Below are 144,179 nucleotides of genomic sequence, written 5' to 3' on the forward strand. Positions count from 1 at the left end.
AATGGTTGAAATCGGATGATCACCAAACCATCTTCTCATATATTGGTTATATTGAAAACTGTTAAAAATGCATACAATTTTACAGCTAAAATGGCAGTGAAGAGTTTCAAGAGAAACAATTTAAAATTTGGACAATGCGCGTGCCACCCCCCAACTTCAGAGGAAGTCCCAATTCTTAACCAATTTCAATAAAATTTGGTGCATAACATTATATGTGTATCGTTATGTCAGAGTGTGAAATGGACGAAAACGAACAGGAACCACTCTCCGTTCTTATTGGATATTGAGGCATAGGCAATGCTAAACATATTTTCGGACGCAAGTTTTATGGAGGAAAGCGAGGTGGAAACATTCAGGCATTTTCTCCTCCAGGGTCCAGCATTAGCAAGACTTCGGCGAAGCAGAAGACATAAACGAAACTGACGTAATAGACAAATATATGTATGTATGTCGTATGTCGTTGAATATGTTATGTCCCACTAAACACAAAACGACGACAGTCGACAAACGACAAACGAGAGTACGAAAGTGAAATGAAAACAAAACAACACAGCTGTCCATTTTGCGTGTACACAACGTTGTGGCCATACTAATACCTTGCACTTCAATGAAATTTTAATATTTTGTTCAAAGTTAAATTTTTTATGCAAAAAATAAGTAAATAGGTATAGTATATTTTTGTTTTAAATTATCAATTGTTATTACAAATGATATAATAGAGCTATTTTATGCTTTTATTTGTAAAATAACGTCAAGTTTGTAAGAGCTGTGAATAATTTTACATTTTACATATTAGTGGCATCACCACTCTTCCTCACCTCTCTTCTTCATTCTACTGTCGTTAGCAAATAGGAATTAGCGAGAATGACAACTGTCGGCCTACAGTCGTGTTTTCGTGTCGTTGTCAAAATAAGTGTCCATAAGAACGTGTGTAATATTTGACAGATGTCGTTTGTCGACCTGTCGTCGTTTTGTGTTTACAGCTTGTATAGTATGTCGTTGAATATGTTAGATATCTTACAGTAGGGGGATTCTCTTGCTCTTGCAAGATTGCAGATAGCACAAATCCTATACCGAAATATACAAGGGCACGAGAGCACCCATTGCAGAATCAAGTGATATATGAACTGCTGATTCGGTCAATTTATTGTAAATGACTATTGTGCATGGCTATTGCGAATTGGCGCATCTTCTGCATTCATTCTCAACAAAAAGCTTTAACAAATCTTTATAATTTAAAAAGAAAATATAAAATCTATTTAAAATTTACCTTCCTCAACAATTTAACGTCAAAATATGTCTTTATGTAAAATGACAGCTAAAACAGGCTTGCAATTATATTTTTGCGTGTCATTTCACGAAAATAAACATAGGTTTTGGTCTGACATATTTTACAGCCCTTGCAAATATTTTTCTGCGTGTGTTTGTTGTTGTGCCGTTGCATTAGGTGGAAAAATCTGTAATTCGTGCACCGTGCAAAAGTTTTGCAAGAGCAAGAGGATACCCCTAGTGTATTCTGGTGACTTAAATTAATACATTTTTTTATCATACATATCTCATTAAGTTAATTAAAGTTATTTAAAAAAATATATTTTGGACACGAAGAAAAATTAAACTTACATAGTGAGTCTACGATTTATAATGTAAGATAATAGTATACCAAATTTGATTGCAATTCAATCAAGGTTTCGGCTAATAACGAATGTTGACTTCTTATGCAAAGTTTCTTTATGGTCAGCTGAGATCACTGGATCGAAATAGTTGATTTTTCGGCACATAGATTTAAATAAAATGACTTAAAAATAGTAAAGAGGTTGCAGTATAGGCGCGTTACCAATATATTTTGGGTGTTAGATTATTTTCACATATATAATATGTACAATACTAAACAAAACTATTTGTAATAATTTAAACAAAAATAGACATATTCTTCAAATATTTTTAATAAAATAGGAAAGATTTACCAATATTTTGATCCAATAAATACAATTTTAATCAAAACTAGGTAAATTTAATCTTTATGAATTTTAATAATCGAAATATATTTGAAAATTTAACAAAAACGTACTTAAAGTAATAAATGGGATAGCGTAACACGGCAACACACTCTTGCCTTTTCTAAGGCATTTGGCCGTTTTAGTATATAGTAGAATATTTAGGAAACCCTAATGAAGTGCCTGGACTTTTGCCCTGAGTCTCACTCATTCTATGGCATTCTGAATGTAATTTCTGTCATTCTATAAGCTTTCGTCTGTGAATGAATGGATGAAAATTATAGGATTTGTTATTTGTAGGTTTATACAATGGTATGAAATGTTCCGAGTGCAACCGAACAGTGCCGGCCCGTCCATACAGGCAAATTAGGTAATTGTCTGCGGCGCAAGAACTGTAGGCCGGCATTTTGGTAAATTTTCTTTACTCATTTTATTTATTTAACTAAAATATAAAACAATTTACGTAATTAATCCATTTATTTTTATATAATATCATATATGAAAGTCACAGTTTGATATTTAAATTATAAACAACAACGAGAGTATTATTAATTTTTTTTGTATAATAATTTTGTTGCTTGGCGTACATTGCTAAACGTTAATTATGAGTATCTCGTTGATTAGCACAAAAAATATCAAATATTTTTTTGAATGTACATTTATATTTATGAATTAGGGCGGTCCTGAATATAGAAAAAAATTTACTTACTTGTTAATTATAATTTTGGGATTAAAAATTAAATTTTCAGTTTTCCAATTCTAATTTTGAAATTAAATTTTTATGTAAGGAAAAAATTCGAACCTCGTAGTAGTATAGTATTATATTATATCGACCTGTATGCATAAGTGAACACGCATATATTATATTATTGAGTCTTGTGAAATGTTGAATTCTCATAAAATTTGCTGTTGTGTCGTTCTCTTGACATAAATATTATATTAAAGGGTGCTTTTTAGACAAAGGATTTTCAAAAAGAAATAAAACGCATAGAATTTGAAGTTACGCCCAACAATTTAGCTTTATTAAAAAAATAAACGTTTGCCATTATATTTTTTAAATGAGTTTAGGTAAATGATGGTCGCGGTTGGCTCGAATAAATTACAGACGAGAGCCTAATTTTCGAAAACTTTTCTCAGCAATTGGGGCTGTATGTCACTAATAACGTGCTGAATATTCTCATCCAAGGGGTCAAACTTCTGGAATTTACCTATGTTGACTTCACATAATTCCACAAAAATTAGACTAACGGTATTAATTCATTGGCTGTAGGGCCGTTTTGTTGGATGCAAAGTTTGTCCACACCAACATCCTCCTATTCCGGCACCAAAGTCATTAATCATGGCTCTATGACACTTCTCACTGACCTAACTGTCCGGTTTTATTTTTTTTAAGAAATATGAATCAATGATTCATTCTACTCTAAGAGCACACCAAACAGTGACAGGATGTAACGATGTCTCAATAACTTTCCTTTGCCAATTCGATCAAAAGTGATATTCATCGCTGAACAAAATTTTCTTGTGAAAATCGGGATCGATGGCCAAATTTTTCCATAAAATGGATGGGAATAGTCTCTGAGGATACGTATGTATTCTTCATTAGAATAATCGTGTTGCGAAACCATCCATGGTTATTTCTGGTCGATTATATCAACCGAATATTGAGCGTAGCGCATGAAGTGTCGCGCAACCCAAAGCATTATTTTGGTAACAAACGATGCACGTTTTGCAAATGTTGTTAGTAAGTCAGTTCATTATAAATTGAAAACCAAGCTGATAATAGCTATCAAAAAGACCAACTCCGAAGAAAGTATTGACTCATTTAAAACTAAACGTTCAAAATAACACCCTATATATATAACTACTTAAAAACACATATTTTCACAGCGATAAAGCGTTAATCATTGAATGACGAATTACATTATGGTCAAAGTGAATTGTCAATTCAACCGCCTGAAAAGAAGAATTTTTGCTTTGCCACTTTGTCATATTAGCCCAACGGAATCTTTTTGCCCCTTACTTAACTGAATTTAATTATTATTTAACATTTACAGTGGATGACGTGATTTGCATACCTGAAACGTATGAAATTGTTAGTTGCTTGAGATACTCGCACACAAACGTATGTACACAAATGAATTATATGTTTACAAATATACACTGTTGCTTGGTTATACGCACATGCATGCATACATACATATGTATTTGCGCATGTTTGTTTGGTAAAGATTGCGAATGTTTAAACAAATACATTCGCTAAATCAGAATTAAATTTGTATGTATGTATATGAAGAATACATATGCACATACGGATACATACTACAAGGTCTGTCGCAAAAGAAACAGAACTTTTTAACTATAACTGTTTCTGGTGGCGCCACCTATTGGTGGGTATATGAAATAAAAAGTTTGATCTCTTGTTGACATTTCGTAATAATTTTAAAACAATTGATAACTACAATCGATGTTATCGATCAAAAAGTGACAGCAGCTTTTGGTCATCGGTCGTAAAATGCATTTTGAACAAAGAGCAAATATTAAATTTTGTTTTAAACTTGGGAAAACGTTTACTGAAATATTTCAAATGATGAAAAAAGTTTATGGTGATCAGTGCCTATCCTGTAGTAATGTGCACGAGTGGTTTAAGCGATTCCAAGAAGGTCGTGAGAACCTCTGTGAAGATCAGAAGTCGGGCCGGCCAAAATCACTGATTACCCACTGAAGGAATTTATTAAGAATGAGCCGAAATCTTCTTTGCGTTACATGGAAATGGAGTTAAATATCACCAAAGACTCCATTCATCGCATTTTGATAGATAAATTGGGTCTACGGAAGGTGTGCTCCAAGTTTGTTCCGCACAAATTAACTGAAGAGCAAAAATTGCTACAAATCCAACATTGTAAGGAGTCGAGAAAGGACATAAACTACAAATATTCGATTTTGACTGGTGATGAAACGTGGTGCTTTCAATATGATCCCGAAACCAAACCACAAAGTGCCGATTGGAAGCATCCAGACGAGCCATCACCGAAAAAAAGTCGTCTTCAGAAGTCAAAAATAAAGACAATGCTGATTTGTTTTTACGATTCCGAGGGTATTGTACACCGAGAGTTCGTCCCACCTGACCAAACGATTACTGCTGTGTTTTACCTTGGTGTTAACCTTAAACACTCATTTGAAATGCTAATTGACCGGGCTAAACCTTGTATCGAAGCACAAGGAAACTACTTTGAATAAAAAAATATATCTTTTCAAAAATATTAATTTTTTGTTGTTTTTTTTTAAAGTCCTGTTTCTTTTGGGACAGACCTTGTATATTACTTCAGTAGACATTGACATCAAAATAAAACAGAACATATATTCTCCCTGATCAGCTGAAATTATCTTCAAATATTTGAAAATCGGTCTACATCTTTTTTAGATTTCATAAACTTATATTCTTCAATATCGGTTAATATGAGAGATATCTTGGACATTCAAGCGCATCATGTATACTTGTACATATGATTAATTATTATACACATTACTGCTCGACTTTTAGTATACATATACTTATCTGAAAAAATAAATAATATATCAGATTTTCAAAATTTCGAAACAAATCGAAATATTTCATAGGAGTGAATGAATGTCTTAGAAATTTTTAGGCTGTCAAATTTTTGGCTATGCCAGAAAGTGGTTCTTCCCTACAATTTACCTTTAAATTTAAATATTTGTTTTGTAAGTATGTATCCATATGGTGTTGCTGCATTCCATTTTATCACTCAGATATTAGTATGTCCGTGAATGATTATACCTTATGACATTACTTGACTAACTTACCATACTAATGTCAATCCATTAACCCTTAGTTCAACACTAAGGCAGCTATCTCACTGGCCTCGGCGGAGATACGGAGATACGGCCACTTAAACTATGGTAGCGAGATGAAATTATAATTGAAAACTACCGCTATATCTAAGAGAGACACTCGTCGACTTCATATATTCAACCTGTTTTCGTTAACTGTAAAATTTTGCATGCTTCTTCAGAATAATAAAAAATTTGCACTTGCTCATATTTTAGAAATGATTAAATAAAAGTAAAGATTTGTAGACATGCATTTTCTGCGTTTGTCAAAAGTTTTAGATTCGTTTTGAAAACATCGGAGTTCTAAAAAGTAATTTAATGACAAATGTACAAAGAGATGTGTTATACTCGTAATCTGTCTTTCTAATGGAATTAGGCGACGTTATGGATCGATAAAGGGAAAAATTTAATCCTCATTTGATCGTTATATCGGAGTAAAAGTTATGCTCGCTATATGGGAACTCAGGTATGGACCGTTTTCATAAATTATTGATGATGTTAAGATTAGTATTTTCACAAATTTACTTGCAAAATATTTCTGACATTTACATTCTAATTCTCCAGAAAATTTAACGTTCAATTTGAAAGAGATAACAGTGCTGTGGATAATATTTGTATACTAATGTATTTTGTAATAAAAATGTTGCAGCACAAATAAAATAACAAATTATCGAACTTCCAATTTTAATTAGCATTTATTTGGCGCATTCAATACATTTATAACCGTGCCAAGTATTTATGTATGTATACTATGAATGTATGTAAAAAGGTCCGACAGAATTCAGTCGAAAGTCAAAGTCAAAACCAACTGTCTAACCTAGTTTTCGTGCAAGTCAAGCCGTAGTATGGCGATCATTTCAAGCGTTTCATTAAGCGCCTGTGGTAAATAGAAAAATAGGCTACTAAAAACGTATCGAGTGCTTTTAACGGGTTTTAAACTTCAATTCATTATGCAAATTGTTAGTGCGAATGTCATCGCAGGCACGCAATATTTTGGTATAAGTATATACAAGTATGTATTGTTTGCACTTATTTTTATATAGGATTGGGCCACTGTTAGAACAGGTGATAGCTGCGTTATATCAGATTCGATTTTTCTTCTTGTAGTCACATCTTTTTTTGTTAAATTGTTGTACTTGATAATAATCAGTATTGTTCTTATAACGTAGAAATCAAGTTGTCATTTGCATTATATTTTCTTCGTGAAAACATACACATATACATCTCTTATAAACCAGTTAGAAAATATATAACATAAAAACTAATATTTTTTATTTTATTTTTTGTATTATATTACGTTTAGCGTGTTCAAAATTGATCGACTATGCTTTACTATTTACATAAGAAGAATTAATTATTATTGTATTGCTTGGGGGGGTATTTGAATATTTCTATAGTATTAGAACGTCCAGCGGTCGTGTGAAATTTACATTTTCATCAAAATGCGTTGCTCGTGATGTACCGTTGTGTGTGCGCGCAAAATGTACTGTATGAATGGCAAGGTGGTGAATCGCCGTTGTTCAGTAATGAGAGATCGGTGCTGCAACTTACCGGTGGACAATGTCTCATTACACAGTGATATATATGTATGTACATATGTGCATACATGGCTACTTATACGGGCGATCGGAGCGTATCGAAAGGGGCACGCTGTAATTGGTGATGCATTTTTTAACTGCCGATGTTGACAGTTCTGTGCAATTTAGCGGGAATACATACATGTGTACCTTCGATTCAACACCGTACTAAGCCTGCATAAGTATTCATATTCCCGTTGCTTCATCTCGTAATATCAAACGCTTAACTCACGGCCGAGCATTAAAATGCAATGATCACACATTAGTGTAATAATAAATCAGTTATAATTATTATTATTAATTATATTATTTATTTATTTCGTACTTGGGGTGTAGAAATGTTTTATATGCGCGAGGAATGTCTACTAATGAACATTTGATGATTGGATAATATATAAGGTATATTCTAAAGTAAAAAAGACTTTTTGAATCTAGCACTTCGAATGAGCTTTGAACAAATAGCCATCATTAAATTTTGTTTTAAAATTGGTAAAACTTTTACCGAATCGTTTCAATTGATGAAAAAAGTTTGAATAAAATAAATTGATTTTGTCGAAAAACCCATTTGTTTTGTTTTTTTTTAATGTCCTGTTTACTTTGGAACGCATCTTGTATGTTTGATTAACGTTAACGGCTCCAAAACATATGTATTATTTACCAATAATTACCTTATAATTAGAATTACGTATTTTATTGTCAAAACTACACAAGCTAAGTAAACAATTACTGGCCTTAGATACCCCTATGGAATCAGAATCGGCAGAAACGGAATTGTCAAGAAGAACTTCCATATATCGGTATGGTTCGAAACTCTAAGAGCAAGATAACTCTCATAGGAATCAGACCAGGATATGATACAAGTACATTCCACTTATCTAGGTGAAAGTCTATGCCCATTTTATGCTCAATTCAATATCTCACAAAATATTGGACTGATGTGAAACAAATGCTCTTCAAAACATTATAATGGTGCTCACCATATAATACAAGTATATACAAATTATGTGGACAGATTTTGCTTTTGTAAAACTGCAAGATGAAATATCGTTATTAGAAATTAAATAGAGATTAATAAAGGAACAAACAAATGTTGATTTTGAACGCATAGTTAACGGTAACGGTAACGGTCGTAATGTTCACCTAATGAAACTCGGAATGTATAAACTTATTCTATACTCGTATAAAACAGAGTGTTAGCAGCGCAACAGAATTCACCTCGGCTCTCAAGGCTATTCCAAAGAACGCTTTCGGTGCCGCTTTCAATGCTTGGAAATCGCGCTGGCAGCGCTGCACCGACGCAGCAGGAGCCTATTTTGAAAGTTTTTAAAGAATTGTATCGATTGGTTCAATAAATTTTTTTATATCGACTCAGTCCTTTTATTTTCCGTAATTGTAGTCTAAAATATTTTTTTTTTTAAAAGTCCTTCTTAATGAAGAACCTTATACATACACAAGGGAAAAGGTTTCTTATATGTAAATTAAGCCTTTCTAACAAATGTAAGTACCATATATTTTATTTAAAGAAAACGTCTAAGGATCAAATTGTCATAATGATTGAGTATATAATAGATGGTAATTGAAGATATTTTATTGCATATGATATTTAAAAGGAAGATTGATTTAATACAAATATTTACTTAAAATGTCATATACACATACGTTTATTATTTACCAAAAAGTTGAGCAAATTTGTTAATAACAGAGCGAGTTTTCTCACGGGGTATTTTCGAATGGTTATGTATGTGATCTGTGCTGAATATGTGTGGCTGTTGCATTTGTATGCCAACGTGTTTGCGATCTACAGACCGTACTTGATAGTGTTGGTAGCTAGGCCTGGTAGACTAGTGTGCGGCTAGGAAGGCGGCTTCGGTCAGTGAGCGCCGGTTCCGCGACTGAGTAGCTTGTGGCGCGAAACATTCAGTTTGCATTAAGCCAGAGAGCCGGTCGGACGCGTTTCTTAGTTTCTTCGAGCCTTCAGTGTACGTGTGTTAGCATTACTTTTGTTTTTATTTGGCTTTTCTATTCGGCTGTCTATTTAAGTGTTCGCATGTTTGTTAGCTCATCATCGTCATAGTTTTATATGTGTGTGATCTCCAGCTGTCTACTGGGCGGATTGTATGCCCGATTGTGTTCCTTGTATTTCTTATTCGGGCACAATTTAGTGGACGTACAAACGTCCAAACTTTGAACTGAAACATCAAATACAAAACTCAATTCGCCTAATATTTCGTAACATGCGCAGAGCCTTTGTTTCAAATTCTAATAGTCACGCAAAACTCACCTACATACTACTACTACTACTGCCATACGATCATCAAAAAGACTACTATACTGTTTGAATACATTATTCGCATATTTATATTAATATAAGTATGTATAGGTATGTGTATGTTCTTAATAAATATTGACGTAATTCGGCAAAGGCTGCGTGTATGTATGTTCGGTAGATTTGATGGATATCCAGTGAAGCGAAGAGTGGTGAATTCAAAGCGTAATTACAGTTTATTTCTAAAACTTGTGATCGTTTAAAGGTTTCAACACTACAATACAAAAAATAATGAAAACCCTGCGAATAATTAATGGCTGTGTGTGCAGTGAAAATAAAATATAATAAAATCCCCTCGCGAATATGCGGTTTCACTTAGCAAAGCTCTCGTTCAAATATTTGTAAACCACATTTTTATATTTTCTTCTTTAATACAAATAATTTCTTAATGATTAAAAAAATGGATTTCTGGTTGCAGCGTTTATAATTCCAACTATAAAATGATCGGCAATAGAGTATGGGGAGCTTTAGGTCTCGCCTGTTTCATTGGAGTAGCGATATCATCATGTGGACTGGCTCAAGCAAAAGGTGAGAAAACAAATTGACTCGAAGTAACTTTTTAAGTGTATTTAGTGTTCCCTGTTTTCGTTCTTTACTATTTCCTGTATTTAATTGTGGGACTGTATCATTATGCGTCGAACCCCAAGTGTTTAAATTTTCGTGATGTGAAAAAAGAGTAAAAACAAAGCATTAACGTAACATTCGAAAAAATGCAATTCTTATTTAAAATTTAAGAAATCTCTAATTGTACTATGTTAAATATTAAGTTTTATAAAATGAAATGTGTGGCATGGCTATAGATAACGCGACTGCTATGGATATCGATTCAAGTGAAATGCAACAAAATACCAGTCGTTAAAGTTCTTAATAAAGGAATCTGATTTGATCACTAATAGAAAATATTCCGGCGTGCGGAAGAAACACCTTTGTGAAAAAATAGATTTGGAATATTTTTTTTTACATATGTATATCCTGTTTTGGAAGTATTATTCAGATAAAATAGAAAGATACACAATCATGACATTATCAAAAATAAAATGCTTTTTTTTAATAAATTATCAAAACTTATTAAGAATATATGGGGAAAGGGATTTTGCAAATGCCTTTTGAAACTTTTCACCGGAGTAAGTTGTGCAATAAAAATTATGGCAATTGTTTGTTTTGCTATGACAATGAAATTATTGTTGTTTTTACTCAAGTTCACAGCAACAATTTTTTCTAACTGGTTACTCTTCGTCTTTTAACATTTTGTATGCGTTCAAACGCTCAGAAAGCAAATTTTAAAATAATTAGAAGGGAGGGAGTGGTAAAAATTTCGGAAATCCCTTATAATCACTCTCTTGCAGTACACCAAATTTAATTTCGTATTTCAGTTTCAAATACAGCCTGAATTTGCTCGCGAGAGCATGAGAAATATGCGACGTTGTCCGATTTGCAATGCCACTTCAACAACTTCATATATTCACATAAGATTTAAGGTGGAGTTGGCAGACGTAAAACTTGTTTCGCAGTCTACACACTGCACAAAGCCTCGTTACTTTAAAATTACTCGCTGGAAACTCGTAGATCTACTAATACGCTTACCGCACATTCAAATCCATATATAGAAACGCTTATTAATAATGTGCATATGCACACCATATACTCGCACACACTTACACACACATACGAATATATATATGTAAAGTGCATATCTGCGATATCTGTATGCATTAGTATATTTTTGCTATTGTTGTTGTGCGCACTCCAACGCCACATGATGTCATAATTCACGCGAAAAGCAAAAACAGAAGAAGTGAAAAGCATTAAAGTAGTCTAAAAAAGCTGACCTCGTTATTTTTCTGGCTCTCTGCTGTCGCTGGCCTTATCGTTTAGTGGAATTGATTTGCCACACTCAGGCGGAAAATGTATTGTACTTGCTTAAGTGGTGTATCATTATGTAAATAGCTTTCTCCGTTCACAAGTGTGGCCATACAGACAACAACAAGTAACGCAATTTGGGTTGACATCGACGCGCGTAAGAACATTGACGAGCAGAAAATTTTCTTGTGGGCACAGCAAATCGGTAACATTACACTCCATTCAATTACACAAAATATTCACGCATACATACATACATACACATATTTATATATTCTCTAGTATGTGGTTATAAGTTTGGTTTATGTTATGTCTGGCATTCAAGTTGGCGGCGAGCAAGGCAAAGTAAACAAAAGACTTAGGCGACGAACTTGACTGAAAAAGAACACCAACTAAACATACAGCGTGACAAGGCCTTGAGAGTGCCATATTTATACATATTCACTTAAATGCGCTGAGCAGCTCATTATGTCATAATTTCTATATACACAAATAATTATTGCCTTTGTTGTGTTTACAAGTGCATATACTTGTATCATGTCGACAACATTTACAGATTAGAATGATTCAGCGTTGGACATCATAAACGAATAAAAGAAATCATCAATGTGAAATGAAGTTGCTTATTGACACGTACCTACGCCAATTCATAAAGTTATATGTACAAAAGTGTATTTATAATAAGAACGTTAGTGGAAGAGATCTCGTGAATTAATTAAAATCGCAAAGTTTGGTCTTTGCATGTGTGAGCGGTTGACAAAGCCCCGCAACGGATTATTTTGCCAAAGTATCTTAGAAATTACTTGCACGAGCACGCTTAAGCTACAACTACCTACTTATGTAGACTACTCATCGACAGGTTGTGTGGGCGAACTTGTGCTGGCAAAGGTTGTTGTCTAAAGATAAATGCGGATAAAGCGAATTGAATTGCTTGAAAGTTATAATGACAACCGTGCTGAATGTGTGTTGGCGAAACCAGTCACAGCCAAGTCTGGAGCGAATGACTACAAGCTACGAGCCACCTTCATGTCCAATAATGATGATGACTTTGGGAAGTCGCAATGTGTGGGGAATTGTTTCTGATTGCGAAAGTAAATGGCCAGTACGTGCACAGTGGACAAGTTGTGGAGGGACCCATGAAAAAGTATCAATTAGCCGAATATGTTTACCCTCAGTTCGAATTTCCAACGTGACGAAATATGGTATTAATTCGCAAGCAGATGATGTTGTCCGCTAGTAGTAAAATATTGATGAGCATTTTGCAAATTAAGAGAGAAACTAAGTTGTACAAGGTGATTAGACTGTTCTTATGACAACAAGTATGATGCTTCTTTCTGTCGTATGAAAAATAAATTTTGTTCTTTCGAGATTAAATTCCTTACAATTTCCTATGTTTTGTTAGTATATTTTTTTAATGATTATCGCATCCATTGGAAACAGATTTTTTAATGAAATCAGAAATGAAAGCCGTCTTAGCTGTAATCCATTATATTCAAGGACATCTAAAGAATGTTTATACGAAGTATGATGGATTTTGAAAATGACATTTCACATGGAATCTTACGAGTTATACTTGTATGTCTTAAAGTTTTATGACATGTCATATATCACAAACGGATGAAAGACCAATCACATTTCTCAAGGCCCAGAAAGACAAAAATCGGATAGTTAGTTTAATTGGTATTTTTTTGGGACTCGCGTGAAATTTCTTCCATTGGCTAATGCGAACGTGATAAATACAACCCAGACACTTGAATAGTATTTCTCTGAACTTAATAACAAAGTAGAAAATATTTATAAAAAAAATTCGAGTATTATTTGTAGTTATTAAGACTAGTTTGGTAGAAGGCAATGACGTCAATTATAGGGAATCTTGAAGTTGGGGGTTGCTGGTTTCCTAAGTAAATGATGTGCTGTCACAAACAAAAAGTTGCCAGCTCATTCACAATAGTTACGAAATCAAGGCTTTGAATTAAGTCGGATATTCTTACAACCACTCACGCTTGGTTGAAGATGAGGTGTTATATTATATAATATCATATGCAACATAAAAGTACACTATAATTACGAGTATAAAGTAATAATGAAATTGGCGAGACTGTGAACACTAGAGGTCAATTAAAATTTTAGCGTCTAAGCAATATATGTTTTGATATATGAAAATAGTTTGTCTACAGCTGTTAATTTCCTTGATATAATATATAAATTTTATTGCGATTTATTTAAGACTGGCTTTTCCCGCGGCTTCACTCGCATTGAATCCCTTGAATACTACACCGCGATGATAATCTTCGCGTGGTCGTGGTTAACCCAATTTTGTCCGATTAACGATTTTGACGCATTTTTGTTTTGCTAGATTTTGAAACTCTCGACAAACAGTCATATCTGCCGAAATAAATTTTACAAGAAGAAAGTGAATTTCAATTTCATGAATTGAAATTTATTTCATCGAATGCAATTGCAACATCGACGGATATTTTTCCAAAACGGCTTTCACGGCCTTAGGTTAAGGTTTCATTCAAACACATTCTAATCAGAAGTACTCTATATACTTGTATAGTCTCAATACTTCCGAAAGCTAAACATTCTGCAACACAAACTTCAAAGAAACCATATTTTCTGAAAAACCTTGTGTTCAGAAATACAATTTGTATTGGCATATTTTTCGTGCAATAAGTCGATCGACGCCCATACCGAAATAAGCATTAATTTGTTAGCTTTTGCATGGTGTAGAGCAATCCCATAGCAGCCGATTTAATTAACGCTAAGCAAATCAACTTGAAGCATTCTATCGTACTCATGTGAGAATATCCAGTTGGTTCTAAACCTGATCAATCACCTAAAGCTTTCACTGGAAATAGAGTGACTGCGCCGTTATCGTGCTTCTTACAGCTGAACATTGGGCAGCTTTTCAACCCATCGCTGACACTGCTCAAGTGGTTTTGAGTGGTATCGTCTAATGTTTTTATTTTTTGATGCTTCGCTTAATTTTACTTTAGTTGCCAGAAGGCATGTGTAATTGAGAGGCGGTGATGTGATTATCTCAAAGAACTTAACGCGTACTTATGTGAGAATGCATGTACGTACCTGACTTAAGGAGTGCTTGGGTCGTGCTAATCAAATTAAAAAAAGGCAATAAGAACGAAAAACTACACCGAAGAAATTTTTGAATCCGCACTTTCTACAGGGCAATCAACATACCTAACCGTGTCTAGCCGCAGGCAAGACATCTTATATCTTTCCCACTTTCTTCACACCGAGTAAATCGATCAAAATAACTGCATATACATACTCGTATGAACATACATGGTAAATGTTGGAGTATTTGAGACTTTAACTTAACCGAGCCATTCGGCACAGCACTCGCGTTTAGTTTTTAGCTCACCATTTTCATCACCATTTTTTCCGACATAAATACGGTACAAGGCGTACAATATATTTCTGTATCTAACATGCTGCTGTTAGCTACACGGTAACTTTGGGCTTGGGAAATATTTTATGACTCGCTCTTAGCTGGTAAAAACTCTTTATCTTAGAAAACTATAAAAACGCTGACGATATTTAGAGAACTTTTTAAACAAAAATGTATGAAAATAGCCGTCACTAAATTATAAGATAATTAATTAAATAGGTACACTTAGCATTAACGCTCCAGCTTAACAAAGTTTGCTTAATCGTATACTAAAATAACGGCAGTGTATATACATATTTTACTATGCACAAAACAATATTTCAAAAAAAAAAAAAATTACGGTATTTTTAGCGATTACTTGCTGCTTTCATCATAACTTTTGTGAATGTAATTACAAATTGCTTTATTTTCTACTCATTAGGTAGGTAAAATTGTGCTCTTTGCGCAGTGAAGATGCCCGGTTATTTATTTAGTTTGTAGGAAAACTCTTTTCAGCTTTGTCTTTATCATTTTCGAATAAGTAAGGTTTCCGTAGCTGTCTGGAAACACAACAAAAAAGTTGAACCACATAGAATATTACTGACAGATCTTTATTACTTCAGAAGGAGAACTGAATTATATTTCGACCCATGATACTTTCGAATAATGTAGGGAACTGAAATATTGATTTCACAAAGATCAGACTGATGTTTAAAATCTTTTCTAATGTCTAGCATGCATGATCATGCTCCGTGAAATAAAATAGAAATAGCAAAATATAAATTTAAGTATGAAAAGAGCCTAAAACCTGCGGACGAATGTACATAATTAGCGAATAGTTAAATTTATTTGGGAAGACCCAAGTTGATGTTTGTTCTTCTACGTATTTTACTACTCTTCTCCTCTGAATTTACCTAATAATTGTATAACAATTGTATAATATATACACACATATACATACATACCATGCAATGTTAATGCAGGAATGTATTTCAAAAACGAATTCGTTTTCTTTTTTTACCATTAAACAATCTTTCAACCCCCACACATACAATATATGTATGTATACATATATAGTACATACATATATAGTATGTGGCTTGTCTTTTATACTTCGGGATTGCGATTCTAGTGTTGTAATCTGACAACTCGCAACTTGTAAAGCTTGACATTTTTGATTTATACTTGGGGTACTCACAACCCGAGGAAAATCATTTTATCATTTACACATTTACAATTCTCAATGCTGTGTTTTCGAATCGTTATAACTTATAATTTTGTGAGACTTTGAAAATCCTAACTATATATTCAGAACGTTTTTTTGTGTGGTATCGGTAATTTAAAATACTAAAGGCCTCGACAATTGGTTTAACCGCATGCAATGTAAGATGTACATATATACTTTTAAGGGAGAATATTTTGAAAAACAATAAAGCGATTTTCGATGATTAATATTTATTTATGTTCTCTAACCCTGAAATATAAAAAAGCTGAATACTTATTACCGCTATGATCGTCTTCGTGGTGGTAGTGTTAACTCAAATTTAGTCTAATAAACGCCTTTAATGAATTTTTGTTTCTTAGATTTTGGAACTTTTTGACAAACACCCACATCGTCCAAAAGAAATCTTGAAATTAATTTTACAAACAGGAAATGAATTATTTGAAAAATCGATGGTGATTTTGCCAAACAGGCTTCCGTTAGGACCATCTGCGCCAATTTCAATGCTCTTCTGTGCGATGGTTGGGACGTTCTACGGACACATAACGAAAAAGTGTTTCATTTTTAAATATATGTATAAAATTATTATTTTTTTTTTGAAGGGAGAATCTTCCAAGATATCGTCATTTTTTCGAACGAAATGCTATATTCGAATTGTCCGCTAAAGGTGGACCTCATTCGGAACCACAGTCATCCATACTTGCGGAAAAATGTGCATACGGGCTAAAGCCTTAACTCCATGATAAGTGATTGTGTACGGCTCACATAACTGCCGTTAGGCGTGACATCGTGAGACCTAGCTTAGCCATTAGGCTCGTCAGTCACGCCTTTCAGGCCTATCTCTCGTTCATCCTTCTGCTATTGTTGCGTTGGCACTCTTTCCATCTAAGTTCTTCCAGAACTATCGCAGACCTAATCTTCACTCGATCCCGCACCCGCACACCAAGTTATCTGGCATCACTCCCTGCGTTCTTAGCTTCTCCAAATTTTCTCTCTAATGTGCAGGTTATGAGTTTTCTCCGATATTGTCGCATAAGCAACAATTTGTTCGATCATAATGGGCGTATTTGTTGTTATATTCTCTTATGCAACCGTGCCCTGAAAAAAATTATGTCAAGTTGAAGTCCGTTTTCCCATGTTTCCTCTTTACCCACGCTTGCACGCTTTCAATAAGCCTTTGGGTCAATCTTTCCTTCGTTGCTGTGTCCTATCGTTTCTGCCCTTCGGTTAAGCATTTTGCCTTTCGTCTTTCCGCTCTCCAACTGTTAGTCGCCTCCTTTTTCTTTTGAATCTGTCGTAAACTCTTTTGATTTCCATTACCAACTGCTATGATCCCACCGCAAGTAACTCTAATGGCTCTGAATCTAATTACCGATTTCACTTTCGCTTGTATGTCTGCTTCAGTTTTTTGTACAGCAAGCTGAAGCTTATTTCTTGATCATCGATTTCGTCTGATTATATAGGTTCTGAATTTGATCCAGTTCTTTTGCTACCAGTGTTACCTCGGTAGTGAAAGGCATAACACACCGTCGTAAAATACATTTCAGAAGAGTGGACTAAGCGTAGAACCCTGTGGTACTCCACCCGTAACATATTTTCTGGGTCCATTATCAGTATTTTACAGTAACAGCTGTTCTGGCAGGTAGCTGAATAAAATCTTCAGTATGTGAGCCGGTTTTACCTTACGATTCATGGCGCTTATTATAAAAGATACTTTCCAAAGTAAACAGGACTTTTTGAATCTAGCGCCCCCTGGTGGAGCCATCTATAAGCCGACTGGTGCCGTGCTAAATGCATTTTAAACATCGAATGCTATTACTGCGCAGTACTCCGCTGGGCCACACATCCGACTGCTTCCTTTGATTACCTTATTAACAATATCCAAAATCCAAATTTTCGGGAACATACTTTTTCTAAGGCGTACACAATTCTGTGAATGGCCTCGCATTGTGATTGATGGCAATCTTTAAGACATTATTTCTAATGTCATCTAGGCCTGATGTTATAGCATTTCCAGATCTCTGTGCCGCTCGAATCACATTCACGTCGTTGACTCCTGTAGTTTTTCTGGTGGCTGCCCTAAGAGTTTCCTGTACCTTAGGATAGGTCGAATGTTCCACAGAGTTCTTTGAAGCAACAGCATTTACTCTTTTAAATCTCCTTTTTGAGGTTATTGCGTTTCATTTTATAGCATTCACGCAGTTCTATATGATCCGTTGGTTCCCGATTCCATTGGCAGCTTCTCCTCGCATTGGGGCATTCACTTCTTAAGGTATTGATTTCATTATTCAACTAGTATACGGCTTTTTTGTAGACTCACTTGTTTCTTCTCCTCATAGAAGCGTCACATGCTTTGCTTATGTGTCTTACCAGTATCTCCACTTGCCGATCTCCATCTTCCACACAACTCATATTACCGTCTATCAAGAGTTTGAATAGTTCTTCGTCTAATTTTTCGACCTTCGACTTTCGTTCTCCTTCGATTATTGGTGGATGGGTGCCTATTTCAAGTATAATAACCTGATGGTCAACATCACTGAAGACGTCACAAATCTGCCACATCTATTTTCTGTTCGTTATCGTCTTGTGAAGGAGCTCTTTTACAGTGTCACAGTGCTTAAAATTTAGTAGCATAACTCTATATTTTTCACGTTTACCATATTGTTACAAAGGACATTTCGTACTACCTATTTAATGGTCGACGTTATCCCTGGCCTTTACCCTTACATACGCTACATGACGGTTTCTTTATCGCACAGCACTGGCTTCTATCGTCGGGGTTAATGCATGCTTTCGCAAGGTGTTCGTAACCGAGACACCTGAAACACCACCACCTTAGGTTTTTTTCGCCCTTAGGGTAGTGTGCAGAACCCAACCTATTTTGATTTACGTGCTTCGAGAAACGTCCTTGCCTCCACCACCTTCGGTATGCTTCTACTTGAGTATGTATCAAACTGGTTCAGCTCCTTTATTTGAGTGCTTATAATCTCGGTCATGTCCTCTTTACTAGAGATTTCATCACGATCTCCAATTTGTACCATTGTTTCATGGTTTAATGTTTTGCTTGCGTTTGATCGATTGTACCGCTTTCCTCAAAGGCGTGCTATCGCTCAGCGCTGACGACCTCGATCTCACTGGTTTTTCAATATTGAGTGTCTTCCGTTAGGACCTGCCCAAATTTAGTGCGCGTTTAAAAGGGTATATTTCCGTAATTGGCGACCGCTGGGTAGGGATTGTCTCTTGCATCCTGCTATTAACATCACTCAGTGTTCTGGTTTTTTTTTATTTTGATCATCATGCTCAGGCTTGATGAGGAAGATACGTATTTCCATGGGGTGCTGTCGATTCGCCACATTCACAGCAGCTTCAGTAGATCTGCTAGCTTTTATACCGTACCCTCTACTCCTGCCGCTAATCGTCGGGGATTGCTTATTCGTTCTTACTTATTTCGAAACTGACCTGCTACTACTAGCCGTTCGGCTATCCACGTATTTCGCAAATCCACATTACATTCAAAAATATCATACATACTTACTATTTTAGTATAATATATTGTTATACGGTTTCCTATAAAACCTTAAAGGACTATGAAAGGGTTGACATATTAGTTGAGCAGCATCGGACGTTACGTGGCATTTAATATAAAACTCTATAGCTATTTGCTGTGGTGGGTTACAAGGGCAAAGGCCTCTTTTCTTTTACTTTAGAAAACAATAATGATGATGCTTAATTAATGGTTTGAAGGCTAACTTAGACAAATTGTCCCTATCTCATACGGTAATCTTTGTCTAGAAATGGTGACACCGAATGTGATGAACTCTGCGACTCACCTGAAACAAGATTTAGATGACTTCACGACCTTCAATCTTTTGTGGCACTCAGAAATTGGAAAGAAAAAAGTTCCATAAAACTCGTTGATCAATTTATATTTGCATGGTAAAAATCGCCAGAAAAAATTGTCGCGTTGTGAACAAACGAACAGCTATCAAAATAAATTGTACCAATATAAAAAAAATATTTTTAGGGATTCGGTTTGCGCGCGCGGATCAGTCCAAGTTAAATCTGCCAAACGAGTTGGGTGGATGAGTTCATTATGTACTAAGCAAAAAAGGATCTTCACACGGCGGAGCTCCAAATACTATATAGTTGCAATGGACACAGAAATCACATTTTTATGTTGTCACTCCAATGCTTTGGAGGTTTGGGTGTTGACCCAAAGTGTAGTCATACATATAATGATGCGCACATACTCACTTTCGCTGCCTCGCTGCTGGTACGCATAAGACCATTCGGTGCAATGATTGTGTTAAAGAACAAACAACCGCTAATTAAATAAGACATGTATGCACCATTTTTGCACGTGTGTACGTAGTATGCTTCTTCATAGCGGTACATATTTCCAACATGAAACGCCGCGGTAGTCATTTTACTATACATTACATAATTCTGAGGAATGGCAAGAAAATGCAAAGTGTAATAAGCGATTTGCGGAAAACAGAGTGAACGCGTGTGCCGGCAGATTTCCCGAGTGAAGATACGAGTTATCTCATTTATTTGTTTGTATACAATTTCCATTCTAAGGTCTTACGAGCACCGGCAACATGATACGGTACACAATGTTTGGATGTATGGTACACAAGTGCATGGGCAAACGATATTAATGGAGATGGCAAGTAATGAAGAAGTGATGTAAGTCTATTTGTACATAAATATATGCATATGTATATATGTATGTACATGCATATGTGTAATCAAAAGATGGGGAACTTAAGTTTCGCAGTAAGGCACTAATTTTTATATTTATATACATGTACATACTTACATACACATGTATTTATATGAATATAATAATAGTATATTAACAAAAATGATTGCTCGTATGTCATGATTGTACCAGGCAACCTGAAAAATTCGGATAGTTTTAAATATTTTTGGCCAAAATTTGATTTCATTTTTCAATCGCATCAGGCCTCATCGAGGACTGTAGGTTTACCGATTTTGATTTGACGATTTTTTTCCTTGGACTATTCGCGGGAGGTCAGTACAAATTGATATGATCAGATCCGTAAAATATGAAGTATAATTCATTTGGATAATTCATTTAGATTTCCGTTAAAATTTAAAGGAATCTATATTTTCAAATTTCCCCACGTTCTTCTCTGGGTATTCTCATATAGATTAACGACGGTTTTTATTTTTACCAAGACGACAATTGTGAATGCCTTGCTGCTGTGCTTAAAAAGACGACCAAAGACACATCACATGCTTTGTTTATTATAGTCAACAAAATTAACCGAAAAATAATAATAATAAAAATAATAATACTGTAAGCAAATGATTATATCACGACAAAAATTAATGAATCTGCACATGATTCTATATCCGCTATGGTGGTCACACCCCTCAAGGTAGTCTAAAAAAAGTACTCAAAAACATAGACGTTGTAACATACCTGTAGACTGGATCTAAGATTAATATATTTAAAATTTTTCTATAAACTTTTCTAGTCGTATATCTGAGAGATTCATATTGTTATTAATTTTTATACTCTTGCAACGAGTTGCTACAGAGTAGTATAGTTTTGTTCACCTAACGGTTGTACGTATCACCTAAAACTAATCAAGACAGATATAGGGTTATATGTATATATAGTACATATATAAATGATCAGGATGACGAGACAAGTTGAAACCCGGGTGATTGTCTGTCTGTCCGTCCGTCCGTCGGTCCGTTCGCGCAAGCTGTAGCTCGAGTAAACTTGCATGGTACAAAAAAATATGAGTTCGTAGATGGGCGTCACATCCCATATAACCCCGGCCACTCCCCATATAACGGTAGAGACATTAAATTTTACCTTCAACTAAATATAATACGTGGCATTTTTCTCTTATTCCTATACTACAACCGTGCCTACTTCCCATATAACGAAAAGTTTTCCACTTGATTCTTTCAATTTTTAGTACACAAATCAAGAAGTAGTTATTAGAACGGGATGTAATTTTGCTGTAATAATTCCTTTAAAATATGCCAAAATGTGCAAATCCTGAGTCCCCATATACATGTACCTAATATTAAGATTTTCGAACTTCCAGGTGACTTTATGCTGGATATGTCGACCAATATTTGAATTAACACAATGAAAATCACAGAACATATTTACTCATAACAGTATATTGTTGTTCTTAAAAGAGAAAACTTAACCTAGCTCCCATATAACTATTACCAGGATTTTCGAATACTCACTTGAATTTTTTCGAGGGAACATTTTTTGAGTAGTGGTATATTAATAACATTTGGGATGAGCAAAAATAGATAATATCGGGTCAATGCTAACCCCCATTTCCATATTCTACATATACAATAATTTCGTTTTTCTAAAAAATCTTGTGCCGAATATGTCGGTCAGTGTATGAGTTATATATAGAATATGTATAAAATTGCTTGGATTCCTATCCTCTGGTTGACATTTTACACCTCAAGATGTTGTCATGGCCTAGATTCCTCTAAGTTGCATGAGTATAAAATGTTCGGTTGTACCCGAACTTAGCCCTTCTTTACTTATTTACACATATTTTCAAGATTTTAAATTTACAAAAATTCCTTGGATCGGGATAACATGTTTGCATTCATCCCGAAAAATATTAAAAAAGCACTTTCTTTGTAAGCAAGTAATGCCCTGCAAAAAATGCTACAGGGGATGGAGTTTTTGTAGAATCTTTTTTTTTTTACTGAGTTATAAAATTCAAAAGAAAAAACGTAAACAGTTAGGTTTACGAAAATATAACAATTGTTCTTTTACGATATTGTTTCAAGTACGAAGCCTCTTTTTCTCTTTAAGGATTACTCGCACAATATTTAGAAGTGTGTGAACGGCAAATCTAAGTAAAGTAAATGTTTTAATTCGCGAAAAGTTCTCTATTCTCTTATGAGTCGCATTCGATTTAGATCACTAGCTCACTATCTTATTCTTGGAACTTTTAAAGAGTCCATAGAGCGAAGCGATGTCGCTTGGGAAGGTGGAGTAACTTCAGTTCAGTCAGTCTGAGTTCTTACGAACGGCGTCGAAACGATCGCCACGGTCTTCGTGTACACTCTCAGCTATGGCTGCTATATTTTCTTCACTTCGTGCTGGTCATGGTCTATTTGTTCGAATATTATTCAATAATAAATGCTGGGTCTCAAGATGAGTGATGGTGTTGCGATAATGTTGAGGGAAGTGCAAGAACGTGAATTCTCTTAATAAAGTTGAATGATTTGTAAACGTTGTTCAGGCATTAGTCTTTCCATGACAAAATGAAAAAAACTATACTGAACAAAAATAACATGACTGCTTGACACTACTCACCAGTGATCTGTCAAAAAAGGCTATTAAAAAAAGTACCTCTACTTGGATCACCAGTTATTTTAAAAACTCTCGTAATACTAATTGTCCCTCTATGTACATATGTAAAAAATGTATGTATGTTTGTATGAATGGAATGGAAATGCACAAGCACATGCTTCGAATAAAATTGCACTTTCTCATACACAGTGAAACCTCCAAGTAAAAAGTCATTCAAAGATTGGTTCTTAACTATTATAATACGACCTATCTTCACACATACATACCATATTATATTACATATTCATATGTATGTTCACATAGATGGTGTGGTAAGTACGAACGTGGATACAGCTATTATATGCATGCAATGCTAGGCGAACCTAATCCGTAATAAGTCAAGAATATGATGTAACAGTAAAAGCTCTGTTAGCCGGGTAACTGCATTTCTGCTTCCGAATTTTATGCTGAGATATAATATGATTTGTGTTTGTTTCATATTGTGACTTCAAATACGATATGCATCGCTTGAGCGAGAGTGTGTGCAGCTAACTTTAAGCCGGTGATTAATGATGCAGTCTACAAGTATGATTTATGACGATCGAGAAAATATGAGCACTAACATTGATGTTTGAATAGGTAGGTATAAGTACATATGTACATATACAGATTTCGAGCAATGCGTAACCATACGCAAAACTTCACACATGAGATTTGTTTTTCAAAAGTAAACGTACAGTAGCCGTATAAAGTTCGGAAGTAATGATATACCCGACATACATACATACTGTATTGTGTGAAGAATAACAGACCACCCAAGGAAAACAAAATAATTAATAATCACAAAACTTTCAGTCCGACATAAGTATTTTATTGGGCGGCATGATTTTTTTTTCTTTACAACAACCAAACTATTTCAATTTTTATATTTATATTCTAATCATTCAGTTTGTATGTCAGCTATATGCTATATTTGTCCGTTGTTGGCGATTCCGACAAATGAGCACTTTTTTTTGCAGAGAAAAGGATGCCGAGCCATATCTAAAAAACTGTGACACTAGTTCGCGTATATACAGACGGATAGACGGGCATGGCTAAATCGACTCTGCTACATATGTATATTTGTTTATAGGGTTTCTTTTTTCTTTTCCTACTTTTCTTATAAAATCACTTTTATAAACACTATTATACTTATTTTGCATTTTGTTTTCTAGTTGCTCACAAAATACACTGCACAGAGAACCAGATGCAAGTCGAAATACAAATACCTGAAGCGAACAAAGAGAATTCCGACAAACAACCGCAAATATATTTGGAGGGCCTGAAAGATTACCCAAATGAACGTTGTCAGCCCCAAATTAGTGAGTCGCACGCTGTGTTTCGGCTTTCCCTTACCGACTTTTACGAATGTGGAGTCACCCGGATGGTTAATCAATTGACGGTAATAAAAATTAATGTATATGTATGCATTATATATAAATACCTTAGGGGGGTTAGAATTCATGGATATGCATTTTGATATATGGTACGTCGAAATTCTCATTACTAAATTAGATTAACCATGTTCAATCATTTTCGAAATTCTGTGGATTAGTAAATAAGTGGCAATCGGAATGGTTGAGCTTTCTACAAAAGTTTGTCTGTGTTGTGTTGTAATTGTAATTGTGTTATTTATAACACTGGCCTACAAAAAATATTTTTTTGTTTGGTGCAGCTCTGTCCGTATCTGTAGTCGGTAAAGTAGGTAGTATCAACTGTATTGCTGCTACTAGATGTCAGCTGACAGCTCTGGTTTACCTATAAGTCTTATTTTTTTCCGGTTTTATTCAAAGTCTGTCAATCTGATTATCACTTTTATGAGATTAATAGTACAAATTTATTACAGAAAGTAAGTCGAATAGTTGCAGTAATGATCCTGACAAGTTTTGTTATATATGCGGCGAGTATACTTAATGAAAAATCAACGGAAACCGATTAATGACATTGTAATTCGCTTGTATTCTGCTTACTTTGGTACATATTGAAATTGGCAATCAAGATAAAGCGTGAACGAGAACTGAAATGAAAATTTGGCTGATATTTTCGTATTAGCTCACAAAATATACTCAAAATCAGGTCTAGAATCTTAGGCACCAAAATGAGTGTAGGCCAGTGTAATGCATAAACGTATCTATGAATGTCACATTTTGTATATTTCATAGGGCAAGAAAGTATACTATCACAAGATACTGATAGAATCCGCAGAGGGCAAAGAAGTAGTAAGTGTGAAATGCATCACAACAGAGCCATTTTACAACGTGCTTATGCTGAATGCTACCAAACATCATGGCGTTGTGAGACGCGACGTTCTACCGGCTGGGTTCCAAGAGCCAGAGTAAGTTTTCTTTTTCGAACGATCCGTAGATATGTATGTCACTCAATTTCAATTCTGTTTCTTTTTTTTTCAACCAAAAGGGACTTGGAGATCACAACATCTCTTACCGAGCGCGCTCCAGAACCGCGACTATCAATAGGCGTTAATCAGAATGGCAAAAAGGTCACCGGTGATCTTACCGTTACGCCTGGCACCCCATTGACGATGGAAATAAATTTGGACCGCGACTCAGCGCAGGTTTATGGCTTGGGTGTGAATTATCTGGAAGTGACCGATACGCGACAACTCTCTGAAACAATTGTATTTAAAGGGTAACATATATTTTACTGCTATATTGAAGCCCTGTATGGAAGTAATAAGAAAACATATATTGAACTTTTAGTTGCACGGTTGATCCATATCTATTCGAAAACTTTAATACCATCGATGGGGACACTTTGTCAGCAAAATTCAAAGCGTTTAAGTTCCCAGACTCATCGTATGTTCAGTTCCGGGCCACAGTCAATGTATGTCTTGACAAATGCCTTGGTACTCAGTGCTCAAACGGACAAATCGGTTATGGACGCAGAAGGCGCGATACAACTGAGGTTTTAGCTCAGGGCTTGATGGATACAAACAAGGTCTACGAAATATCACTGGCTATGTTCATAAAAATAAATGATATTGAAGGCGTCAATCGAAGTGAGTTTATAGCAGGATAGCAGAGAGAAGCGGGTAACCTTCGAATAATGCATTCTTTCTATTTTCAGATGAAGTATTGCAATTAGAGGAGAAGCTGAGGGAATTAAAATTGGCCAATCAGAGATTAGCGCGTAATAGCCGTGTTAACTTCGGCGAGTCGCTAAAGGCCTTCGATCAGCCCCTATTGTCCGTGCCTGCCTTTGTGGTCGATGAGAGGGAGCTTAGTCAAGCTCAACGCAGCGTCAGTAATGATGCTTCTAGCAGATCATTGGGTTGGGCCTCTCTTCTCTTTGGACTTTGGGTACTTGTTTGTAAATGTATGTAAAGGAGATTGCGCCACCCAACCCAACCACAATTACTTGTTTATTAAAAATGCGATAGCTTTGAAAAACTCTATCCTTAATAAAATAATAAGTAGTGCATACATGTGAACTTAATATAAACAGAAAAGAAAGTCGGAGCGGAAACATAGTGAGATATCTGATGAATGTATGCAACAGGAATAAAAAAGAAATCAGGTACATCAGAATAGAGAAGTGTACATACATATGTATGTATGTGTATGTGTATGTAGGTGTGTATAATACCATATGGTTTACATACATATCCATATATGTACATGTATGCAGGCGTGTGTAATTATTACAGTTAGAAATTACATATAAACTGCCATCATTTACAGTTATTTACCACGAATATTAAGAAAGTATATTAATAAAAGCAATGAATTATAATTATAAAATATAAATGAAAGCGAATACTTTCTTGCAACTGAAAACACACATACATATGTATGTATATCGGTTGAAATTTTAGAATTCTAATTCTAAGCTCCAAGTAAAATTTAATTGCACGTCTCGTAGAAATCATTTTCTCGTCCATAAGAAAGTGGCAGCAGTTTTTACTGCTCAAATATTATCTTCTAATGAGGCATCCCTAAATAGAGCGGCCACTTTATGTCCAATTCTCATCTAAACGCTAAATATATAATAATAAATAGTACTTTCATTCATTTGTACAAGCATTAAACATCGCGCGTCAAGAAATATCGAATTTTTAACCCTCAGCTTTGCCGCCGCGTTTATCTAATTTTTGAGAGTAATTTTTCGCTGCCGCTTTTATTTAGGGACGGCAGTAAGTCACTACTAGTCTACTAAGATAAAAGTTGTATGTAAGTTAATTGAATATTAATATTAATATGTAATAATAAAGAAATATAAATACTAACAACCCACTTGAAGTTAATCAGTATTCATTATCTGTGGATCCAGGTTTTTTGCATTATAAATCATCTTCCACGTTATGTCTATGATAAACTATATTGGATTGTCGACATTGATCAATAATTTTCGGCTTACAACATGTTCATCAACAACAAAATGTCCAAACGCAAAATAACTGTTTAAGTACTACAAATTACCTCAATTGTTTTAGTGCTTAATGGAAGGAAGAACTTACTTGTTTCAATTAGATGACAGTGTTTGAATTAGTATTGGCAGGTATTAGCTGTTTGGATGTATTGCAGAACGCCATTCAAAAACATTAAAAATAAGGCTTTGCTTTTCCGATTTGACTTTTTTCCTGTGTACATGTAGACAGAATGTTTTCATTGACTAATTACTGTTTGAATATAAAAAAAATTAGAATTCACATATTATATCTATGGATTTTACTATAACAAGACTCTGCATCTTAGTTTTACGAAGCATGTATGCTTCTGTTAAAGTTTCTTAAGACCCAATTGGCAATTCTAATCGAAATTCTTGTGTTAGTGTGAGCTTTCATCCTTTCATGATTTAGTTTCAGCGCTAGTTATTTCAATGTATTGGAATTTCGCTAGCCACTGCATAAAATATGTGCATATGCACCTATTTCTGTTTTTACACGGTAGATCGGTTCCAGAAAAAAACGTGTAAAAAAAGACCTGGATCGTATGCAAAAATAAGTGATTGGTTCTTATCTATAAACTAGTGAAAAACAAATAATTTGTAATAAAAGCTATGTTGTTAACAAAAATATTAGGTTAATAGAATGAGGTGTACATAAGTCAGTAGCATGAAATTTCAATTACGAAATTAAGGAAGCAGTGTTAAAATTGGACTATATGACATCGCCCACCTATAGGTAAAATCCCATTCTTCAGGAATGACTACCCATTTCACCCAAATTCTGTTCATAACATAACACTGATTACATCTGACTGTAATCACGCCAACTTCCCATATAGCACAAATTAATTCAATTGAATTTATTCTCTCCTTTAGCAGAATATATGAGAATATCATTTCACGTCAAAAATTGTAAGAATTGGACCATAACTTCACTACGTCCCAGATACTAAACATGTGAAGCCCAGTGTTATCGATGGTTGATGGTGCTTAATCTTGATTGATGATTGTCGATGTCAAAAAGAGTGTCTACGAATTTGCCACTGGCTAAAATTGAATTAGTTGATCTGCCTGCTCTGCATACATGCTGGTTCGCACGTAGCGGTGCAGTTCTCAGTGTCTTGGATTTTATTTCATAATCCATGATCTTTTCCATACTGTTTAGTAAGAAGGAAGTTAGACTAATTATCCTGAAGGATTTCGCCAAAGAATAGTCTTTGGTATGAAGATCACCTTTGCAGTGCGCCACGGTTTCGGAATTTACGTCAGTTCGAGGCAATATCTCATCAGCCGAAGAAGGTGGGGCAGTCAGTCTACTCAGGAGGCGTTAATTGCGCAAATGAGGCCATCGCTCACGCAATCGAGTCCGCAGTAAATCAGAGCGAGATGGCTTCTATATGACGACGGGTTGACACATGTCTACCGGAATTGTCTTTGCTTGACCAACAAGGACGGTTGCGTCTGTTGGGGTCTTCTTTAGAGGGCAGCTGTAGTGATGTGCGTCTATGAAGGACTAGTTCAGCGCAAACAGTCTTCTTTGCAGTCCTGAAGCTGCAGCACTTCTTTCAGAGCGTTATGACTTTTATTCGACAATCGGTTGACACAAATCTACCGGAATTATTTCCGAGAAATACGTAAGCAGAAGTGCAGTAGTTATTTATTCCCCACTGGTCGTATATGTTCCGTCACATCTTTTAATTTCGAATGCTGTGTCAGTCTTGCCTCTGGCCAGAGCCCTGTGCAGCCTAGCTTCTCCCGATGCAGAGGGAACGTTTTCAGAGAAGTTCCTAAAGCTTTTCTGCTTTGCAGACCTAATCTCCTTGTTATAGGAGGTAAGATTACATTTGTATTCCTCCCAGTTCCCCGTACGTTTGGGCTTGTTGAAGAGCCTTCGTATCTTTTTCCTAAGATCTGAGATTTTGCTTAGCCACCAAGAACAGTTGCGTCTGTTGGTGATCGTCTTTAGGGCAGCTGTAGTGATACGCGTTTGCGATGGTCTGGTTCAGCGCAAACAATCTGCTTTCCAGTCTTGAAGCTGTAGCACTTCTATCTGGCTTCATGACTACGAGCTGAACCTTTAGTTCAGACGGAAGCTTTCTTTCCATGTGAATTTGAATGATTCCAGCTGTACAGAAGTTAAACATCTTTCCTCGACCTTGCTATTGACCACTCTTCAGGCCGAGATACTGAGGCCCTCGTTTCGGTTCTTAAAAAGCGCGAGAGTAAAATCATGCTTGCTTGTGCATATTGTTATATCCACTTTTTGTGCAAAGGGCGGAGCCTTTCCAGCCTACCAGCTAGGGATCGATCTTTCTCACCCAGTCAGCGGACCTATAGTCCTTGCAGTTTTGTGACGTTGTTTGCCCATTTTTGCGTTTCGCGGTTTGGGTGGTCGAAGACGCTGCCTATCAACTACCTCGCCTGACAGTCGAGGTTTCGTTAACCGGGAAAAGGCTTCGAGTTTCAGTACTTTGTTTGCCAACGAACGATTTGCCTCCTTTACGTCCCTTCCATGCAGGGAAGACACTACTGCCCCTAAACCCTCAATTCTTCGATCTTACTTCCTCTCTCCTGTACTCCTTATACTATAGCAACGCACGGCCAGACTCTTCTGGTACCTAGTATAAGAATTTCAAACTTCTGGTTGTGTTTATATGAACGGTAAAAGTAAATTGGCCAATATGTAAAATGTTGTAATTGGTTTATGTCAAACAGTTAAATGTTAGCAATTCGAACATAATCACATGAAAAATTCTAATAAATATTCAAAGAAAATCTTTAGAACTACAAATATTCTTTTCCACTGACTTATAACGGGATTCTTTAACGAATCTCTTGTCTCTATTTGAGACAGTTTGAGGTAAAGTCTCAATTTGAGACTAGTTACTATTCACTAAACAGTCTCTAGCGTTAGTCTCAAATTATTGCCTCAAATTTGAGACCTGATAGCAAGTCACAAAACTAAAAAGAACTCTTGTCTGCCAATTTGAATATACTGAATAGAGATCATCATAGATATTAATCGATTGTCGTTGTTTTATATTTTGTAAGCAACTCAAACACGAAAAGATTAAAATTAAATAAATTTTACACAAATTTCGTAAATATTATGAACAAAAGTCAATATATATATTTATTTTTATTGATAGCAATGTTTTTTGACTATGTTAAAGAAAATTTAATATTTGTTATCGGCGTATTTATTTTCATTCAAGTGTAAAAACATCTCTAAATAATGAAATGTAACAGATTTTGTGACTGTCACTTACAGAATAGCAAAATCGTCTCAAGTCTCAAAAATTGACTCTAACTCAAAATCTCAAATTTAGAGACTTGAAATTGACTCTAACTTAAAATCTCAAATTTAGAGACTTGAAACTGTATTGCACGGTTATTCTAGGTAGATTTGCCTTTGATTTTGAACAAATTAACTTCCGCTGCAACAAGCAACTATTGTGAATTTTGGGTTGCTATGATTTCTCAACAGTGTTACCATATGATAAATGAACGGGTTTTCAAGAAAACTAAAATAAAATGAAAAAAATACATAATAATACAATATAATTTTGGAATGTTGTATTTGTGAAATATCAAGCTATATATAATGAAATAACAGCACTATTTCCATGGGCTCACAACATATCTTACAATTAAGTTTTGAAGATTTCTCAGAATTGGGTTGTAACATTCATCACCTCAAAATAACATCACTTTCAAATTGGGAATTGAATTTTGTAAAAAGTATTATTGGTGCATATAATGTGTGTATGTTATAGAAAAATTCTACTTCAAATGATAGAAATTTCCGTTGCTTATATATACATACACCCCATTTATCAAATTGCGGAGAAAGCTGAACTTATAATTTTTCTTAATATATTTTAATTAATGTTCAACTTGTAAGCCCATCTTTATCAACATTCAGTCATAAATAAGATTATACATATTTGAAACTTGCACCCTTTTGTCTTCTCAATGGTATACAAAAATATTTGCATTTCTAATGCACAATTCACAATAGCTTTGTTGACACAACTGTCAACGGCATTTGGGTACAAAACAGCTGTTGATGAATACATAGTTCTGACATTTCTTTTGCTAATTTACAAGTAAAGGCGAAAATAAAATTTTAAATTTTTACCCAAATGATAATATTTAATAGAAGTATGACATCAAAAATTATGTGATACAAATGCTGCATCAGGAGGACGTGGTGTTTTGCGAGGTTTTAGACAAGCATTAAGGATCAAATCTAAATGGCAAAGAGTTAATCTAATTATTAGCGGTCGGCGCATATGTGGCAAAAACTATAAATAAGTAGCATACCTCTGCTAGGTATACTATCACACAATTAGTTTTAATTTATTGAGAATTCGTTTTTCGGAGTAGAGGGATCGTTAACATCATCAACAAATACATTATTAACGGTTATTAGATACTTTTACTGATAAGAACTAATGTAAAGTAACGGTACGGGTGATGTACTATTTCCAGAGAGCGGTGTGTTACCCGCTCGCATTGCATGTACATAAACTAATCAGTGAAGCATATAATTTTGAAGCTACCGAAGTATATAGCCCACTTAATAGGAGTATTGTCAGAATACACAAAGCCGGGAGAAGTTAAGGGAGATTTTGGAACACAAATCACAAAAATATATTGCTGATTTCTAGGAGGTTATATGTAATATAATTCAACAAAACGTACTGGAGGAGGTACAGTACAGGTGAGTATTTAAATTATGAAATTATGTTATTACTGTCAGAATCAGAATCAAGCAGCCTATTTAATAATTATAATGCAAATATACCAAATATACTGTTTTTAATTTATTTTTTGTTGCTCTTAGTCGGAAAATATTGCCAAGAATTTAACTTAAAAACAATTTACTAACTAAAATTCCTTAAATGTGGTCTCGATGTGCTATTGTATTTGAGTTTCTTTTTCATCAACACCCATACGTTAGAAAACTGTATTAATGTATTGTAATATGTGAAACAATAAATATATGTATATGTATATGTACGTATAATTTATGACATACTTATTTTTCATTTCAGCAAAAAAGTTATAACTAATCGAGCAGCTTAATTATTTATCAAGTAATCCTTTATTGAAGTAACTAAGCTCTAACGAAGAAATGTGCAAAACTTCAGTAAACTATTGACCAAAAAATAAATGAAGTGGAAATACTGAACGAAATTTAAATTTGAATTTTATGCATTGCCAACTGACTCAGAAAAAATTCCCACCTATTTCGCATAAAAATGCGTTCACGCAAGATCCTGATTATAGCTGGTTTTCTAACAACCTGGACTTTTATAACATATTATTTTTTAATACGAAATAGTACCATATACCCCTTAAAGGATCATTTGCTCATCCAAAAATTAAGTAAACTGGAACGTGAATCTCGAATAGAAAACATAGAAAACAGTAAACTAGTAGGGCAGCTAATAGGAATTTTAAAGAAAAAAATGACTATAGATGATGTAGAGGAACCACAGCCATACAAGGAGAAAAAGGAACGTCCTATAGACATAGTTCCTTTGCGACCGGATCATGCCTTGAGCCTAGAAGAAACTCAGCGAATAAAAACTGATGCCGAAACAATACCTGAAGATGATGTAGGAGTTAGCGGAAAAGGTCCTCCCATAGCAATACCCACAATGACCCATATGGCTAATGGCGAACCAGTTATACCAATATTGGTGATAGCTTGTAATCGTGTTTCCATACGAAAATGTCTTGACAATTTAGTACAATATCGACCAAATGCTGATCAGTTTCCAATTATAGTATCACAGGTAATTTCACTGGATAAAAAAAATTTGCAATTTTAGTAAAGTGTACGATTCTGAAATATATTTGCAGGATTGTAGTGACCAGCAAACAAAGAAAGCAATTCTAAGTTATGGGTCACAGGTCACATTGATTGAACAACCCGACCAATCTGATATTTTAACGCCACCACGTGAAAAGAAATTTAAAGGGTATTACAAAATAGCCCGTCATTATGGTTGGGCATTGAACACAACATTCCAAAGAGGCTACGAATATGTCGTTATTGTAGAGGACGATTTAAATGTGGCTCCTGATTTTTATGAATACTTTTTGGGTACACATGTTTTACTTAAACAAGATTCGTCACTCTGGTAAAAAAAAAAACTATTTCTATAGAGATAAACAACTCAGTAAGCTTTTCTTATCAATATTGGCAGGTGTGTGTCAGCATGGAACGACAATGGTAAAGATAAATTTGTAGACAACACCAAGCCTGAGTTGTTATATAGAACCGATTTTTTCCCGGGACTTGGATGGATGCTTACTAAAAATCTATGGCAAGAATTATCTGTTAAATGGCCAAAATCGTAAGTTTGTTCCTTTAGGACTTATTGTTGTTTTATGTTTTATCACTTTTATTCACTGAACCAAAACTTTTTTTTCATAGCTTTTGGGATGATTGGATTAGGCATCCAGAGCAGCGAAAAGAAAGAGCTTGCATCAGACCAGAAATATCGCGAACAAGAACGTTCGGAAAAATCGGTGTTTCGAAGTAAGTACTTATCTTCATTAAATTTTAAAGTATAAAGATCTGAAACTGAATCTTAAAAATATTTTTCTTTCAGTGGTTTATTTTTCGACAAATACCTTAAGTATATTAAACTTAGTGAACATTTTGTAAATTTTTCTAAAATGAATCTCACCTATTTATTAAGAGTAAGTATTACTTTTAAGTCGTTAATCAACGCTATTCTAATAGAGACGTTGCATATGTATATTTTAGGAAAACTACGATCGTGTATTTCTGAATGACGTTTATTCTTACCCTATCGTAACATATGACGAATTACGCAGAAGTCTCATTAAAACTGATGGACCAGTTCGAATACAATATACAACTAGAGAGCAATATAAACATATAACGTCGATTTTAGGACTGATGGGCGACTTCAAGGTAAGTCATATACCTATATGTATTTAGTTTGTATGTGGACTAATTTCTTCCAATTTAATGTATGTGCGTTTTCTACGCAGAGTGGTGTTCCGAGAACGGCTTATCACGGTATTGTTTCGTTCTTTTACCAAAAACGTCGTGTATACTTGGCACCAAGCGCTAATTGGAAGGGCTACGATCTCTCATGGAGCTAACAGAATATTGTACATATTTCGAACTTGGGCTAAGTAGCAACATTTGGTTATTTGAGAGCCAATATTTTTAGTATATAATACCATGATTGGCAAAAAGAAGTACTACACATTATATTGAAGGAAAATTTGTTTGCGTACAAATTTTTATGGGCTTAACTTCTATAATTGAAAGTTTATTGTAAATTTATTACTAATAACCGCAACCAAAAACTAAATTAAGTTAGCTGTGTGACTGTAAATTTAGAAGTTGTTGTATTTATTTATATATTAATGAAGCTAGAACTATACACATGAAGATAATGAAGATATGTAATATAAACACTCTAATTACACACTATGACTTTTGTAAGCGTAAGCAAAACGCTGTAAATTCCTGTGGGAAATATTTTCTATCATTCGGTTACATAAGTTAATTCTATTTTATGTGCTCTCTATCAAATAGCTAATGTAAACATTGCTATTTGTTCAAATTTTGTGTGATTGACCTTTATGATATACATACATACATATATACTTATGTACATAGATGATAAGTTTGCCAATATAAAAAATAAGATTTTCTGTTAAATACGTGCGCATTTGTATCGTTTCCTATTTACCAAGTAAAGAACTGTTGTGATTTGTGTATGAACGATTTATATTTAGTTGATAGTTGACATATTTTTTATACAAACCTAGTGATGCTTCAATTTACCCAAGCTCGCAACTCGTTGCGCTCCGCGTTTCAAGTTCCGAGTCCACTTAACCTTTTAATAGGGATAAATATTTTTCAATTTAAATCTATGGAGAGTTGAATAGTTGTATAAATGTTGCATATTGATTATATTTTAACATAAATATCACGAATAAATACGCTAACATTGCTCTTCTCTCATTTGATAATGTAATGAATTAATTTATTGTGCCACAGTACGAATATGTTCTTATAAAGCTAACTGTAGTATTCCATAAGATATTCAATAAAACAATTGTCCTCTATTATTAAGTATAAACAACTATAAGTATGTACATTTTGTAAGAAAGGTTAAACGTCGTCATTTTCGTCGATTTGTTCACAGTCGATATCGCTGCAGTCCGAGTCCGAAATTGAGGGCATCAAGTGGTTTCTTGGATTGCGTGACGAGCCCAATTTCTCAAAATTGACGCCATTGATTCTCTTCTGCAAGAAGTTAGCGTTCGTATCTCCAAAGACTCGTTCAAGCTCGGCCAAGCCGTTCGAGGTCGTTGTATCGCCTTCTGGTGGTATTGCACCATATTTTAACGCTAAGTAAGTGTCATGTGTAGAGTTATTTGTTAATGAATTTTCGTTGCGGCAGTATGAGTTAACATTGACCAAAGCTGTAGCCATTGGAAGGGTGTTATACTCCAAGAAGCGATCTACAAACTCACCCGGCGCTCTGTAGTGCTTTGCTGGGGACGCCAACTGCGGTGGTCTGCTCATGTTATTATCTGTGTTGTTAGCACTTGCAGCGGCTGCGGTTGCGGTTGCTAAACTGTAGGGTAAGGCGAAATTCAGCGGTTGCCCTCGCGCTAATATAGCGTTTCGCGCACTCTCAATCACTGGCAATGGCGGCATTAGAGCCGGAGTTACGGAACCACTGGCTGTGGATGTTGTAGATGGTAAATTCGTGCTGTAAGGACGCATAGTGGCTGACATCAGAGTCGATGGTACACCGCTGTTTAACATGATCGACTGAAACGGTGTGGGACCAGAGGGTGATTGGCTAAAGAGCCAGAGGCGGTCACCGACCACCATTGGGCGAGCTAGACCACCAATGCCTAATTGTGCGTAGTAATGGGAGGCGAGCGATTCAACATCGGCTGTGTATTTCCGTTTCCATTTGGTGCGTCGATTTTGGAACCAAATTTTGATCTACAATAAAACAGTAGAGGGTAAAAGAGTTGAGAATAAAGGATGAAATATTCGAATATACCTGGGTTTCCGTTAAATGTAACTGTTTCGCGAGGGCGGTTCTCTTGGCGACCGATAGGTATTTACCTCGCTCGAATTCTGTCTCTAAGGCTTTAATCTGAGAGGCAGAGAAAGCGGTTCGTGGCCGCTTTTTACGATCGTCATTAATGTCTGAAACAAAAATATAATCACGACAAATTGTAATAGGTATAGAATAATGAACAGCTAAGGAATGCTATTAAAGAAATTAGTAATATTAAAAGGAAGAATGGAAAGATATTTTTTAAAAATATTTGTACTATTTAGTCTCCAAATACATACTATAATTAAAAAAAGAATACTTTGATTGACTTCAAAGTTGTGGCTCAGGGAATAAAGACGTGGTTTTAATTCAATAACTTACTACAGTTGTGAGCCAGCAACACTGGTAGGATCTTTCTTCAATATTTTAAACTTTTATTTAAGTTATCACTTGGGCGGATCGACATACAGGACTGCAAAAAATCCATTCCCACGACAGCCGGTTCTACGCACCGGAAATGACCCGGATTTTCTCCGGCCAAGTGCTCTTTTTTTGGCGATCTATCCCGAAGCAGGTTGCTCCGTATCCTCCTGACTCATGCTGGCATTGACCCGGACCCGGAGGAATTTTTTTGCTGCGTTTGCGCCAAGAGGCTCCCCCAAACTCCACCTCGGTCAGGTGTAATACATGCAATAGATGGAGCAATCTTAAGACCTGCTCAGACTTTAAGACACATAGGAAGTGAACCACAAGTTATGTCGTCCCATGTTGCCAACGCACTACTGCGACCTTAGCCTCTATGGCCGTGTAATCTGCACTCATTTCGCGCACTGCGCCGTCACTCACCCCGAGTGGTCAACAGATGACCTCTACGGTCCACAGGAGCTCAAATAGGCAACTTAACTTATATTCTGACTGATAAAGAGCATAACCTCACAATCTATGCTAACTCTCGCATCAGACCACCTGCCCATAATTATCTCGATCGAGAAACCTCTTTTACTTTTAGCTGCCAATTTATACGGCACCTTTCGGTAGACAAAACAAAGTTCTGGGATCAACTTGCTGATGCTAAAGCATCCAGGCTCGATGGTCTCACCAAGGTCCTCAATCTATCGCTGACCAAAATACCCGTTGTGTGGAAAGTCGAGAGAGTGATCCCACTACTGAAACCTGGGAAGGCCGTCAAGAAAGGGGAGTCCTATCGTCCAATAACTCTCCTCTCCCCAATAGTGAAGACCTTGCTACTCTCCACCTTCACTTATCACCTGAGCCTAGCTGACCACCAGCATGACTTCCGAAAAGTGCACAAAACCATTACAGCATTTAGCGTCATTAAAGCTCGGATAGTTCGTGATCTTAACCAGAAACCACCCTGTGAGAGAACAATCCTCACAAATTAGTACTCACCGATCTAAGAGGGGTTAGATCGCAAAAAAACAGCCCTTGGTCGGATGAAATCCGAGTCAGTACTGGTGCGTAGAACCGGCTGTCGTGGGAATTGCTCTGGCCTCCCGTTAGATGACGTCGACGACAACGCAAATGACCCTTACCATCCTAACGGGGATTAGATAACCGTTAAAACAACAATAACAGAACGATCGTCAGAGTGTTGGACTTGTCAAGAGCTTTTGACACAGTCAATCATACAACGCTACTGCACATCAAAAAAACTGCGCTCTCTCCAGGGTTGAAGAGATGGACCATGAACCACCTGAGCGGTCGTCAATCATCCGTACTGTTACTGAGAAGAATTAAACAGGTGGGTGGTGTCCCCTCCCCGCTACTGTTTAACTTCTACAACCCGAAACTCCCACAGCCACCAGAATGAGTTTCCATAACCTCGTACGCTGATAATTGCACAACATTGACGCCGGGCAATGGAATTGACGGCATGTGTTTAAAGATAAACATCTATCTTTTTGACCTTACTCGCTTCTTCTCTGCACAAAACTGAACACTCTTCCCCAATAAACCCCCAGCGACCATATTTACAAACTGGACAAAGTAGTACAGACTAGACCTTAATACCACCACAGAAATCACCTCTGCAGCCACCTGCTTGTAGCGAAATCGCCCCGCAGGAACATTAAGAGGTCTTTCCTCAATTACGTCGACGACATCGAACAATGCCCAGGAAGGTGTTAATGGCTCCAATGTAAATTGCGGTCAGTGCATGTCTGAAGTTTGCTTCATCCGAAGTCTGATCGGCGTGGTAGCTAAGGAGTTGATGGTTGGTTGGTAATATCAAGAGGCATCCTGTTATATTCCAGAGTGTTCTGGTATGTCTGAAGTTTCTTCAAGCGACCATATTGGTTCGGCGTAGTTAAGTATCGGCCGACCTATTGCCTAGTATGTTGCCAACAACATATCTTTGACAATTCTCCATGTGCAGCCGGGTAGCAACTTGAGGCTAGAAACCGGACGGTCTTATGCGAGAGTTACAATAATGGTAAAATCGAGCCAGATATTACAGGTGCCCACAATTCTGGATTGTGATGCGCGTTAAAGTCGCCTAATACCAAACGCTTTTATACCAGCAAGGGGCTATGTAACTTATGGTCTACCCACGTTGTGTGTTAAGGCCTGAGCAGTTCGATATATACAATATAATCGGATAATAATCTATGCCGAATTTCGCCATGATACTTTGTCAAATAAAAAGTTTCCCAAACAAGAACTTGAAATTGATTGGTCAGATTCTATGGGTCTATGCTATGGTGACCCGATATGCGATTCCGATAATTTCACAAATGAAGTGTTCAAATCTCAAATCCAAGACACTCGTGTATTAGCAAAGGTTTCAACGTGTATGTCTTGTCATTATAATCAAACAAATTTGTAGTATCCTTCAAGAGTTTCTTATAATTTCGGTTAGACACCAATTTTATTGGTCAGAAAATCAGTAAAGAAGGCTGTGATATGCTAAACATATTCCTGGCCTTTTTTCCTTGCTATAAATACGAGTAAGTTCCGGCAGGGCTTGAAGCCGATGTGCCCATAATAAAGTCGACCGTTCACAAGCACACGAAATGTCTCGAATTAATTTGGAAGCTTGACAAATGAGTTGCTTCGTTGTATTGATGACTGTGATTTGCTTACCAAACGTCAAAGAAAATATCCATTTTTGAAGTGCATTATTACTGGCGACTAAAAGTAGGTTGTTTGCAAGAGGAATAAAATATGTAGCTCAAACCACTTCGAAGGCTGCTACCAAAAAAAGGTTATGTTGTGTATTTGGTGGGATTTCTTTGGAATCCTTTGTTTTTAACTTTTGCCCAACAATACCACGATTAATTTTGAAGTGTATTGTGATCAGTTGAACAAACTGAGTGACAGTATACATACATATGTCACATGGAATCAATCTCTTCCCCGAAAGATGGCTAACGACATTGGACCAAAATGAAGAATACTTGATTTCAGAAAAAAGTAAAATCGTGTTTAAAATGCACTATGCAAATGAAATTACTTAGTCAACGACCCAATGGCAACGATGACTTACAGAGAATTTTAGTTTTTTGCAAACTTTTTTACACTACTTTTGCGATTGATTTTAGAAAGGCATTATATTCAAAGGCTTCAAGTTATTTGATCACATTCTCGATTTTACGGGTCAAATAATTTTGCAATATCAACACTTAGCCTCATTAATTAACTTTCCTTTGTTATAAAAGAAATTGGTATTTAAATATATTAGTAGCTTGTTTATTTATTTATAATATGCATATACCTATTTTCGCATTTTTAATAAAGGGCCCTAAGTTGATGTCATTATTTTTACTAATTACACAGGGACGAAAGCCATTTAAACAATTATTTTTGGCTCGACAGTTGATTAGAAGAGGGTAAAATTGTACTAATATACATACATACATACAATTGCATGTATACATTTAAGCACCTTTGTGACACTTTGAAGATATTCTCGTTGACAAAAGAATAAGTCTAATTGACTATTGCAATGTGCTCAACACTTGTGAAGAACAAATGATTTTACAAATTTCGTTAAATATCTTCCTAAGAGCCAAAATCACTTGGCGTTGACATTTTATTCATTAAAAACAAGCACTTACAAATACATATATCTGTACATATATGTATGTATATATGTACAAATAACATACATACAGTGGCGCTCAAATAAATAGCAGTACTTTCTTAGAATTCGGAACAAAATAAATATACTATTTTGATTAGATTTTATGATACAGTTATTCATGTTATCATGTTTGAGTCATTCGTAATACATTGTATGTATATGTTACATATATTTAATATTGGAATTCAGAACGTTGGTATAGTTACAAGACTCTAAGCTCTCTCTTATGCAAATACGGAATACCAAATTGTACTTTATGATTGAGCATCGTCTAGCTAGTGCAGACAATTGTAGGTAGAACTGTCAAAGTCGCGTATTTCTCAAATTTTGCAATCATTATCAGAAAAAAATGTGTGTACTTTATTTTTTATTTATTCAGTTAGAAGATTAATTTATGAAGATCAACTTCAAAAAATGCTTCCTCTTTAAAAACCTTTCAATATTAATAATAATAATTATTGTTATGATTATAATTGTAGTGAGTAAAAGATAAAGTAGAAACGTTAACAATTGAATATTTTGTTATTTCTATTTACTATTTCGATATAATTAATAATATTGTTCTTACAAAATTTTGGACTACTAAATAATATGAACTGGCATTGACCCAAAACGGCCATGAAGGATAATTAAATCCCTTGAATGATCCACAGAGCTCCAATGCCAATAAATGGAGCTAAATTTCCTTATGAACACATATAGATTTACATATATACATAAATGTATGAATACATTAGATACGTGTATTTTTAGTTCGGATTTAATCGAACATTTTATACTTTTGCAACTTGCAAGGATCAAAGCCGGCTAAATACCGTCAGGTGTTCAATGTTAAAAAATGTAAAACGAAAAGATTCAACTTCATTGTTCAACGAAAATGTGAATGGATTACAAACAAGTTTGATATCATATGAACTTATTTTAAAGGTCGTAGACTCCATAAATTTTACTATCTACTATATTAAAAATGAGATACTACTATGAGCAAAAAATAGTAAGACTTTGTGCATAATCTTAACATTCTTAATTTAATCTTCAAAATCTAAGTCCTCCCCCTCAAAGTAATCGTCCTTGGCCTCATACATGTGTTCCAACTTTTTTTACAACCTTCGAAACAGATGTTAAAGTAAATTTCCGGAATAGCTTCCAATGCGCCCACATTCACACTAAATGTTTTCAATTAACTCGAAACGGCTTCCCCGGAGCGTTCGTTTGAATTTAATGAATAGTCAGAAATCACACGGAGCTAAGTAGGTGGTAGGCGAATACGGTGGTTGCGGCACGATATTGGTTGAAAATTTCACGAAGAATCAATGCAGTGTGCGACGGTGCAGCCAAGAATTGTCGGCCCATAATTCCGACCTATTTTACGAATAGTTTCACACAAACGACGCCAAACACCAACATAGTATTCTTTGTTAACAGTTTGGCCTGTAGGAAGGATTTCGGGGTGCACCACACCCCTATAATCGAAGAAAAATGTCAAAATAACTTTGATTTTGACTTGCTTTGATTTTTTTCGGCTTCGGCTCACCTTTGCTACGATATTCGGCCGATTTCCAGGTCATAAGCATAGATCGAAGACTTATCGCCAGTAATAATACGTTTCATGACATCCTGGTAGTCGGAAAGCATTGTTTCACAGACGTTAATGCGATGCTGTTTTTCGAAAAAAATTAAATGATTTTGGAACCAATGCTCTCACTTGTCTTAAGCTCAATTGATCTTTCAAAATGGTTTTCACCGATCCGTTCGATATTCCAACGATGTGGGTAAGATCTCTGACTGTTAATCGTCGATTCCCAAGCACCAATTTCCTTATTTTATTGACGTGTTGTCATCAGTTGAAGTTGATGGCCGTCGTGGCACCAGAATTTATATTTTGCACACAAAATTTAATGGAATTTCTTTGTTGACTAAATTCACTTGTCGTAAAATCGCCAAATGCACTTTATGTTATTCAGAAAGACAAACGTTCTTCATGATTTGAAGACTGAAAAGTTCTTTCTCATCAGATAGAACTTACTTGTATTATATGATAAGTAATTGTGGCTTTTGTTTGTTTTCTTGGATTTTCAGGATAATATTATTTTCCGTATTTGGTTGAAATCAGTGGAATAGGTTAGTTATTGATGTTATATGGAGAGAGGAAGGGGTTACAATTACATTTTATCCATTTTCGCACCGACGACCACGAATTACTCTAGCTACCATATGTATTATTTAATTGAGTTTATATCACATATACATACATACAAGTATGTATCTCATTTGAGTTAATTACGTGGTTTTAGTACAAATGTCGCAGACTGGAAGCAAAATGTAGTAATGATACTAAACGAGTCTATATAAGTTAATAAAATATCAAATTTGATATTTAAAGGATAATTATAAATTTGTGTTAAAAGGATAATTATTTAGAGTTACTGCCCGATGGCGCCAGTTTTACACTGAGAACTACATATACGAGTATTACCATGCCTGAGGAACTGTCAAAATAGTGAAACTCATCCGGAAAACATGTCCTCGAAGGTGAAAATCGGAACCGAGTTTTCAATCTATTGTTTTTAGAAATAAATAGTAATTTTCCGAAATATTAATTTTTTGAAGAGTAAATATTTATTTATTCTCTCTTATATGCCTTTATAAATTACATACAGACGTTATTTATGTCGCTTTTATAGATATGGACGTTTACACCCAGCATGATAGAGATGACGTAATCTTATTTCTAACATTCCTTACATTATCTATCAGACATTTATTGGTACGATTGAACATTCCTCTTTTAAAGTAATATATTATTATCAAAATGTTTCAGAGGAATAAAGTAACTCGATATAGACATATGTACAAATGTATGTTCAATTACATATCATACGGTCATATAACGGGTGACCTGGATGATCCCGCGCTCCAACTGACCGTAATTAAAAAAATACCAATTTAGATGGAGCGTAAAATATCCTTGCATGCTTCAAAAGCCAAGCGCTGAGGCTATGCTTCACTTCCACCTGAAAATCTAAAACTTGATTTCGTCACGTTAATTAATAGTCCAATTTGACGCTTTTATGGCTAAACATATTCAAAGTCATGCTAATAAAGGAAAGGGACATACGTCATATTTATCAAAAACAACCTGTGAAGATTTTATTCATCTAATTGCATCAAGCACACAGGATCAAATTATTTGCGAAATTAAGAGATTCAAATACTATTCAGTTTCAATGGATTCTACTCTAGATACATATATGTAGACCAACTAACTCTGATAGTACGCTATGTTCTGCCATCTGGACCAGTGGAAAGATTTGTTAAGTTCTTGGACATGGAAGGTCATACTGCTGAACAACTCTTACAAGCCCGAATTGAGAAAATAAATAAGTATGCAGAAAACAGTCCCTGCGCATTCATTAAATTTGGTTGCTACATACATAAGTGCGCTGCAGACTGCTGTACAGAAGCATTACTTTTCTTCGATTTCATTGAAAACCTCTATACATATATTTTTTTCGCTTCTACCTATCCTCTACTTCAAAAATTCCGATTTTGAAACGGTTATCGGACACTAGGTGGTCAGCACGAGGTGATGCTACGAAAGCACTTTTATGCGGTTTTGTCACTAGTAAGCAAGTTTTGGAAGAAATTTTCAATACCGTGGATCAAAAAGCGGAGTGCCGTAATAAAGTTTACGGACTACTTTCAACGATGAATAAGTTAGGAACGGGAATAATGACAATTACGTGGAATGAAATCCTAGAACTCTTGCAAGCTACTAGTGCCTTGCTGCCAGCAACCATACCAGCAACAGACATCACGACGAATCAAGCGAAATACAAAGTACGACCATTTCAGCGGCTCTACTACACTCGACGACTTTGTTGAAAATCAAACACCTGGACAACGTTTCGAATTTGAGGTGTTTATTGTCATTATTGATAACGTACTGTCTGCTTTAACTAAACGTTTGAAATCATATCATAAAATTACTAGTGTTCTTGAAGTATTTCGACTGCTAAAATCACTTACAACAGAAGAGATTTTGCAAAAACCCTCTTGTATGGTCAGTGCTTATGAAGATGATTTGGAGAACAGCCTAGGCGGCGAATTAGTGCAGTTCGCAGAGCTGCTCAAAACAGATGTGGTCACTGTTATTGACAGCAAGAAACAGGAAACTTTGGAACAGCAATATTATAATCTTTTATTAAATAATTCTTTAGAATCGTGTTTCCCAAACTTAGAAATTTGCGAATTTACTTATCTCTCATGATCACTAACTGCAGTGGTGAACATTCTTTTTCAACATTAAAACATATTAAAAATGAATTCAGGGGGTATTCTGGTTTAGAAATTCGAAAAAATCGATTTTTTTTGTATATTTTTATAGTATAACCCTTCAAGAAAATGTCCCTAAGAGGGTTTTTCAAAATTCAAATTATTTTCCTGAGTTACAGCTCATTTTGTGACGCGCCGACAAAACGGTTTCGCAGCCGGGTTGGAGCTTTAAACTCGTTTTTCTCATAACTACTTTTCTAGAAACGGCGTGCATGATATCTCAAGTTCTACTCAACCGATTCACATGAAATCTTACACAGAGCTTTCTTATACATTATAGTATCGCACTACGAAGAGCTTTCGACGGAATTTTTTTTTATTTTTAAAAAATTAGGAACCACAAAAAACGGGAAATACGAAACTTTTTTTCGAACTTCCACCATTTTGTAAATTTGTTCCAAAAACGTTTCGTAGTACGATAACTACACTTTTACTCTTCACGGATATAGCATAAATTTTCATTTTAGGTCACGGAAAGGATTTATATCCTGCACAGTCTTTTTAAATTTAATTTTTTTTCTTATATTATTTATGTTTTGTATTCTTAGAATATCATTAAAAAGCATGTAAAAAAATGGATAGTCAGAATAATTTTTGATTTTTTTTATCGCGTCAAAAAATACCTAAAATTCGGGCTTCTAAACTAGAATACCCCCTTAAGGAACGCGATGGGCAAAGAACGTCTTAATCATCTCACTTTGTTGAATATAGAGCATGACTTGCTTAAAGAAGCCGATTTTGGAAGTATTATCTCTAAGTTTGCCCATAACAAAGCCAGAAAACTTTATTTGTAACAATTTTATTTTATTTAATATCCTAAACTTGAGAACCTATAGCAAACCAAGGGTCCCTTGACAGAACTTGCTACAGGCCCGCGCTAGTTTAATCCGGCACTGGCCTGTTTTTGACAGAACCGCGTGCGTCGTGTCAAGCTGTCATGTTATTTTTGTTCAGTCTTGTGTGGCATTTCATCATAGAAAGACTTACGCCTGAACAAAAGTAAATTTTTACAAAATATCTTCGATATTAAGTATATAAAATTTAGGAACTAGAAGCCACGCGAATTCTGGAGTTCCAAAATTCTTACAATACGGTTTTTGAGGAAATTGATAGTAAATTTACGAGAGATCTTATTAAAAGCCATAGAAAAAACCCATTTTCGCCCTATATCTTGTACACTTTTGACACAATTTGCAGGAATTTTTGGCGGATTGGAGTTTTTAAATACCACTTTTGAAAATTTGGAAAAATAAAAGTATTTGTTACATTCAAAGCATAGGGTAACTGTGAGAGTGACACGTCGCGACGACAGAGTAAAAATAAAGATACTGTTGCGATTAAAGCTAGAAAAGTGCATCTTTAAGTTCTATCTCTATTTTTAAGAAAGATATAAGACAAATATAAAGACTGAATAGTATTCGAGTAAAAATTAATATTTTTCACAGTTATTCAGATTATTACATTGTGAGTGTACAACTCTTTATCTTTTGTAATAAATTTTGTAAAAAAATTTGTTGAAGTATTTTTCTGAATATTAAAAAACAGCGAAGATCGTTTTGCCGCCCCCAAGACTTTGCGCCCGGGGCGACGGCCCCCCCTAGCTACGCCACTGCATAATTGACCTACTGAGAGTGCTATTCGCAACACCAAAACCCCTCTTGAGGCCCAGCATTTACTATTGGATAATATTCGACCAAATAATATGGCAGCCGTAGCTGAAAGTGTACACGAAGACCGTGGTGATCGTTTCGGCCTCGTTCATAGGAACTCAGACTGACGTATGGCGCATTTTACGTCGAGGTCTTAAATTGAAAGCGGGCAAAATACAACTTGTCTAAGAATTGTAGCCGCTCGAACGTTCAAAGCGACATCGCTTCGCTCTATGGGCTCCTGAAGAGTTGTTAGAACGACCAACGTTTTCGAGCCAAATTTTGTTCAGCGATGAGGCTAATTTCTGGCTCAATGCAAAATATCACGCGTGTCATTCGCCAGTTACTAATCGAAATTCTCGAACGAGTCATCGAAAATTGAACTCGACAGAAGGACCATCTGAAACAAAGACGCGGCCACCATTTGAAAGAGGTAATCTTCAAAAAATATATGCCAAAGAATGTCCTTTCGAATCATAATCAACATTAAATTTGAAGATCGTTTGTTTTTTCTTTAAAAAAAGTAAGGGAACTCGAAATTAATCACTCCTCTTTATAAGCTACTAGCTCTAGATCTATCATCCTCAACCTTTAAAGTCTGAGTAAATCATTCATGTAAATATGGATGAACAAACAGTGCCTGACAGAATTCAACAAAGAATATGTGTGTTAAATAATATTTATCCTACTGTTCTAAGCAAAACTTAAGGATGCGCGATTTGATTAGAGAAATTTCGATTGGGCGTTGTTCGAAGCACCAAGAGACGTGGTTCAATAAGCCATTCTGGATAATATTTAAGGTTGTATGTTGCTACCAACCTTTATTAAAAGATAATTAAGCAAATTTGACTACCACGCAACATCAATCACTTTCAATGAAAAAATAGATAACAAAAACTTTTTGTTCAACTTTTTTACTAACGTATAATATAATATAATTGAAGACCAGCTTTACTAGAATACTTCAGATTCTGCAGTCTGTTGTAACGAAGATACGCAAAAATGGCCATCTTCGAAATTTCATTGGTAATTACGAGTATAAAATATCTAATTCCCGTTCACATAAATAATCGGTGAATGGGAATTAGATATTTTATACTCGTTTTACTACATTTATAGGAGGAAGGTTATAGTCGGTAGACAATATTTCAAAAATAGTATGTTTAAGAGCAAAATATAGATATAATAATTTTAATCTTCCGCCACTTCCTTTAATCTTCGAATCTTGTCAAATATCGTTTAAAAAGCAATGTTAATAATTACTTGAAAATCTGATAACGCTGTGGTATCACTTACTACTGCCATCTTCGGATGCAACATCACTTTTCGAATCTTCTACGCCGTCTGCTGTGCAGCTAGATACCGGGCTTGATGCTAATAATTCTACCCTTGATTGCACTTCAATATTGCTCTCACTTTCAACTTCTAAAAGTTCAACTTTCTTACATTGATTCACAGGTTCTGAAGCATTTTTAGTCGGATCACTTATTGCCGAAAAGTATTCACTACATTTGCTTGCATTTGGTTTCGATAATATATTATCAATTGAAAAATTATTCTGAAAACAACGCACGGCGGAACGCGTATCCATTTTCTTATAAATACTGGAACTTTCCAAAGATTATTATAATTGAGAACGCCGGAATACCCACAACCGATCAAGCGAAAAGCGCTATGCACATCCTTCACGGATTGATGCTGTACGTCTAATATTAAAGATCACTTAGTCAACCGGCTCAAGTGATCTTCAACGAATGAATATCGCACCATCGAAGCAAAAGAGCAGGATGGCAAATAATAAATCTCAAGTGGCCTAGTGTGTTTGAATGTGTCAACGTGTTAGAGTGAAAAAATTATCAAACTGAACTGCCTCCATGTGACGCTTCGTTTTCACAGGCAGTGGTGGGCGTGACGACGACTTTTCATTTGTGCACGCATACTTGAATCTCTGGAAGACAAATACCTCTGAAGCGCTTCTCTAGTTAGCGATAATTAGCCATATATTTAAGCAAATGAGCTACAAAAGGCGCAATTAAGAAATGCTCATGAGTTGCAAATATACGAGTATATGTACATATGTATATTTGTATTTTACTTATTTGCTAATATTAATTTAATTTTTAATATTAATAATTAACAACTTTGCGTCTTAAGAGATCAGTGATATAAAGAAGAATGATCGATTAAGGTCTCTTAAAAATTACCAATCTTATATTTGGTTGAGCACATACATACATAGGTCTTGGTTGAATATATGTACATATTTACACAAAGCAAACCTTATTGATCGTAATATTCAAATTAAACATAACTGCAAATAGGATACGAATATGGAACGTATATAACCTATAAGAAGAGCATTTTAAAGTAAATACCTGATTAAAAATTATAGTATTTAAAATGTCAAAATATTAAATGTAGATATAATAGCTTCACACTTTTAATTGACGATTGTGATTATCAATAGAACTTTTCCTTTGACACATTTGATATTAGAGTCGTTCGGGGCGACTGTGTGTGCTGAGGAATTTAAATTCGTGTCAAAACTAATCCATAAAGAATAATAACAAAAAAATCCATGTCTATGATAAAGTACTTATTGAACTAAGAGTTAAATTAGTAATATAAAGAGCTTTTACATTAAAGGGAAAAATGGTTAATGCGAAAAATTACTTGACCAGCTTTACGTTATAAACTTTTTAGTAACGAATGAAAATTTATTAATTAAGATTAGAGACCGACTTATCATTATAAAATGGCATAATGACGGATAACTAAATCGAACTTAAAAGAATTGTGGGAGAAAAATCTGCAACGCAATTTTGCAGACTACCAGGCCACTCCAGAGAACTTTTGGCCCGAGAGAAATCGTCCCCGTTCTCTCCCTCTCTTCTTCATTGCACACACGCATATATATGTATGTATTTTATACCCTGAACATGATGTATTAAGTTTGCCACAAAATGTATTAGAACCTTGCAGAAAATGTCGGAGACCCTATAAAACATATATCTATACAAGATATCAGCATGACGAGCAGAGTCGATTAGCTACGTCCGTATGTCTGACTGGATATAGGCGAACTAGTCCCTCAGTTTTTTAGATATCGATAGGAAATTTGGCACATGTCGTTTTGTCACAAAGAGGCTATTAATTTTAGAAACCGCCCATATCAGACCACTATAGGCCTATGCCATGCAGTACCAAATGCTTCCATTGAACATTTTTCATACTCTTGCAACCAGTTTACAGCTACAGAGTATTATAGTTTTGTTCACCTAACGGTTGTACGTATCACCTAAAACTAATCGAGATAGGCATAGAGTTATATATGTATAAGAAGAGAAAAGTTGAAATCCGGTTGACTGCTTCGGAATCCGCAAGGCCAGACTAAAGATCTTCCAAGGCGACAAAGCGGCTAACGAAGACGACACGGAAGAGGTCGACGACGCCAGCCAGTTGCTAAGGAATGTGGGCATCATGTGGGCCCAATAACATAAGATGCATACAGATAAACCTGCAGCACTCGAAGAGTGCTACAGCGAATCTGACAACACTCGTGAACAAGGGGGCATCGACATCAGCCTAGTACAGGAGCCCTGGGTCAATGAAGATACCATTAAAGAGCTAAACTGCAGAAACTATAACCTGTTTTACACACGGAACAGAGGTAAACCTTGGGCATGTTTTCTTATCAATAAAAGTATAAATGCATTTCTTTGTCCTAATTACAGCACAGCAGATACGTATCACAGAAGGAAAAGTCCTTCTTCTTGGTCTCGGCCTACTAGGCCCATGGCGAAGACATACCACCGGCCCCGCTCACCAGACCAGTAGAGGAGAACAGGAAGGATGATGTCCTAATAGGGTGTGATGCAAACGTAAGGCACAGCGTATGGGGTAGCTCCAGAGGTGAGTCACTTTTGCAGTATATTCTGAATAGAAATCTAAGTATATGCAACAAGGGCGATAAGCCAACTTTTATTTTCCCAAGCTCGGATAGGTTTCCGGGGTGGGAGGAAGTGCTTGACCTCACGCTATCAACAGACACAGGCAGTCTCGTTGTGGATAACTGGAGGGTATGGGGTAGCTCCAGAGGTCAGTCACTTTTGCAGTATATTCTGAATAGAAATCTAAGTATATGCAACAAGGGCGATAAGCCAACTTTCATTTTCCCAAGCTCGGATAGGTTTCCGGGGTGGGAGGAAGTGCTTGACCTCACGCTATCAACAGACACAGACAGTCTCTTTGTGGATAACTGGAGGGTATCCGATGAGCCTTACATGTCGGATTACTCCTGGATACTCTTCAGCATCCGCGAGAGGTACAGTGCGCCTCTCACATACCGGAAGCCTAGAAGAACGGCATGGGAAAAATTTTCCAGTATAGCAACAAAATGCCTCGAAAAGGGAGGCAATAAAAGTATCAGAAATCCAGAGGAACTAGATTCAGAAGTAGAGAAATTGGAAAAAATCCTAATCACAACTTTTAATAAATCTACTCCGCTAACAGTTTTGAAAAAGAGAAAGTCTGTTCCTTGGTGGAACAGTGAATTCATGAATTTGAGAACACAACTAAGGAAAGCTTTCAATGAGAGTTTTAGAACCAAAATCTGGCAGCCATATAAAGATATTATGAAAGAATACAAAAAAGCAGTCAGGAAAGCTAAAAACGACTCATGGCGATCCCTCTGCACATCGATAGAAAGTTGCAGAGATGCCGCTAGGCTGGGTAAAATGCTATCCAAAGATCATATTAATACTGCCTACATTAGGGCGGAGGGAAGTGATTGGACCTCCTCGGCAAAAGAGTCTCTGTAGGTACTAATTACAACGCACTTCCCCGGGAGTCAGCAACCTTCAACGAGGGTTCAACCAGAACCACCGTTGAATGCAGCTGACTATTGAAGCCAAATAGTAGACAAAAGAAAAATCAAATATGCCATAAATATGTAGTTTTGCACCATTGAAAGCGGCAGGTCCTGACGGGATTATGCCCATAATGCTTCAAAAACTGGTAAATACTTGGGGGTGGAGATTGACGCCAAACTGTCCTGGAAAATAAATATAGAAAAAAGATAAAACAAAGCATACTTGGCCCACTATACTTGTATCGTCAACAAGAATTGGGGCCTCAAACCAAGTATAATCATGTGGATGTATACGGCTGTCATAAGACCTATACTTACATATGGAGCTCTGGTATGGTGGACAGCGCTAAAAAAACAATACAGCATTAGAAAATTAAATGGAATACAAAGAGCAGCATGTGCGGGTGTTACGGGTGCAATCAGGTCATGTCCGACTGATGCGCTCAATGTGATCCTGCATCAACTACCAATGGACATTTTTATTCACAAAACAGCAGCTATTACGGCGATAAGAATAAAAGAATAGCTGGTGTGATGGGTACGATGGGCGGGGCAGCAGCCACTTTTTGGTGAAATCCCATATCTCAGGAATGAACCAACCGATTTCGGCAAAATTTTGTATGTACGTATCAATCTTTTTACATTTTTATATCATAATGCAAAAATGGACGAAATCGAACAACAACCACGTCTACTTCCCACATAACACAATTTTAAACGAATCCAGTGCGTTCAGTTTCCACAAATTAAGAAGCAATTAATATAACGGGATACAACTTTGTACGAGTAATGCATTTAGTGTGTACCACCTTACGAACAAAAATTATTTGAATTAAGGGGTCAGTAGCGTAATCTTTAAACAATTTTTTTTGGCATTTTCTGTTCCCTTATAATTAATATAGAAAACCTCTTTACCATTGGAAGGTTTCGAAAAAGGCCCAAAAATAATAATACGGCTAGAAGTTCGGAGCGCTCGGAGTGCACACCTCAAACTTGAAAAGCGTTTTTCTCAAAACAAAATTGTTTAAGCTGATTCCGGTCGAACTATTAAGCCGATTTGCTTAATTTTTTTTTTAAATGTTCACAAAACGCCAGGCCATCGTCCGTACTAGATTCATAATTTTTTATTATTTATTGACAATGTTATGACAAAACTTATGTAAAAAGCATGGGGAAAATTTAAAAAAAAACGTTAATTACTTTTTTATTTATCAACATTTTTTCAAGATTCTAGTAGGGACGGTAACCAATCACGTACTTTTGAAGAATATATTGGGTTTTTGTGTTTCAGATGATCCAAACTTGAGAAATCGTGTCCACCAGAGCAAAGGCATCTCATTCACCCAGCCATTTCTTCGACAGACGTTATCGAAAAATTCCGAAAAAACTTGTTTACACACTCCACGATGTACCTCATGACATGGGAAAAAAGTTGTATTTTTTAATTTTTTATTTTGAAAAAAAAGTCCAGATGACCCTACTGACCCCTTAAATAAAAACTGTTCGAACCCCTAAGTACCGAATATTTAGACCCCGGTACCTATAGTTGACTTTTGATCGGGAATGTCGGTCAATGAGGGATATACATATGTATATGTATAACTGAAATTGAGGGATGGTACTTCTCATATAATAGTATGTCTGTATGTCAAATACAAAACTTCCCTTAGCCATGTACCTAATATAAAAATTTTCGAACTTCGGGATGACTTTGTACTGCATTTATCGGCCAATATGTGAGTTATCCCAATGAAAATAAGAGAGCGTGTTTTATTTATAACAGTATATCCTTGTGCCTAAAATAGATAAATTTGAGCTTAAACTTGACCTACGCCCAATATACATAGCTAATAAAGTATTTCCCTTGCTTTGATTCTTGTAAGTTGCAATAGTATAAAATGTTCGGTTGCACCCGAAATTAGCCTTTCCTTACTTTATCGCCCTCCTCACAATAATGAAATCGCACGTTTAACGATTCTCGTTTACAGGTTCAACTTTATTGGTATGCGTCTGCTTTGACGTCACAAAAAGTGAGTAAAAATGGCGATACTTCATGCTAATTGGTGCAACAAAAGTTCTTCTTCAATCTTCCAACGAATCAGGCCTACTTCTACTCGTTTCGCAAATTTATAACAAAAATATGAAGAAAATGAAGTTCGTACGCAAGTGTATTGAAGTGCGTACAACCGACTGTACGGGACACCAGCCCATTACGCCATAAAATTTATAATCATATTTAAGGCGAAAATGTTAAATATGTCGAGCCATACACAGAGATTCATTATTTGCAATTAGGAAAATTAAGATGTCATTTTCGTTTGCGAAACATTTTGTCAGTGCGGCAAATTTAATCGTAAAACTAAATCAACTTGACATATTCAGGGATGGACGCGAATACTGATGCTGAACGAGTGTGGCAGGCGAGTGCTGACTCGCACGGTGGTCAAAAGTTTATTTTCAGCAGTCAGATTAAAAAGTCATTTTGCTAATAGCGATGTATTGGCTCAAAAGCGAAATTAATTGAAATCAGAAACAGAGAAATGTAAGTATGTTGTTGATTGTCGACAAATTTTCATATTTTTCTTTTGGTGGATACTTTGATTTTGTTGCCAATTATCAATAAATGGTAATTAAAAGTGTAAGCATATTTTTATATTTGCTCTTGAGCAACATTGAACAAAGTATTAATACCATTTAATAATGTGAAATTTATAAATTAAATGTTAAACGGTAAATTAGCAAACACATTTAACCGGCAAATGATTTTGAAAGTTTTCCATAAACAATCACAATAAGGAGGTAAGTTAAATGCTGCGTTGGTCATTCGGGTTTAGTTATCGTTTTACCATTTATTTTAGTTTTATGTAATAAGAGAAGGTGATGCTCAAACTTTCTCATTTATTCTTCGATATTGAATCAAAAAAATAATAACTTACCGTGGTTGTGAGAACGTTTAAGAGCCCTGAACAAGGCAAAAATCCCTCATTGTATTCTTTGCGACAGTAAAATTGAGAAGAATGATACTAAAATCAAACTAAATTGCTCGAAAAAAGTATAATTGAACATATACAAGTATATACATATATATATATATAAATATATACATACATATATTCCCATAGTGCCAAGGTGCCTAGCTGGAAGGAACAAAGGGTCCCAAATAAAATAATTTAAATCTTTTCTAATTCTGTGTTATTTTTGGGTGAAAATTTGCACTGTTCGACACTCTCATTTTCAAAGCTGAGTGTTTTTTGTTTGTCACCCGGTGCATGCAACCAGACGTCTAATTAACGAATTTTCACGTCGTTTGTAAAATAGTTTATGAATAATTAAGACATTTTAAATGTGCAGTTATGGTATAAGCATGTAAGAACCAACTACTGGCCGCAATCCAAATGCAACCTTATAAAAAAATTTATATTAGTTTTATTTGAAATGAACGCGAACTAAACGACAATGATTTTTGCAGCTTGTGTGCAGGATACTCTTGAGGTTCAAAGACATTTATGGAGACGCGATGTGTATGTACATGCGAAGTAATTCCTACTTGTTTAATGTTGATAAAAAACTAAAGTCCATTTTGATCCCCAATGACTGGAAATTCTTTAAAGTAACACGATTTAAGGACACTCCCAACGACTGGTCTTTCCTTAACATACATTATTTAAATTTGTTAATTATAGTCCACGAAAAAGTATAGCGTACAAGCTTAGAATCTCTTCAATTAATCTTTAGATTTCATATGAATATTTTTATGTTCTCGACATGAATCTAATTGAGAGCGAATTGTGAAAAGTAACATTAAGAGACCGTGGGAAATGTTTCGAATATAAAGAGTCGGAACAATCTACTATTTCTAATATACTTTTTGAGTCAAAATAAATGTTTGAAACGTTTGTTCCTCTCAGGGCGGATCCAAAAGTTAAAAGTTATACATTATGTCTATCATAAGTGACTCTCCGCGAAGAAAAGGACTTTGAGTTGCAAGCAAAAAATTATATATGTAGTTAACTACCCTAAACCAAAATCTAGCAGTTGGAAGTGAGATATGAACTTTTCAATGGGATAATAAGAAAAAAATAGATAAATGTAAGACGGAAGACTTTCCGGTTACAATTAAAAGCTCATACTTGTAAAGATTTTTGTAGTAATATTGTTTTTTTTTAACACACCTAAACATACGTATAGGTATATCATTGTACGCACATGCATACATATATGAAAGATAGATAAGAAACAATTTTTTTGATGAAGCAATAATATTTAAAGAGAAATATTTCTTGCACTTCTCTGTGTTAAATCGTTCTATGCAGTATTTACAGTCAATGGCCCTCCAACAGTTGCTTTATAATTAATGTCAAATGACAACGCTTCAAAGAAACAACATCCTGAAATTAGTAATAGCCTAGCGCACAATTCTGTTACAGAAATTACTTGAATCAGAAATCTGCTGATTGATTGATTCTTCGTCTACAAAAAAAATATTTAGGGACTTTAAGCACATGCAAATATTATTAACCAAAATAGGTATAATTACTACCATGCTTTGGTTCAGCCAAATTATTATATTAGTGTTGTTGTTTGTTTACATAACCCGGAACCAGATGTGAGTCTTTCTTATGCTGAAATTTGTGCAAAAGAATTTATTCACACACAAAAAATCATCAAAAAAGTAATTCCAGCAATTCCACTGCCATTTGGCTTTAAATCGAGCGCGTCCGTGTCAAAATTTAATTAATACTAATACATGCATCTTCATTATAAATCATCACATTTCAAGTGTTTGTCACCGCAAAGGCATAAATCACTGGAACAACTCGAGCACATTTGGATCCGTTTACTGGTGCCATGAACTCAGGAAACTGAGAAACTGGAGTGTGGACACTAATTAATCGTTTACTTGCATGTATGTATGTAAGTGTAAGTCTCTGTGCATAAACGTATGTATGTAGATATAAATATTTGCTTGTCAAGATAGTGAATTTGGAGCATTTTGTTTGCGGCGGAATTCGGTGTACATTTGCTTCTTTGAGAGCTCTAAAACCACATGACGAATTTTTTTCATCTCACTTTACATAACACGAACGCATCCGAAGAAATAAGATAGGTTTTGTTTATATTGCATTAAAACGCATTATCTTCAGTGTTGCCACTTGAGAAAATCTTTAGGTACCAATATATCTACCAAATCTGTTGCAACACTACCAAATTTCTAATCATCAAAACATTGGATTTTACACTCCCTACGAAGATTTCAAGTTAAGACAATTTATACAAGGGATTCCGCTTTCTAGAGGGATTTTCCATCATTTCATATGCAGAAGATTGTGTGATATTGACGTCAGCCAATTGAATAAATGACATGTGTTTGAAAGTAAACTGATTTGATCTTCGCTCTTTTCTGAAATATTCCATATTAACGAAATGGACAGTCTGGATCCCAACGTCTTCTTCTTCTTCTTTATTAGCGTAGATACCGCTTAGGCCTACATATATGTATAGCCGAGTTAACAACAGCGCCCCAGTAGATGGAGTCATGTGTAGAAAGAAGTTCACGCAAGTGAGGAAAGTTCTCTGATCGCCATTCACTTGGGAGTGGCCAGAAACGATTCTTTTACATATGGCTCAAGCAGCTCATGACTTCCGGCCATAGCAAACGAAATAAGGATCCTAACGTCACATGCATTAAAATTCCGACTGACCTGAGCTCCTTCCCTCCATATACGACTGCGTTTAATGCCAAAGTAACAAAATCCTCAAGTTGCCAGGCAGCAGCTCCTGGGGAAAAAACAAAAAAAGCTTGTTGGCATCATACAAGGTAACCGGCCGACTGGCCATCAAAAACACTGCAACGATATGGACGTCTAGATGTAGTAAACGAACAAGCTTCAGACGTAGTTTGATCAGTTACATCTGAACTTACAAGTTATGATATACATACATACATGTACAAAGAAATTAAGCATAATAAAACTTTTTGCTGTATTAATTGCTTACTGTGTCTGTAGTAGCCGCTAAGGTTTAGACTTGTTTTGGCGATTTTTGGTTGCTAAAAAGGATCAAAGAACTTGTTCTTGAATTCTTGGCCAACAACAATAATCTAACATTTCGCCAGAAATGCCTCTGTATGTTTTTCAATTTCCAAAAATAAAGAGAATATGTCATCAATACAGAGAACTTTAAAAGAAGATAGATGAAAATCGCTGAAAAAAGCTAAATGCTATCCCAAATAGTAAGTTTAAAGAGTGTTTCGACGATAGAAAGAATCGCAAGCATAAGTGCAATGGGGACTATTTTGAAGACGTTATTTTTTGAACAATCTTTATGTACAGAATTCGTTTTGTCTAATTAAAAATGTGTTGAATATGCAAACACCATATTCTTACATTTCTCTAATTTTAATAACAATAATTTTGTAATAATTTTGCTTTTTGACTTTGTATGTAACATTTTGATTTAAGGTTTCGGTGTGGGCAATATTCTTCTAACTAGTAAAACCATGACCATAAATTGAATAACGCTCACGCTGCTAGGTTTGTAGAAAATGGACCTCAAATCTGAAGTCACAAAAATTTAATTGCGGAAAAGTAATAATCATATTTTTAAATAAAATTGTGTGTACATACATATTTACATATATACAAAGGTCGTTCCAAAGTAAACAGGACTTTTTGAATCTAGCGTCCCCTACTGGCGCCATCTATATGTCGACTGGTGCGTTAGAATTTGCTATCTTTGTCGATTGTCCAGCGTTATCGAATAGTTATGAAAATGAGCTTCGAACAAAGAGCCAACATTAAATTTTGTTTTAAAATTGGTAAAACTTTTACCGAAACGTTTCAATTGATGAAACAAGTTTATGGCCTAACCCGTAGCAGAGTGCACAAGTGGTTTCAACGTTTTCAAAGTGGTAGTGAGGACATAAGTAAATGACTATCAACTTGTGGGCCAATCAAAATCCGTGAATTCATCAAAAATCAGCGGAAATCATCATAGAAATTTATGGAAATGGAATTGAACATCTCCAAAACATTGATTTATCGCAACTTGACCGAACATTTGTGCTTACGAAAAGTTTGTGCATGGTTTGTTCCGCACAAATTTACTGACGACCACAAATTGCTCAGAATCCAACATTCGAAGGACGATTATTTGATCAAAAATCACATTTTGACCATTAAACACTCCCCGTATTCACCTGATATGGCACCGTGCGACTTCTTCCTTTTCGGAAAAATGCATTTGCCCATGAAAGGAAAGCGTTATGCAGACGTAGAGGCCATTCAAAAGACTTGCACCGGCATATTGGCGGCCATACCAGCCAACGAGCTAAAACACTCGTCGTGCAGAAAGCTGTATTGAAGTGGAAAGAGATTATTTTGAATAAAATATATTGATTTTGCGAAAAAACCATTTCTTCTGTTTTTTTTTTAAAGTTCTGTTGTTTTTGGAACCTATCTTGTACAAAAGGTCAATGTTGAAATCGTGTTTTATGTTCAAAATAGCCTTAAAAGGGATGATATTAAGAGTTAAATTGACTGGGTTAAGTAAGTCAAGTGAAAGAAAATTAGCGGTTTTCAAAGTTGCTTTTGATAACACGAAAAGGAGCTGTTTTTATGTCGCGATGTCTGAATTTAGTTTGCCCGCTGCATAAACTGAGGTTGAGCAATACCAAACGCTTCCGAGCTCTATTGCTGAATAAAATAATACGAACTGCAAAGGCTAAAAGGAGAACGTACAATCTTCTATTAGAGTGGACAGCTGCTGGTGATGAGTCGACGTTACGAGTTTTCGAGAGAAAGGTTCTGTCAAAGATTTATGGTCCATAGAGCGTTGGCCACGGCGCGTGACGTTGACATACACATGTAGTTCAGCGAATTAAGAGACCGCGGCTGCGTTGGCTAGGTCCTATCACTTGGAATTTGCAATTACAATTGGCCCCACGTTGTGAAACGAAGAAACGAGTTGCGCGCTATTGTTAACTCAGCTATAATCGCGAACGTACAATCTACGCCAGTAATGAAGATGAAGATAAGATCCCACGTGAATAATTTTTTTTACAATCAAACGGTCATAAATGGATGCTCGTCACACCACTCAATCCAACATGGTTGACCGATTTTGGACAACCTTTACAATTTTTTCTTGGAGTGATCTACGACCTCGATTGATTTCACCATACCATCGAAAACACTGATCCTTGTTGGAGCTTTAACGACAAAAATTACACTAACGTCTAGAGTAAAGTCGAAAGTTGTAAAAAATAGCGAATAGTATTAATTAATTCTATTTTTTGACCGATTTGAGTATCTTAAATTACTGTAAACAATATAAGTCGCCCTACTTCAGTTAGAAATAATCTCGTGTATACAGACATTAGTTCCACTTTGCATTAGCGATTATTTCTTTTAATCGAAATAAAATTCAGATGCAGTTTATTTAAAGTAGAACGTGACTTAGGCATTTCGTCGTCAGCACAATTTCCTGGATTCCAAAGAAACTACTTAGGAAGTTGTTTGGTAGATTGTCTTATGCATCATTGAATCAAATGTGGTCCTGTCCTACGGCATTGTAATGTTAATGTTACTATATTGTCTAGTGGTTCTGCCCTAGTATGCATTTTACAGGGTTGATGGTAATGTCACTTACAAACACACATTCACATGAACACTTAACATTTCCACATTCCATAGCCGGCGCCAAATTTCAATACTAATCACTTTAAAATATATGTAATATGTATTAAGTGAGTGCGCATAAGTATGTTTCGTTGTATTTAAGCATGAATTTCAGTGAATCAAAACCATTCCTCATTTATTAGTAGAATACCTCTCCACATTAAGAATATAAGTACAAGTTTTTACTTCGGTTTGGAGCACCAATGTTTTTCTGTCAAAAATGATAATTGATTGTAAAGATAGACGACGAATTTCTGATCAGACTGCTTGCTTGTATGTACTCATACATGTAGTATATTTTGGTGGTTGCACACAAGTGATGAATAATTATTATCTTTAAATTAAGCAAGCATTTATGAGTTTTACATGTATTCATACATGCAAATGTTTTATCTTCCAAGAAAAATACCTCAAAACCATTGTGACAACACCTGTAAATTGTTCTAACATAATATCCCCAACGCGGTTATCCTTCCATCCAGCGTTTCTTCGTTGCAGATACAGATACAATTATGTCGTTAAGCACTTCGGCGACCCTAATGAGGCCTGCAATCAAAGACATGACGCCATTCACCGCCCCTTTAATAACGCTCACAGCTTTACTAATATACATAGATATGTACATATACCATATATTCACAACCATCCATAGACAAAGCGTTACTGATTGGGGGGGAAAACTGGGGCAAAAATGCGTGATAAAGTAGAGAAGACGATATTCTATCCTCAAAATCACGAAGCTTACCCATTTCATTCAACTCGTCCTAATCACCACCTTCAAATATTTATGAATACAATCCTGTTTTTCAAGAGAGTGTCTTATCTTTTGCACTGGACGTCTTTTTGCTGTTTTAATAAATAATATGAAACCTACTAACAACTAAAATATGAAACAGAAGCGCTAACCAAAAGTTCTTTATTCGGGAAATGCCACTTAATATAAACGAATTGGCTTAATCAAGTTATTGCTTTGATGGATACGAAATAAGTCCGTCCAGTAACAAGACATTATTCGAGATATCTTTACGAACAAAAAATATACAGCTCGTTGATCAATAAAGCACTCCCGTTCTAACGGAATTCTACCTACGCCCCAGCAGAGTACTTGGTGACAATTACGCATACAGACAAATCCACATATTTATAAATATAGTAAACACACAGGCATAACCCCACAACACTTCACAACATCTTGATCACAACAATAAATCGCTGCTAAGTGTCACTAATAAGTGTTTTGGATTATTTTGAAAACACCAACATCTAATATTGTCACTTCCCACTATTCCTCTTAGCCGCTATGCTGCAGTCATCAAATGGTATACGCCTAGTCGAGTGGGGCGTCAGATGTCTCTGCCTCGTTTCTCATTCTTTCCTAATTAATTTATGATTTTCCTCACCGCATTAATCTCACTCAATGCTGGACGCAGCTAAAGGGAGTTTGGGAACACGAGTGCGAGTACGAGTACTGGAAAGAGGCGGAACATTGGCGCTATGTCGGCGAGTTATTTCGTCTGTCTATTTCCATGCGTCAAGTAGTATTTTTTATGCCTATGTTTGCTAGTAAATCACACAAAGGCAAACAATTTTAATTTATACCATGAATGAATGAAAGGCAGCATCGCGCAGTTTACTATTTGTGGAGGGATGTTATTGTAAACAAAGACTTTCAACCCTCCTATCGTACTTTTTTTAATTTTTCTTTATAAAAATTGTTACTAGAGAATTTTAAATCCCCAGCACTCGTACAGGTACTGTATGTTAATCTATGAAAGTATGTTGAGTTCTACGTCGTTACATGTCAGATTTGGGAGCATTGTGTACCCCCTTTAGTATGCGATCATCAGCACTTCCTAATTGTCTTTCTTGTAGCGCTACGTAACTCATTCATAAGTAGTCTCTTCTTTTTATGACATTTATCATGATCTGCCTATTCCTTTGTGCAAGTTTTTTCAAGACATATTTGCTTGACACCATCAAACCCTAAGGCAGATGTAGAAAATATGCTTATATGCTATAAAAAATTGGTTTAGTACGAGTTTAAAAGAACCATATGCACATATGTATATATATATGATTATTAGGAATTATGAATTCTACGTTCTTGGACAGCCTCCTTCATTTATTTTAGTTACAATTACGTGTGTATGTATCTTTCAGTGCTTCCTTTTGGTAAAACCGGAATAACCGGAATAAGCGAAAAACTTTATTCTTTACTTAATCTTATTTTAATGTTGGGAGAAAATAAGTTAATAGTATCTACATTCCATGGTTTGACCCTGTTGAGTCACAACTTTTTTTAAGGGGAGGTCGTGCTTTAAAAGCTTCAAAAAATCGAGATTTTTGAGGATTTTTTTGAGAGGGAAAGAAATAGTTGATTAAAGCGAAATTTATAGTTGTATATTTAAACATCATCTGCAAATTTTTTGGATACGAAATTTTTTATATTCTGTCCTTGGGAAATTCAAAGATACAATATTAGCAAATATGAACATATAATAGCGTATGTTCTAGTTAAACTGAGAAAATTCCAAAAATAATGTAAAATTTTAAACTTTTTTTAAATTAAAAAAAAAAAAAAAATTGACTAAAAATGTGTTCTAACTTTACTTTTCTTATTTTTTTAGTTTAAATATAAGATAATTTAATTCCAAAGGTAATAAACTTTGTTCCAATTCCATACGACGTTTAGGTTTTTTTTCTATTCTGTCCGCCAATTAAGAAAAATCGTAAAAAGGAAAACCTTGAAATAATGCGTCAAAGTTTTAGCTTTCTGCCCAAGTGCTGATATATCTGCTAGACGCTCAGTCACTATTTCCTTTCTAGCTTCGACAATATTTCGAATTCCTATCTGTAACTTTGGGGACATATTCTTAGATAACTTTTAAAGAGATTTAAGCAAAAAAAAATATTTTTTTTAAGCTTCTAAAGCAGGCTCCCCCTTTAAATAATGACTTTTTTTCTTGTTTTATGTTAGATAAAGAGTTAGCTATTGATAAAGAGGTGGACGTGAGGAAACCAAAAAAGCGAATAATCACATAGAGCTCTGTGTCGCCCAAACCGGTGTTTTGCTTTTTCTTCCACCCGCCCGTCTTCTTTGTGTTCTTGTTCGTAACAACTCGCTGCTACACATTTTGCATTCCTTTTCATTTTCAAATTATTTTCATGGTAACAATAGCGCTCGATTTCAAACCAGTATATAAAACAAGAATGTGGAAAATTTGAATTCGGTTACCTATTGTTTATATCGTCCCCTCAATATAACAATAGCGTATGTGCTCATACGCCATTATTTTTTATTGCATATTTAGAATCTCCATCATTGATTCTATGTCTGGTCAAAATTTCGTCAAATTCTACTTCCACAAAGTGGGTCAAAATATCATTGGAAAAAATGGTGTATAATTTCATGTTCAAAAATTTCCTTCAATAAGTGTATAAGCTCATACTCGTATGCGCTGTTTTGCTTGAAATTGCCACTGCAAAGTTGTTAAAAGAATAATAGTGTATGCGCATTATACTCCATTTTAGCCTGTAGAAATAACTACAATTTATCAAAACTTTAACTCATAAAATAGCTTATAATAATATACACTATTGTTTGAGAAATAGTTTTATTCCGACCATTTCTATACTCCACATAAGCTGTTTTATTTTCAATACAAATTCGAAAGTTTTATCAGAAATTTACAAGAGTAGTAGCCTATGCGATTTTTACGTTGTTTTGACTACATTAATGCCAAGGAAATATTGTAGTCATTTGAAATTTCAGCTAGCAAATTCATTTCGCAGAAAAAGTTTGTTCATTAAAAATATGAGTTTTAAACATCTGAGTGAGTATCGTCTTTTATATAATGGAAGTGAAGTAAGTAAGGTAAATATCAACAGGCTGTGACACGAAACCACCAGTCGTTGTGGAAATTGCTCCAAAGACTGATGAGTTTGATTTCGCTGTGGGATTGTCGATTAATTGAGATACCTCAAACAGATGATGAGAATGGTACAGACTTCTCTGCAGGATCGTCAGACGAGTATGTCTCCGATTCGGATGATGATGCACTGGCTTTGGCAGATGAATTAGATAACTCAGTGATAAAGACAGCAGGTGTAGTTTTAGAAAAAATCGCAGACTGTGGTGATACTTATATCAATAACACGAATGAAAATGGTAGAAATATACTTACGCGAAAGAGAAAGGTGAGTACAGCAAACAGCTTTTGAGAAATATTGTTTGGGTCTAACCACGTATAACTCTGAAATATTTCCGATCAATAGATTGAAAGTCATGAATGGGTGCAGAATAAAAGGAAGTATCATCGCAACAAAGGAAACCCGTATGTCACTAAGAGTGGCAAAAGAGTTGAAGAACGTGTTCCGAAACCCATTGACTGTAAGTGCCGCCATAATTGCACAGAAAACTTCTCAGAAGAAGAGCGCACAGAGATCAATGCAGAATATTGGAATTTAGGCGACTATTCGAGGCAGCGACTGTTCCTGGCCAATTGCGTGAAAATTGAGAAGTGTAAAAGGACGTTGACAATTAGATCACTGCGGGTGAACACATTTAATTATACTCTCAAAGCCAAACAGGTATGCAAGAAGTTTTTTTAAATACTTTGAACTTGTCAGACGGCGCAATATCTGTGTTAGCCAAGAAGATGTGCCAAAATGAATTTACTGATAAGAGGGGTCAACATGGCCACCAGAGAAAATTAGACGAAGAGACAGTTGCGCTTATCAAACAGCACATCGAGTCATTTCCAGCCGTCGAAAGCCATTACACTCGAGCAAAAAGTCAACGACTTTATCTTGCCTCCGACTTAACAATATCAAAAATGTACGATTTATTCAAAGAACTCCACACGGACGCTATCATTAAAGAAAACGTTTATCGTCGGATATTTTGCATGAATTATAATTATTCTTTCCACCGTCCAAAAAAGGACACCTGCTTAACATGCGAGAGGTACAAAAACGCTGAGGACAAAGACTCATTTCAGAAATCCTATGATGAACACATCTTAAATAAGACAAAGGCAAGAACTAACAAGCAAACTGACAAGGAATCAGCTAAAAGTAACAGTAATTTAAAAGTGTTCACTTTTGACCTCCAGTCAGTGTTAACGACTCCTTGTAGCAACGTAAGCACGATGTATTACAGTCGAAAGTTCGCCACATATAATAACACATTTTACGACATTGCCAGTGGAGAAGGCTACTGTTTTCTATGGGATGAAAATCAGGGTCAACGAGGATCGGACGAAATTGGGACCACAATATGAAAAATGATGAACTCGACTCGAGACTGTTGCGGGGGACAAAACAGAAACAGGTTCAATGCTACACTATTGATTTATATCAACAATACCTTGAAGCTTAATTCGATAACAATTAAGTACCTCCAAAGCGGACACACACAAATGGAGGCAGATTCGATGCACTCTGCAATAGAACGTGCGAAGAGAAGTATATGCGTTTATTCGCCGGAAGAATGACCAACTATAATGAGACTGGCAAGACGGAAAAACCCATATGCTGCAGAGAGGCTTCAATACCGTGATATGATTGATCTCAAAGCCATGTTTTCGAGTTTAGGCCATAGCCTTAAGAAAAATATAAAAAATGACTCGGTAAATTGGCTTAATGTTAAATTACTCCAAGTGAACAAAATTCAACGAAAACAATTATTATACAAGGAGAAATGGGATGGAGACTTGAAAGTAATTGATATTGGAGGAACGCGAAAAACAAAAGAGGTGTTCATCTTTTCGTTTACTGGAAAATACAATAAAGAGCTGCCAATTTGTAATCGAAAGCTGCATGATCTTCAAAATTTGTGCAAAAAGAGTGTATTTCCTCGTGGCTCGCAGTCATTTTTTTTAATTTACGAGGTGGAAACAAGCGAAATTGTTTAGATGAGCCAGATGTAGCAGAGGAAGTGAATGAAGACGAATGAATTTCTAGTTATTTTTGATTTACGCAATGTATACCTTCATTTGTCATAATTTTTTGTTTATAATAACCCAAATTGGAAAGTAATGAATAAATGCCACTGAATTAACAAAACTATGAATTAATTACTGTTTTATAATGTTACAAATTGATATTTTTGAGATCAAATATTTTAATAAAAATACCGTAAAATTATTGAATAAAACAGCGTATACCATACAAAATAAAATAGTGTATCAGATACATCATACGAATTCCTTGAAAAATAAAATGGCCTATATGGAGGACTTGCGCTTTGAATAACATAATTATGGTCTTAAAGGATGCGTAGCATAAAAAAACTTGGTAAATTTAAAGACAAGAAACGGTATAATGTACTCATCGAAAAATCCACTACGAAAAATTTTTATTTACCGCGATATTGAGGTTTTAATAGACATCTGATTTGACAAAAACTTTAAACTCGATTTTCTAAAAACCCCAAAAAAATTATACGCTATGGTTATATTGAGGGGACGATATGTAATATGCTTATATGCATAGTATAAGAGGAAAATTTTAGAAAAAGGTTAAAAATATTAAATTAATTATTTAATAGCATTTAGTAGTAATAAATTCATTAATAAATAATTTTTATATTTGCATAAAAATATTAAGATGTTTGTATATACTTATATCTTTATATGGAAAGGATTTAGTTCGAATCATTTATTTAAAACAAGAAATTTAGTTGATTCATGAATGTTTTATGAAAAAAGGATTAATATGGCATAAAAAAAATTACAAAAATATCATGTAATAAATTTGGCCTTTTAAAAGCGGGTATTTAATACCAAGAGTGAATTACCATCATAAGTTTTATCTTGAAAATATTCTAAATATTGTGCTACCACCTCCATTTTTTTGTTTTTATAGTAAGGGGACAGCTATCCGCTAAAACTAACCTACTCCTAACTCAAGACTGTCCCACTGAACCACCAGATAAGGTATTACTTCATGGGAGTGACAAGGCATTTTACGCCTTCTCTATAGCATGGACGGATTGACGCCTATTCTGCTGCAGCTGTATTACCTTAGCCATGATGGAAGTTGCCGCTTGGCGAACAGCTTTCCACTTATCAGAGGGCTAACACATAAGTGTAGGCAAATTTTCCACCGTTAAATTGCCACATAGTGCAGTTTCTAACTTTTCCTTTGTGCTGAGAAACCGGGGATAATGGAATACGTGTTTAGAGTCTTCTATGGACTCCATATACATCGGCAATACGTACTGGCGTCATTTTGAAATTTGCAAAGATAACCTCTGAGGCACTCATGTCCGCTCAATATTTGGGTCAGGTGGAAATCCCATGTTGTCTAGTTATCCACGTATGGATGTCAGGTATAAGTATGTGGGTCTACTGTCCTTTGGTTGAGGTCCGTTGCGATCTTATTTCTCTCCTCTCTCTTTTTGATGTCTGTAATTGGCGCTGATAGCTCATACAGCCGCGTGAATTCGTCTCCCTGGATGTCTATGGGCGGCATTCTGGCTAGTACTCCATCTGCTTCGCTGGATATGGTTCGGAAAGCACTTGCTACTCTTATTGCTGTGAGTCTATGTACCGCATTTATTGGTCCATATTGATATAGCATATGTATAGTATTACTGAGCTCATCGCTTTTGCCATTAGAAGTCGTCGGTTGGAGCGAACACAGCTTCTACATATTTGCCATCATTCTTGATAAGGCATTGTAAATCTTAGTTGCTTTGTTTGATGTGTATGCCAAGTGCTGCTTGAATTGGTTTGGAGTCCAATATTACCCCTAAATACTTTATCTGTGGTTGTGAAGTAATCGCACATTCTCCCATAGTGTGAATTATTTTTTCCTCAATTTTCCTGGTGCTTATGAGCAATACTTCCGTTTTGTGCTCAGCCAGTTCGAAACTCGTGGAATAAAACCATTGGCGCAGACCATTTATGTATTCATCACATTCATTTTGGCGGTCATCAAATTGTTTAGCTATTGCTACCGCTATAAGGTCGCCCGCGTATGCGATTAGCTTAACGTCTTTTGGTTGTTGTATTCTTAGCACCCCATCATATACGAGATTCCATAAAAGTGGGCCTAATACTGAACCTTGTGGTACTCCACTTGAAACAGGGTAGCTCCTGGTGCCTTCGTTGGTATCGTAGGTAAGCTTTCCATTTTCAAAATAACTCATAACAATATTTATGAGATACTGAGGGGCGCGTATTTTATATAGGGCTTCGAATATATTAGGTTGTCAAAAAAGTCTTGCGGTATTTTTATTGAATTTTTTTTATTGAAATTGAAATGAATTTTTGATGAGTCATGCCCAGCTCTTGACCGATGCTACGGCTGCTATGCCGGTCTCTTTCGACCAATTCAGCGATTTTATCGCATTTTCGACGACAGGCTTTCCGAAGCGTGGCGCATGTTCGACCACCATTGTTGTGCGCTGGAAATGGAAACTGTATCGGGTCCATTAACTGCACAAATTTTATTGGCGGCTTGAGATGCTTTTCTGCCTTTATCATAGTAGTACTGTAAAATATGCCGTATTTTCTCTTTATTTTGATCCATGTTTGCGACGCTATAACTCACGCTTAAAAGAAACGACAATCAATCAAACACGTGTTAGAACTACGCGCTTTCAGCGCCAATTAGCGAAAATACCGCAAGACTTTTTTGACAACCCAATATTTGTTCATTTAGCAGAGTTGAATGCATTCTTTATATCCAGGGTAATCAGCGCACAATATTTTTTGTACCACCTTTCCATTTTTTGCCACTTACTGCACATTTTGCACTGTCGATAACTTCTTTTAGTGCATCGATAGTGGATCTCTGTTTTCTGAAGCCATATTGTTTTTCTGATAATTTCCCGGCTTCCTGGGTTGCAAACTCCAAGCGGTTTCTTATTAAGCTTTCGTACACTTTGCCCATTGTGGCGAGCAGAGTACACAGAGGTCGATACGATGAAGGTTCATCTGGTGCTTTTTTGCTTTTGGGATTAAAACCAGCTTTAAAATTATGGCTACCTTTAGAGGCGCTTATTGTTTTTTTTAAATATTGGCTATGGCCAGAAGTTCTTCTTTTGTAATCAGCGTGGGTGATTCAGCAGCTTCGCTTCGTCGTTCAGCGGGGCATGCGGCGGAAATAATGCCCTGACGACTTTCTTCATGAGTGGGGCATATTTGGGTTGCTGCCACTTGTTATGGAATTTTGACTTGTAGATCTTGTAAGCAACTTCCAAGGGTCTATATTTGCTTATTCACAGATCTTTTCAAAACAGCTTCTTTTGATGCCGGTAATATCAGCCTAAGGGTGTGATGCATAAAAAATGAGACGATTTTCGTGAATTTGCTTAAGAGAAAGTAGGCGCTTGAATATTTCGAACTTCTTTAAATGTAATAAGGTATACTTTCGGCTATATTTTTAAAATTTTTTTTACAAAAATGTTGAAAAATAACGGAGTTATGGGCTGTCTTCGGAGAGGCCAAAAAAAAAAGAGCCCCAACTGCGCTGATTCCGGCCGAATGAGTAGCTGAAACAAAAAAATTTTAAAGTTTATTAAACTCAAAGATATTTCCTATACAATGACCTACTATCTTTGAAAAATACCAAAAATTAACAAAATGGCGTAATTTTGAAAAAAGCTCGTTTTTTTAATGCCAAATTGACAATTTTCAACCAATAAGAAAGATCGTAAGTCATTGTATAGTAAATGTATTCAGATATACTCAGTTTTAATTTGAAGTCGATCGGTCAATTTCTCGTTCAGTTATGACGCCAGCAATTTTGAAAAATGTCGTATCGAGAAAAACGCGTTTAAAGTTTCACTTATATACTGCCCCTTAAGAAGCACCTTATTCTTCTTTTAAATGCTTCTTTGAGACAGTTTTCGTTTTCGCCACTTTGATTACGTTGTAGGCAAGAAGAAAAACTCTACTTGAGTTGCTGCACTGTGGCTTTGGTGTGTATGCACTGAGTGACACCAAAAGAGAATTTGCCGATAATGATTGCAGCTCAAGAGTCCGTGTCTGAACGCCGACTAACGTACACCATTTACGCTTACGTAGGCTTGATCAAGAGGTATACAACCTTTGTCGTCATAAAACCAACACGGTCATACTTACAAGAAGGAATTTGAAAAACCAGTAATTAATACATTTATTCATCGAATTAGTAGTCAGTGATACAATACAATACACCGTCTAATATAATGGTAAGTTCATATCCTCTATATTAACAATGATTTCTTCCGCAAATACAGTATACTTATGTATATGTATGAGTTTTTACGTACTGCTTTGAGCGTCAAAATAAGTAAACAGCAGTTCTACAATGTATATTAAGAGTGTCAATTTTTTTGACAAAGCGGTTATAAAAATCGTAAATACAGAATTCAAGGCTTATTCTAAGAAAATTTGCCCAAGTTAGATAACCATGGGGTCTAAAAATTAAACATCGAGCTTCCGGTTTTTCACAAAAACTAAAAATACTCCCGTTTTTTCGTATTGTCCAAAAAAAAAATCCAATTCTATTCCACTGCGAGTTCTGTTGCTTGTTTTGTGTACGTAAAGCTAATTAATATTCAAATTCTAGTATGTTTTGTTGTACTTTAAGCAGAAAATTCGACAATAAAGAGATTTTTTACAGGGGGCATGCCACTGCAAAATTTGAGTTTTTGTATATCTCTGGAACCACCCCACCGATTTTGCTCCATTTGGTATAATTATTACACAAGCCTTAAGGGATATTGGAAATGATCGAAATTGGATAATAACACGCCCACCTTCTGTCGATTTTTGAAGGTGCTCCTACAGATGCTCGATAATTTTAATGTAACTGGGTCTGAAAGGGAAACATTTTGAGTTTGGTATTCGGCGTTGTATTGCAGCCCAGAAATCCGACTATATGAAAAATTTGGCCTTGTCACCGCCCACTTTTGAGTGCATATGTAAATCTCTGTTGAAAGATCCAGATTTTCCTAATAGGCCATTTTTCAAGATTGTGAGCAACATTTTTTTTTAATTATGAAATGATCCATGTGTTAATCGTGGGACTCAAAACTAACCAAATTCCCATATAACGGTATTTTTCTGTCATACGGTCACTGCCAGACCATAAGTGATCCTCCACCGTGCTTTAACGTATACTGTCTTCCTTTTCATTTAGTAAAAAAAATCAAATCATCTCAAAAACAAAAAAAACTGCTATTTCGACTTCAATATTTTAAAAAGAACTTAGCTCTTTTGTCTGGTTGGTATTTGCTGTATAGAAAATTTTTCCCATTGAAACTGGTTTGTTTGCTTTTACAGGAGAGGAAACATTTGGTATACTTTATTTTTAAGGGCCACAAATTTCAAGTCCCTATGCTTTTACATTCTTGCTGTATTGATGATTTATGGCCATTTGGCATAAAAAACTTATTTAACGTAAACATCAAAATTAGATCTATACATGCAAAGCTCTTGGAATTTCCTTTCGATCAAAGTTCTCCTGATTGTACTGGCACTTACGGTTTTAACCCGATGTCTCCGCTATATCTTTTGATATTTGAGCAGCGTTCAATGAAGCTGGATTTGTTTTTACTTCATGTACTATTTAAATCGCGCTTCAGTGTCAGTAAGGCGCTTTGTCGGCTCGGCCGTGACAAATTTCAAGTATATGATGTGTACCATGTTTATTTTATAATTTTTTTATTGTGCAATAGTGTCTCCAACTATTTCTCCGATTTCGCGCAAAGAAGGTGTTTTTGTATAGATCAATATGAATTTTTACCGTTTTTCAGTGGTCGTTCGCTTGCCCATTACAATATTGTATTTTAGCGACTTAACCCAAAAAAAAACATAATGATATAAAATATTTTTTACTGCACTTAATCTCTTGAATAATAACATTTTCCAAAAGATATTTGGCGCTTCCCCGAAATAAGTATTAAAAACAAACAACGGTTGTTGCTACTGTTTACTTTTTTTTGACGCGAAAAAACGAGAGTTTTTTACTTTAAGTGAATTATTTTTGGCTGTGTTTAATTTTTGTTTATATTTATACTCTTATAATATAAGCCTTCAACTGTAATACAACTTTTTATTGTTGCATTAAAGACTGCGTTGTTATAACACTTTAATATTGATAGAACTGCTGTTTACTTATTTTTGACGCTCACTGTAGTTTACGCTCCAGCTGCTTTGGTTATATACATATGTATGTATATAGTTTTTTGGGAGAAACCTTCAGTGAAATAGAAAGCACCTTAAGGCATAATTAACTGTTACTATATCATTGCAATATACTTATGTATCTCTACAATTTTACCTATGTATATATGTATGTACATATAACCATACAGTTCAGTCGTTCAGTTTTGTCATTATGACAAGTTTCAAATTATATTGATTGAATTGATATGAAATCTAGTAAGCATTAAGGCAGGCGTCGAGTTTTATATTTTATCGGAAAGGTAAGTAAAGTAAAACAAGAAAAAACGTTAACTTCGGTTGCACCGAAGCTAAATGCCCTTCACAGGTGCATTTCTGTTAGTAACTATCTGTTCAGTTTGTATGGCAGCTATATGCTATAGTAATCCGATCTGAACAATTTCTTCGGAAATTACATAGTTGTCTTAGAAAATAATCTGTACCAAATTTCGTGAAGATACATTGTCAAATGTCAAAGTTTTCCATACAAGAACTTGATTCCGATCGTTCAGTTTATATGGCAGCTATATGTTATAGTGGTCCGATATCGGCCGTTCCGACAAATGAGCAGCTTCTTGAAGAGAAAATGACGTTTGCAAAATTTAAAAAGGATATCTTAAAAACTGAGGGACTAGTTCGTATATATACAGACGGACGGACGGACAGACAGACGGACATGGCTAAATCGACTCAGCTCAACATACTGATCATTTATATATATACTTTATAGGGTCTCCGATGCTTCCTTCTGGGTGTTACAAACATCGTGACAAACTTAATATACCCTGTTCAGGGTATAAAGAATATATATGTACATATGAATGTATGTGTAGTTGCAAACAATGTAAAATTCCATAATTACTCCATATTACATTAATTACTAATTAATAATTATCTCTATATTTAATATTTTTATGGATTCTTTAGTCGTTTCTGGTTTCTTACACATCCATGTTCCTAGATTCACGCGTACGCATGGCCTATGCACCAAGCGATATTGCACTTTTTAATGATTGCCGCTTGTTTTTCCAATAAACATACATATGTCATACATATGTATATGTATAAATACATATGTATGTATAAAGAAGCTGAATGCGAGTACTTTAAAGGAACAATGGCAGCGAGTTTAATTGGAACACAGCCCGTCTTCTATCCAAAATTAGCTGCTTATAAACACTTTGACCTAGCTGCTAATTAATTTCAGCAATTACTCAAATGTGTCAGTTGACATCCGAAATAGCTTTCTTCACCTTCAATCAGAGTTTATTTAAAGTACGAATGGAATCGTAATCGAAAGCAAATGAAACATTATTGTCCAACTTCCAGTGGTACATTTGTATGTATGTACTTATGTATATGCATGTACATTTGTGCATATGTACATAAATAAGTACATTTATAAGCTCATATTTTTATGCGACATACAAATATTCTTAGAGTTAAAATAATAATTAATTAGTAATCAAAATTCAGTCTATTATTTAAGCATCGTCTGGTTGAGTACATTATTTACGTTCCTAAAAGTATTACGTAAATAATACATTTAAGCTACTTATACACACATGATCGTTGCGTTGTACAAGACAAATTTGACTATGTTCAGACGAGGACTTCTTTTGTCGCCTAAACTGGTTTTTGTAAGCGAGGGAACGACGAGGAAAGACGAAGGGACCATGAGTTTAAAGTGTTCTAATGGCAAGCTTTGTGTTCTTGTTTGTAACAGTTCGCTGGTACGTAATTCGGTATTCCTTTTCCATTTGAAATTCTTTTCATGAAAGCTACTGTTTAAAATGGAATTTACATTATGTTGGGAAATTAAAAATTTTTGTAAAACTTTTTTGATATAATAAAGATAATGTATAAAATTGTCAATTTGTTGGACTTGTGTGGCTCGTGTGAACGCAATAAGCGACACCAAAAGTGAATTTGCCACAAAAATAATCCTCACGTTAACGTTGTCTTAAGAGCGAAGTTCTTGTGCATTTATCTCTTATATAAATTTTCCGAAAATCACTGCTAATTGCTGCAGACGATTCTCCCTTCACTAAAACATTAATTTACATTAAGTACATACATACATACATATGTATGTATGGTAGCTATTGAGATGCTTGACGTACTTGTCTTCTTTGTTCGTACAGTTACAAATGAATACTTCAACGATTATGCCCGACGTAACTTTGCCTCATAAGGAGTTATGATTTTTTATAAATATTTATGTTGTTATTTAATCGGAACACGGATTGCGGTACTCTAATCCACAACGCATGACTCTTCCACGGAATCTTTGGATATCTGTTTGCGGCTCCTCATTCATTGTAAATTTCTTTTAAGGTGCTCGAAAAAGCGTTCGAGACGCTAGGCCTATTTGGTTACAGTGTACCAATAAGAAGAAGGGTACGGCAAAAATGTATACACATATCGTTATCATTAATTTTTAACACTCTTCGGAATGTTTTAATGAGAGATGCAACAGCGCAGTGAGAGGAATTAGGTTAGATCTGTTAAATCGGTTTTAAGGCTTGAATTATTCGAATCATTAATATAAATATTAGTTAAAAAATTATGTTTGAGCACTGAACATAACAATCCACGGCATATACTGGATGAGTAAATATGTAGAAGATGTGTATAGCCTGACTGTAGGATAATCGTTCCAAAAGATTCTTCAGACGATATAGTAGTATGAGTATAGTCGGAATCGCATCGGAAAAGAAAAACAACATTTGGAACGTTCGCAAATATCTGGAAATGACTTTAGTCATCCATCTAATCAAAATTGCGTTTGCTTAATATGGAAATCACCACTCGTGATTTACGACGACTGTAATCCTTCAACAATTGGCGTCTTCGCAGAATACTACGTACTTTGAATATTTTCTCCAATCAAGTACTATGTAGCCGCACGCAATAAAAACGATTGTTCATCGACATTCTTAAGCGCAAATGGGGGTGGATGGGACAAACCTGCGAACGACATCTTAAAATATGTTATTGATTGAAACGCGATTGAACAAGGGTTTGTTACCTGGAAAAGACAGTTCGACGTTCACTACATACTAAAAGAAAAAAGTTGGAGCGAAATATACATATGCCAAGCAGGAGTAACAGGAACAAATATATAAATCTACGTATTATATGTACATATATATAAAGTCAGCGTTAATACCTACATATCTTCTGAAGATTTTCCCTTTATAAATTATGGAGGGAGAAAAGGGCCGCTGAATTTAAGTGAAAGCATAACACCTGGAGATGGTGAACCCGATTCCTCAATCGATGACGTTGGAGCGTAAGTTCCATTACTCGGCCATGAAGAAATTCGAATAGCAAATAAGCGTCTGAAGAACAGCAAAGCGAAAAACTGATAAGGGGAATGCATCAGTTTCTTTGTAGAATATGGCCCAATCCACAAAAAGGAGACCCCCCAATCTGCCTCCTTAACGCATATCGAGTGTACTGTGTGATAATTAAAGCCCACCGTCAATAAGCTGATTGGACCTTATCAGTGTGGCTTTAGACATGGAAAATCTGCAATCGACCAGATTTAAACCATGTGCCAAATTTTGGAAAACGTCCGTGAAAAGAGGATCAACACACACCACCTCTTCGTCGATTTTAAAGCTGATTTGGCAACATGAAAAGGAGCTATGCAGCTACATATGTCTGAACTTGGTATCCCCGAAAAGCTAATACGGCTGCGTAAGCTGACGTTAAGCAGCACTACAAGCTCATTCAGAATTGGGGAGGACCTCTGTGAGCCGTTCGATACCAAACGAGGTTTCAGACAAGGTGACTCCCTATCGTGCGATTTCTTCAATCTGCTGCTGGAGAAAATAATTCGAGCTGCAGAACTTAATCGAGCAGGTACAACATTCTATAAGAGTGTACAGGTACCAGCATACACCGATGATATTGATGTCATTGGCCGCAACACCAGCGCCGTTAGTTATACTTTCTCCAGACTAGAAAAGAAAAGGGCAAATGGGTCTGGTATTGAACGAGGGCAAGATGAAACATCTCCTGCCATCAGAAAAACGGTCGTCGCGACTTGGCTCCCACGTCAATGTTGACAGTTACAACTTCAAAATCGTCGTCTTGGAACCAGCATTGACACAAACAACAATGCCAACATCGAAAACCAACGTAGAATAACTCTTGCCAACAGATGCTACTTCGAACAGAGTTGTAACTCTACAAGTCATATGGTGTAGAGGTATGGACGATGCCAACATTTGATGAGTCAGCTTTACGAGTTTTCGAGAGAAAATTCTGCGGAAGGTTTATGGTCCTTTGCGGAATGGCTATGGCAATACCGCATTCGATGGAACAATGACTGTACGATATGTACGACGACATGGACATAGTCGTCAGCCGCTAAAAGTCGTGCGAATGGATGAGAACACTCTATCAGTACCCGCCAGTGGAAGCAGAGGAAGAGAAAGACATCTGCCTTCCTGTGTAGAGATCAGGTGGAAAAGGATTTGGCTACACTTGGATTTTCCAATTGGCGCCAAACATCGATAAGAAGAAACGACTGCGCGATGTTGTAACCTCGGCTATAACCGCGTAAGCGGTATCCACGTCAATAAAGAAGAAGAATGTATTAATGAAGCCTAGCGGGGGTGGAATAAGCCATTATCTGAGTTCTAGCAAACAATTGGAAGATATTTTAATCCAATTAGAGTGCACCAGCTTTAGCGGATTTAATCTCAAGAAGAAGAAGCAGTTGTTGTCGTCAAATGGACCTTTAGCAAACACCGGATACGAATTATAAATTTTAACAGTGGGAAGAGTTCGTAAACTTCATCCTATATATCTATGTATGTATATGTATATAAATTATTGTCCTAATAACTTCCACTTTATTTCTAGTGCTTTTTGTCGGAGGCGATTGTCGGCCACAGGAAACCCCATTTTCTCTAGGTGGTACGCTCGGCTCTGTTTCAGGCACTTTGACTGATGCCGTGCCGGCTTTGCCTCTCCTCCTCGGTGCGGTAGATGGCCTTCTTTCACTTAGGGGCAATCTTCCGCCACTATTGGCGGTGGTAGGTGGTAATCCTTTACGGTTTATATTTCACCGTCATATTATTAAATGGGTATTTGGAAAAAAAATGCTGCTTTGTTATGTTGTTTACATGGAGATAGTTTTTTCATTGCAAGCCGTAATACACCGCATAACTCCGAACCTTAGAACACACTTCAGCAGCGAATCTTTTCCAAAGCAGATTCCATTAACGAAGGATTTCAACAACGGCTTTTGATAAGCGACTCCTGCAAAATCTGCAATAAAATTGTATGAGTACTAAGGGAGTATTATCGTATTAGTATTATGAAAGTCAGGAAAGGCGTTAGATTAGGCTAAGTTCTGATTTTTAATCTAGAGATGTTCTTGTAGTTAAATTAACTTTTTATTCGAAAAAATTTGCCTGGATAGCTGACAGATCGTATTCATAATTTCGTAGAGAACTGAGAACCGGTAACCTTATTTTGTAGACATCAATTTGACACTTATGCCTAAGGAAAATCGTTTTACCTAGCCCAAAAGAACCTTGTGGCATCACTAGTGCTGGTAAAATAAAAAAGTAAGGAAGCGTTCGGGTGTAATTGAACATTTTATACTTTCGCACTTACGGTATACCTCAAGGCGTTATAAAACTTCATATTTCAAAATGATGAATAACAAGTAAGAAACGTAAAGTAACGAAGGTGTTGATAACAATTACATATATGTACATACGTTAACGTCGGTTGTACCGAAGCTGTAATACCCTTTACAAATACAAGAACTTTTATCGGGCAGTTTGTATGGTAGCTATATCGAAGATTTCGCCGTTTCCTTTGACAATAACCCATGCAATATTTGGCGATGACTTCTCCTTAAATTTTGATCGTTCACTTTATATGACAGCTATATGCTATAGAGGTCCGATATCAACGCTTCCAAAAAATGAGCAGCTTCCTGCTGAGAAAAAAAGAGTGTAAAATGTCAGATCGATATCTCAAAAACTTAGAATTTGATCGCATCTATAGAGACAGACGGATGGACATATTTAAATCGGCTGAGCTCGTCGCGGTGTGGCAAACTTAATATATCCTGTTCAGGGTATGAATAATATAATAAAACTGTTAAGGTAGCTTCTTAAGGACCCATTCCTACTTAGTATTTCGGTCAGGTGAAAATCCGGATCTACATTTTGTCTGGTATCACTCACCTTTTGATGTCATAATAGGCGAATAATTAGTAAAATGGACAATAGTTCTAATTTATGTTACGATGAAAAAATCTTGGCGCCAAAACTGATTTGCTGTTCGGCAACACTTCAAACAATTGATAATCATATTACCGAATTTCATAACTTCAACCGTTCTTGTTTGAAATTTTATAGGAGCCTAAGTAAATAGTTCCAAGCAAATGCGCCATGTCTTTTTAGACGATCCCAATAAATTATAATGTAAATTCGTCATGATCTGAATTTCACATATTTGAAATGTAAATGGGGTTAATTAATTTGATAATCCTATGAATTAAGAAAGTTAGAAATCTTTTAATAGCCTGAAACATGGCACGAGATATGCAATTGTAAGTCACTTCAAAACTCTTTCCTAAATATGTATTTACCTAATACTCTTAGCCAATATACAATCAGTTGTACACATTAAAAAGAAACATCTGGACTCACCCGACTTCGGCTTTTCCTTACTTATTTCATGTAACCACATTCAGTTAATGAATGCGGCGCGAATATGCCAACATATGGGGAAACATATAGTCAGTACTCAAGGAGTGTAGTCCCCTTGCAAGTATTGCGCTGGGGATTTCTTATGTAAGCATGTCTCCCCATTTCTTTGCTATTAACAGCACGATGGCTCGGATGCCGGTTGAAGCGTCTGCAATTCGATATCAAACACTTCGTAGACCGATTAAGTCTGATATAATTGTTGGCAGATTTATAGGCCAAAGAGATAAGCATGTGTTGTAATTAATTTCTAGGAATGTACAAATTTTACGCCATCAAACGTCAACATTATAGAGAAATTTCCGCAAAAATGAGAATGCATATAAGCAGAGAGGTTCTTATTTATGGCTGAAATTCTCTTTGAACACAAACATCATTCGCCGAATCTCAGGAGGGAAATAAGGACGCGCCTAAATTGGTACACGTATCAAGTTCCATTTTTCCCAAATTAATGTCCAAACTTCGCATGCAGTAAGTTAAAGGATTATAAAAACATTATTATATATATTGCTAAACACATGTTATATATACAGAAGACCAATAAAGTTTACATACACCTAGTTCTATTAAATTACGACGCGTTTATTTGTTTTAAAATTAATAAATTTTGTGGTTTTTTTCTATCCATATCAAGATATGTAGATCAAGAAGATCAAGCTACCTGGCTGTCTCCGGATCGAAAAACCACCAACCAGATCGATCATGTTGTGATAGATGGAAGACACGTCTCCAGTGTTCTAGACGTGAGTACGTTCCGAGGTCTTAACGTCGACTTGAACCACTATCTTGTTGCAGCCAAGATTCACACCCGCCTCTGAACAGGAAAAAATGCACGTCAACAAACAGAAGGAAGGTTCAACGTCGAGAAGCTGAAATCACAACAGACAGCCGAACGATTTTCTACTCGGCTTGCACTCCTGCTCTCTGAGAGCACTCGTCAACAACTCGGTATAAGGAAACTGTGGGACGGCATTTCAAACTCCTTACGTACAGCTGCAACCGAAACCATTGATTATCGGAAAGTTCAAAAAAACATCTGGTACGACGAGGAGTGCTGTGTCGCAGCGGAGAGAAAACAGGCTGCCTACCTCGCAACGTTACGAGCGACCTCAACACGTGTGGGATGGGATAGATACCGAGAGTTGAAGAGGGAAGCGAGACGCATATGCAGACAGAAAAAGAAAGAAGTCGAAATGCGTGAGTATGAAGAGCTTGATAAGCTGGCCGAAAGGGGTAATGCTCGAAAATTCTACGAAAAAATGCGGCGGCTTACAGAAGGTTTTAAGACCGGAGCATTCGCTTGTAGAACCCCCCAAGGTGATCTAGTCACCGACGCCCAGAACATACTTGAATTATGCAGGGAACACTTCTCCAGCCTGCTGAATGGCAGTGAACGCGCAACACCAGGAGAAGGTGAATCTGATTCCCCAATCGATGACGATGGAGCAGACGTTCCATTGCGCGACCATGAAGAAGTTCGAATAGCAATTATCCGCCTGAAGAACAACAAAGCGGCGGGCCGATGGATTGCCGGCCGAGCTATTCAAACACGGCGGCGAAGAACTGATAAGAAGCATGCATCAGCTTCTTTGTAAAATATTGTCGGACGAAAGCATGCCCAACGATTAGAATTTAAGTATGCTATGGCCAATCCATAAAAAGGGAGACCCCACAATCTGCGCCAACTACCGTGGGATAAGCCTCCTCAACATCGCATATAAGGTTCTATCGAGCGTATTGTGTGAAAGATTAAAGCACATCGTCAACAAACTGATTGGACCTTATCAGTGTGACTGTAGACCTGGGAAATCAACAACCGACCAGATATTCATCATGCTCCAAATCTTGGAAAAGACCCGTGAAAGGAGAATCGACACACATCACCTCTTCGTCGAATTCAAAGCTGCTTTCGACAGCGCGAAAGGAACTGCCTTTATGCCGCGATGTCTGAATTTGGTATCCCCGCAAAACTAATACGGCTGTGTAAATTGACGTTGAGTAGCACCAAAAGCTCCGTCAGAATCGGGAAGGACCTCTCCGAGCCGTTCGATATCAACCGAGGTTTCAGACAAGGCGACTACCTGTCGTGCGACTTCTTCAACCTGATGATATTGATATCATCGGCCTCAACACCCGCCCCATTAGTTCTGTTTCTCCAGACTGGACAAGGAAGTAAAACAAATGAGTCTGGCAGTGAACGAGGGCAAGACGAAATATCTCTTGTCATCAAACAAACAGTCGTCGCACTCGCGACTTGTTACTGTTGACAGTCGTAACTTTGAAGTCGTAGATAATTTCGTCTATCTTGGAACCAGCGTAAACACCACCAACAATGTTAGCCTGGAAATCCAACGCAGGATAACTCTTGCCAACAGGTGCTACTTCGGACTGAGTAGGCAATTGAAAAGCAATGTCCTCTTTTGACGAACAAAAACCAAACTCTATATGTCACTCATAATTCCCGTCCTGCTATATGGTGCAGAGGCTTGGACGATGATAACAACTGATGAGTCGACGTTGCGAGTTTTCGAGAGAAAAGTTCTGCGAAAGATTTATGGTCCTTTGCGCGTTGGCCACGGCGAATATCGCATTCGATGGAACGATGAGCTGTACGAGATATACGACGGCATTGACATAGTTCAGCGAATTAAAAGACAGCGGCTACGCTGGCTAGGTCATGTTGTCCGAATGGACGAAAACACTCCAGCTCTGAAAGTATTCGACGCTGTACCCGCCGGGGGCGTAAGCGGTGTCTACGCCAATTAAGAAGAAGAAAATATAATATTATTTACAGTTACTTTTACTATTTTCTGATGTGATGGAGTTTGATTGGAAAAGAGAACGCAAATAGGAAAATAAAAAAGAGTAGATGTACTATAATGTTGGTACCAAAAACGGAAGCAATTTACACAAAATCTTTTAGTCGAATTGAAATTCACAAGAGTAACCTTTAATGAACTTGTAAATACTGAAGGTCACCAATAGAAAATTAAGAAACAGTAATGCGAGAAGCTACTAATACGTCACATATGCGATTTTCAACAACGCTTAGATAAGTGACTAAATTAACTTAATCTTATAATCATTGTTAATAGATCAAATATTATAAAAGCCGGGTAGGGATATTTTTTTAAATAGTCTTTTTTCATTCATCATATTCCTTTCATCATGGAAAGCTCACATGTTGGCCGATATAAGCGGTAAAATGTCACATGGAAGTCATCGTCCAATTTTTTCCCCGTCTCCTTTAACACATTGAGTGCCATGGCTACACGTTTTCGTGCGACAGGCATTGTCTGGCCTTAGGTATTGTCATGTGTTTTTGGTTGACGCTACAGGGTTTTTTAAATGTATTTCTAGTAGCCTAATGTTTGCCCTAAATTTTGGTCCGAGTTTCATAGAGATATCTTCATTTTTGCGGTTTTTATAGTAAAAACTCGGAGGTTCTTTTTAATTTTGAAAATTTATTGGAATTCATTCGACATTTCGGAAAAAAAAAGTATAAAAAAGATATTGGAAAATTAAAATTAGGATATGATAACTCCAATTACATGGATATTTTACATTAATTTTTTAGATGTGTATATTTTGGAAAGCAATCAATGCACAATTGGGGAGTGTTGGGGCATTGCGGACAGTACGAAGTTGTCCTTTTGATATTCTTTCTTGCTTCCTTTCGACTAAATTTTCTTTTTGCTTCAGCGTAGCATAAAACACAAGCACGTCGGATGGTTTTATTATTTTCATCTACTCTTTTTGTGATAATATGATTTGATTGCGATATAGGCCGCGGGGATGTGAGATCTATGTATAGTAGGCCCGTATATTAATGTTTCTATTCGTAGCTGCTTTATACACAGTATAGGTATTTACCACGGAAAGTCCAAGTAAAAGTTCAATTCCCAGCTTTCGGTACCATTTTAACCCTTTGCGAAGGGTATTTTCGTATGAAGCCATTTGGTCGGAAAGATCAATGCCTGATTTCCCCTTATTATATTCTACCACAGCCAGTGGCTTTTCTGTTGCTCGTCTTTTACGTCTCGCTCCTTGACTAGTTGAAGGCTCCGCAGGATTATGTGCTCCATCTGTTATGGATACCATTATCGGGGCATGTAAATGTAAAGGAAAATACGTAAAACGAAAAAAAATAAGAAATAGCAAAAAAAATTGCGTCGCACATTTTCGTATGACATCGATTTTTACGATTGCAATTCCGTCGTGCAGTGCCATGTCGTAAGGAAACGTGCGACAAAAAAAAAAACCATTATAAAATCCAAAATAAACCACAAAATCATCCGGGATTGGCGCAGAACTGAATATTTTCTACTTTTACACCAGCTTATAGCAAAAAATGTGCTTGGCACCCGGGGAAGGTTTTCGTCAAAACTCCTTGGCACTCAATGTGTTAAAGCTCTCTCATACCAACGTAGAGGTAAAAATTAATGTCTCTGACATATTTAGTTGTCGAAGTAGTTTTTAGCGATACTGTTATATGGGGATTATTTTACATTGTTGATAATAGTTTTTACAAAAATTGTCCTAATCGAATTTAGACTTTGTAGCTAGAGAAGAAGCCCCAGACCATAACATATTCACCGCCATATTTAATGGTCGCAACATAATACAAACTTAGAATTTCTTTGTCCTTTCGGTCTTCTTAAACGTCTTATGCCATCCGAATCTTTAATATTATGTTGCGATTCGACTGAGAATAAAATTGTATTCTATTTCTGAATGCTCCAATCGCAATGTGCTGTCGCAAAAACGAGTCTGGCCTTTCTATTGTTTGCAAAAATAAAAGGCTTTATAGTTGGGAGGAACAACCCGCCCCCACCTTCTATTTTTTCGTGCATTAACTGGTAAATAAAAGTGTTTCTGTATTTGATTGGAAGACACTGTGGTATCAATTTGCATAACATCTTTGATCAATGAATTGTCTTTAGTTTTTAGCTATTTGCCGAGTAACTACACTGTACTGCGACACCACTGATCTATTCACCGTTTTACTGTCGAGATAAACCGTCTTTCCAATCCCTTATTATTTTATTATTAGAGTCGGATGAATGAGTATTTCTCGCAATTTTTGGTTCTTAAATTGTAAGTCCCAAATGAATAGCGACGTCGAGAACAATCCATTAAAAATATCTCAATAATGTTTGCAACGGTTTAAAGTCAACGTCTTCAAGGAATAACGTACTTTTACAGTAGAGCGGTGATGTTTCTCCTGACAAAGATTAGGAATCGAGAAGTTTTCTTGTTTTAAATACATAATAAAACAAATATGAGATGTTCACATAATCCTGAAGAACATCTCATATTTGTTTTGTTATATATTAGGGTGGGTCAAAAAAACTATTTTTTTGCATGTCTTACTAAACATATTAAAGGTATGCATATCAAAACAATATATAATATAATAATATAATTCTTTCCTAAAATAGTTCCATTTGGAACAGTTCTGAAAGTCAACCTCAACATACGAAAATGAGATTCGACAACTTGAAAAACAGTCGTGAAACTATTTGGCATAATAGTAACGATAATTTTCCGCTAATAACTAGGAATCAAAATAGACTATTTTATAAAATGACCAAAAACGTCAACGGTGCCAACGACAAGTCGGTGTAGCCGGCAAAAGCCTACGATACTAATAACTTAAGGGGTTAGGGGTAGTCAGAATTTACAAAAAATTATTTTTTTTTGCATTTTCGTTAAATGTATTATCTTAAAAATATTCTATATTGTCTATTCGACAAATAACAAAGAGAGCTCGGGCACTTCAAAGCGCTAGTATGGAACTTTAAACGCGTTTTTCTCAAAATTATGTTTTTTGTACCGGTGACAACTGTTACTCGAAAACCGCTCAGTAGATTTTAATGAAATTTATACAGCTTTTAGAATACATAATAAACTCGGGCCTGATCGCATGATTTTTATTTTTTCGAAAATTTCGATTTTTTAAGACCAATTAACTGTTGATTTTTTCCCAAAAATTTAGAAAAAAATTTCCTGAGGCCGCCATTTTGTTGATTTAAAAAAAATCCTTTGATCAGATCCAGGATTATCAATTTATAAAACTAATTTTTTTGTCCGATTAATTTTAGATGAATCTCCAAGGACTTATGGTTGTCACCGCAAGTACCTTTTTTTGAAACTGGGTCAACACAAACAACTATAACTTTGGAAATTAAATTTTTTTTTTGAAATTTTCGTGACTTCAAGTCAACACATTCTCTTAATAATGCCATATTACTACTTTAGTAAAATAACACGATTTAATAGCAAAAAAATACTGAAAATTCTCATTTTTTCGTGCCTCTGACTACCCCTTACCCCTTTAAAGCATTTATGGAATTATTTGACCGTCTCCACTCTAAGGGGCCAGTAGGGTACCCCTTTTCCAAAAAAACTTTTTTGCATTATCTGTTCCCTTATACCCTTAGAATTAATGTAGAAACCAACTTTACCATTTGAAGGTTTCGAAAAAGGCCCTCGGAGTGCATGCTTTTTTAGTACCTCAAACTTTAAACGCGTTTTTCTTAAAATACACATTTTTTCAAACTGGCGGACATGATTCCGGTCGAACTACTCAACCGATTTGCTAATTTTTTAAAATGTTCACGAAACGCCTGGCTATCGTCCCTACTAAATTCTTAATTTTTTATAATTTATTGGCAATGTTATGACAAAATTTATGTAAAAAAAACTTGGGAAAAATTAAAAAAAAAAAACTTTAATTACTTTTTTATTTATCAACATTTTTTCATGATTCTAATAGGGACGATAACCATTCACGTACTTTTTAAGAATAAATTGGGTTTTTGTGTTTCAGATGATCAAAATATGAGAAATCGTGTATGCCAGTGAAAACGCATCTCATTCATCCAGCAATTTCTCCGACAGATGTCATGAAAAAATTCCGAAAAATTTGTTTATACACTCCACGTTATACATACCTCATGTTTTGTGAAAAAAGTTCTATTGTAGAATAAAAATTCCTCTGAAAAAACAGGCCAGATTACCCTACTGACCTTAAATCGAATCTCTTTGGATACTAATTTGTAGCTTTCACAGGAGGGAACATCGAAAAATACAACTTCGAAAAGGAAAATGTACCACGCAATGTGGGAAACGGGGAAAAGGCTTTTTAATAGAGATGTTCTTTAATAATCTATCGATGCGCATACCTACATATTTGCATATGGAGAAAAAAACATAACTTGTATGTATGTATTTACAAATAATCTTTTGTATTTTGTATTTAATTTTTTTTATTTTGTTAGTTGGAATCTTACCAGATTTCATTCATAAATACCTACATGTACGCTAATGCTTGCTTTCCTTGCTGCCCTTGCTGCACGTAAACAATCTTGCATGCTTGTTGTTGTAGCGATTATCTAAACCCTCTTTGGGGAAGAGTAATATAAAGTGGCGTTCAGTGCCTATCGGAAATTGCTCGCGGTCGAAATATTGTAGAAGGTGGCGTGTTGAAGGAATGTTCTTTTGAAGTTACTGGGAGGCGGCTCCTCTCCAAGCAGGTGACTGCAGGGATAGTTTCTGACCGACCGGCTGGTTGCTTTGTATATTGTCAACAACGTCTCTATGTCTTTGGCCCAAGTGCCGCCAACCTTGTTGCGGCACTGCACCTCCGCAGACTGTCAAATGTAACACCTAAAATTTTAGTGTTGTTTACCGTCGAACTTTTAACATCAGGTCCAATCTGTATCGTCGGTGAAGGCGGAATTTTGCGCAACGGTCGAGTGACACGTTTCTTCAACTTGGCGTTAGGTGTAGCGCTCATTTGTTAAGACTGCTGCTTCGGCTAGGAATCTCTTAAATTTTGCTTTCAACGATTAGAAGTAAGCTCGTTCAACAATAGAAGGCAAGAAGGGGTCAGGGGCGCACTGCCATATAATTATTAAAGTATTTCTCAATACAAATTAAGCATTGAAAAAAATCCTCCGTTGAAGCGACCCCGTTGTTTGTGGTATGCTAAGGAAGTAATGGCGCAGAGGCAGCGCGGAATAACATTGTTTAGTTAGGAAAAAAAATTCTGACCAAATGTTGAAAAAACGAATGACAACTTTGCCGACAAACACGCATACATATGAGCTCATATTCATATTGACGTCGACTTACGCGCATCGTAGCGACAGAGAATGTTAATAAATTTAACATTCTCCTTTTGTACTGTGCCTATTTATTAACTTCTCTGTACATTCGTTAACCTCTCTGCTGTTAACATTTTTCATTAACATTAACTGATTGGGCTCATCTCCGGTAGATGGTGCCACTGCCGCTGGGCAAAGATACCACCCCTTAAGATAATGCTCTGAATAGCAGAGAACATATACCATATGCAGAGATCGTTTATCATATGCAGAGAACGTTTATCAAAACGTTTATCAAAACGTTCTCTGTCATATAGCCAGAGAACGTCTATCATTTTTATCATTCAAAACTTACATACTTATATGCACATGTATCATAACCATATGTGTTTATGTTCGCTTTCGCGAATTCAAATCATATAATCACATGTATGTATAGTGCCCTGCATTGGTTCTCTTTTATTTATTTTTGTTATTGCTCATAGACTCTAAAAACCGCTCAATCGCTGTTAAATATGGAGAAACACGCTCATAATTTGTATGTGGTGAAACTGGACCATCGCGACCGAGTTGGCGGTGGTGAAACTGGATCATCGCGACCGAGTTGGCAGTGGTGAAACTGGACCATCGCGACCGAGTTAGCCAAAAATATTTTTACGTTCTTCGCGCCGTGAACCTTCTCTATGATAGACGTTCTCTGTCAAAACGTTCTCTGTCATATAGCCCTGACAGACGAGCAAAATTAATGCGCCTTAAGCAACGCCAATGCGCATTGAAATTTCATGGTGACGGACAGCAGGCTTGTGCATTTAGTCAGGTGATAGTGAAATTTGTTTATTTAGTTAAAAAAAAAATGAAATAAAAATGAATAAGATAAATTATTAAAAGAAATTTTGGTAATATTGAAAATCATATATAAATTTAACAAAAAAATTCCTTTATTATCTACGTTAAAAGATAACAGAGTGAAATTAATAGCAATAATTGATTGTAATGCGGAAAAAGTGTGCAAAAAAGTTAAGAATATTGAAAAAATGAATAAATATAAATAAATGAAATAAAATTAGTAAATTCAACCAAATGCACGGAATTCTTGTGAATTACAAACATGCTTAACATGGGTCAAATGTGCAAATAAATGTAAATTAAGCCCGCTAATGTATATTAGCGCTGTCGTCTGTCAGGGCTAATAGAGAAGGTTCACGGGGCGGAGATCGTAAAAATATTTTTGGCTAACTCGGTCGAGATGAGGGAGTTTCACCACTGCCAGCTCAGCAGGAGAAATTTTAACATTTTCGCTTGAACAGAGCTGAGCTGAAATAAAAATTATGCTCAAAACTACATACATATATATGTATGTACATATTTCTCTAACAGGCGTATGTTCGCTCTTTTGCCTATACTTTCATATGTTTATATGCAAACATGTGTATTCGTATGAATTCTTTTTGTGAATATTAATGAATACCACCTGTATTCAATTGAATACATTTTAATTTATTTACTTTTTTAAAGCAATATTTGTAGATAATGTGAAAATATGAGCAATTATATCTTGTATTTGATATATTCATGCTTGTGTGCATACTTCATTATATACATATGTATGTACATACATATATATAACAGACTATCATAATATATTAAAAAATTTAATATATTACAGTAGGGATAAATGTACATAAATCGTATATTTTGTCATTCAAAACGTATATTCATATATACATACATATGTATGTATCATGATCATATGTGTTTATGTTCGCTTTCGCGAATTCAAACCCTATTATCACTTGTCAATAATAACATAGACAATAAATAGACAATAGAATTAATCGAGGTATGCACTGCGACCTTGGGTCTATTGTGCCCTCTCCTAACTCACAGGAACGCACCAAGCCTCAACAAATCGATAAATTCTAGTATTTTGCTGGGAGCTAGTGAGTCGATGTGATCCCTATCCGGAAATGTAATTCCAAGGGCCTTAGACCTGCGTCTGCAGACTGCGATGCAATCGATCAGCAGGTGCTCCGGGGTTTCAGGTTCCCTGTCGCAGAACCGGCAGTTAGAGCAAGAGGCGAGTCCTAAGTTGAACAGGTGCCTTCTCAACTTGCAGTGGCCGGTGTAGAATGCGACCAAGAGCCTGAGTTTGATCCTTGGGAGGATCAGCAACTTGGCATGCCGCATACCATGCGCCCGTTGCCAATGACCTTCTCTGCCCTCTCTTTCTTTCTTACGAAGCAGCTCCTTTATCGTATGGGGGCCCACCCCGGTGAACGGTTCGGGCCCTACCATATTTGTGGAGGCTGCAGAGCGGGCTAGCGTCAGCCAGTTCATTTTCGGCTATGTCTCTATGACCAGGTACCCAAACTAGGTGCACCTGATTCAATTCCGCTAGGCTGTTTAGCCATTCTCTACACTCCTGCACTAGCAGCGATTTGATCTCGTAGGCCGAGATCGCTTTTAGTGCCGCTTGGCTATCGCTGAGTATGGTTATCCGCTCATTACGATAGCCGCGGTGGAGGTTTATCTCTGTACACCGACTTATGGCTAAGACTTCGGCCTGGAAGATACTGGGGAATCTGCCCATCGGTATGGATAACCTAGTGCGTGGGCCCGCGATCCCTGCACCAATACCTTCCGACGTCTTCGAGCCGTCGGTGTACCACTTCAGTGTACTGTCCCTCAGCAACAGCTCAAGAGTGGAGTCATTCCACTCGCTCTTGCTGCCAAGGACAACCTTGAATTTCCTCGTGAAGTTCACTGTTTTTGTAATCCCGTCCATCGGGAGGAGAGCAATTGGATTACTGCCACTTATCACCTCCATCCTCTGGGACGAGATTATTTTTCCTTTACCGCATCCCTCTGCCGTTATTTGCAGAAGTGAATGCTTGGCTACTTGGCCGATCACTATGTGGAGCGGTGTGAGTTCCAGCAGGACCTCCAGCGCCGCTGTTGGGCAGGTTCGCATAGCGCCCGTCATGCAGACGCATGCAAGCCGTTGGAGCCTCGATAGTTTCATCACCACCGAGGCTTGTGCCGCCACAGAGGCCCAGGACACCGCTCCATATGTTACGATCGGTCGCACAATCATGGTATACAACCACCTGACAATCCTTGGCTTGCAACCCCAGGATTTACCTGCCAGCCGATTGCACACCATTAGAGCCTTTGTCGCCTTGACCATGGTTTGGTCCACATGCTGCTTCCACCGCAAAGTGGAATCCAGAGTGAGACAGAGATATTTAACATTGCTGGTCATCTCAATTACTCTACCCCCAAGTGTGAGGTTCCTAAGCCCGGGTAGGGATCTTCGCCTTGTAAACGGGACGATGGTAGTCTTCGAGGGGTTGATGCTCAGCTCAACTCCCCTGCACCACTCCTTTGCCAGATTTAGACTTCATTGCACTAGGTCACAGAGAGTGTCCTCGAACTTGCCTTCACTATATCGTCCGCATATCCTTGGCAGCGGATGCCGTTGTCGGTTAGCAGTGCTAACAGGTCATCCACGACAAGGCTCCATAGCAGGGGCGATAGTACACCACCCTGCGGACAGCCCCTTGTTGTGCCTAGGCGAATCTTTGCGCCCCCTGCAGTGGTCTCAGCAATCCTGGTGCGAGTACCGCCTCTATCCATCTACGCACCGGTGCTGCCACATTCCTACCTTCCAGTGCCATTGCCACACTTCTATGAGACATGTTGTCAAAAGCTCCTTCAATATCCAAAAAGGCATGACTTCCCCTTTCTTCAGTGAACTCTCTATCTCGGAGGTCAACTGGTACAGAGCTGTGTTGGTTGACCTGCCAGCTCTGTATGCATGCTGTGCTGCATGCAGGGGTACGGTCCTCAGCCCCTTAGACCTTAAATGATGATCTATTATCTTCTCCATAGTTTTCAGTAGGAAGGGGGTTAGGCTAATTGGCCTGAAAGATTTGGCCAACGGGTAGTCCTTCCTTCCCACTTTCGGTATGAAGATTACCTCAGCTGTCCTCCATGATTCAGGGATGTAGGCAAGCGCCAGGCTCTCCCTCAGCAGCCTAAGCAGGTGTGGCATCAGAATCTGCTCACCCTGCTGTAGAAGCGCTGGGAAGATGCCGTCCACTCCCGGAGACTTGAATCTTTCGAACGAGGCCATTGCCCACCTGATCGAGTCCGCAGTAAACAGTTGTTTAGCGATAGCCCAATCAGTGCGGGACGGTCTATGTTCGGTTGAGGGCAGACACCGATAAACCGGGACAGTCTCCCGAAAGTGAGCACGCAAGAGCTCTGTAGCTCTGTCCTCCGCGCTGGTCATGAATGTCCCGTCATTCTTTTTGATGGCTAGCACTGTGTCCGTCTTCCCTTTAGCCAGAGCTTTGTGCAGCCTGGCAGCTTCTGGTGTGGAGGAGACGTTTTCACAGAATCTCCTAAAGCTAGCCTGTTTAGCAGACCTGATCTCTTTATTGTATAGCGTCAGGTTGCTCCTGTACTCCTCCCAGACCCCTGTACGTTTTGCCTTATTAAATAGCCTTACCTTCTTCCTTAGGTCTGCGAGTTTCCTTGTCCACCAAGAGCAATTGCGCCTGTCTGTGGGTACACCTAAGGGGCAGCTGTCAATGTACGCGTTTATAATGGACCCGTTAAGCGCGGTCAATCTGACCTCCATACCCTGGCCCGTGGCGCTACTGTCAGTCTGCCCCTTCCTCTTCAACTCCTCATCTAGCCTCTCCTTGAAGGTACTCCAGTTGGTCCTTCGAGGGTTGCGTCTAGGAGAGAACAGCTTGACCTCTGCCCTCAGCGCGAACCTTACAATTCTATGGTCCGACAGGGAGGGCTCCGTTGAGACTCTCCACTGCGAGACCAGCCCTGTTGCAGGTTCATTACTGAGGGTGATGTCCAGCACCTCCCTCCTGCTTATAGTTATGAATGTGGGTTCACACCCTACATTCTCTACCGCTAAATTTCTACCTACTATATATTCTAAAAGGGACTCACCTCTCGCGTTGCAGTCGGTGCTGACCCATTCCGTGTGGTGGGCGTTCGCGTCGCAACCGATGATAAGGGGGAGCTTATGCAGACTGCAGTGCTCCACCAACCTTTCCACCGCCTCCGGGGGTGCCGTTGCTGCCTCTCCCGGAAAGTATGCTGAGGCTAGGACGAAGCCTTTGCCCTCACTGTCCCTAGCCTGCACCGCCACCAAGTCCTGCGTCAGAAACTCTGAAATGCAAAAGAAATCAATATTGCTTCTAACAACTATACACGTCCTAGGCCTCTCGCTGGAGAGGTCCCAGATTACCTTGTTTGCCTCCGTCTTGAGGCCCTTTACCTCTCCTTTATGGATCCAAGGCTCTTGGATCAACAGCGTGCCCAGTTTCTCCGCAGTGAACCTGCTTATTATGACAGCTGAGGCTGCCGCCGCATGATGCAGGTTCACTTGGGCAATCTCCATGTTGACGGCCATCATAAATTGGGCTCGAGGAGGGAAAGATCCTCTACCCCGCCGTCAACCGCGCTGCTGTCGATTGAGCCTCCAAATCCGTCTAAGAGCTCCTGCGTTGAGGGTAGCCCCATGCTTCGGCCATCGTCGGGGACGTCTGTAGTCGGCCCTGGCACTGCCTGTCCAGTCCTGTTCCCGCAGGGCTGCTCCGAAGACTCGTCCACCTCCATCTTCGTTTCCTCCGGGGCGGATACCGGCACTGCCTGGCTAACGACGCCTTTGTCTTGTGGAGGCGCGGGCGTCTTGGCTTCCTTGCTCCCGGTGTCAGCAGGCTTGTAGGGCCGCATAACGACCGTGCTGTAACTGTAGAACAGGCGGAAGCTCGCGGCCCGAATGTACTTGTAAGACTCGTCGTCAATATATACGTTCAGCCTCCATCCTTCAATATCGCCTAGCTTTTCCTTCTTGCTGCTGGCGACACACCAGGCCGAGATACTGAGTCCCCTGTTCTGGTTCCTCACCAGGCCCAGGGCGTACTCGTAGGACCTGTCCCCACTCCGAGGGAGGAAAACTGTCATGCTGTGCATGATTGGCACATCCTCCACCCTATTCGCGCAGAGGACAGGGCCCGTCCAGCCTCCCAGCTTTGGAGCGTGTTCCTTCAGCCAGTTGGCGGACGACTCGTCATGGCAGTCTACCTGCATCATGCCTCCCCTGAAATCGATGCCCAGGAAGGTCGCCGTGTAGTCCACTCCTTCACACATCTCGTCCATGAGGATGTCCTGCAGCACGGTGAGCTCCTCCGGTTTTAGCGACTCCGCCGGGTACTTGAGAGGCAGAACAGCCATGCGGATGCCCCTAACAGCATCCTCATACCCGCGCCCCCCCTCCTCCACCCGGTGAGGAGCCGGTCCAGATTGTTGGCCCCGGTTTCCTTTGCGTCTGTGCCCCGCACCCTCTTGTATCGTGGGGGCTCCTGTGGCGTGATTTGGCCGCTTTTTCGTTTTCCGGCCTGGGCACTTGTGCCTGCGGGCAATGCCCTGCTGTCGCCCCGCCGTATGGACAGCGTAGTGCTGACCGGGCCACGGCCGCTGCTACCGCTGCCCTGCGCGCGAGCTGGCACATTGTGGTCGCATCCAGTCGCCGGGTTGACGTTGCTCCATTGGCTCTTGCTCCTGGCTAGAGCCTCCGCCTCCTCCGGGGTTTTCCCATCGTGTAGGTGGCGTAGGTACCACCTCATGGTGGAGCCACTCATACCTCTCCTGCGTGGATCCCCACACCCACCGGGTTGGCCAGCCTCTGGCAGGGGTGTTGCCCACCTCTTCTACGCCTTCTCCTCCTTCTCCTTTTAGTTTCGTCAGGCTCTGCCCGACACGACTCACCAGAGGCCGACCCACTGCATCCTCCGCCGGGGGTCTTGACGATGCTCCTTGATGTTGCATCGGCACCAGGCGTTCCCCCCAGGTGAGCTCCGCTGCAAGAGAGCACGTCGTCATCATCCTCCCTGGCGTGCTCCTCGAACAGCGAGCGCTCCTCTGGCGTGAGAGCGTCAAGGTAGCTGGGCTTACGCCTGGCCCCTCGACCCCCCTTAACTTCCGCTGCTCCAATCTCCTTCTCCTTATCCTCTACCGTTGTCCTTTGTCGTTGGTTTTTGTCCGTCATCAAATCAAGTCTTGTTGTTTGTTTTTGTGTTTGTTCGTTGTTCATCTTGTTCGTTCGACCCTTGGCTCAACAGGGTGAGCTGTCGGGTCTATGTTCTGAATGGGGAACGGGAAGGTCCGCCGCACCAGAGCCCCTTGGCGCGGTAAGGCCACCGTTACTTCCCAATTCGGCCCGGTGTTGGGAAGGCTCCGTTAAAATACAGCCGAATGTTCCTCCTGGCTGCAAATCATCCAATGGACACGGGTCGCATGACACCCTGGATTAGGAGGTGGTAGTCCTTGGTCGCCGCACGCATGCGGCTCCCGACAACCTGCCCGAATAGTGCTAGCACCATCCACGCCGGTTGGGGGGCGCCGAGTATGCCTTGCGACTAAGTCTCTGCACCGCGGCAAGGTGTCTACCATAGCAGACATATGCGCGTTGCTCATATGTACATAAATATGCTCGCTTGACATTGGCACACAAATTATGCATACACAAACTTGCCTACAGAAAGGCGTATATATGTAGATATGCCACCCGAAAAAATTACAAACATTGTTCTACAAAAACAACAATCGTTTCAAGTACCATCAGCAGCGTCACAAGCCAATGGGCATGGCAGCCAAATAGTCGATGCCCAAATTTATAGAAAAACACACAACCACAACTTTTTCATTCATGAACGCAAGCGCACTTTCAACAGGCAACCTCGCTTCATTCATAAAAGCAAATGGTGTCATCTCCCCGAGCATGCCTTTGCCACAAGCGTCCTTTCGCGACGATGGCGAAAGCTAAAAATCATAAATTTAACAATGTCTGATATTTGTATGAGGAGGAAAAAGTGACAACCCCGCAAATATAAGTATTCAAATACTTATATTATAATAAAATTGACAACATAGTTTATTTCAAGGACATGAAGTAGCGAAATGTCCCATTTCGCTGCACTTGAAGCATCGTATACTGGATCGATCTTTCACACCATTGCTGCTCCCCTTGTGAGTGTATCCTTTTGCGTTCTTTCCCCTTTGCCGGCATTCTGCAATTTTATGGGCAATCTTTCCGCATTGGTGACATCTAATTTGGAATTTGGACTTCTTCCGCTCTGGGCCAGTTGCATCGTCCTCCATATTACGCTTCTTAAAAACGTGAGCCTGCAGTTGTTGTTGTAACTCGTTGCGGCTTGTTACATTGGGGGATATATACATACTCATCGCAACAAACTGTTATCGATTTGCGCCATATGTGCAAACGCTACCGACACTGCGATTTCCTCCAAGTCCTTATTTTTTCACTTGGACATGAGTGATGTAACAATTCGGCTACCATATTCTGCAAACCCTTCTCCATATTTAGGACGACCATTCATAACGTTCAATAAAATTGCTGTTGTTGTCTCGACTCCCACGAACGGTTGAATAAATAACTCTTTAAATTGAGTCCAGGTTATGCCTTATTTTCCTCAAAAATAAGGTCCACGGTTGTACACCATGCAGAGGCATCCGCTCCAGCGCAATCGGGATTGAATTTTGGCAAAGCAACGTGGACAGGTCTTGCGTCTGTTACCGGTCTTGGTATCGGCAAGGACTTGATTATGTCCATTAGATTCCGGTTCTGTACTTCCACGATGCGAGGATTTGGCACGATTCTTGGCTTTCCGATCCCATTTCTGATGTAGGAGATTTGCTTTTGGATGTCTCCATAGCACTTTACTACACACTTTTACACTTCACAGTTTTACATTTTACACTTTATACTTCACTTTTAATTTTAATTTTACGAGCACAGCGAGTTCTGCGACTTCGAGATAATATGATACGAGACTCTCGAATTGGCTCTCATTTTTTCCTCAAACGCGTTCCCTGATTATTTGACAGAGACAGAGGAAAGTTCTCTGATCGCCATTTACTAGGGAGTGGCAAGAAGCAATTCTTTTACATATGGCTCAAGCAGCTCATGACTTCCGGTCTTTGATCAAGTATTTTCTGGGTAGCCTAAGAACATCCGTTTGAAGGCGAGCTGAAGATGAAACATTCCCTACACAGGGTTGTGTATTGGGTTTGGGCCACAATGAACAGTATAAAGAAGAAACGACTGGTGCTCTGTTTTTAACTTGGTTATAACCGCGTAAACGGTTTCTACGCCAGTAAAGAAGAAAAAGAAATTATCAGGATGAGAAAAGTTGACATCCGGGTGACTGTCTTCCTGTTCGTCCGCCCTCGCAAGCTGTAACTTGATAAAAATTGAGATAACTTGATGCAGTGCAAGTTCTTTAGTATAAAAAAATTACGAGTTTGTAGATGGGCGTAATCGGACCACTGCCATTCCCACAAAACGCCATTAAACGAAAATCCGCTGTAAACTGCCATAACTAAGCATTTTATTAAGATATACAACTGTAGTTTGGCACAGGGGATCGCAGTAGCAAGGGTCACCTAAAAATTTTGAAAAAGTGGGCGTGGCTCCAATATGTATGTTAAAGTTAGAACAATCATGTTTGCCCAGCACGAATATTATAAGAACTACTACCGATAGTGTGAAAATTAATGAAAGCAGATGAAAGCCCCGCTTTTTTGGGGCCAGGGTAACAACTGGACGATGGGAGTGGCACCGCCCCCCTTTTGGTGAAATCCCATATCTCGGGACCCGACTGACCGACTTCGACAAAATTTGGAAGTGGCATTCTTTTCGTATACCTATGACTCTGAGAAAATGAATGAAATCGGACAATAAACACGCCTACTTCCCATATAGAACAATTATAAATTCCACTTGATTCTTTTACATAGATTCCAGTACACAAATCAAGAAGCAATTAATATAATGAGCTTAAACTTTGCTCGAATAATGCCTTTAGTGTATGCCACCTTATGGCAAAAAATTGTTCAAATCCAAACAAAACTGTTGAAGACCCTAGGTACCGAATATGTGGACTCCAGTACCCACAGTTGACTTTTGATCGGAAATGTCGGTCAATGTGTTATACGAGTATATGTAACTGAATTTGAGGGATAATCCTTATTTTATAATGGTATGTCTGCATGTCAAAATACATATAAAATATATACATAATATAAAGAATTTCGAACTTTCGGGTGACTTTGTACTGCATATGATATGATAAAATAGATAAGTTTGAGCGAAAACTTGGCATATAACTAATATCAGGATTTTCGAAAATCGGGCTGACTTTACTCTATATGATTGGCTTTACATCTTAAAGTATTTCTCTGGTTTTGATTCTTGCAAGTTGCAAGAGTATAAAATGTTCGGTTGTACCCAAACTTAGCCCTTCCTTACTTGTTTTTAATTACTTTTGTTAGTATCATAATCCGTTATTTAAGCCTGTAATAGGAAATTAAAAAAAGTTCTGTATCACTTGTTTTAAAATTTTAAAGGTATATTTATACATACAGTGTCTACCAAAAGGGATGACGCGATTTTGTCAGCTCGTGACGGCTATGTTCGTTTGCGGATTTGTCTAAAATTTTGTCAGTGCGTTCAAACCATTTCATCACACCACTTTCCACTGTGGTACAACACTAGAAAACTGCCCAATATTACTACGCTAAATAACGATTATCAACCTTCTTTTCAGATGAGACCCATTACTGGCACACTTACTGTTCCAAGACCTGTTCCTCTGGAGTCCATTACTTCAAGGACCTCTAAAGCAGCTGAATGGAATAGGGCAGCTTAGGGGAATTTCTGTGAGACTTAGGGTAGGCGCAACATATAACAATTGCCATTTTAGAATCCATTTACAATTCATCATTAATGTGAAAAATAACCGACAACAACTCATCAAATTGAAGCAAGCGTTTGCCGAAAAGCCCTTGCCCTTTCTGACTACCTTTTGTGACGGCCGATGCAGAACCTCAGTGAAATGTGGTTTAACCCTCTGTCGGTTAAGAGTGCCCTCAGGGATGCATCACGAAATTCAAAATAAATAATAAATAAATAAAAAATTGCATAAACCTTAAAAACAAGCGTGTTGGCAACACTTCAATTGTGAGTGTAGTTTATTTTTGACAGGTTGTCACGCTGCGTTTAAATTTACCGTTACGTTTCGTATGAGTTTTACAGCGTGCAAAGCTAAAATTAATTTCACAAAAAAAAATTTGAAAACAAAAATATATATATACATATATTGTTATCGGATTCTATTCAGAATGTTATTGTTGCAAGGTAAGTAGTTCTTTTTACCTTCAAACATACAAGTGAAAGTAAAAAATGAAATAAAGTGTCGGGTGAGAAAACAAAATGGAAGAGTGCCTCAGGGCACTTATAACAGTTTACATGAAAATTTGTGTTTTCTTTTTATTGTTTTTGTTATGTTTTTTTTTGCAGTGCCTGCCATTGTTTTGTAGCTGAAAATGGATTTTCGAAACCGTAAAAAGGTTAAACTGAGCGGAATGACCGATGAGCAAATTTGTAAATTTATGGAATCGGTTGAAACAGACAAAGAAGCTGATTTTAGTAGAGATGACGATACGAATGATCCGGATTTCGAACCTAATGAAATAAGCCCCGAAGATGAACGGTACATATCGGAGGTAGTTCACCAAATCGATGAAGACGAATCTGCTTTTTTAAATAAAGCGGACAATTTTTCGTTGAGCTTGAGTGCAATCAAGGAAAATCTTCCCTGAACTTCGCCAAATGAAGAAGTTGAAGAAGCTTCAGGAGAAGAAGGGCCATCAACTTCAACACCACGTTTGAAGCCACCAAAACGTGCCCGTTCCCCTTTGCCTGAATTTGTTTGTAGTGGTCCGTCTATTGTGCCTTCCTCTGGAGGTTTCAGCGGAACAGGTAATATGTCCAGATGCTGTATTCATTTTATTTGTGAATCTAAAATTCCATTTACTATACGTATTGAAGCAATAACCAAAGATTCGGCTGAGTTTTCCAAAATTATATGGCGAAAACGATCGATGTGTTTGCATGTAAATGAGGTGGCCTTCCGTGGTGACTCAAGCCTACCGTCTTCGATCAAAGAGCTTGAAACTCCGATGGAGATATTTCGTTATTTCTTTACTAAGAAAATGGTTGACAAGATTGCTTTAGAATCGTACCGGACAGCTCGCAATGTCGATATCAACTCCAAGTTCATAACATCCGGCGAAGAAATTTACAAATACATTGGCATTCATGTTTACATGAGCATTTACCGCTATCCCAATTTGGAAAGCTATTGGGGCCCAAATGCGCTTCAACCAATAGCAAAAACGATGTCTAAAGCAAGGTTTATGGCGATAAAACAATATTTGTCCTTTCGTGATGAAAACACTAGAGCCAAAAAAAGAGAGCCTGGTTATGATGCGTTGTTCCGTATTAGAACGTTGTCTAATTTTTTAAACACACGGTTCGATTCCGTACCCAAAACAGCCCGATTGTGCGTCGATGAACAAATGTGTGGCACCAAAATAAAACATCATCTACGCCAATACATGCCAAACAAACCACACAAGTGGGGCATCAAATTATTCGTGTTATGCGATACAAGCGGTTTCGCTTATCGCTTCGAGGTTTATAATGGTGCTGGCGACAATGTGATCTTACCAGGACAACCAGATCTTGGAGCCACGTCGAACGTTGTTGTTCGTTTATCGCAAACTATACCAAACTTCAGGAATCACATTCTGTATTTTGATAATTTTTATACATCGTTGCCGTTGTTGGTATTATTGCGAGCTCGAGGCATATTTAGTTTAGGCACCTTACGAATTCCTCGAATTCCCAACTGTAAGCTTCCAAATGAAAAAGACATAAGAGACGAACTACAAGGCTATTCATGTGAGTATATGGGGAGAGCATATGGTATTGACATAACCACAGTCTTATGGAAAGACATTAAATTAGTACGATTGGCATCAACATACGTCGGCGTTCAACCATTTCAAAGATGCAATACAGATGCAAACAAACAGCCATCGAAAGCAACTCGCTACGACAGAAAGGCGAAGAAATATTTGGAAATTGATTGTCCTCAAATAATCAAAGAGTACAATAATCACATGGGCGGTGTTGACTTGATGGACGCTCTGATGGGCCGGTACCACATACGAGCGAAGTCAAAGGATGCAATAACTCGATTGTTTTACCATTTCATTGACATGGCGATCACGAATGCATATTTACTACATAAACGGATTTATGCAGAAAAGGTAACTGACTCAAGTCATGAATCAGCCGAACATGAACGGGTTTTGCAGTTACCGCGATTTCGTGAAGCTGTAGCTGCTTCACTGATAACATATCAAGAAAGACGGCCCCTTGGTCGTCCAAAAACAGTAACGTCAACGGTAGGAAATATAGAGCCAAGCAATGCGGGCGTTGGCCAAAAGTCAAAACATCCCGTACATGAAGTGCGCTACGATGGTCAAGACCATTTTCCAATTTAGCTTGGCAAAGAAGGCGGAAAAAATGGTGTAAACTCTGCAAGAAGTCGCAAACACAGTGTGTTTGCTCTAAATGAAATCTTCATTTGTGCTGCACCAACGCAAAAAATTGTTTTTTCGATTATCACAATAAGAATTAATTCTTTTGATTATATTTCGTGTTTGCTTATCTTTCATCTTTGCTTTATCTTTCTTTTCTAATCTACTACTCTGTCGTGTATACCACATCATACATTTGGCATAAACTGTCATGAGTGCCCTGAGGCACTCTTTACCATTTCCTTACCTGTCATTCGAAAAAACACGCAAATCACTTGGGAATGGTTTTTTTGAATTACTTTACACTCTAATCATTCTATAAAAGATCCCCACTCGTCTTCTTGCAGGCTGAGAATTTTGAGTGATTGAGGGTTAAATCAGAACATGGTATCCCAAATTGTCTTAATTCATTCGTGGTCGTAAAATTGGGTCAATTCTTTTGGGATGGAATCCACAAATTGCCAAAAGGTTGGAAAATTTCATAGCTTCTGATGAGAAATAGTTGGAATAATACTATTGTAATTGTTTTACTTTACTAAACGTTCAATTTTTAAAATAAAACACTCTACAAATGTTGTTATGGACCCAATATCAGTGACTGCGATCGTACCTCCAATGGCTTGAAACCTTGACCGAGAGAAAATAATTACATCATATTTCACTTTGATAAGTATTGGCCTAAATTTTGATTTATGTTCGAAAGATATCGAAGATAACATCTGCCATTATTGTGGGTTCCTTCGGGGGTATTCTTCCTTACGTTGTCACCTCTGATCATGTTGATTATATTCATGAGCTTTCTAGAGGGTATTGTTTGCTTCGTCCTCTTACTTCCCAAAAAAGTTAATAAAATCCAAGGGACTGATTGTGGCATCAAGTTCAAAAAATATTATTGATAATCTTCTTTCTTCTTCAGAAAATACAAAGGGAACCAAAATGAGTACAAGTTTGTCCTTCATGCATTTATTTCTGAAAAGTAAAGAAAATGGGCTTTCCCTTTAGTTAATGTTCAGCTCAGAACAAAATGGTTAAAAATACAAAAGAAATAACAATTTTTTAGCAAAAACCAATAAAACAAAACAACTCGAATGTACTCAATTATGTACCCTCCATCGTCAGACGCACTAAATATTATTATAGGAATTAGCTTAAAATTTTGACATTTCACGTGGCGCCTCCTACTTTTTGGTGAAATCATATACATGTCTTAGGACATATACGTACTACTCTATCAATTTGTTGTATCATATATTCATGATATTATAATCAGCCCTATCACGCAATCCATCGTAGCAATGCTACGAATAATTTGCTATCACCGAATACATGTAAACTTAAAACTTTGATTACAATCCTTAATTTTGAATTCTGAAATTTCGAACCCACCAGGGTAGAAGAAAATATTGTATTATGATAAATAAAACTGAAATAATTTATATTCAAATGAACTTCCGAATAAAATATGAAACAGCTAAGGTTTTTTTTACATACAGTGGCGGACAAAAGTCTACATACACACCCTGTTTTCTTTGATGTGAGAGTACAAAAACTTTTTAGAAAAATTACTTGATACAGTTTTATTCTAATCTTCTTTCTAATAACAATAAACTTAAAAAGTCCATTAATTAATATAAAACTACAAATTTATGGAATAAAAACTCAAATATTGTGTTGACAAAAGTCTACATACAGTACAAAAATATCTTAGTTCACTGCGAAAACTTTACAAAATGCTAGTTATTAAAATGTTTTAGTATTTAGTTGGGTCCCCGTTGGTATCTATAACTGCTTGAAGACGCCGTGGCATTGATTCTGCTAAATTTGTCAACGCTGCAGATGTAATGCTGTTCCAATGTTCCAAATTGAGTATAGCAGAGCTAGAAATTTGGTTCTTTCTAATTCTACGCGCCAAATCTCCCAGACATGTTCAATAATATTCAAATTTTGACTTTCAGGCGGTGTATTTAATTGTCTGGGAGTATAATAAAGCAACCACTCCTTAACAATTTGCGCCGCATGTATCGGATCGTTATCTTGTTGAAATGTCCAACCGGAACCGAGCCCTAAATTATCCACCAAAGGCTTCAAATTATGTTCCAACAGAGACTTATACTTATAACCGTCCATTTCACCTTCAATAAAGTCCAACTTTCCAACTCCAGAGGCCGCAACAGCTCCCCAAACCATTACGCTGCCGCCATCGAGCTTCACAATTGGATGGATACTCTTTTGTGACGTACTTGCTATGCGTTCGGCTAAATTTGGAGCATTTACTTTTGAATTTTTGTCTATTTCTTTGAGAATCAGGCTGACGTCTCTACGAGATAGTATTTTTGGCGCGTCCACTGAGCGGTTTATTTTCGTTGGAACCATTATTTTTAAAGTTTTTTACAATTGTCTGTACTGTTGCTCGACTCAAGTTTAAAATTTTAGAAATTTGATCATATGATTTTTTTCTTTTCTTTGTTTTATCACCAAATTTCTTACATCAATTGATATTTCATTTCGCGGAGCCATTATAGCTATTGAAGTGTTTAAACCACAACCCAATTCAATAAATGTCAAACAATAAACATATTGAAATAAAAGAAAAAAGCTAACGATACCTTACTGTTATTATAACAATGTACAAAGTATGAGATTCGAACTGTATGTAGACTTTTGTCAAAGCAATTTTTGAGTTTTTCTTCCATAAATTTGTTGTTTTATGTTAAATAATGAATTTTTTTTAGTTCATTGTTATTATAATAAATATTAGAATAAAACTGTATAAATACATTTTTTTAAAAACTTTTTGTACTCTCATATCAATGAAAATAGGGGGTGTATGTAGACTTTTGTCCGCCACTGTATGTATGTTTATTGAAGAAGAACGTGGGAGAAGCCGTCGTGATCTAAAAGTTCAACGAAAATCTCTGAAGGACATGAGCAACCCTCACGATATGGACGAAACAACGTAGAGTTTAGAAATCTACAAAAACTCATAGTTAAACTATATTAATTTTTTTTTAAAACAGGGTTATTAAAAATTATTGCTTGAATAAGGCGGCCTGGGGCCTCGGCGTTTTAGAGAGGAATTCAAGTTCTTTAAGGTCATCATCTATATATTTACTGCATCGATTGTCTTCTGTTTTACGTTGTTTAACTGAGGGAGGCTACCAGCATGGAATGGGTAAAGACTTCAATATTCCTCTACCACATTTTTCCAAAATGCTGCTGTTTCTTCCTTAGAGCGCTTTGTAAAACCCTGCGCCTTTTCAGGTTTTCGCTATAATAGCTCAATCATCAGCGCATATTGAGGTTTGGTGGTGGTTTGGCTCGGTTAATCTCATAACTCGCACTAGCAGTCATTGTACAACTATGAAATTGCGATCAACTCAAATCTGCCACCAATAGTAAGAGATTCACAGGCTAGTTCAATTAAAAAATCGTAGATCATACGAATACCATGCAACAATTCGACATATGCTGTTAGATTTGGGTGAGCCTCAGTGTGAAATACAGCGCGCTATATCAAAAAAAGGATTAGCAAGAAACAACGCGTCGTATATTAGAGAGTGCAGCTAGTAATCTTAATAAGAAAATGCGGTTGGACTCCATGTTATTTGAAAATGTATGTTATAACATTTAATGTTAGTGAGAAATGTGTGCTAAGTGATTAATAGTACCATTGTTATTGATTATGGCTTTATGTACCTGATGTAACAAAGCGCTTTATTGTTTCCATTTTCATTCTTTTTAATTCCGACAATGGTTGATAGGTGATACGCGTTTACAGCAGGCATTATGAACCTTGGCGAAAAGGTGCTGGTCGTGATGTAAGTACAGTAGAATCGCGCAAAAGTTAACTCGCAAGAAAGTTAAATCTTCGGCTAAGTTGACCGATTTTGAGCGTCCACGTACCACTCTAAAAAGCTAACTTTTGGTTAACTTTTTTGATCTTATCTATGTTTTTCAAACCCAACCCTTTGTTTGGCAAGAAACCCAATTGCCATGTATTCCCCGAATTTCTGTGTAAAAAATTATCGTCGGTGTCGCGAGGTACATACTCGTATATATGTACATTGTTTGTCATGGGCATTTGAAAATGTGAGTTGCTTATAGTTAATGTGTTAAAACATCATTGCAAATCAGATTAAATTTACGAAAAGACGGCACCTGGCCGAAAAATAGCTAAGGCTAGAATCACATTTATGTTGTGTGCGAATGCAGCAGGTTTGCTGAGTTGAAACGATTGATAATTGGTAAATCTGCAAACTCCCGTTGCCACAAGGGGTTTGAAAACCCATTGGAATATGTTAACTCGCAAAAGTCTTGGATGAATTGAGGGCTATTCTTCCCCTGGTTCCATCATTCGTTTATTAAGCAGATAAATATGTTGTCCATGGATCTAAATTTCATAAGAATACTCAAGTTAGCATACCGGGCTAAACTGCTATGGAACATTGTATCACAAGAAAATGTTCCGGTTGAGAATAATTTGAAAGGACATTCAATTCGTGATTCAATCTTGCTGCTTAAGTTAGCATGGAATGAATTGCCAAGAGCTGTGCTTTTAAAAGCTTGGAAAATATAAAACAGTTTGACGATGATCAATGCGACAGCGAAGATGAAATTCCATTGCTTGATTTAATTAATGTGAAACACTTCGAGAGGAACAATCGTTATTGTCCAAGGTGGGTGGTGTTGACGTCAGCAGTAAAAACATGGAAAATTGGAATGACGATCGAAATACGGAAGATGATGAAGATTTCGAAGTGTCTGACAATGAAGTTGAAGAACCAGTTATCGAGGAAGATATGCAACAACAGAAAGTGAGTTTTTCGGAAGCAGTTGAATGCATCAATACCTTGATAAAGTGGTATGAAAACAATAATGATGGTTTTCACATCCGTTAAAGCAACGGGCCTTTGCGGATTTACCAATTATTAATGGTTCCAACTTAGTAAACCAGCTGCGTTCGCACTCAACATAAATGTGATTCTATCCTTAGCTATTTTTCGGCCAGGTGGCGCAGAATGGGATATTCCGATTTATGTAAAGTTTTCTTAGTTGCAAATTCATGTGTGTTTACCACTGCCTCCAAAATTTCATGACGTTTTTTCTTTATTTTTTTAGATGGCCGTTTAAGATGCATTATAATGCAACGCCAATCGATTTCCATAAATACCTTCATCGGTTTTTCTTAAAATCTCAGATTTTATGACATGATTTTTCTGCTTTGTTGACATTTTTTAATACACTAACCCCGACAATAATATTTTACATAGATATTTAATTGTTTTTCGTGTCAAACAAACGGTTGGGTTTTTAAAAATAGATAAGCTCAGAAGAGTTAAAAAAAATTTAACTTTTTGGAGCTGTACGTGAACGCTCAAAATCGGTCAACTTAGCCGAAGATTTAACCTTCTCTCGAGTCAACTTTTGTGCGATTTTACTGTATAATGTGAAAAAGTACAAACTAACTTAAACTTCTGTTTTATTACGAGTAAAAGTGAGTGCAAATACATCGAACGTATTATACCACCAAAATTATGTTTATTTCCGAGTTTTTTTCAAATTCGAAAAATCTTTGGAAAAGTTAATACTTGATTAAATGTTGTTTCTAAAAATATATTAAATTGTTTCTAATTGCAGATAGACATTCTGATGTATGCAGTTATATAAAATGTGTGTCGCTTGACCAATAACAATGCATTGGTAATGCCTATGCCAGAATACGATCCAACAACACCATGCAACATTATGTTCATTGTTCGTTTAATGGCCATGTGTAAACAAAGAACAGTCAGTTAGTCAGTTTTCCGGTCACCAGTCCAGAACAAACACTTGAACACTTTGAGTAACAAATGGACCAACTTTTTGTACAGCATTTGTGGGTGTGCAATTAGCTGTTGTAGTGTAATGTTCCCGAAAATTGTTTAACATATTTTCGAGTTCACCAACGCGGAGGCTTTTAAGACATTAATGAGTATGAATGGCACACATAGTCAGGGCATTGCGACGAGTCCATTGGCGGAATGGATGTAAAAAATGAGCGATTTACGAATGCCTCAAAATGATAAGAAAAAACTTGACGAATATATTGATGAAATTTACAATAAAATGGGAGAATGTAAGTTATCAAAAATTAGTTAATATTTAAATGTCAAATAATTATTTCACACGTATACATTAGGGTGCTTCAAAAAAAATTTTTGAATTTTTTTTCAACTCTTACCCCTTCAAATGTTAGTGATTGACAAAACTAAAATCCTCCCTCAAACCAGGCGCTGTAGCTTAGCTTTAAGGAGACGCTATTTTTTTTTAGGTTCCCATACATTTAACATAGGAATTTTCGTTTTTTCATTCACTAAAATTTCACCAATTAATTTTCGTTTCTCAAAAATAACCATCACATATTCAGAAAGTTGAATTTTCAAACTTTAAAAATTTCTGCAATAAAGTTTGATTATCTCAATTAGACGATTAAACGTAGTGATTAGAAATTTGGAATTTTTTCAATAAAAATAAAAAAAATTTTCGAGAATAATACATACATATGTATTCAGAGGACGGAGTAATGTGTAGAAGTTCAGGTAAGTTAGGAAAGTTTTCTGATAGCCATTCACTTGGAAATAGCCAGAAACGATTCTTTTACATGTGGTTCAAGCAGCTCACGACTTCCGGTCGTTGACCAAGTATCCTCTGGTAGACAGAAAACATCCGTTTGAAGGTGAGCTAAAGTGAGAAAGCGAAACATCCTCTCCACAAACTTGTGCGCTGGGTTTGGGACCCGATACGTAAAGAACACTACCCTTTTGATGACGACCACGGCAAAGGCTGCCCAGCTGGTTGGTTCTTCAACATATCGCTGATTTGTGGACACGGCTCGACGGAAGAAAAAAACGATGTGGCCAAAGATGCCTTCTATAAGCGCTTGGAGCGCACTTATGAGAGCTGCTCCTGCCACGATGTCAAAATCGTGATTGGTGACAGGTGAGCAAGTATCTTTGGCACAATAGTCGGTAAATTCAGCCTCCGCGAGGAAACATCTCTAATGGATTGAGGCTGATCGATTTCGCCGGGCCCGAAATAAGGTTATTTGTAGAACTCAATTTCAGCATAAGAAAATTCATCAAGCCAACTGGCTGTCTCAGGGTCGAAAAACCACCAACCAGATGGATCGTGTGATAGGCGGAAGACACGTCTCCAGTGTTTTCGCCTTGAGTACGATCCGAGGTCCTAACAATGGCTTGAAACATTATCTTTTTGCAGCCAAGATTCACACCCGCCTCTGAACAGGAAAAAATGCACGTCAACAAACAGAAGGAAGGTTCAACGTTGAGAAGCTGCAATCACAACAGACAGCAGACCGATTTTCTACTCAACTTGCACTTCTGCTCTCGTCCACAACTCGGTGTAAAGGAAATGTGGGACGGCATTGAACAAGAATATTGCATTTAGTATTATGTCAAGTCATGGTATATACCTTCTCCCGGCATTAATATAATAAATATAGTATGTAGAGATTTGCGAGCTCAAAATTGATTGAAATTTAATATATATATTTCAGATAAGAAACTAAATATATCAAATATGATTGTAATATTATTTCCCCAGGCTTGACCCCTGAAAATTGCGAGAGTATAAAATGATGGCTTACAACCGAAGGTAGCTCTTGTACCTTGTTTTGTTAACTTTTTAGGCTGTCAACACTTTAGTGCACCAGAGAATGTCACTATGACCGTTCGAGTACATAACCGATTTTAGTATATTATGTACGTAGTAAATAAAACTTAAGTATATAAATTGATCAAAAAATAATGTAAACCACATTCGAAATTCAAGGAAAATTTTGCAAACATTTTGTAATTGTTGTTGTTGCAAAATTTGAACAAAACACCTTCCGAGTTCGCAATTTAGGGTAAAGTAATGTGAATTTGTTAAATTTCTTGATTTATGAAACGAAATTCGCCTCATAATAAGCGATGACAGAATTTTAACTCAAAACTTGAAAGGTCAATAACAACTCACGGATATCCAGTTTACATACTGATGTGTATATACCATATATACTATCAGTGCACATATGTACGAACATATGCGTGTGCAAATATGACGTTTTGTTTGCTCTCCTGTGCACAAAATTAGCACACACAAAACAAAACTCACATATGCACAACTAAATTGTATGTATGTATGTATGTATGACGTATGCATGTACCTAGCATACGTCTCAATGCAAGCAAATATCTACTTTTAAGTATGTGCTGTATGTCACTATTAAAAAATTCACGCACATTCCGCACGATTATTTTTATTGACCCATTCAATGTTGTTTCAGTCATGTGTTTTCTTTCTTTTTTAACTTTCAATAAATTTTGTTTGCTGTATTCAAATGTATGTATAAAATTGTATATGTATACGGCACTCAATTTCAACAAAATTACACATTTTATATGTATGTACATACATATGTATGTATGTATATTCATAAATAAAATTATACGAACATGATAATATGGTAACTTTATTGCCCAATACACCGGAAGTACTTGTATGTGTAAATATAGACGCAGCTTCGTTAACTTTCCTGAAAGCTGTGAATGAATTACAGAGTAATTTGGCTTGATGACAACAGCTGATCTTAAGGTTCAAACTATATGAAACAACTGATCAAACCAGCTTTACAGGCAACACTGTTTCCTACCATAACGCCATGGCCATAATCTTAACCAAATATGGAACTCGTGTTATGATGTGGAACCTCTAACAGAATTTTTTCGCAGTAAGGCTTGTTTCTAAAAAATATTTAAAAAATTTTTGTAATATTGTTTCTATGGTACCCTATCAAAGACGAAACATCGATAACATCATTTTCGGTATATTTTATTGTTGGAAGGGTAAAAATGCAATTCAAGCAAAGCTTGGCCGAACGCCAATGCCAAAAATGTTTTGCAAAATTTCGTTCAGGAAACCTGACAGCACCACGATTAATTCTGAAGGGTATTTCGATCAGATGGACAAATTGAGTGATGCACTCAAAAAGAAGAGGCCAGAATTGATTAATAGAAAGGAATCAGTGTTCTGTCAAAAGTTTTCGCAGTTTGAATGGGAAAGGGCTTCCACACTTGTACTGATATAAAGTAATTTTTTAATTTTAATCTTAATTTATACTAGTTTGCTTACGTACATATGTATATAGTACATACATGCTTATCGCTCGCACTTATTGTCATTTTACCCAAATCTCAAGGAGTTCGATTTGGATAAAATGAATACATCCGCCTCTAAAGGTCACTGCAAAGCCATTGTCAGGGCTTAATTTTATTTAAACATATTCGCATGCACATTACAGTTATACAAACATGAATCGAATTTATATTGGTTGTTTTTTCAGTTAAAAAAAAAATGTTCACAGACGACTGAAAAATCAACTCTAATTTCAAATCTCAAAGGTTTGCTCTCATATGAATTTTAATTTGAAAACGAAGGCATTCTCAAACAAAACGGTACATATTTGATATAAAACTTTCCCTTGTTCTCAATTTGAGCATTCTCAAACATTTTCTCAAACGTTAAACGAGCAGAATGTGATGTGAACTGATTTAAAAATAAATAATTGGTTTAAAATAAGTTCTAATATTGTCTTTTATTTATTTAAGGATTTAAAAAAGTAAATTGTACACATGTACACATACATCCTTACATATAATTTATAAATCTATAAATAAAAGTAACTAAAAATGAAAATAGTAATTAAATTAAAAACTCAAATATGTTAATGCAATCACAACTTAAAAATTCCCTCACAATATATTTGTAACAATTAAACTATTTTCTTTAATACATACTTTTTTTCGACTCTTGCCGGTTTTTGGTGTTTGTTCCTTTAAATATACTCGTAATAGGGCAACATCATCAGTAATTATTTTTCGCCAAGCCGTTTTACCATACAAGTATTTGCTCGAATTATAATTTATAAAAATATATAGAAAAATTATTATTGATATTATATGCATTATAAAGTAATATAGTATATGTTTATATCACTCCACTTATATTCCGTACTATTGGAAGTAGAAGGAGTTTCCAACATAGTCGCATCTACAACTGGGACCTCTATGTTTTTACTTCTTTCTACAACACCTTCTGTGAGTATATCCACAATCTGCTTCACTTCACTCTTTATTTTCTTATAGTATTCATTTTGTGTAGTGAAATATCACAAATATATTTATAATAATAATTAATAATAATAATACCTCATTTTTATTTTTATTCACTTAAATGTTATCACTTTACAGATTGTTGATTGATTATATTCCCGTCATTAGGAATGAAACGAGCCGAAATCTTCCAAACATCAGACTTTGTTGCAAATAACTACCGATATATATTTTAAAGCTGAAAAGTAAAAATAAAAATATTAAGTACCTAAATTGTTGAAATTCGATAATCTATTTCATTCCCATAATGCTTTACCATCAGTCCAAGTCTGGTCCCTTTCGGAATGATCTCGAAGTAATTCACTTATATTCAGTTTGTTATACCCAGTACTTGTTGAATTTTGTACATGTATACACATCATACACATTAAGTACGTCACTTAAGAATTTTTGCTTTTAATATAAAGCGCTACATGGTCCTACCTTCATAGTTAGTGAGCGCTTTTGATGCGGCGTCCCTTGATTGCAAATAAAAGTTTAAGATGACATAACAAAACAAATATACATACATATGCATAGGCATGTGTTGGAGGCAGAAGTACCAATTAGTAAAGTGTTCAATGAAATGGGAATGTCAGGCTTATTGGGCGCTCAACGTTAACGATCGTTTCGGAGCGTATGAGAAGAATCAATCCCTATTGCATTTGTTTTTATATAATACTGTAATATACCTTCTTATTGTAACAAAAGCCTACATTCAGCATTATGCACATGAGCTTATCTCTCAGTAGCTTAGGAAAATTAACTGCACCAATACAAATGAACAAGATCAGATTACAAATTGATTCAGATGTACGCTTTTCAGGATCATACAATTGTGGTTATATTAGCTGTCATCGATGTGCCAAGCATTGGAACCGAATATTTCGCATAGCCTCCATATACCAGGATAAGGGTTTTTACTCCTCTCTTTCTTCTTTACTGGCGTAGAACCGTGGAACACCGTTTACGCGGTTATAGCCGAGTTAACAAACGATGTGCCATACTATATGTGCTATATATGTATATACATATACATATATATATATATTATATACATATATATAGTATATATTGGTCTATATGTGAGGTATATTTCCATATTTACGAAGCTCAGATTAAACTATAGTTTTATCTGTCCACGAATTACCCAAGCTCTAATATATTATACAATCAATATTAATTGGGACGCTACAAAAGTAGACTCGTACGGACAGCAAACGACGCCATTTCATCATGGAAAGGTTACGATCTAACAACGGCTCGAAATTATTAAAACTAATTTTGCGAAAAGATCTTGACCCACACTAAGGCCACTTGACCACCAGAATCGTCGCAAGTTCGTGAATTGGGCTGAGCAACAACTTGAAAATTATCCGGATTTTCATCAAAAAATTATCTTCATAAGGCTCATTTCTGGCTGAATGGCTTCGTCAGAACAAAATAAGAGTTATTGGTCAGGCAGCAATCCACACAATCATCCCGAAAAAGTTACGGTTTGGTGCGGTTTATTGAGTTCAGCGTTCGAACTTCTGCAAGCGTGCCCCCGTTGCAGAGCGTTGTAGCTCTCTTATTGACCCCCATTTATATAAGTATAATGGTTTTCGTTATTCTAGCAAACTATATGGTCTTCCAAAAGGGCTGATGTTTTTTTTTGACAGCTCGTGGTGGACATGTTTGTCAATATTTCATGATGTCACTTTTCACTTTGATATAACAGTTGGAATTGATGCAAATTTACGTTCGATAAAAAAAACTTCTTCTCAGATGAATCGATCTCTGGCTCAACAAACAAAATGGTCACTATTGGGATGAGTCATATCCACGTTTGGTTCAGAAAACGTAATTGTATTCCAAAAATGTACCGTTTGATGCGGATTGTGGTATGGCGACCTCATCGGTCCTTATTCCTTTTGAAATAAGGCAGGCAATGTCGTTACCATTAATAGCAAGCGCTATAACGCCATGTTGATCGACTTCGTTCCCGGAATTTGACGGAATTGGTCTAAACAATGACATATTGCGTGAAAAGTTTGCCGACTCGTTAATTTATTTGTTGTTTTATTTCATATTAACATCACGTCATTTTTGTTGGTAGACCCTTATTATGCAGAATATTTCAGACTTTAAACCGATTATGTTCTTCAAAAGTGTGAGATTTTAATGAAATTAATCCAGAAGCTTTATCTATTAGGTCTACAACTTTGCTTCCGCCGTTTTTTGTAAATTTAAGGCTTTATTGTATAAAAATGGTCCAAAAGTGTTTTCCCTTATTCCCTCAAAAAGCAATGCTTAATTAACACACGAAATGCTTTATGATCCATGTTTTTGCAAACTAACACAAGTTGCTTTACAAAAATTCTTTCCTTTATTATTAATAATAATAAGTAGAGTAATAGTATTATCTATGACATACATATGCGATCAGCCTCAGTAAAGCGTGGACGGGTTCTCAGCCGCACTTTTATGGGAATTAAAAAATTTCCCACAAATGTCTAGAATTCGGCTAAAAAAGTGACATTTTCAGTTGAGAATATTTTGGGATGCAAACAGATCTCTAAAAATATTTTGTTGGGTTAATGTTGATCGATATAAAACGATTTAATCGACCAGTGCTAGACCCTAGAGACATCTATTTGAAAACAGCGGAAGCAAAGTTGTAGACCTAATAACATAAGATCGTTCAGCGCTAAAAATAAATTGAAACTAAGTCCTTGCACCTTATAGCGCAAACAGCCTAAAACGTAGACCCGTGGCCCGTGTCAGCTGACACCAATACGACCTATCTTATGGGCCCGCAATGTAAATGAACAGCGAAAAACGCTACCCCCTACTCTCTTTGCCGTAGGATGCCGTAGGAATCCACGGTATTTGGATTTTTGCCGTAGAAACGTGTCAGCTGATTGCTCTCACACAACGCAGGGTTGCCAATCTCGATACATTGTAGTAATTATAAAAGTTGTCTTCAATATGTTTAAAATTTTCTTAAAATAACCCAATATCAGAGTCGAATGCTGTTATTTAAAAATATATAAAATATTATATTTTTAATAGTTTGTTTTCAGTTATGATATTTTATATTATACAAAATTGTAATTGAAAACATAGATGTGTACAAAACTATATATGTATGCGTATTGAGCAATGGCAACATTGTTCAAATGAAAACAAACAAAGATGGCTGATTTCTGCGTTTTTACCACGGGCTCAACTTTTAACACATTTTGCTCGCTAAGGAAGGCAAAGGAAGGAAGGGAGTAGCGTTTTTGGCTGTTTCTGCTATTAGGGTGGACGCGGGTTAAAGCTGAAGGTGATCAATGCGAGAAACTAGTTTCGAAGCGTTTTTCGGTACCAACTCGCTGATCTCATATTTTGCTTACAAGGAATTACCATGGATGCGGTAGAACCATATTTAGAGTACGCCATACATATTAATATTTTCGAGGAAAAACTTATGACTGGAATATTCTAATCTATAGGAAAGTAGTAAATTTCTTTAATTACTCCTTTTGATGTTCGAAATCGATCAGAGATGATTGAAATCAGCTATACGCTCGGCTCGGCCATGAAAGTCTACTCTGCAGGCACCCTAAGCGTTTTGTGCTATTGGTGGCTTTAAATTGTAAGTATGTATTTCATTTGAGAGAATAGTTTTGATTTTTGCGAAACATTTTTAATATAAAGTTGCCAACATCTGATAATACACATCTCGCCTTTGATATTTGAAAAATGCACGATAATACATAATATGCTCGGTTACACTCTAATTTTCTTCTTCACCATGAGATCAAATAACTTCTTGTTTTTTTTGTTTTATTACAAACACAACTAGTATAACAAATAAATTAGTAATTCATTGGAACCCTAAATTCCTAGCAAATTATGTGTTTTTTTTTTTTTAAAGCACCCGGAGAGGCATATGACTTAGAGAAGATTTCTCACGTATCCATTCACAGCTTTGTGCGTGCGCCTCTGCCTGAAATCTTATTTCTTCGACAACGGTGTTTACATTTTGGTAAAAGCTTAGTACGCAGCTCTCAAGAAACGTAAAAACTTTTCATATAAAAAAAACGCTTAAGAAACGGTCCAGAAACGTTCCTGCGATAAACTTAACTTGTGCTAGTACGCAGCTCTCAAGAAATCTTAGTACTAAATTTTTAATACTTTTTTTTTCAATAAAATGTGAATATGGCAAACCTCGCGTTTTGCGAAGAAACATCAATCAACAATTGTTTCTTGCAGGAAATTCGTACGTAATCGTCAAATTCATCCTAAATTAGTTGACAAATCATTATTATAAGAGTATGTTCCATTTTTGAAAATGTTTTGTATAAAACTCAACCATATCATCAACAACATTTCCTTAAATTCTCAATGAAAATATTTGTGTTACCATACCACATACCTAACATACATGCATACGCACATAGTTTTGTTTCCTTTGTTTATTCTCTCTTGCTCTTCTAATGTGGATCGATTCACAATGCGTAACCAGCTGTCAAACATTACTTGAGAAATAATGTATTATTTGCTTCTTGAGCAATTAACTTGAGAGCTGCGTACCAACCTTTAACGATGAATATCATCACTATTTTTGATGTACCAAGAGCCTTAAAGCCCTCTACCGTAATACAACGTCCATATATGGTTTCGGGAATTTGTGTTGCATTTGGGATGCTTGTCACTTCTAGCAAAGTGATGTTAGCGGAACAACAAATTGTAACGGAGTATTTCTTGGACAATTCCTTTGTTGATATTTCAGATATTTCGATACTGTTTGATTTTGATAGGTTTTGCTTGTTGTTTTCGTCGTTTATTTTGTGAAAGGTGTCTTAACTTTGTAACGCTTAAGTGTATTTCGCGGTGTTTTGGACAAAATTTTTTTATCATAAAAATTAGGAATTTTCTCGCGAAGAAAACTGATTATTATTCGAAGGAAAACATAGTGGGGTTTCACACAAGTAAAAATACAACCGATTGGAAGGGATAAGTACTATAGGCACGCTTTGGATGCAAAATCGGACCAAAGCCGTTATGGCCTTTTTTATCATGCAGTACCTATACTATTTTGCCTTTCATACACATTTTAGTAAAATTTTTTCAGAAATGGATGCAGACTTTTTTGGTAAATGTAGTAGAAAAAATATTTCGAAGCGATATATAATGGGTTTCAAAGCGACGATGATTATATATCCAAAATCGATGAAGGTAAGTTTCTTGTGGTTTGACAATATAATGGGTAGTCATGCATATTACTATTTTTCACTTTTCGTTGGAAGCCACCTATAGTATTTCACAATATCGGAAGCCCGCTTTGTAGTAGTATCCACCAAAAGACGATGATCTATAGGTAAAATTCATGAAGAAAAGTCTGTCGATGTTTGACTAATTAAATATTCAATTCGTTACCAACTATATCGATGTTTACGATATATTGATGGGGCGATGTTTACAATAATGACTGACCTTTTTGTGATTCCTATACTTCTCGGTCTTTATTAAAATTCAGTTACGCACTAAGGTTTGGTACAAAAGATTTTGATATGTGAGGAGTTGATATGTGCCTGTAAATTCTTGGATCTTGTGGCGCCGTAAGTCAGGGGAATTATTGCCGTTATTTTAATTTGACAAACGGCAGTGGAGCGAACATCTTTGCAAGGTAGGAAAATCCCGAGAAAACGAGGACGTCCAATTACATCGTATCAAACTCTTCATCTCCGACAACAATAGAGAAGGCACCCAAAAAGAGTAAGTCGTCACGACATTCCCTTTGAATTCTATACGTAACGCGACTGTATTGGACACTTTCTCCGAAATGGATGAAAAATAGACAACTTTGCCAAAATGACTGCTCATTCCGTTCGTATACTTTTTTGTGAGAAATGTAATGTATTCTTGTGCTGCAATGACAAGAACGAAAGCTATTTCACACGCTTCCACACAAAGGGGAAAAAGTAACAAGTAAAATTAATACCTCCCACAGCAACTTTGTATGCATAGAGAGGCCATATATGGCGGCTTTTTATTTTCTGGTAAAATATGCTTGTAAAATATTTTTTTCTACTAGACTATATGTAAAAGGATTCAAAATAAACGCATATTAGTGAGTTTTAATTGTTTTTTTTTTGCATAAAGAAGATGGCCATGCGGTAGAGGGTTAACAACATTGCTTGTATCATCTGCGCAGCCCCATAATTTCGCATAATATGAACATTGATTGCGGCTTGATAATTTGTTTGTATAAAAGTAATTTGTCACGTATGCATAAGACCTTCTTGTCACATTTTTTCGAAATGCGCTTTAGCTGTTATTCGAATCGAATCCTGGTGCTTTCTTAACTTTAAGCATTTTAATTTCATTTTTAAGTTCACAAAAGGAGATTGATGGGATTGTTGCATGATCTGGTTGCACATTACTGAGAAACGCAATTTCATTACATTTTGGCTTTATCATTTAGACGAAAAGTTTCAGCTGGGTGTGTTGAATGGATTCGCTTTATCACAATCACTTCTAGCCCACCAATTACAGTTAATTTTTAATGCCGCAAAGTGGCTTGTTCGACGTTTTTGAAATTTGACGCTTTTATTTCAAGTTTTCTAGAGCGAGTAATCAATTCGTTTGTCAGCCGATTGTTGAGATAAGTATTTGCATATTGACTCATAAGACAATTTAAACTTAATAATTTTCAGCTAGTTGAATTTATTTTGTATACAATACTGCTCCACTTCTAAAGGGTGCTTTTTTTAAGAGCTTGATCAACTTTTTTTTAAAAAAAAACGCACTTATAATTTGCAAAAATCTCATCGGTTTCTTTTATTTGAAACGTCTAGATTGGTTCATGACACATTTACTTTTTTGAAGATAATTTCATCTTAAATGTTGACCGCGGACTTGCGTCTTAGGTGGTCCCATTCGGAAAGCTCCAATTTTGGGCAACTTTTTCGAGCATTTCGCCGGAATAGCCCGAATTTCTTCGGAAATGTTGTCTTCACAAAGCTGGTGAATAGTTGCTGGCTTATTTTCTGTAGACTTTAGACTTGACGTAGCCCCACAAAAAATAGTCCCTAAAGGCGTTAAATCGCATGATCTTGGTGGCCAACTTACGGGTCCTTTTCTTGAGATGAATTGTTGTCCGAGTTTTCCCTTCAAAATGGCCATAGTAATCGCGAGCTGTGTGGCATGTAGCGCCATCTTGTTGAACCACATGTCAACCAAGTTCAGGTCATTCGTCCATTTTTGGCAACAAAAAGTTTGTTAGCAGTCGAAACGATAGCGATCGCACATTCACCGATAACGTTGCGTCCAACCAGCATCTTGATAAAAATACCGGTCCAATGATTCCACCCAGCGTACAAACCACACCAAACAGTGCATTTTTCGGGATGCATGGGCATTCTTGAACGGCATTACTGTTTGCTCTTCACGCCCAAATGCGGCAATTTTGCTTATTTACGTAGCACATTCAACCAGAAATGAGCCTCATCGCTGAACAAAATTTGGTCGAACAAACACATTTTCGAACCGAACTTCTGATTTTGGTAATACAATTCAATGATTTGCAAGGGGCGGGGGGGGGTGGGTTGCTCTCGTTATAGTCACGTCTATTCATGATGAAATGTCAAGCAATGATACTGAGCATTTTCTCTTTGTACAACCATGTCTGAAAATCCCACGTGATCTGTCAAATACTAATGCATGAAAATCCTGAACCTCAAAGACAAAAAATCAAAAATCACCCGTTAGCTCTAGTTGTTCTTTTAATATGATTTTTTTTAGAAAAAAACAGTTTTTTTTTGTTTGTACATAGTTTGAATATTGTTTTTCCTTTCTCATAATGCTGAATATGGTTTTTCTAATAAATGTGTATTTTATACTGCTTTTTAATTTTACAATTTATTCGAATTGACAGTGAATTACGAGGTATGACAATTAAGTAATGAGACTGATTCCATAAAAACTATATATTTGAAAATTATTCTACAACTCTGCGATCCCCTTCAAAGTATTTCCCTTGGGCAGCTATACAGCGATTCTAGCGCGTTTTCCATGCTTCGTAACATTCGACTGGGATGTCCGCGAGTACCTTCGTCACGGCCGCCTGGATGTCCGTAATCGACTCAAAATGGGTTCCTTTGACCACACTTTTATTTGTTTTCTTCTTCTTTACTGGCGTAGACACCGCTTACGCGATTATAGCCGAGTCAACAACAGCGCGCCAGTCGTTTCTTCTTTTCGCTACATGGCGCCAATTGGATATTCCAAGCGAGGCCAAGTCCTTCTCCACTTGGTCCTTCCACCGGAGTGGAGGTCTTCCTCTTCCTCTGCTTCCCGCGGCGGGTACTGCGTCGAATACTTTCAGAGCTGGAGTGTTTTCGTCCATTCGGACAACATGACCTAGCCAGCGTAGCCGCTGTCTTTTAATTCGCTGAACTATGTCAATGTCGTCGTATATCTCGTACAGCTCATCGTTCCATTGAATGCGATATTCGCCGTGGCCAACGTGCAAAGGACCATAAATCTTTCGCAGAACTTTTCTCTCGAAAACTCGCAACGTCGACTCATCGGTTGTTGACATCGTCCCAGCCTCTGCACCATATAGTAGGACGGGAATGGGTTTGGGACCCTCCACGTAAAAAACGCACCCAATGAAAAGAAACAATAAGCCTCGGATGAGTAATATACTTAATTATAAGAGTATACAGTTGCTCGCGTATACCGATGATATTGCTATCATCGGCCTCAACACCCGTTAGTTCTGCTTTCTCCAGACTGAACTAGGAAACAACGCAAATGGGTCTGGCAGTGAACGGAGGCAAGCCGAAATATCTAATGTCGTCGCACTCGCGACTTGGCTCCCACGTCACTGTTGACAGTCATAACTTTGAAGTTGTAGATAATTTCGTCTTTTTAGGAACCAGCATTAACACCACCAACAATGTCAGCCTGGAAATCCAACGCAGGATTACTCTTGTCAACAGGTGCTACTACAGACTGAGTAGGCAATTGAAAAGTAAAGTACTCTCTCGACGAACAAAAGCCAAACTCTATAAGTTTTACTTGTTTTATGAAACACAAAAAAAGTCACAGGGTGACATATCGGGCGAATAAGGCGGCTGTTGCAACACGGCGATCCCTTTAGAGGCCGAATACTGGGACACGCTGAGGGCGGTGTGGCACGGCGCGTTGTCGTGATGAAGGATCCAATTACGAGCGATGTCTGGGCGCACCCTGTTGACCCGTTTTCACAATCTTTCGAGTACTTGGCAACAGTAGACTTGATTCACAGTTTTTCCCGGTGGAACGAATTCTTTGTGGACGATTCCACGGCTATCAAAAAAGGCAATAATCAACGTTTTCACCTTCGACTTGCTCATGCGAGCTTTTTTCGGGCGGGGGGAGCGCGGGGACAACCATTGTGATCCTGGACACAACTAAGAGCACTATCGCCATACACTCTTATAATTTTAGCGTACGTTTCCGAAGCTGTTTCGCCCAATCTGGCGCAAAATTTTATCGCGACGCGTTGCTCTTGTTTTCGTTTTTCCATTTTCGTGACGAGCACTATAAACACACGCTTACTCAACTTGACGCAACAGGCGAACTAAACAAGTTAGAGCGATGGTACATATATCAGTAGAGAGGGGAGGGATGCCTGAAAAAGAAAACGGGAATTTCAAGGTCACAGGTTTACCACAAGCGCGGCAATAAAATCAGTCTCATTACTTACTTGTCAAACCTCTTAAACCTGAACGTGACCGACATATAGTACACCGAAATTTCACGGCTTGAGGATAATAAGATTGCAGTTGCAGTAGCCACGGTTTGATAATGCGATAACTATAGCTTAACGGATACGTTCCGTACATGCATTGTGTAAATTCTACAAAGCATAGATAATAACTCCGTTATTTACTTACTTCTTAAGTCTGCAAAAATTTACGCGTCGTATAAAAACAACACCAACCAGACGGTACCTAGACAATTAATAACAAGAGCGCATTTTCTAAAACATATACTTGTACAAGGTCCGTTCCAAAGTAAACAGGATACAACTTTTTGTATCTAGCGCCCCCTGGCAGTGCCATCTAAATGTCGACTGGTCCGTTAGAATCTCTCTTTATCGATTGTCCAGTGAGAATTTCATGACATTTAATTGATTGGAAATGAAGTTATTGCGTTTTAAGTGGCAGTATGTTTGTGTTATCGGTGCGAAAATGAGCTTCGAACAAAGAACCAACATTAAATTTTAAAATTGGTAGAACTTTTATCGAAACGTTTCAATTGATGAAACAAGTTTATGACCTAACCCGAAGCAGAGTGCACGAATGGTTTCAACGTTTTCAAAGTGGTCATGAGGACATAAATGACGATCAACATGTGTGCCTATCAAAATCACATTTTATATTTTAACCATTAACCATTCCCCGTATTCACCTCATATGGCACCGTGCGACTTCTTCCTTTTCGGAAAAATGCTTTTGCTTATGAAAGGAAAGCGTTATGCAGACGTAGAGGCCATTCAAAAGGCTTGCACCGGCATACTGGCGGCCATACCGGCCAACGAGTTAAAACACTCGTTCGAGATGCTTTTGGACCGTGCAAAAAGTTGTTTTGAAGCAGAAGGAGACTATTTTGAATAAAATAAATTGATTTTACTTTGGAAAACACCTTGTACATATCTCTAAATGCAAACACTACATGTGGGAGAGCACATTGATTAAACTATTTATTCTAATATTAAAAATATTAAAATCTCTATGCTTATATCAACTATTTTCAGACAATCATGAATTGCTCTCAAGTTTATCAGCAGACACATACTTATGAATATGATAAATGAAATTGAATACAATGAGAGCTATCTGTAAAACCTATAGTATACATATTCGCAGCATTATGACCTAATAAAAATTCCTTCCACCCCATGAAGAGCTCCGTATATCCCCCCGACGCGATACGCCATTGCAAAAATAGCTAGACAATATAGATAACCAACTGCATAATCTAAGGTAATTGAAGCGAATGATAAGTATATAAGAGCGCACTTCGCGATACATTGTTTCTTTTCTTCAATTAAGGTCGCAGTAAGTACTTGTACACGAAACACGGAACGTAGAAAATTTGGGTTTTAAAGACAGTATTGAAATGACAAATAACGAAAAGTTCAGCGAGGATGATCGCACTTTTCCGGATTGGTTGAACAAGGCGTTTTTCGAAAACATTTTGAAAAAGATCGAAACTGAAGACACAAAGGTATGTATTGATTCCATATTACATGTTTCTAATTTTTTTTTCAATTAAAACTTGTTAGCTCACACATTTAGAGATGACACCGGGAACTTTGAAAAACGATCACTACGCAAGCATTTTGTTTCGAGCCAAGGTCAACTACACATTACAAACAAAGCCAAACCAAGAAAAGGTCTCATCGTTCATTTTAAAAATCGAACCTTTCATAGAAGGGCGTAAGAAAGAAATGATAGGCAATTTGAATTTATTCCAAACGGAAATACTTATGTATACTAAAGTGCTGCCGATGATCGAGAAGCTGCTTTTGCAATATGGCGACAAAATCACTTTGGGACCACAGTGAGTATCTAATTTGAAAAACAAGCAAAAGACTGACAAAGAAAGTAAATTTTGATGTATGTATTCTTCAAAAGGCTCATAGCCTTCAGCCCCACCACACCGTCATATGTGGTTTTTGAAGATTTAGCACTCAAAGGTTACACCACAATTGGGTCCCGCCATCCTGATTTGGATGAAGTGAAGACTACTTTGCTTAAACTGGCAAAATTGCATGCGGTCAGTTACAAATTGTGCAAAGAGGAGGTGAGGAAAACATATTTTTAATGTAAAATTCCAATTGGTATTGTTTTGGACGAAAACACTTGTTCGCAATGTTTTAGGGAGACAATCTCGTAACCTCACTAGACAAGGGTTCAATGAACTCTACTGACCCTAACACATTTCCATTCATTAAGAATGGAATTAAATTGCTCAAAGAAGTTCTAAGCGTACATGATGACTTGAAACAATTTGTGCCACATATTGAAAGAGTCGAATATTTACTGTTGGCAAAAACCCTCGACATGTTTAACGAAGCCAGCAGTGGTAAACGAAATGGAATTTTCGTGCTCAATCATGGTGACTTTCATTTGAAAAACATAATGATCCAAAAGAGTGATGGCAGGCTGACTGATGTTATGTTGGTAAGCAAATCGGGTTACTGTATGATTTAATGCATAATTTGTTGTATTTTGGTCTGTCTTCTGTACGCAGCTTGATTATCAGATCAGCATATTTGGGTCGCCTGCGATTGATCTTCACTATGCGTTCGCAATGATGTTTAGCCCCGAAATACGACGTAACCATTATGATGAGCTCCTCTATTTCTATATCACGAATTTTCAGGACACGCTGCGCAAAACGGAATATAAAGGCCACATACCGGGAAACTTTGAAATTCGTCAGGAATTGACAAAGCATAGATTTTGGGGTAAGTTGAACGGCATAGCTTTAAATTCATAACATACACATACATATCTATGCATCCCATTCTTTTGTGTATTATTGAGCTTCTACATTAAGTAATGAGTGTTTCCTATTATTTATTATAACCTGAAATAAACTTCATTTCAAGAAACTTCAATCATCTTAATCCTGATCCATAATTGTATTGTATATTTATTGTACTTTATTTATTAAATTTTCATTTTATGGAGAAGAACGCCTTAAGAATAGCAGAAGGTTTCGCCTGTCCTTATTTACCAAACCATCATAATTGAACCATGTTTTTTATTTTGATTTCTGAATTTCGTTCATTCACAGGGCTTTTTATATTCCTTTGCTTCCTAATATTCAACTATACATTTATCGATGAAGATGGAAACCTTGCAGAGGTGATCGAAAACCCAGAGGCACAAAAAAAAGAATTGGAAAACCCGAAATTCCTGGATGAGCTACGAGAACTATTGCCCAAATTTCTACATAATGGTTATTTTGAAATATAATAACTGTTAAAATATCAACTAAATTAAAACGAATATTAAAGTGCATGGGGATATTTGTAATCATATTTGTTTTTGCATTTTTTAACGATAATGTGCCTGGGTTGCTAGATATTCGAAAATTTTGCACAAAGCAACTCAAGCTGTTTTCAGCGTAACAAGAGTATCTTTTGTTTATTATTGTTATATTATATTATTAATTATTTTTAAATTTTTAGTTTAATGCGCTAGAAAAGTGTGCTGTTTAGCCTTTTTAACCATATTTATTATTTTGCCAAAATGGTGTTTTCACATTCTTTAAATACATATATGTATGAGTCAACTATCAAACTGTTGATTCTTTTGTCTGGATCTTCGAAAAGTTATTATCCGATTTGGCCAATTTTTGGGCATGAGATTAAATACCTTTAGATCACTACTTGCACAATTATGAGATTCATATGGGAAGTAGACGTGTTTGTTGTCCGATATCGCCCATTTGCACAGTGATAAGAATGGCAGGGGAAGCTTACATATCAATTTTGGTTGAAATTGGCCTAGCAGTTGAGCCCACTGTTAAATTTTTTCACCTTCTCTTGTAAAGCTCTTCTCGACCATCTTGGTTGTGAAATTTAATACTTGCGGCGCTTTTATTCAGTGAGTTATCGCAATAGTTTTTAGCATAACCGTTAGATGGGGACAGGGCGTGGTTATTATCTGATTTTACCCATTTTATCCAAGTATGAAGAGATGATAAATATACTTCTTTCGAGCAAGTTTAGTTGAGTTAGCTTTAACGGCTTGGATGATATGTACATTAAACTATTTTCAAGGGGGTACGTTCACTTAAAATAATTTCAGTCAACAAATGTGCTTAGTTATGGCATTTTATATGTTTTAGTTTATTGACGTTTTGTGGGCGTGGCAGTGGTCTGATTATGCCCATCTGTAACACTGAACTCTTGGGCGCCACGGAATATATGTATGTATGTGGCAAGTTTCATCGAGATATCTCAATTTTTACTCATATTACATACATACATACAGGTGGAGGTAATAAACGCGTTATAAAAAGGTAGGTTCCGAATATCTGTACAAATAATCACCAAATTATAAGCGTGGGCACACAACCATCTACATACATACACACATAACTTACTAATTGAAGTGGTTTGCATTGTAGCTAAAACGAGGCAACAAAATTAGGTATTTTCTTTTGAAAATCATGCTTACCGCAATTGTGTACATGACCTTTGCCAATATTTTAAGAAGCTAGTGTTTTTGTTGTTAGCGATAGTAGGTGTTTCCATTGAATTTGGTGATAATGAAGGAGACGCAAAAACGCTTTGTCAAAGTAGACAATCTGCATTGAATACATAAATACATGTGAATTTACATATATATATATATATGTATATATATACGTATATAAGGCCATTATATAAATAAATATGTGCGATAAATGCATAGACACATATGTACATTTAATTGTTTCTTACCAATTTGACGACATTGAATCTTGGCAGTTTTACGTTTTCAAATTAATAAACCACAAATTTATTTATGTTATGAATATTTTCCCGTTATTCGCCCTTTTCTAATTTTTGTATTTCTTAAAACATTTGAAAGGCTGTGTTTCGCAAGTCAAGATTTATTCATACTAGATTGAAGATCCAAGTTATTATATAAAAGTTATTACATATGTACATATGTAAGTACATATATAAATCCTTCAAACAATGAACAATTAAATTTATCAGCAAAAAAACATAAAATTTTTTATTCGTAAAATTTCAAAATATTTGTAAGTGAAACTACTGTGTGCGGTCGCAAAATCTATCAAATGCAAAGTCACTATGTTGCGTCACACTCACTCGCCATTAGGACTACCAGTTATTGAGGGTTTGACATAGTACTGTCTGTATGTATGCATATTGATACAATAATTTATAGTAATAGCGGGATTCTGTAACCAGTCTCTAGCCTCTATTTGAGACATTTTGAGGTAAAGTCTCAATTTGTGACTAGTTACTATTCACTAAACAGTCTCTAGCGTTAGTCTCAAAACATTGCCTCAAATTTGAGACCTGGTGGTTAGCAGGTCACAAAACTATAGTAGTTTTTTAATATGTTGTAAGCAGCTCAAACACGAAAAGGTTAAAAATAAATAAACTTTACATAGGTAGGTAGGTAGGAGTGCAGCCCTATCGGGTCTAATTAGCACTGATGTGCCATTTTGGTACACTATTCGTAGAACCTCCTGTATCTGCTGTTACGTTCCACCCTCTCTCTCAAACCATTTTGAGGTTTCGATGAAACTACTTATGTCCGATATGCTTTTGGTGGAAATCCATTCAAGGTTTGGTGCTTGGTGGATTCCAAGTGTTTTGTGTCGGATCTGTGCCAGAGCTGGGCATTCGCAGAGAAAGTGGAAGATTGTTTCCTTGTTCCCTGGTACTCCGCAGCCACGGCAGATGTCGTTGTAGGGCATACCCAGTTTGGACGCATGTTCCCCAAATGGCCAGTGCCCTGTTGTAGCTGTTATTCTGTAAATACTTTTTCTTGACCTATGTATTTAATAAGTCGTTGGTTCTTTTCCTGCCATATGTTGGCCATAATTGTTTAGTTATGACACATTTTGTAATGTTTTTCACCTGTTGTTCGCAATTTGTTGAAATTGTCTATTAATCTCTCCTTTGATCGATCCTAGCGGACTCGGTATTCATTGAGGAAAGCTCCTGCCAACTCATCTGCTTTTTCGTTACCGAAAATGTTTCTGTGGCCGGGAACCCAGATCAAGTTTAGCTGGAGCTTGTCTTTTATTGAGCTTAGTGCTCTCTTGCATTTGTGAACTATACTGGAATTTGTCATGGGTGAAGACAATGCCAGTAGGGCCGCCTGGCTATCCGTAAATATAGTTGCTTTATGTATATTCCCGTGGTTTTCTAATAGAACTTCGCAGGCTTTTTCTATGCCTAGTACTTCTGCTTGGAAGATGCTAGCCGAGTTCGGTAGACGTATAGAGAGAGATATGCCCAGATCAGCGAAGAATACCCCCGTGCCCACTCCGCAGTCCATTTTGGACCCGTCGGTATAGACTGAGGTGGTACCCTCCTCTGCAATTGAACCTCTTCTCCATTCTCGTCTAGATGGTATCCTCACCTGGAAGTGTCTATTGAAATCCAGCTTTGGGAGAATGTAGTCTGATTTATTAATAGTGAGCTTGTTTAGGATTACACTATGTCCGTAGTTCTGCTGATTCCAACCTCCCAATTCTTTTATTCTTATCGCCGCAATAGCTGCTGTTTTTTGAATAAAAATGTCCATTGGTAGTTGATGCAGGATCACATTGAGCGCATCAGTCGGACATGACCTGATTGCGCCCGTAACACCCGCACATGCTGCTCTTTGTATTCCATTTAATTTTCTAATGTTGTACTGTTTGTTTAGCGCTGGCCACCATACCAGAGCTCCATATGTGAGTATGGGTCTTATGACCGCCGTGTACATCCACTAAACTTTACATAAATTTCGTAAATATTATGAAACAAGGTGAACATATATTTATATTTTTATTGATAATTATGTTTTTGACTATGTTAAAGAAAATTTAATATTTGTTATCGACATAATTATTTTCATTCAAGTGTAAAAACATCTCTGAATGATGAAATGTAATAGATTTTGTGACTGTCACTTACAGAATAGCAAAATCGTCTCAAGTCCAAAAATTGTCTCCAACTTAAAATCTCAAATTTAGAGACTTGAGACAGTATCACAGTACAGAATCGCACGGTAAATATACATATAGGGGTTTCACATAGTCTCATAAAGTTGTAAGTTATAACGATCCAAAAACATAGCGTTCAAAGTTGTATTTGTGTAATCTTATTTTAGTATGCAATCCAACAACAAATTTTTTAAGAGGTCAGTAGGGTAATCTGGCCTGTTATTTTGACATTTTTTTTCATAGAAATTTTTATTCTACAATAGAACTTTTTTCACATATCATGAGGTATGTCGTGGGGTGTATAAACAAATTTTTTCGGAATTTTTTGATGACATTTGTCGGAGAAATGGCTGGGTGAATGAGATGCATTTTCACTGGCGGACAGGATTTCTCATGTTTTGATCACCTGAAACACAAAAACCCAATTTATTTTTAAAAAGTACATGATTGGTTATCGTCCCTACTAGAATCATGAAATAATGTTGATAAATAAAAAAGTAATTAACGTTTTTTTAAATCTTCCCCATGTTTTTTTTACATAAATTTTGTCATAACATTGTCAATAAATTATAAAAAATATAGAGACGATAGCCAGGCATTTTGTGAACATTAAAAAAAGAAATTAAACTAATCGGTTGAGTAGTTCGACCGGAATCATCGTTATTTTTGGGCCTTTTTCGAAACCTCCCAATGTTAAATTGGGTTTCTACATTAATTCTAAGGGTATAAGGGAACAGAAAATGTAAAAAAAAAATTGAAAAAAGATTGTCCTACTGACCCCTTATAAACTAGTATAAAAATGTATGATTTTATGATGCTTTATGACACGTTGTGAGTACCCCAATAGTATATATGGTAGCAAATTATAATATAAAAAGAATCTGTTATCAAATAAACAGAAAACTCGTTAACTTCGTTCGGTGTAACCCGGTGTTAGCATACTCTTCACACATAAAATTATCCGCACAAGAATATGATTTTGATCGTTCATTTTGTGTGACAACTATGTATATGAAATAGTGAAGCGATCTGGAAAATTTCTTCTGATATTGTGGTGTTGTCTTAAATAGTAATTCCTTCCAAATTTTGTGAAGATTTATTGTCAAATTAAAAAGTTGTCTACCCAAAAACTTGATTTTAGCAACTTTCTGTCTAGATAAGGAAGAAGGCGTGACAAAAATATGTGTTTAAATTTTATTCTTAGAGTCACAAGCTGCAAATAATAACTATATTTTTACTGAACTTATAAATGTAAACTAATGCCATCCAATGCATAAAATTTATATCAATAGAGTCACTTTAGCCACAGCCTGTTAGAAGGCACCAACTCTAGTAACCGGACAGAAAGGCTGGTTCCGGCAGTGCCCGCTAATGGGAGATTTTACTGTATTACCAAAATAGTGTCCGTGTCGGATCATTGCAACGTTCTCATGTCCGGTTATAGGAATGGGTTTTGTATGAAAATATGAATGAAAACAACAACATACTATTTTTTCTAATAATTCAATAAATAAAAGCCACAAAGCTCATTGATATTTTAAAAAACAATTAACTAAAGCAGAAAAAGACTCCGCTTATCAAACACAGTCATGTGAAGTAATTATAAAAAAATTTCAAAATTTTAGAACTTCTGCTAGACGTTTAGGCATGGAATGTATCAATTTCCTCTTTTCTTGTCTTGAGTTCGAATATGCCCTTTTGACCAAAATTTGACTGAATACGTGGATCAAAGTTCTAATTCCGAACTTTTTATCGAAAATATCGGGTAATTTGTGAGATATATTGTATAAATTCTGAGAGAATCCTGTAGAAAGCCTTTATGTCAAAAATGGGCTGAGTCTAACCTTTTAGATTCGATTCTCTAATCTCCCATCTGCCTAACATAATGATTTTCGAACTTTCGGTTGACTTTATACCATATACATATGTTGTCAAATATGTATGTAATTTATCTTACTTTAAAAATTCTAGAAAGCGCGTTTTGGTCTTAACACTGCATCTTTGTGCCTAAAAAAAACAAAATGCATATACATATATTGGTGGTATGTGAGGTACATAACTTTATGAAACTCAGAGAGCATCTGTTTCTATTAATAATATAAAGTAATGCCAAAAATAGATCAATAGGTCAATAACACACCTATCTCCCATATACCTCAAAAATGATTTTCAAATTATATATATATTGGTTAATATGTGCTACCTTTGCAAAAATTAACTGATTGTAAAATAGCAGAAAATGCTATGATTGACCTCTAATGTCAGTTCTGTTTTGACATGTAGTGTGTAGTAAACACATGCGAAATACACGTAAATAAACAATGGTACGCAACAATGCTCCAGAACGCGAGTTATTGGTAACTATTTATTTGACCAATAATCGGTTGGTGACTTTGGCACAACATGAATTTCGTCGCAGATTTCTTGGCCGTCCGACGCCTACGGTGAGTGGTGAGCGCTACAGAGCAATGATCAACGAGTTCTTCTTGCCGCAACTTGATGAATTGGGATTGGAAAACATGTGGTTCCAACAGGACACACTGCACGTGCCACAACCGATATGCTGAAGGATGCATTTCCCGGGCGCCTAATCTCCCGTTTTGGCGATTTGCACTGGCCAGCAAGATCGCCTGATTTGACCGCTCCAGACTTTTTGAAGTCGCGGGCTTATGTCAACAAACCTCAGACTCTTGCAGCTCTTAAAGACAATATCCGTCAAGAATGTGAGGACCTATCGCCGGAAGTTCTGGCCAAAGTGATGGAAAATGCCATAAAAAGGGCTCAAATGACAATCAACTGTGGCGGCGGCCATTTACATGATATCATATTTTCGCCTTGATGTAAAAAATTTTAAAAGACCAAATAAAAATAATCCATAAGCAGAATCAAAGTTTTTAATTTAAAAAAAAAAATACAACCAAAAAACATCGGAAGGTTATTTTTGCGCCATCATCTCTATTGGAAAACTCGTTATAAGTATATCAATCCATTATATTATAGATTTTTAGGAGTTTCTCACGTTCCCTCGATATTCGGTTCTACGTAACCGGAACGGATTTTTATTCGTCTGGAGACTATTATCGATTATCAAGTTGTCACAGCGGACGATTTAAATCAATTTTGACAAGTAGTTTGTGTAATCAACTTGAAAGCAAGTTCCTCACCCCTAATAAGTATAATGTACGTATGTTTGAAAGCATTGAAGCTGTAAGTCCAGGTGCCCCGAGGTACCGATTACCCAGTACACAGCAACACACCGAAAATATAGGTGAATGTTTGAGAAATGTAGTTAAATTGAATATAGAATCCGTTCCTTATAATAATATGTCTGTGTGTCAAAAATGGGTTAAATCGGCTCAATACTTCCTTAGCCCTCACATACCCAATATAAAGAACTTCCGCGTGACTATATTCACATATGTATATCAGCCCATAATTGAGTTATCTCAATGTGAATGAGACAGAGCGTGTTATATTTATAACCGTATATCTTTGTACCTTAAATGGATAATACTTAATAATATCATTTTCGAATATTCGTCTGACTTTACCTGATCTCATATTTAAAGTATACATACTTATGTACATACAAAAAAAAAATAAAATCGAGACATTACTACCCCCAACTCCTATATACCATTAAAATGATTTTCGTTATTTTAACAAGTTTTATGCCAAATAAGTCGGTCAGTGCAGGCCCGTAGCCAGCTTTTCATTTCGGAGGGGGCTGAAGTAAAAACATATATAAACTTTGAATTTTCTGTTTATTAAAAAAAAACAATATAAATTCATATACGTATTACTTAAATTATTTGGTAGTTGTAACTTAAATAAGTAATATTTTTCTTTTCTTCTTGTTTGCCATATCATTAATTACTTCATCTGGATCTATTTTAATATCCCAGTGCACTGCAATAACAGCAAGTGCACTCAGCCGCTCATTGCCCATCACACTGCGTGGTAAAGTTTTTATTCTTTTTAAGGTTGAAGAAGTTCTTTCGAAGGAAGCGGTCCTCACTGGAAGAGTTGGTAAAATTGTAAGCAGGTAGTGAATATTTTTAAAATACGTTGCATCGCAATGTTGCAGTAATTTCAACACTTCTATGGTTGGATCTATTGTTGATAAGCTGGCACACCACAATCGATACTCTGATTTTAATGCTGTCATTGATATTTGCTCCTCGAAGTAAATAGGTAAATTTTTTAATTCTTCGGCATTATCAATTGCAGCAAAACCTGGGAGTAGAATTTGAAATGACGAGAGTATATCCTCATTCACTAATAAACGTTCTGTCATGTTTTGAATCAGAGCATCAACGCATGGAATAAATATTGTAACTCTGAAGTGGCTTTCAGGGTTGTGCAAGGTGGATTAGCACTACATAGTAGTTTGACGCGAAGTCACTCTAGGCACTACAAGATCTATGTCATAAAGATTTTTAGACATTTGTGATGCTGTTTGGAAAATATCGTTGGAAAACCATCCGCTGTTTCTCTTATCTGGTGCAGAGTTCTTATTAATTCTTTGGCTCGGTTCATTGCTGATACAAAATCCATAGATTTTTCTTGGAGTTACACAGACAGTGGCAGCGTTAAGCTGAACAATTGCTCACAGACGAATAGACTAAGCAAAAAATCGCTTTTCTCTACCGCTGCTAAGAAGGCTGATGCTTTAGACGAAATGGACCATGTCTTACTCGAAATTATTTCCAAACTTAGTACAATGAATTTGAAAAGCTCCACAAAGCTTATAATGCTTTCATGCCTTTCTATAAACCTTGTTTCACAAAGGCGAACAAGTCGTCTTTTTTTGCTTTCTGGTGCGTGCTTCTGTATAACGTCCTGGAAAGTTGTGTTTGCATTTGAATGGTTTCTAAATAAATTTGCTATTTCACTGACAATACCAAGGCAGTTTCGTATTGAAGGTAATGACATAGTATTAGAAAGCGCAAGGTTCAATCGGTGACTAGCGCAATGAACATATCGTGCTTTTGGATACAGTTGTCTTATCCTGGTTTGCACTCCACTTAAATGCCCTGATATGTTTGCTGCTCCGTCATATCCCTGGCCAACCAACTTCGCCATATCAAGATGGAGATCTGTACAACGCTTAAGTATGACTTTTGATAAGTTTTCAGTCACCGTCTAGTGTAGTTGCGTACGACTGTTATAGGTTTGAGCTGAGTTGTGTATAAGAGTTTCAAAAGATTCAGTCAGTGATAAATCTTTTTTATTTGCGATTTATTTAAAAAATTTCCTTATTTCGGGGGGGGCTTCAGCCCTCTAGCCCCCCCCTGGCTACGTGCCTGGGTCAGTGGTACTACTCTCAATCATAAATAATACTATTTTTATATAAAATCACTTCAAAATATATTACCGAGTATAGCTGAGCAATGAACTAATTTAATCAGCCTGTCCCTTTCTATGCCCCTAATTATCCCAGATCGAGATAAACGATGAGTGGGAACACGCAAATTAATTGAAATCTTCTAAATATAACGATTTTAAATTTCCATGAAACCTTTGCTTAAAAATTTGCTATACAAAATGCCAATATAAAACCCATGGAGAGTAGGCCACCAAATATGTATAGACAAGTTGACTTACTATATATGATATGGTTGTTAATTGATTATTATTCATTTGCATTATCCAAAATTCAAATTAAATTTTCATTTGTCTAAGTGTTGTTTAAACGATACAAGTAAAATTACTTACCGTCAATGAAGTGTTCAATAAAAAAAAACAAATACTTAAGATTTTATAAAATATTTTATTTTGTACTTATATTAAATTAAAAGCAGGAGAGATTTTGCCAAAACCAATCCCAAAACGATTGTTAGAGCAGTTCATCACCAAAAGTACAAATACCAATGAGGTGAATAACCTTATAAAACTAACGTCACAGTTGGACAAAACCTCATCAAAACAAATCGCCAAGGCAAACATAATTTTTGTTGTTGTTCTTCTTCTTCGCTTGCAGTAACTCCAGAAGTTTGCCGATATATTTGAACACAGTATTAACAATACAATTGTGCTCAGCTAAAAAGCTAAAAATTAAAATATTTTTATTCTCTATTGGCGATTTGTCCACACTTGCTTCGAAACACTAAGGAATCACAAAAATATTTATAAACATAGTTAACAATAATGGGTACTTAAGAAAAATTTTTTGAGTAATTGTAACAAAAAAATATGTAGAAAAATTGGTTAGGTAGATACGTACATACTTATGTATGTGTACACGATTCTTTAATAAATCATTTAAGTAGTTATGTATATTCTGGCATGTACTTAGGTAGACACATACAAAAATATAATTTCATGATTCTGGTAACCCACTATAAAAACGCCAGATGATGATACAAAAAACTCTCAAGATTGAGAAGAGCATTTTCCGGATATAAAAAATTGAAATATGGCTGATGAATATGACATTTCTACTTCTACAAGGTTATCTATTATATTTTTAGTTAATCAGTTGACAGGTGAGATTGTCTGCCCAAATTTTCTAGCGCGACCAGCGAAGCCTTTGCTACCATCTGGGCCTATTGGTGTACGAACCAAATTCTCGGAGTTCCTTTGTGCGAATGATCCCGACCGAGAACGAGGTGAGTTGTCAAGGAAGCTACCAGTTCGTGATCGTGGTTGTCCATCAAAATCGACAGCATGCTTGTAATTGTTCAAAAAACTACCGGTTCGTGAGCGTGGCGAGCCCTCATATTCAGAACCAAACGAGTAACGCCGATCATAGCCGGAGTCGGTGGAAATACGTCGACCATTGATGTACTGCGCATTGTCATATGCAGCCATTTTGTTGGCCGCATTAAAGTTGTTGGAGTAGCGGCGAGGAAAAACGTTGTAACCACCGCCACCACCACCCACATTGGGATCATCAAAGGTAGGGTCAGTTTGTGTGTCCACTGATTGCTTGCGCTGTTCAAAGTTGTAGTCATTAGACATACGGCGTGAAAAATTATTGCTTCCGCTGTTGCTCATCTCGTTCGGATTGGAGAATGTACGTTCGAATTGCATAGAACCGTTGGAGAAACGGCGCTCCCCGCCACTTCCAGTAGAGCCTTGGGACATTTTGCGATAAACTTCTGTTTGCCCAAAGTCAGAGATGCGTCTTGAGCATGGACAATTTTCAGAGCAATTTGAGTCACGACGTTGGGACATATTTTCCGAACAGTTCGATGGACGGCGTGAATCTGAAAAGCTTGAGTAATTATCTGAACAATTTGATAAGCGTCGCACCAAGTTGCTGTTGGAATTGCTAATAGCACTTTTGTTGGTAGTAATTGGTGATGTATTTACAGCAGCATCCACAACCGGAGCGGAGCCGGCAGAGATGGTTGAATTATTGCTATAGCGACGTGGTGAATATGCGTAAATGTAAGCGCCAGTATTGTTGTTGCCGCTGACGCCAGGTGAGGTCGGTTCGTTATTACTAGCCACACGAGGCTGATAGGGTTGATATTGGTGTGAGGCTTCATTGCCAAAGTTTCCGCGATGCTGGGTTCTATGCATATTGTGCTGCATATGGTGAAAATTTGGTTGACTATTGACATTGTTGTGATGAAATTCGGGCAGTGGTTTGGGGTGGATATCAGAATTGAAGCGTTTAAGTTTGTAACGCAAATCTGTGATATCATGTGGAACAATACCGCTGAAACTGCCTCCCCGTGTACGTTCGTAAGTGGCGTCATTGTAGTACCGATAGTTCTCCACCATTCGTGCAACCGGTGTCGCCACCTGTATGATAGCTTTCTTTCCCGTCTTCTTCTTGGGAGCTACCATTTCGAAAACTTGGAACGGTCCCTGCAAATTCTTTGCCTCACGTGCCGATGACGACTCCAAATATTCTACAAGGGCACATTCTTTCTGTTGCACCTCTGGGTATTTGTTCATGAACTGTCTGACATCCACTGGGATCGCCATACCGGGTTTCAGAATACGTATCAATGCGATCTCACCACATTTGGAGAATATTTCCGAAACTTTTTCAATAGTCAGCTTATCGAGTGGCAAATCGCAAGCTACAACGGTGCGTGATGGCATTGTTTCATCAAAATTGGGCAAGGGCTCAATACGACGGACTTTTGTGCCCAAATCGTTTAATTCTATCTTTTGAGATTTGCGTCGCAAAGCGTCACCAACAACTTTCCACTCCTTGGTTAGTTGACGAACCCGTTTAAAACTGGAAACCAACTTGAGACTAACAAAACCCTCTTTGTTACGTCGAACGTGCTTTAGTAGAAATGCATCTTTGAGTATGCTATCATTGGAGAAGTAAAATTCTACTGCTTCGGTAATTTCAGCAGCTAAATCTTCACTTGCTATCATTGATGGATCTAATGTATCAAGTTCATTGGTAGGTGAATGATCTATCTTCAACTCTGTTTTTTGACTGTTTTCCATGGAAGATGACATAGAGTTGTGATCTAGAGCTTTGATTATGTGCTCTTGAGTTTCTGCATGTTCCAATATTGAAGGCTTCTTCATCGTCAAAAAAGAGCGGTGTACACGTTTGGGTTCGGTCGGTGAGTTGGCCGGAGCAACTGCAGGCGGTGGCGAATCTTCTGGAATATCTTGCCTTGTAGCATCGGGCTCCAATTTAAAGTTCGGATGTAGATATATATTATCCATTTGCCGGTAATAGTCGTTGGGATGGTTTTGATGTGAACCATTATGTTTATGAAACTTTTCTAAATTCGCTTCGCTTAAAACAGCTGCGGCAGGTGTACTCAAACTAGGATCAGTTTGAAACTGCGAGTTATCACACTCTACAGGCGATGAGTTTAAAATGACTTCATGCAAAACGTGATTATCGACAGCGAGCGGCTTTAATTCATCGTCCTCTTCCGACTCTTCAGAATCTTCTATAGAGGAACCCATACCCACATCAATTAACTTATCTTCATAACACTCAACCGATGTGCTTCCAGCCACCAACGGTGCATGGGCACCACTCAGTGGGATTGGCATATCAAAAACATCTGGGCTATGATTCGTCTCATATTCACTGCCACCCACAGCACCTTCATCGCTACCGAATTGCGAGTCCAACGATTGTGATTGCCCCACTCGTTGCAGCAGGGCTTCTGCCGAGCGTTTAGCATGAAATCTTAGCAATTTTGATGGTAATGAGGAAGAAATAGGCACAACCGCTTTAGACAAATCTGAATGGTGCAATAACTGTGGGCTCGTCGATTCTGTTGGATTTGCATTATTGATATTTAATTCTTTTGGCATAGTTGAAGAGTTATTTACATTAAAATTTACTGTAGCGTCAGTTTTGCTTGAAGTACTGGCTTGATTCTCTCTTTCGGTAATTGCTTCAGTCATAACTGCTGTTACCACAAAGGTATGACCACCGTTAGCGTGACCTGTACTAAACTGGCTCGCTCGACATAACTCCTGTTTGAAATCGGTTTTTTCTGGGTTCTGAGTATGGGCGGCAGAAGATTCATTGTTACCCAATTGGCTATCTGGAGCTTCACTCATCTTTCTTATTTTCGGATACCACCGGATGGACAATTTATTTTTAACGTTTTCTTTAGTGTAATTGTTTGTATTATTTTTATTCCTTAGCTGCTTTCGATATTGACCTTACTCAATATTTCTTAGTAAAACACACTGGTGGCTGGCTGGTTATTTGCTCTAGTCTGATTAGCACACTGATTCTGTATCTGCGCGCAAAGCTCCACACTCCACCAAAGCGTTATAATTTGTTGTCAATAGCTTATCTGCTGAATGCTTTTAAGTTCATATTATTGGTAATACTTTTACTTTTTCGTTCATTGGCACGTGTTTTCCCTTTCTTATTTGCAGAAATAATGCAATTCACCTACTTAGTCGCTATGCGCGATTTTTTTTTAACCCAAGGATGTCGAATGAGTCCAACAACAATGAAATTGCACAGGGCTCAGTTTTTGGTTAATTCAAATATATGTATATATGTGAATTCGGTAACCTAATAAAGTTTATGAATGTTTATTTTCTATACACTATTTCACGGTATAACGGGTCTTTGGGCTTATGTATCGGTTTAGGTGTGTGATATAAACGCAGCCTCGGCTCGACTAAATGAACGTGTCTGGACTGAAAAGTTGTTTGCTCATTTCTCTTTGAGCCGTCAACTATCACCCACTTTGCCACAGTGCTCTCAACACGACCGTAGCTTTTCTAGGTCATACATTGGCGTGCACCCACTTGCTTTATTAGATAATCGATTCGCGATTACGGTACGAGCACCAAGAGCAATACACTTCACTCAATAATATGGCACACCAGCGCGGATAAGTAGTTTTCAGTTTCGTTTGTTTACTTTTATTTTATTTATTGTTTGTGGTTGGGATCTCTTGCTGTTGTTGTTGCGACTTGCTCGGCCGGTTCGTCTTCAAATATGTGAGTTGCGTGTTATTATTTGACGGTGTTTTAACCACAGCACAATTTATCGCAACACGGCAATGCAATATCAAAATCGCATGTATGCACTCACACACAGCTGCACAAACGCCAGGTTTCGCAGACCGTTGTACAATTACGGTTATTTCATAAGTACATGCACTAACGTGTGTATATTTAAGTTGTGGTGAGAATCTTTATTTGTTTGTTTTTGTTTTCTTTTTTTGGTTTTTTGCTTGTTTGAAAATTCAAGTTCAAATGTTTTTAGTTGTTCGTGTTAAGTATCGTGAGCGCGAACTAATTATTCCGTTTTGTTCGGGAAGTTCATGCAACGCTGCAACGCGATTTTAGACTGAAATTGCAAATTGATTTGGGGTCGGTTAAATACCCTCTGCTTTCAAATGTCGGCGTAGCTACGCAACTGTGTGCCGCGTTGCGCGTCGTCGCCATCGTTGTCATGAGGCTGTTGCTGCGGGAAGCATAGGCGCTTATTTCGGTTTGCCTGAGCGCAGCGCACTTGCACAGTACGCAGTCGATCGAGTTGTCGGCCTCCCTCGTTGTCTGCAGTCGCCGCTGCAGCTGCTGCGTTGTGGATGGGGATGTTGGGGGTTTAGCGCGAGCTTGCTGCGCTCACACTAAATTTACGGTACGCGTGTATGTGATTATTTCGTGTGTAACAGTTATGTAGTGCGTTACAGTGCGCGACACACACATCGCAACATCAAACTTGTTATTAATGAAAAGGCGAAAATGGCAAATCATTGAAATGAGAAATGTTTTTACTTTTTTCATTTGTCATTTAGAAACCGCTTTTGTTGTTTTATATTTTATTAAATAACCTGCTCACTTAATTTATTCGTGAGATTTAATGCACCAATACGTTCTCATCACAAGGTGATCGCTCGGTACTTCCGATTCGGAAAAGAGACGGTGCAAATGCTCGAACGCTGATTGCTGACGTTGCGATATTTTCACAATAACCACAACCACTGCCTCGACGTTTTTAAGCACGTGCATGCACTCTTTTTTATTACTTATAATTACGTTAATTTTCGTTACGACTCACGCAAAATATACACACATATCTACAGAGAAATTCTCCAATACGGACAGTTTCCATAACTGGACAAATTTCATGAACAAAACATTCGTGTAAACTCTGATTCCAAACCCATTCCCATAAACGGACATGAGTACGTTCCAATGATCGGACACGGACACTATTTGGGAAAGATTTCGTCAAATTACCTCTAATAAACGGACAATTTTCATAAAGTTAGTGTTAGGACAATTTCTAGTTCCTTGGTTTTTTAATTCTTGTTAATTTGTGGTGTTTTGCGACAACTTTTTTTTTTTTTGATAATTGCAAAATGCAAGTAAACCGACTTGCGTTGGGGCCGTCTGGTTTCGGGTGATTCCACGGAAATTAATGGACGAAGCAGTCGTATTATTAGACAGAATTTCACCCAGAGGGAGAACTCTATGACTTTTAAATAAAATTAAAATTTTTGAAAATTATTTAATTTACAGATATAATAATATCGTACGTGTTACAGAGAAAAAAATAAAAATAAAAACTGTGCGATGCCAACATGATTTTTATAAGTTCCTACTTAAAAATTATTGTTTAGATGGTATTTCTGCTTAACACATTCACATTTATAAGTCCTGGTTACAATGCCTTCATTGTGTAAATATAGTTATTTAAGAATGGAAAGCTTTGAGGTTACGAGACTTTTAAGATGCCAACGTATGAATTTAGTCTTATTGATTATTTTGCTACCATTTGTTTACCATATTAACTGTAAAATTATAAGTTCATTCAGGTAGTATTGTTACGTACTTATATATTTACCATATGTATGAATGAATAGGACGGCAAATGCCACATTACCCATCTAATTATGCAAGAACTTGTAGAATATTGTACTAGTCTGGTTCCAAACGGGAACCGACTGCTAACACATTCTTCACTCTGTTCTTCTTCTTAATTTCTTAATTTGTTCACTTAATTTTACAGTATTTCGAATGTACACAAGTTCGGAAGCATATTGAGTGAAAAATAAGGGAAAGGAGTTTTTTAAATTTCACTTTGACTAATTATGTATTTTATAACAAAGATATGGAAAATTTTGGTCGCTGAAACAACCAGTTTAATGTGCCTACCTATTTGTTATTGTCTTTAAATGCCATATACTTATATGTGTACAATCGATATTGTTGCATCAAGGTTATAATTGGATTTGTATTCATTGGAAAAGGCAAACACAGATTACTAATCAATATTTTCTTCTTGTTTCTCGTAATAAGTATACTTGCCTCCATCCATTTTCACCCTTATTCTGCATAATTTCACTGGAATCTTTTATCTGTTATATTCCGTGTCAGAGCCCGAGTTGTTTACCTTATTTTCACTTGTACGTACTAGGTCATGTGATATCAAAAGTTGAATAGGTGTCAACTACGTTTTAAAAAATTTATCTAGAAAATCCTTTAATCGTGTGCAGTACCCAATATACTGATCATTTGGGAAATTAACCTAGCAGTTAAACCAGAAGTTTAATCAAAATCCAGAGGACTATTAAATAGGAAAAATCAACATTTGTAGATGAATTCGGTGCAGAGGACTCCTTTAGAAGACACTTTCTCAATTTCTAATGAGAGAGTTAACTTTATATCGCGATATATATATTGTAAATTATCTTAATAAAATACAAAAAAAAACTTTCTAATAACAATGTATCCTCGTGAATAAACGCTCCACATACCGAATATAAGGATTTACAAAATTAATATAATTGGTAAAATTGGGTGTAATAGTGGACATATTATATTAGAATGAATGAAATCGGTCCACGACCTACGTACAAGTATAATGATTTTCGTTAGTCTAGCAGGCTTTAAACCCAATGTATATATACATACATATATAAGTATATATGTACATACATATGTATAAATAATATACGAGCTATCTTCCTAAAATTGCATGGAAGCATGCTCTCGAGCATACTTGAATAATGGCAAATATTAATCCAATCAGTCCAGATATATCCCAAGTATGCGAGATAGCGAGATAAAGTGATTTCCATTCGTTTTGACTTTTCATCCAAACTTGAATCATTTATGGTATGTAGGAGAACATATGTACACATGAATGTACTTTAAGGAAATTTTTCTTAAAAATAGTGCGGTTTAGCGCTGCATATGATTGACACTTGGTCCTTGCTTAAAGCTTCATATAACCAATATACTGTTTCGCGATCGACTGGTCGATTCTTTCCTCATATAGCCAATATCTTTAACTTTTTAGTTTGATTTAAATATATAATATATACATTTATAAAATACCAATTTTAATAGTCATTTATACTGTGTCTCTGAATAATGACTAATGTAATATTTTTTAATATAACGGTTTGAAACAGCCGAAAGCATTTCTCCAGCTTTTCTTGTAAATAACGGTAGTATAAAATTCTTGGTTCACTCAAACTTGCCTCCCTTACTTGAAGTAGTTATTTTTAGGCGGAACAACGCCTGTCAGGTACAGTGTTTTGTATATAAATTCAGAAAACTCATATTTCTTTGATGAAATGAAAAAATTGTTTTAAAGTTTTGATTTCGAAAGTTATAATCCACGCCAATCGGGCAGGAATTGCACGCGTATGCATATGCATGTAATATCTATGTACATATGTACGTGCGATCCATAATTAATGGACATGCGTTGATATACAGTTTACCAAGAAGTGTTCACAAGCAAAATTTCGTTGATACATTTGAATTTCGTTACATTGTTTTAAGAGCAGCATATATGTAGTTTATATGCATACCTATGTATGTATTTACTCTCAAATACATATGTATGTATGTATAACCATAAAAATTTTCGATTTATCCGAAGGCCGCCTTGAGAGTTGATCAACAAGTAATCACTTGCCAAAAGAGGCGACATTTTGCACGCTTATGCGTTTCGTGCTGTCTCGTGTAGGATTTTTTATTATTTTCATTTTTATTGCGTACACACACACATCTCTACATGGTACAAATTATTAAACGCGTGTATTTGAGCAAGGCACAAATATTGCAAGTAAGCACTTCTGTACGTACGAGCCGGTGACTTTGGCGATATTTACTTTTACTTGTGATATCTTTGAACTTGTTATAATTTAAATATTCATACACGCATACACTCGTATACTTATTACGAATTTGTGTGCGACCTCGCATACACATTTGTCGCTGATTAACAGCGGAACCTTCAAACATCAAGTTCTTTAGTTTTTTGTTCAATTGCGAATATTTCAAAATAATTGAGTTAAATTGTATTCATACGCACATTCAAACTTATGTATGTAAACACATTTTGCCGCACGTTTCCTTTTTTATCAAGGCAACAGTAGAGATTGAAGCCATATCTATGCCCACACGCATGCGCAACAATAGATCGTCCATGAGCATCGTAAGAGTTTTTAATATGACTTTTTTTAATAAATTGAAGTCGATTGATTTCAATGTACGTACATACATATGTATATGTATATACACACATATGTGTGTATAATATAGGTACATATATACGAAAATAAAGGTAATGTATTTAATAATGTATGTATGTACGAGTATATGAATGAGTAGCAAAATATAACAATATCCACTGAAACAACTTGAATTCATGATCACGAGGAGTGTAATTGAGCAAAATATTTTGTCTTTTAATATTCCTAAAGGTGGACCGTTTTAATTTTTTATAAAGAACTTACCTTTTATAATCTCTCCAATGCCATATGTGTATCTACTTTATCCCAATTGTATCCTTTCTCGTACAATTTTATGCTGGGTTTAAATAACACTAGTTTAAAATCAGTTTTCGACTACGATTTTAGAGGCTACCTACTTTGGGATTGCTAAAACCGAAAATGATAGTAAAAATTACCTAACTCTTAGGGTTTTTGGAGTTGTTGTCAATCCGCTTAAGGGGTGGGTTCAAATCCCCACCATTTACAAAGAATGACTCAAAATTGTAACCAGGACATTTTAAATACTTCATCTCTTAACACATTAGTTGTAAAGTTTTCCTTCAAATTTGTTGAGTAGCGTAATCGTCGACACAAAAATAAAATGTAAGAACTGCAGACTTTTTTCATTGCATTTTATTCATTGAACTGCAACTCATTGGTTTCGAACACTTTAAAATGCGATTTACACAAAATTTTTGGAAATTGGTATTCGCCGTTGCCAATGCGTTGGCTATAAAATGTCTTTGTCCATGCCTCCGTACCATATAGCAGGACGGGAATAATTAGGGATTGAGTTTGGTCTTTGTCTGTTGAGACTTTACTTTTCAATTCCATACTCAGTCTATAGTAGCACCTGTTGCCTAGAGAGAGACAGCCAAGTACTTTGATGAATTTTATCCAATATGCACATGTATAAAAAATATACTCAGAAGATGTTAACTATTTATGGTAATACTCGAAATGAGTGTAAGAAATGACATTTAAACGACATAACAGTATAATTTTTGAAATAAGAAATCCGAAGTCAAAAATCTTTAAGTTGGAACCATAGCCTCAATACCATGAATGTTTCATTAATTAACGAAGTTTCAGAAAGCGATAGACTTATTCAAATACTGACGC

The 144,179-nt window shown here is 36.7% G+C and overlaps 5 protein-coding genes and 1 long non-coding RNA gene across 10 annotated transcripts; 4 read left to right on the forward strand and 2 right to left on the reverse strand.

Annotated features, from left to right (window-relative positions):
• Positions 1–9,242: 9,242 nt before the first annotated feature.
• Positions 9,243–27,835, forward strand: LOC105225342 (uncharacterized). Of its 4 annotated transcripts, none has more exons than XM_011203746.4 (7): positions 9,243–9,399; positions 10,165–10,274; positions 24,755–24,981; positions 25,742–25,914; positions 25,995–26,225; positions 26,297–26,595; positions 26,664–27,835. In XM_011203746.4, the coding sequence occupies exons 2-7, from the start codon at positions 10,187–10,189 to the stop codon at positions 26,918–26,920; spliced, it is 1,275 nt and encodes a 424-aa protein (XP_011202048.2). In that variant the 5' UTR covers positions 9,243–9,399; positions 10,165–10,186; the 3' UTR covers positions 26,921–27,835. The 4 variants fall into 4 exon arrangements, with proteins under 4 accessions (XP_011202048.2, XP_019845496.2, XP_049308851.1 ...); XM_019989937.3 differs by lacking the exon at positions 9,243–9,399 and adding an exon at positions 9,439–9,800; XM_049452894.1 differs by lacking the exon at positions 9,243–9,399 and adding an exon at positions 10,035–10,087.
• A 4,200-nt stretch (positions 27,836–32,035) lies between these two features.
• Positions 32,036–35,703, forward strand: LOC105225343 (alpha-1,3-mannosyl-glycoprotein 2-beta-N-acetylglucosaminyltransferase). Its single transcript, XM_011203747.4, has 8 exons — positions 32,036–32,709; positions 33,044–33,790; positions 33,858–34,138; positions 34,205–34,354; positions 34,435–34,539; positions 34,613–34,703; positions 34,771–34,941; positions 35,022–35,703. The coding sequence occupies exons 2-8, from the start codon at positions 33,251–33,253 to the stop codon at positions 35,133–35,135; spliced, it is 1,452 nt and encodes a 483-aa protein (XP_011202049.1). The 5' UTR covers positions 32,036–32,709; positions 33,044–33,250; the 3' UTR covers positions 35,136–35,703.
• Positions 35,704–35,995: 292 nt separating this feature from the next.
• On the reverse strand, positions 35,996–97,646 carry LOC105225345 (ventral anterior homeobox 2a). 2 transcript variants are annotated; one of them, XM_049452891.1, is made up of 3 exons: positions 92,693–97,646; positions 37,070–37,218; positions 35,996–37,008 (listed from the first exon to the last, which is right to left on the reverse strand). In XM_049452891.1, the coding sequence occupies exons 1-3, from the start codon at positions 93,159–93,161 to the stop codon at positions 36,160–36,162; spliced, it is 1,467 nt and encodes a 488-aa protein (XP_049308848.1). In that variant the 5' UTR covers positions 93,162–97,646; the 3' UTR covers positions 35,996–36,159. The 2 variants fall into 2 exon arrangements, with proteins under 2 accessions (XP_049308848.1, XP_011202054.2); XM_011203752.4 differs by lacking the exon at positions 92,693–97,646 and adding an exon at positions 48,452–49,194.
• LOC125777697 (uncharacterized) lies at positions 50,648–54,776 on the forward strand. The gene is made up of 4 exons (XR_007422357.1): positions 50,648–50,825; positions 50,890–51,067; positions 54,014–54,055; positions 54,128–54,776. It is a non-coding gene; the product is annotated as an uncharacterized LOC125777697 (long non-coding RNA).
• Positions 97,647–122,462: 24,816 nt separating the features above from the next.
• Positions 122,463–124,486, forward strand: LOC105225346 (uncharacterized). Its single transcript, XM_011203753.4, has 6 exons — positions 122,463–122,661; positions 122,720–122,997; positions 123,072–123,240; positions 123,318–123,620; positions 123,691–123,907; positions 124,240–124,486. Exons 1-6 carry the CDS (start codon positions 122,554–122,556, stop codon positions 124,419–124,421), a joined length of 1,257 nt encoding a protein of 418 aa, XP_011202055.2. The 5' UTR covers positions 122,463–122,553; the 3' UTR covers positions 124,422–124,486.
• Positions 124,487–133,880: 9,394 nt separating this feature from the next.
• On the reverse strand, positions 133,881–139,103 carry LOC105225347 (uncharacterized). Its single transcript, XM_011203754.4, has one exon. It carries the CDS (start codon positions 137,632–137,634, stop codon positions 134,605–134,607), a length of 3,030 nt encoding a protein of 1,009 aa, XP_011202056.2. The 5' UTR covers positions 137,635–139,103; the 3' UTR covers positions 133,881–134,604.
• Between the last annotated feature and the right edge of the window lie 5,076 nt (positions 139,104–144,179).

Source organism: Bactrocera dorsalis, chromosome 3, assembly GCF_023373825.1.
Source record: "Bactrocera dorsalis isolate Fly_Bdor chromosome 3, ASM2337382v1, whole genome shotgun sequence".
NCBI classification, from domain to species: Eukaryota; Metazoa; Arthropoda; class Insecta; order Diptera; family Tephritidae; genus Bactrocera; species Bactrocera dorsalis.

What these genes read in the sequence shown, in the direction of transcription:
- LOC105225342 (XM_049452894.1), top strand. Translation starts at nt 10,050, where the DNA reads ATGCGGTTTCACTTAGCAAAGCTCTCGTTCAAATATTT. An exon ending in AAGCTCTCGTTCAAATATTT is followed by an intron (nt 10,088 to 10,164) that starts GTAAACCACATT and finishes TTCTGGTTGCAG; the next exon opens with CGTTTATAATTCCAACTATA. An exon ending in TGGACTGGCTCAAGCAAAAG is followed by an intron (nt 10,275 to 24,754) that starts GTGAGAAAACAA and finishes TTTGTTTTCTAG; the next exon opens with TTGCTCACAAAATACACTGC.
- LOC105225343 (XM_011203747.4), top strand. Translation starts at nt 33,251, where the DNA reads ATGCGTTCACGCAAGATCCTGATTATAGCTGGTTTTCTAACAACCTGG. An exon ending in GGAAAAATCGGTGTTTCGAA is followed by an intron (nt 34,540 to 34,612) that starts GTAAGTACTTAT and finishes TTTTTCTTTCAG; the next exon opens with TGGTTTATTTTTCGACAAAT. An exon ending in GACTGATGGGCGACTTCAAG is followed by an intron (nt 34,942 to 35,021) that starts GTAAGTCATATA and finishes TTTTCTACGCAG; the next exon opens with AGTGGTGTTCCGAGAACGGC.
- LOC105225345 (XM_049452891.1), bottom strand. Translation starts at nt 93,161, where the DNA reads ATGATGGCCGTCAACATGGAGATTGCCCAAGTGAACCTGCATCATGCG. An exon ending in CACCGACTGCAACGCGAGAG is followed by an intron (nt 37,219 to 92,692) that starts GTGAGTCCCTTT and finishes TTTTTGTTTCAG; the next exon opens with ACATTAATGACGATCGTAAA. An exon ending in TACATTTAACGGAAACCCAG is followed by an intron (nt 37,009 to 37,069) that starts GTATATTCGAAT and finishes GTTTTATTGTAG; the next exon opens with ATCAAAATTTGGTTCCAAAA.
- LOC105225346 (XM_011203753.4), top strand. Translation starts at nt 122,554, where the DNA reads ATGACAAATAACGAAAAGTTCAGCGAGGATGATCGCACTTTTCCGGAT. An exon ending in GGCTGACTGATGTTATGTTG is followed by an intron (nt 123,621 to 123,690) that starts GTAAGCAAATCG and finishes TTCTGTACGCAG; the next exon opens with CTTGATTATCAGATCAGCAT. An exon ending in GACAAAGCATAGATTTTGGG is followed by an intron (nt 123,908 to 124,239) that starts GTAAGTTGAACG and finishes GTTCATTCACAG; the next exon opens with GGCTTTTTATATTCCTTTGC.
- LOC105225347 (XM_011203754.4), bottom strand. Translation starts at nt 137,634, where the DNA reads ATGAGTGAAGCTCCAGATAGCCAATTGGGTAACAATGAATCTTCTGCC.